This window comes from Procambarus clarkii, chromosome 35 (assembly GCF_040958095.1).
Source record: "Procambarus clarkii isolate CNS0578487 chromosome 35, FALCON_Pclarkii_2.0, whole genome shotgun sequence".
NCBI classification, from domain to species: domain Eukaryota; kingdom Metazoa; phylum Arthropoda; class Malacostraca; order Decapoda; family Cambaridae; genus Procambarus; species Procambarus clarkii.
This window is the reverse complement of record NC_091184.1, coordinates 9993064-10124611: the sequence shown is the minus strand read 5'-3', so window position 1 is coordinate 10124611 and position 131548 is coordinate 9993064. Positions and strand designations below refer to the sequence as shown.

The window sequence follows — 131548 nt, the reverse complement described above, 5'->3', positions numbered from 1 at the left end:
GCCTTCGGGAGGTAGAGATGTTTGAGATATATATCTCGAACTATCTACTTCTTTTGTAAGGTCTGATGGCGTAGTGGGTTAAAGCATACTAGTTATGCCAGCTACTGGAAGGTAGTTGTGCTTTCTGGGTTCGAGTCCCACTGGTGGGTGTTGTCCAAAGATTGTATATATATATATATATATATATATATATATATATATATATATATATATATATAATATATATATATATATATATATATATATTATTGTACCTAGTAGCCAGAACGTCATACTCGGCCTACTATGCAAGGCCCGATTTGCCTAATAAGCCAAGTTTTTCTGAATTTATGTTTTTCAATATTTTTTTCTTATGAAATGATAAAAATGTCCATTTCATTATGTATGAGTTCATTTTTTTTTTTTGTGTTAAAACTAACGTAGATATATGACCGAACCTAACCAACCCTACCTAACCTAACCTATCTTAACCTAACCTAAACTAACACAATTAAGTTAATAATTTATGTTTTTAATATAATATAATAACAATAAAAAATAAATTGGAAACAATTTATTGAAAATAAAGAAAATCACTCGGCCTATTAGGCAAATCGGGCCTTGCATAGTAGGCCAAGACGTACGTTCTGGCTACTAGGTTCGACATATGTTAAATGTTAAATATGACCGAAAAAGTGAGATTATTAATTCTAACACGAATTTTCTCAATTGTGTGTGTAAACTAAAGTCTTTGAAAATGTAATAAGTTATTATGAAACACGTTCAAGTGTCGCGTCAGACTAGAAATAAAAGGAATTTTGGAGAATTGATTTTTCAATTACCATCAATAGTAAAAAGAAACATAAGAAATATTGAGAAAATTTGTGTTAGAATTATTAATCTCACTTTTTCGGTCATATTTAACAACATATGTTTACAAGAAGGACTACTACCAATGTATACTAATATTATATATGTATATATATATATATATATATATATTATATATATATATATATATATATATATATATATATATATATATATATATATATATATGCGAGGAAGCCTGAATGGTCCCCAGGCATATATCCAATCGAAAACTCACACCCCCAGAAGTGACTCGATCCCATACTGACAAGAGCACTATGCAACTGGTGTACAGGACACCTTAACCACTCGACCATCATGACCATTCAAAAGATGATGGTAGCTGAAGCTATTTACCCCACCATGCCGACTGTGTCCCATGGATATATGGGACACCAATACACCAAAATAAATATATATGTGTCGTACCTAGGCAAATCGGGCCTTGCATAGTAGGCAGAGAAGTGCGTTCTGGCTACTAGGTACGACATATATATATATACTGTATATGTATATATATGTCGTACCTAGTAGCCAGAACGCACTTCTCAGCCTACTATGCAAGGCCCGATTTGCCTAATAAGCCAAGTTTTCCTGAATTAATATATTTTCTGTAATTTTTTTCTTACGAAATGATAAAGCTACCTTATACTCATTATGTATAAGGTCAATTTCTTTTTATTGGAGTTAAAATTAAAGTAGATATATGACCGAACCTAACCAACCCTACCTAACCTAACCTAACCTATATCTTTAGAGTTAAGTTAGGTTAGGTAGTCGAAAAACAAATAATTCATGAAAACTTGGCTTATTAGGCAAATCGGGCCTTGCATAGTAGGCTGAAAAGTGCATTCTGGCTACTAGGTACGACATATATATATATATATATATATATATATATATATATATATATATATATATATATATATATATATATATATATATATATATATAATATGACCGAAAAAGTAAGGTTAATAATTCTAACACGAATTTTCTCAATATTTCTTATGTTTCTTTTCACTGTCGATGGTAATTGAAAAATCAATTCTCCAAAATTCATTTTTTTTCTAGTTTGACGCGACACTTGAACGCGTTTCGTAATAACTTATTACATTTTCAAAGACTTTAGTTTACACACACACAACTATAACCTGCAAACACTAAACAGAGTTCTACTATGCTATAATTTAAACCTATCCTAACCTTTTATCTTATATACCTGCATTTTGGTGAGGTGATATGTTACAACAGTTTGTTGTAACATATCACCTCACCCAAATGCATATCACCTCACACACCCAGTATGTTGTCAATATACTAATATATATATATATATATATATATATATATATATATATATATATATATATATATATATATATATATATATATATATATATATATATATATTAGTATATTGGTAGCAGTCTTTCCTGTAGACATATATTATTAAATATGACCGAAAAAGTAAGATTAATAATTCTAACACGAATTTTCTCAATCTTTCGTACATTACGCTTCACTGTTGGAGGTAAATCAAAAATCACTTCTCCAAAATTCATTTTTATTTCTAGTCTGACGCGACACGGGCGCGTTTCGTAAAACTTATTACATTTTCAAAGACTTCACAAATACACAACTGATTAGAACGTATCTCTGATTTTATATCTACATTTGAGTGAGGTGGGAAGGGTGATGTGGCATTAACACAAGACAGAACAGGAGGGGATATTAAAAGGGTATTAAAAGTATCAACACAAGACAGAACAGAAACAATGGGTATTGAATAGAAGTGTTTGTAGAAAGCCTATTGGTCCATATTTCTTGATGCTTCTATATTGGAGCGGAGTCTTGAGGTGGGTAGAATATAGTTGTGCAATAATTGGCTGTTGATTGCTGGTGTTGACTTCTTGATGTGTAGTGCCTCGCAAACGTCAAGCCGCCTGCTATCGCTGTATCTATCGATGATTTCTGTGTTGTTTACTAGGATTTCTCTGGCGATGGTTTGGTTATGGGAAGAGATTATATGTTCCTTAATGGAGCCCTGTTGCTTATGCATCGTTAAACGCCTAGAAAGAGATGTTGTTGTCTTGCCTATATGCTGGGTTTTTTGGAGCTTACAGTCCCCAAGTGGGCATTTGAAGGCATAGACGACATTAGTCTCTTTTAAAGCGTTCTGTTTTGTGTCTGGAGAGTTTCTCATGAGTAGGCTGGCCGTTTTTCTGGTTTTATAGTAAATCGTCAGTTGTATCCTCTGATTTTTGTCTGTAGGGATAACGTTTCTATTAACAATATCTTTCAGGACCCTTTCCTCCGTTTTATGAGCTGTGGAAAAGAAGTTCCTGTAAAATAGTCTAATAGGGGGTATAGGTGTTGTGTTAGTTGTCTCTTCAGAGGTTGCATGGCTTTTCACTTTCCTTCTTATGATGTCTTCGATGAAACCATTGGAGAAGCCGTTATTGACTAGGACCTGCCTTACCCTACAGAGTTCTTCGTCGACTTGCTTCCATTCTGAGCTGTGGCTGAGAGCACGGTCGACGTATGCGTTAACAACACTCCTCTTGTACCTGTCAGGGCAGTCGCTGTTGGCATTTAGGCACATTCCTATGTTTGTTTCCTTAGTGTATCTACACTAAGGAAACAAACATAGGAATGTGCCTAAATGCCAACAGCGACTGCCCTGACAGGTACAAGAGGAGTGTTGTTAACGCATACGTCGACCGTGCTCTCAGCCACAGCTCAGAATGGAAGCAAGTCGACGAAGAACTCTGTAGGGTAAGGCAGGTCCTAGTCAATAACGGCTTCTCCAATGGTTTCATCGAAGACATCATAAGAAGGAAAGTGAAAAGCCATGCAACCTCTGAAGAGACAACTAACACAACACCTATACCCCCTATTAGACTATTTTACAGGAACTTCTTTTCCACAGCTCATAAAACGGAGGAAAGGGTCCTGAAAGATATTGTTAATAGAAACGTTATCCCTACAGACAAAAATCAGAGGATACAACTGACGATTTACTATAAAACCAGAAAAACGGCCAGCCTACTCATGAGAAACTCTCCAGACACAAAACAGAACGCTTTAAAAGAGACTAATGTCGTCTATGCCTTCAAATGCCCACTTGGGGACTGTAAGCTCCAAAAAACCCAGTATATAGGCAAGACAACAACATCTCTTTCTAGGCGTTTAACGATGCATAAGTAACAGGGCTCCATTAAGGAACATATAATCTCTTCCCATAACCAAACCATCGCCAGAGAAATCCTAGTAAACAACACAGAAATCATCGATAGATACAGCGATAGCAGGCGGCTTGACGTTTGCGAGGCACTACACATCAAGAAGTCAACACCAGCAATCAACAGCCAATTATTGCACAACTATATTCTACCCACCTCAAGACTCCGCTCCAATATAGAAGCATCAAGAAATATGGACCAATAGGCTTTCTACAAACACTTCTATTCAATACCCATTGTTTCTGTTCTGTCTTGTGTTGATACTTTTAATACCCTTTTAATATCCCCTCCTGTTCTGTCTTGTGTTAATGCCACATCACCCTTCCCACCTCACTCAAATGTAGATATAAAATCAGAGATACGTTCTAATCAGTTGTGTATTTGTGAAGTCTTTGAAAATGTAATAAGTTTTACGAAACGCGCCCGTGTCGCGTCAGACTAGAAATAAAAATGAATTTTGGAGAAGTGATTTTTGATTTACCTCCAACAGTGAAGCGTAATGTACGAAAGATTGAGAAAATTCGTGTTAGAATTATTAATCTTACTTTTTCGGTCATATTTAATAATATATATATATATATATATTGGGAGCTCATAACATAATATCATAACAGGTGGGGATTATTTCTTAGTTCTTTCTCACCCAACTTGGGAGTGTCAACAAGAATCACTGCTGTCGTTGCTGAGCAACAATATGAGCCCAGAGGTCCACTTTGGATAGTCGTTGTCCCTGTGAGGCTTTGGGCACCCCCAGCTCCACTGGTTCCTCCCCTCAACTGTGAAGGAAAGAAAGCTCTGCTTCTGGCACTTCACTGATGCCAGTAACACCCAGAGAGTCACCTGGTGAGGCCTCACATCAACCATACGTCCACCAACCATACCAGATTGAAGAAATGACATTTATTTATTTATATACAAGTAGGTACGTTGGGTTTATAAGAATACATTGCAATGATGTTTTTACATTCTTGTAAAGCCTTGTAAATTAGAACAAAGTCATTCAAGAGAAAAAGAACACTCTAAAATATTTCAAGTATGTGAAATCGTAATAAAAATCTCCTCCAGTATTGGACCTATTATTATAAACAAAGGTTCATGCACAGAGGACGACAAAGAAATTAGCGTAAGCCTAAAAAATCAGTACGAGGGCATATTTAGCAATCCTCACAATACTAATTTGATTCACTCAATGAGTAATCACACTAACAATCTGTGTTTGGTAGTTCAATGCACACGCCCCAGACAATCAGGCCACCACATGGAAAAGGATTGCAACCTGGATTTCTGCTGAACATACGAGGGTTTCCTGAGGCTGAAGCCTGACCGAGATTTTCACACAATCCCCCCATGCACTCTCGCTGTCATCTAGGAATGTTCTACCTCTGATGCCTCTATTTTTAATACACAGAGTAATGACACTAATTACTTAATTACCACATCACTTAATCACCTAGCAGTGTGTAACAAAAAGGAGGCCTGGTCGAGGGCCGGGCCGCGGGGATGCTAAGCCCCGAAATCATCTCAAGATAACTTCGAGGAACCTCAAGATTAGATGGTGCCCTTAAATTCACAAGTGCAGTGTCAAAAGGCTCAGATGACATTCATTATGAGATGCTGCATCATCTCCCTCCATGCGCGTTTCAGTATTTACTGAATCTGTATAACCGTATCTGGGAGTCGTCGTCAGTCCCTGAGGACTGGATCAAGGCAGTTGTTCTTCCTATTCGGAAACCAGGGTCTCTAAGGACATCACCTAAGGACTTCTGACCCATTGCCATCACAAATTGCATCTGCAAACTCTGTGGACGTGTGGTCAATGTTCATGTGATGTGGTTCTTGGAACACTATCACCAGCTCTCCACTTCTCAATTTGGCTTTTGCAAGTGCTGCAGCTTGACTGATGTCTTGGTGAACTTGGAGGTCCATATTCGTACTGCTTTTGCTGCGAAGACCTCCGTTGTTGTTGTCCTTTTTGACCTGGAAAAGGCATACGACACCACCTGGAGATACCATAGTCTGTCCCAACTCCGTTCTTTTAGCCTTCGTAGTAATCTCCCTCTTTTCCTCCGAAGCTTTCTCTCTCTAGTCGTTCCTTTAGAGTGAAGTTTGGTACCACTCTCTGTGCCTCTTTTTGGCAGTACGATGGTGTGCCCCAAGGTAATGTTCTGAGCACTACTCTTTTTCTGGTTGCCCTCAATGGTCTTCTTTCCTCCCTTCCCTCTGGCATCTTCACAGCACTCTATGTTGATGATCTTACCCTCTGCTGTCGAGGTGATGACTCGCCTTCCTTCAACGACGGCTTTAACTTATGATTGATGCCGTGTCGTCTTGGGCCACCAATCATGGCTTCAAGTTCTTTACAACTAAAACTTGTGCTATGACTTTTACTTAGAAGCAGGTCGTTCTTCATCCCCCTTTGTCGCTTTATGTCATCCCCTTGTGGACAAAGATTCTGATAATCTTTTGAGGTTATTCTTTGACACTTGTTTGTCTTGGTCACCCTATATCTCTTACCTCCGAGTTGAACGCTCTAAGGCCACTAACTGATATAAGGTCCTGTCTCATACTTGGGGAGCGGATAGGCGCATGCTCCTCTTTCTAAATTCCTCTCTTACTGTCAAAACTCGATTAGGGTTGCCCTGCTTACTCGTCTACTTCTCCTTCTACTCTTCACCGTTTGGATACTCTTCACCATACTGGGTTGCTCCTCAGATCTGGTGCCTTTCTTTCGACTCCTACCCCTAAGCCTGTGATCGCTAACGCCGAAACTGGCGTCCTGTCTCTTCAGGATCAACATGATCGCTACTGTCTTCGCTACCTTGCACGGTCCCTTACTCTCGTTAATGTCGCACTTTGACCTTTACTCCTCTTGTGGTCTTCTGTTCCCTTTCACCACTTACCTCTTTCTGTACGATTGTCTCGCATACAAGATTCTCTTTCGGTTCGTGTTTCCAATATTTCTCTTCATGTCGTTCTGTCTTTGCCCCTTTGAAGGGTCCCTTTTCCTCAGTTTTGTAAAACTTTGACTCACGTGACTAAAGCTTTACCCCTCCTACAGGGGGGGGGGGGGTAAGAGGAGTAAAGTCTGGGTCTAAATCTAAGTACAGAAGGGTCTAAGTCTGCCGACGGTGTAGGCTACTCTGTTGTTTTTCCTGACAACACCTATATGTGTCGCCTGCCTCCGGAGACTAGCATCTTCATGGTGGAACTTTATGCTGTTTTGTATGTCCTTCGTCACTGCTTTCTCGCTGTCAACTCTCCTTTGTTGTTGTAGTTGACACTCACAGTGCCCTCATGGCTCTGGAGTGCTTTAATCCAGTCCATCCTGTAGTAGTCGAAACTCAACATTGGCTGTTTCTTATCTCTAGTAGAGTGAAGACTGTGGAGTTGTGTTGGGTTCCCAGCCATATTGGCGTGTCCTTAAATGAGCGTGCAGACGCTGCCGCTAAGGAGGCTCTCCACACTTGTGCCATCTCCCGTTAAGGTATCCTCTATTCCAACTTCTACCCAGTTATTCATTCCTCAATCCTTGCCCGTTGGCAGGGTCGTTTGTCTTCTGTTACTGGTAAAGTTAGTAAAGTAAATTTTATTCAGGAAAGTACATATATAGATGATTTACAAACATAATGTTGGATTTATAAATAGAGCTAGTACATACAATACCTAAAGCCACTAGTACGCAAAGCGTTTCGGGCAAGGTGTGTGTGGGGGGGGGGGGACTTAGACTAAAACTTAATAGAAATTGGGATTTGGTATAAATTATGTTGAAAAAAAATAAAAAAAGGGGGGAACATGGCAGAAATCAGCAATTGTACAAGTTGGTAAACAAACAGCATTGTTTAAAATCTGGTTGAGGGAGGTACAGTCTTTGACATGATTGGGAAGGTCGTTCCACATTCTGGGTCCCCTGAATTGTAGAGCATTTCTAGTTTGGTTAAGTCGCACTCTTGGAATATCAAATAGGTATTTGTTTCTGGTGCGATGCCCATGAGTTCTGTTACAACCTTCTAGGAAGCTTCTAAGTTCAGGATTGACATTGCAGTTCAGAGTTTTAACTATATTGAGTACACATGAGAGGATGTGCAGTGACTTAATGTCTAACATATTTAAAGATTTGAGTAAAAGTACCGAGTGCTGTCTGGGGCCAGAGTTAGATATTGTTCCAATAGCAGGTTTGTGTTGAATAATTAGAGGGCGTAAGTGATTTTGTGTAGTAGAACCCCAAGCACAGAGACCATAATTGAGATAAGGATAGATGAGAGAGTAATAGAGAATCACCAGGCCATGGCGAGGTATCTGATCTTAGAAAGAATGCCAACAGTTTTAGAAACTTTTTTTTAAATATTTAGAATGTGTCCCTGGAAATTCGGTTTGTGTTCTATGAGAACACCAAGGAATTTTCCATCTACTTTGTTACAAATTTGGATATTGTTTATCCTGAGATGAATTTAATGTGAGGATTTATTGTCAAACAAAATATAGAAAGTTTTGTCAATGTTGCGAGTGAGTTTGTTGGCAGTTAGCCAGAGATGGACTTTATTTAGTTCAGTATTTACTGTGACATTTAGAGCAAAAAGGTCAGGACTGCAGAAAATGAAGGGTGTGTCCTCAGCAAAAGGAATTGGTTTGAGGTGTTGGGAGGCATTTGGAAGGTCATTAATGTAGATGAGAAAGAGGAGAGGGCCAAGTATGCTGCCCTGAGGAACACCAATGTTGATGGGTAGGGTGGGAGAAATTGAATTATTCACAGAAACATACTGAAGCCTGTCAGTAAGGTAAGATTTGAGGTATTGCAAGGAGTGTCCTCTGACTCCATAATGATGTAATTTAAGAAGAAGGTTTCGTTGGTTGACAGTGTCAAAAGCCTTACGCAGGTCCACAAATAACCCAACAGGGAACTCATTTTTATCAAGAGCTGCATGTATCAAGTTAATCATACTAATAAGTGCATCGTTAATGCTTTTTTAGGCGGTCTGAAGCCATATTGACAAGAGCTAAGTATATTGTGTTTAGCTAGATAAGAGTAAAGCTGCTTGTAGATTAGTTTTTCAAATATTTTTGACAAGTTAGGCAGAATTGATATAGGTCTGAAGTTGTTGACATCAGTGAGATCACCACATTTATGGACTAGGGTTACTCTCGTTTTTTTTAGAATAACTGGAAAGGTTTGGAGTTCAAGTGACTTGTTGTAGAGCAATGCAATGGCAGGGGCTAAAGATCTGGAGGCTTTTTTGTAGATTAGAGTTGGTATCTCAGCAAGGGCACTAGACTTGATCTTAAGGGAAGAGATTCCCTCATTTACATCAGTGGAATTAGCGGCCGTTAGGTACAGAGACTGTGGGTAGTTACCTGTAAGATAGTCCTTAACATCAGTACTGGAAGATGGAATATCATTAGCATGGGATGACCCAATGGATGAGAAGAACCTATTGAATTCAATAGCAGTATCAGAGGCTGAAAGCTGACCATCATTATTGGACAGGATTATTGGTACAGTTTTCTGTATACTGTACAGGGTGCTGTATACTGTACGGGGTTCTGTATACTGAACACTGTTCTGTATACTGCATGGACGTTCTGTATACTCTACACTTGTTACGTATACTGTACGTTGTTCTGTATACTGTACGCTGTTCCATATACTGTACGTTGTTCTGTATACTGTATGCTGTTCCGTATACTGTACGCTGTTCGGTATACTGTACGCTGTTCTGTATCCTGTTCGCTGTTCTGTATGATGTACACTGTTCTGTATATTTTACGGGGTTCTGTATACTGTACACTGTTCTGTATACTGTATGAGGTTCTGTATACTGTACGGGGTTCTGTATACTGTACAGGGTTCTGTATACTGTACAAGGTTCTGTATACTGTACAATGTTCTGTATACTGTATAGGGTTCTGTATACACTATGCTGTTCTGTACACTGTATGGGGTTCTGCATACTGTACACTCTTCTGTATATTGTACACTGTTCTGTATACTGTACACTGTTCTGTGTTCTGTATACTGTTCTGTATACTGTACACTGTTCTGTATACTGTACGGGGTTCTGTATACTGTACACTGTTCTATGTTCTGTACACTGTTCTGTATACTGTACACTGTTTTATATACTGTACACTGTTCTGTATTCTGTACACTGTTCTGTACACTGTACACTGTTCTGTATACTGTACACTGTTCTGTATATTCTACAGGATTCTGTATTCTGTACGGGGTTCTGTATACTGTACACTGTTATGTATACTGTACACTGTTATGTATACTGTTTACTGTACGGGGTTCTGTATACTGAATGCTGTTCTGTATACTATACGGTGTTCTGTATACTGTACGGAGTTATGTATACTGTGCCCTGTTCTGTATACTGTACACTGTTCTGTGTACTGTACAGTGTTCTGTATACTGTACACTGTTCTGTATACTGTACGGGATTCTGTATACTGTACACTGTTCTGTATACTGTACGCTGTTCTGTATTTACTATACATGGTCTGTATACTCTACAAGGTTCTGCATCCTGTAAGGGGTTCTGTATACTGTACGGGGTTCTTTATTCTGTACACTGTTCTGTATACTGTGGCTGGCAGTTGCTAGTATTGTGGCCTCAACCGTTCCTGGTATGGGAGCCGCCATGCCCCGTCTGGCTTGCTGTGTTAGTCCTGGGCCCTCAACCGTTCCTGGTATGGGAGCCACCATGCCCCGTCTGGCTTGCTGTGTTAGTCCTGGGGCCCTCAACCGTTCCTGGTATTGGAGCCTACCATGCCCCGTCTGGCTTGCTGTGTTAGTCCTGGGGCCCTCAACCGTTCCTGGTATGGGAGCCACCATGCCCCGTCTGGCTTGCTGTGTAGTCCTGGGGCCCTCAACCGTCTCTTGGTATGGGAGCCACCTGCCCGTCTGGCTTGCTGTGTTAGTCCTGGGGCCCTCAACCGTTTCCTGGTTATGGGAGCCACCAGTGCCCCGTCTGGCTTGCTGTGTTAGTACCTGGGGCCCTCAACCGTTCCTGGTATGGGAGCCACCATGCCCCGTCTGGCTTGCTGTGCTAGTCCTGGGGCCCTCAACCGTTCCTTGTATGGGAGCCACCATGCCCCGTCTGGCTTGCTGTGCTAGTCCTGGGGCCCTCAACCGTTCCTGGTATGAGAGCCACCATGCCCCGTCTGGCTTGCTGTGTTAGTCCTGGGGCCCTCAACCGTTCCTGGTATGGGAGCCACCATGCCCCGTCTGGCTTGCTGTGTTAGTCCTGGGGCCCTCAACCGTTCCTGGTATGGGAGCCACCATGCCCCGTCTGGCTTGCTGTGTTAGTCCTGGGGCCCTCAACCGTTCCTGGTATGGGAGCCACCATGCCCCGTCTGGCTTGCTGTGTTAGTCCTGGGGCCCTCAACCGTTCCTGGTATGGGAGCCACCATGCCCCGTCTGGCTTGCTGTGTTAGTCCTGGGGCCCTCAACCGTTCCTGGTATGGGAGCCACCATGCCACGTCTGGCTTGCTGTGTTAGTCCTGGGGCCCTCAACCGTTCCTGGTATGGGAGCCACCATGCCCCGTCTGGCTTGCTGTGTTAGTCCTGGGGCCCTCAACCGTTCCTGGTATGGGAGCCACCATGCCCCGTCTGGCTTGCTGTGTCAGTCCTGGGGCCCTCAACCGTTCCTGGTATGGGAGCCACCATGCCCCGTCTGGCTTGTTGTGTTAGTCCTGGGGCCCTCAACCGTTCCTGGTATGGGAGCCAATATAGTTCTGAGATGCTTTTTGTCGCTCTGTGTTGTACTTTCTCCACAGCAGATATGTTCTGAAGCTGAGGCCTCTATGCTTGATACAGCAGTCCAAATGTGGCCGCACCAGAGATGTTTACAGTTCAATAACTTCATTTGCCATGAAGTCAAAGGTTCGTTTCACTATTCCTACGGTTTGGTTGACTTTCTTATTAGAGTTCCCAATTGTTGAGAAACTTTCAATGACTGGTCACCGTGCATGCAGTAGTATATGCAGTCCCCGTGGCGCAGTGGTGAAACTCTAGCCCGGCAATTCGCGAGCAATTTAGTCTGGGTTCGTATCCTGGCCGAGGAGGATTGACTAGGTTCCAATTCTTAACAGTACGCCTCTCTTCATCCAGCAGTGAAACGATTTGACGGGTCGTATTCCGGGGTTATTAATTAAGATTAATATTAATCTTAGGACTTAGCCGTATTAGGATATAGGACCTGGCCGAAACGCTATGCGTGCTAGTGGCTTTACAAGAATGTAAAAAACTGGTGGACCATCCAAATAGTAGGCGTCCATCTGTCTCAGGAGACTATGGAGTTCCGTTCTGGTTGTCGGTCTGGAGTGGCCTCACCAGGGCACAAAGCCAGGGTAGGTTGATACGGGGGGAGAAGCTGTCACCCATGCAGCAGGTCCCCCTCTCCACAGCACAGAACGTCTCAATTGGAAAGGCAAACGCCAATAAGACAGGTTCCAGCGCCGTCGCAGGAACTGTCAGTAAGAGGTTGAAGGCAACAAGGAACTGCCTCCAGGGGGCTCCAGCTCCGGAGTTAACCTCGAAGTTGGTACAAGAAGGCACAGGGACTCCAACCCCAGAGTCTTATTTGTTGTTGTTACTCTTTTTTGTGGGGGGAAAGGAGGAAAATTAGGGAAGAAAGAAAAGGAGGAAACTTAGGAAAAATGGGGGAGCCATTGACAAGCTGCCGGCTTCCCGTCTCCGTCGTGACCACTAGACACAAGGTTACTTAGGCATTAGAACACTATAGGAATTATCATCATCAGGAAAAGATCAAGGCAAATGGGGGGACCTTCGACAAGCCGCCGGCCTCCTGTCCTCATCGAGGCCACTATTAGTATCTCTCAAGTAAACTCAGATAATTATCACACTTCGATATCTAAGTATTTGCGCCTTATTACAAATTTGTTTAGTCCGTCCCTCGAGCCTCCGTGGCACAATTGGTTAGCGCGTTCGGCTGTTAACCGAAAGGTTGGTGGTTCGAGCCCACCCGGGGGCGATTATTTAGGCCAACTCTAGGGGTTGACCTCAGACAAGACCGACATAACACACTTGACAGCGATGTCACACTTGGCCCCGTGATCCAGCCCGTCCTTCTCAAGTCTCCCAACGTCAACAAACTCTCGCGCGTAAGTGACCTTATCCTAACACAACAGAGAACGGCACAGTATGTCAACGTCGCGACCCATCCTCCTGTTTACACAGTAGTTGTTGTATATGCTCCATAGTACAAACGTTGACGTACTAAGTCATTACATAATAGTACTTACTAATCACTTTATAGTCTGAAGTCTTAATTATAGTCTTAATTATAGACTCTTTATAGTCGTAAGTGAAGTATATAGTACTAATCACTTTATAGTCTAAATTCTTAATTATAGACTCTATATAGTCGGAAGTGAAGTATATAGCACTAATCACTTTATAGTCTGAACAAATAAAGCTAAAAAAAAAACATATGTTCCTAGGTCTAGTATAGCACACATATATGTACGATATTACGCTACGCTACGCTACGAGACCAACGTGATCACGCTGCGCTCCTCACTCTAAGCTGTATATCAGCCCTTATACTATTGCCAGATGATGTAGACCGCCACCCACAGGCAGCTAAGTACATGGAGTCCTAGCATGTTATAGCAAAACCAAAGTAACCGACCAAAATCAACTCATTCCATCTCAATTAAGTTTCAAAACATTCCTCTACGGCTGTGAGTACCAGTGCATGCTGCCGCCACCGCGCTGCCTGACGCAAGTTTCTTCACAATATATACCCCCAGTCCATTCTAACCAATCATGTCTCCTAAACATGGGGCTGTGCAGAGAAAGAAGGACAACAAACCCCTTAACAAGGCAACCATCCCGGCCAACTCAAACAATATTCGTGTTTCTCCGTCTGGAAGCTCTGGGGTCCAGGGCAGCGGTGCTGCCCTCCCCTCCACCCCTTTGAGCAAGGGAGCAGAGACATCTCAACCCTCTCCTATGGACATGCTAGCATCCCACTATAAGCAACTCAAGCGAGCTTCCGGTCCCTCACCGGAATTCTATAACTGGGCCGAGAATCAGTGGTTCAAAAGTTGTGCCAAGTCCTCGAGTCTCAAAATGCTATCATCTTGAGTCTTCTAAATGAGAATCTAGCGATCCGCGCTAATCTTCCAACAACAAACAACAAGAAATAACCCTCCTCCGCGAGGAAATTAGAAACTGCAAGGCAAGCCAAGACCCAACTACAGCATGATTTAAATGATCTCCGTGAGGAAAGCAACCTTCTGAAAACTGATGAAGCCATTAAAAACAGGAGGAAGCCCTCAACAAAATGACTGCATGTATCAGTACATTTTCAGCCCAGCGTTCTGTCTCACAGGATGAACAAGACCAGCAAAAAGCTGCTAGACTCTGTTATAGTGTCGTCCCAAGATATACCTGTGGAACATGATGGTGAAACACTGTGTCGAAATAGCTCTGGATCTCATAAAAGACAAAATTGCAGCTCATTCTAAACAAATCTGACGTTATTGCTGCCTATAGAGTAGGCAAAAGAATCCATCAAGTCAAAACCAACGAAAATTCGCATGAAGCTGTCTTCCCAGTTCACTAAATCCAATCTAGTCAGGACAGCTGTAGCCCAACGGAAGGGATTATACATCAACGAGTGCTTGACTAGGAACAGACAGCACCTCCTCTACCGCCTGCGTCAAATCCGTCAAAAAAAACCCAGATGCGATTCATCAGTGCTTCGTTAGAGATGGACTGATAAAGGTGAGAAAAACCGCAGAGGGCAAAATGTTCACAATTACTAAAGAAGAGAACCTCAACGCTTTCCTCTCCCAATGTGGTCTGTCTCAGCTCATTATCACTCCCAGTGAATTAACTTAATTAACCCCCTGTCAACTAGTGGGGCTAGGTTTCCTAAGTCTCATTGTTTCATTTTCTGACTTAATTTTTAACTTACTCTTAACTAGTCATTTACTGAAATTATTTAATTGAGTGCATAAATAGTTCTTCAGGTCTTATTAATTATACAGTCATTACTGAACTATTTATAGTTAATAATCATTAGCTTAAATTTGCCTATGCTTATTATTCAACTTTTCTTTGATTTCATTTATTACCTAGGTTGCCTAGCCTCGCATGCTCCCTTACTCCATTGTACCCCTGGCTTTGCCTGTATCTCAAATTGCAAATTGTTACTTACAGTGTACCTGAGAGTACTTGTAAGCAATCTACCTCATTTTTTATTTTTGCTCAATTTGTTTTTGTATTGCTTAGTCTTGTTTATATTTTTGTTTTGTATTTCTATATCTTGTGTTTTGTATAGTCCATGTTTATATGTTTTTTCGTTAATCTCATTTATTACCTAGGTTGCCTAGCCTAGCCATACTCCCTTACTCCATTGTACCCCTGTAAGCCCCTTTTGAGTTTGCTTTGTTCTGTATTGTGTACATCTTTTTCCCTATTTTATAGCTTATTTCTACCTTGTTATTTGCCTTTCTTCCCTTGTTTTTCCTGCAATCAGCTTTTTTTATGCAGACAAGTATAGACCCTGAACTTAACCTCTTATCCACTATCTATGACAATTATCACTTTAATGATCTAAATTGCAGATATTTTGCAGCACATGATGTAAACAATGTATTAACTCATAATCACAATATCTCTGTAATCAATTTGAACGTTAGATCCCTAGGTAAACACTTCGATGATGTTAGTGCCTTGATTGAAGCTATTGATAACAAATTCTCTTTTATTATACTTACTGAAACATGGTTGAAAGAGGATACTACTCAGCTCTTTAACATGCCTAACTACTCAGCAATTCACAACTGTCGTCAAATTCAGAGAGGTGGTGGCACTGCTCTTTACTACCACCAAGAACTAACATGCTTAAAAGAAATTAGAACCAGAGACTGCTATGGGGAGTATATCTTCGCCAGCTTCAGAGTCAAGGGTGCCGAGTCTGTCCTGACTGTGGGTGCAGTTTATAGAATTCCTAACACTGATGTGTCCGAATTCAACTCTAACCTTAGAAATCTAATACTTGATAACAGACTGAACAAAAACCAACTAATTATCGCAGGGGACTTTAATATTGACCTCTGCGAGCCTGAACACCCCACTGCTGTTAGCTTCCTCAACTGTATGAATTCCTGCTTCCTCATACCCTTAATCACTAGACCTACTAGAATCACTGATAGCACTGCCACTGACGCTCGATCACATCTGGACAAACATAACCTCTCCGCTTACTTCAGGTATAATCACCGATAGCACTACAGATCATTACCCCACATTTCTCTTAACTAACATTAGCAAACCACCTCTAGAGACAAGGGAGTTAAGCTTTAGGCTGCACAATGAAACTGCTATAAACAATTTTATAACTGCTGCTGATAATGTCAACTGGGAGTCCGAGTTAGGTAACATAGTGGACATCAACCTAGCAGTGCAATCTTTTCTTCAAAAAACTCTTAGCCTTTATAATACCCACTGTCCTATGCTTACAAAACAAGTCACAACCAAAAGGCTTAACAATCCCTGGCTTACAAAGGGAATACTTAAATCCATTAATAAAAAACATGACCTTGAGAAGAAGTATAGGTTAGGAATTGTCTCCAAAGAATTCTCAAAGAATTACTCATTATTGCTGTCTAAGATAATTAGACGAGCCAAAACTAAATACTACGAAGATAAATTTACCCAAATAAAGAGCAACATTAAACAAACTTGGAGAACAATTTCTCAAATATTGGGATCAAAGAAGCCTTTAAATAACAAACCGACTCTCCTGTCTAATAACGATGCTCAGCTTTCAGCCTCTGATTCTGCTACTGAGTTCAATAGGTTCTTCTCTTCCATTGGTTCATCCCTTGCAAATGATATTCCATCTTCCAGTACAGACATTAATGACTATCTTTCAGGTAACTATCCACAGTCTCTGTACCTAAAGCCTATTAATTCCACTGACGTCAATGAGATAATCCTTTCCCTTAAAACCAAGTCTGGTGCCCTTGAGGAGATACCTACTTTAATTTACAAAAAAGCCTCCAGATCTTTAGCCCCTGCTATTGCTTTGCTCTTCAACAAGTCACTTGAACTCCAAACCTTCCCAGATATTCTAAAAAAAGCGAGAGTAACGCCTGTCCACAAATGTGGTAATCTCACAGATGTTAACAACTACAGACCTATATCTATCCTGCCAAACTTGTCAAAAATTTTTGAAAAACTAATCTATAAGCAGCTTTACTCATATCTAGCCAAACTCAATATACTTAGCCCTTGCCAATATGGTTCAGACCCAAAAAAAGCACTAACGATGCACTTATTAGTATGCTTAACTCGATTCATACAGCTCTTGACAAAAATGAGTTCTCTGTTGGGTTGTTTGTGGACCTGCGTAAAGCTTTTGACACTGTCAACCACCAAAACCTTCTTCTTAAATTACATCATTATGGAGTCAGAGGACACTCCCTACAATACCTCAAATCCTACCTTACTGACAGGCTCCAATATGTTTCTTTGAATAATACAATTTCTCCCACCCTACCCATCAACATTGGTGTTCCCCAGGGCAGCATACTTGGCCCTCTCCTCTTTCTCATCTACATTAATGACCTTCCAAATGCCTCCCAACACCTCAAACCAATTCTATTTGCTGACAACACAACCTTCATTTACTCCAGTCCTGATCCCCTTGCTCTAAATGCCACAGTAAATACTGAGCTAAATAAAGTCCATCTGTGGCTAACTGCCAACAAACTCACCATTAACATTGACAAAACCTTTTATATTCTGTTTGGCAATAAATCCTCTAATCAAATAAATCTCAAAATAAACAATACCCAAATTTGTAACAAATTAGATGGCAAATTCCTTGGCATTCTCATTGACCACAAGCTGAATTTCCAGGGACACATTCTAAACATCAAAAAAAGTTTCAAAAAACTGTGGGCATTCTTTCTAAGATCAGATATTATGTACCACGCCCTGCCCTGGTGACTCTCTATTACTCCCTTATCTATCCATATCTCAACTATGGTATTTGTGCTTGGGGCTCTACTACCCAAAATCACTTACGTCCTCTAATTACTCAACACAAAGCTGCTATTAGGACAATATCCAATTCTGGCCCCAGACATCACTCGGTACCCCTATTTAAATCTCTGAATATGTTAGACATTAAGTCACTGCACATTCTCTCATGTGTATTATACATATATAAAACGCTAAACTATAATGCCAATCCTGATCTCAAAAGCTTCATAGAAGGTTGTAACAGAACCCATGAGCACCACACCAGAAATAAATACAGTTTTGATATTCCCAGAGTACGACTTAATCAAACTAGAAATGCTCTACAAATCAAGGGGCCCAGAATGTGGAATGACCTTCCCAACCATGTTAAAGACTGTACCTCTCTCAACCAGTTTAAGTTAAAAGCGAAGCTATACCTAATAAATTCCCTGTAACCTACCTTACCCTTCTATTGTCAACCAATGTCTGTTTTTTTTCTCTAAAGAGCGCTGTTTGTCGACATAATTGTATTTGTGCTGCTTTTTCATCTATGTTTTCATTTCTTGTTTTCATTCTACTCATTATGCTCAATTAGTATTAAGCTTGTCATTTAAGTTTATCATGCCCGAAACGCTTTGCGTAATAGTGGCTTTAGGCATTGTATGTACTAGCTATACCTATAAGTCAAACAATCCTTGTAAATATTTATTGTATGTATGTACCTTACCTAAATAAAATTGTATTGTATTGTATTGTATTGTATATTAGGCCTCATATTGCGCGTATTATGCCTAGGAAGGTTCAGATGGTTAAGGTTGTCTTTGCAACATAAATATAAAACCTTTTCCGGTTTGTCTAAATTCAATAGTACAAATTTCTACTTTCTAATTGCGTTGTACGTCGATATATTAACTTTGGTCCTCATCGTTACTATAAGTACTACCAACACAAGAGGATGGGCTGCAGTTTCACGAGCCGCTACCATTTTCCAGTACGACAATTGTTGGTCTTGGGAAGAGTATTCGTCAAAAGGCGCCGTTCTATTATGAGGCCGGGTTGAACATCTACATACCGAGTTTTGGCGGCATAACACAACAATTTAGAAAATAATATATAATTGTAACAGCCTCCCAGTTCTTTGGAGCTCATCAACTGTTTAATATGTGTAAAGTCGCCAAAGATTGAGATAACATGTTCGTAAGTACTTGCGTAACTGACTGATGAATCTCGGTCCAGACACTAAATATAATTCTTATGCTTGGAATGTTTACATGCAAGAAGAGTTGCTATAGACCTCAACAAACACGACAGATCAGCCTCCAGGGCTGAGTGGATCCCATACTTATCCTGTAGACCCCATGTATACCTATCCTGTGAGCGTTAGTGCCTCCAATACATGTCCTGTTCATGAGTGGTAGTGAACCCATACCCATCGTGTGCAGCAGTGATCACATACCCATGCTATGATGTATGTCATACGCAGCTGGCTGTGCACAGTAACCATGATGTGCGCATCACATGCGCAAGATCAGTACGTACTGGTGCGTTACTGCGCAGAAACAATGATACTTTTATTTATGAAGAAAATAATACCAATTATAATATTATAAAATATGTATAAAATGTATCATCCAAATAACACCAGCAGCAGAGTGGCGCAGTGGAAGTGTGCTGGGCCCATAACCCAGAGGTCCGTAGATCGTAACTACGCTCTGCTACGAAGTTGTTTTAATGTATTAATAATGTTTTTCCATTACAAATGTAGGTATAGCAGTGTCTTGCTACCCCCTTCAATATAAGTAATTACAAAGTATAGGTTGAGCTAGCTATATGTTAAAAATAAAGGCACAATAACGAATGTGGGAGATTTGTACCTGAATTTACCTGTCCCTAGTGTCCTCGTCGGATAGTAGAAGCCATCGGCTTGTCAAAGATCCCCCCCTCCTCCCCCCATGGTAAATGAGGATTTTTTCTGTTTGGATTTTGAACTGAAGTAATGTCTTGGTATTTAGCGACTTCGCCGGTTAGACAATTCCATGGGATAACCCTAGGTTATAAATAAATAAATAAATAAATAAATGTTTATTCAGGTAAGGTACATACATACAAGAGGTCATACAAAAATCGATAGATTTATAGATAGAGCTAGTACATACAATGCCTAAAGCCACTATTACGCAAACGTTTCGGGCTGGAAAAACATTAAAGACTAAAACTTAATACTAATTGAGATTAAAGTATAAAATGTGTTGAGAACAATTAAAAATAAAAAAGGGGGAAACTTGGCTGAAAAAGCAGCACAAATACAATTAGGTCGACAAACAGTGTTGTTTGAAATCACCTAGAATGATGTGATTTTTGTTGAGATGTTATGTATGATAAGATTCCTTATCATAAATAAGTTATTAAGATCACTCTCCTCACTAAGCACCACAGTGGCTAGTCTCTTCCACCAGCCAACCCCCGGGTACGACGATTCCTCAACCCTTCCACGTCACAGGCAGACTAACACTCTCAGCAGTGTTCGTCCGGGGGCAACTCACAGCTTCTTCAGGAAACACATGGAGAGACTATGGCTGCCTTGGGTAGACTGATCCATCGTCCAATACAGCAGTCCCAGGTCGACTCTGTAATCAGACACGTCATTAGTGTTGGGGACACTCTAGGGCACCTCACTTACAGGCTTAGACACAAACGTTCACCTATCCACTCCATAGATGGCATTGCTGTCTAAGCGCCACCTCACCAGAGGTCAGCAGCGGCTATGTTACGAGCTGATTAAGATGGGAATCCAGCCCCTGTGGCCGGTATATCCCATCCTCACAAGATATCATCGTCCATATGGAGGGGGTTTCGGGAGCTGAACCACAGATGGCGTTGTCATCACCGCTCCGTGCTCGGACGCTGGACTCGGGTCCGTAACACTGCCAAACTTGTCAAACAAATTTGAAAAACTAATCTATAAGCAGCTTTATTCTTATCTAGCCAAACACAATATACTTAGCCCTTGCCAATATTGCTTCAGACCCAAAAAAAAGCACTAACGATGCACTTATTAGTATGCTTAACTCGATTCATACAGCTCTTGATAAAAATGAGTTCCCTGTTGGGTTATTTGTGGACCTGCGTAAGGCTTTTGACACTGTCAACCACCAAAACCTTCTTCTTAAATTACATCATTATGGAGTCAGAGGACACTCCCTACAATACCTCAAATCCTACCTTACTGACAGGCTCCAGTATGTTTCTGTGAATAATTCAATTTCTCACACCCTACCCATCAACATTGGTGTTCCTCAGGGCAGCATACTTGGCCCTCTCCTCTTTCTCATCTACATTAATGACCTTCCAAATGCCTCCCAACACCTCAAACCAATTCTATTTGCTGACGACGCAACCTTCATTTACTCCAGTCCTGACCCCCTTGCTCTAAATGCCACAGTAAATACTGAGCTAAATAAAGTCCATCTTTGGCTAACTGCCAACAAACTCACCCTTAACATTGACAAAACTTTCTATATTCTGTTTGGCAATAAATCCTCTAATCAAATAAATCTCAAAATAAACAATACCCAAATTTGTAACAAATTAGATGGCAAATTCCTTGGCATTCTCATTGACCACAAGCTGAATTTCCAGGGATACATTCTAAATATATCAAAAAAAGTTTAGAAAACTGTTGGCATTCTTTCTAAGATCAGATATTATGTACCCCGCCATGCCCTGGTGACTCTCTATTACTCCCTCATCTATCCTTATCTCAACTATGGTATTTGTGCTTGGGGCTCTACTACCCAAAATCATTTACGTCCTCTAATTACTCAACACAAAGCTGCTATTAGGACAATATCCAACTCTGGCCCCAGACATCACTCGGTACCCCTACTCAAATCTCTGAATATGTTAGACATTAAGTCACTGCACATTCTCTCATGAGTATTATACATATATAAAACGCTAAACTGTAATGCCAATCCTGACCTCAAAAGCTTCATAGAAGGTTGTAACAGAACCCATGAGCACCACACCAGAAATAAATACAGTTTTGATATTCCTAGAGTACGACTTAATCAAACTAGAAATGCTCTACAAATCAAGGGACCCAGATTGTGGAATGACCTTCCCAACCATGTTAAAGTTGACTTGACTTGACTTGACCATCAAGTTGACTATTTCCTTAACAGCATGAACTCCTGTATGCTAATCCCCACAATCACCAAACCTACCCGAGTCACTCAAACATCAGCCACTACCTTGGATCACATATGGACAAACATAACAGCTCCCCTTGTATCTGGTATAATCTACGACAGAACAACTGACCACTATCCTACCTTTCTCATAGCGAACATGGACATAACACCACCAAAAAACAAGAAACTTTCACTTAGGCTACACAGTGAATCAGCTTTAGGCAATCTTACAGATGCACTTCACAATATTAACTGGGATTCAAATCAAAATCAAAATCAAAATGTTTATTTAGGTAAGGTACATACATGAAAGAGATTTTACAAAGAGTGGTGGATTTATAGTTAGGGCTAGTACATACAATGCCTAAAGCCACTATTACGCAAAGCGTTTCGGGCATAAAAAACTTAAATGACTAAAGCTTAATACTAATAGAGCATAAAGAGTAAAATGAAAACATGGAAAGAAAACATAGCTGAAAAAGCAGCACAAATACAATTCTGTCGACAAACAGCGCTCTTTAAAAAAAAAAACAGACATTGGATGACATTAGAGGGGTAAGGTAGGTTACAGGGAATTTATTAGGTATAGCTTCGTTTTAATCTTAAACTGATTGAGAGAGGTACAGTCTTTAACATGGTTGGGAAGGTCATTCCACAATCTGGGTCCCTTGATTTGTAGAGCATTTCTAGTTTGATTAAGTCGTACTCTGGGAATATCAAAACTGTATTTATTTCTGGTGTGGTGCTCATGGGTTCTGTTACAACCTTCTATGAAGCCTTTGAGGTCAGGATTGGCATTACAGTTTAGCATTTTATATATGTATAATACACATGAGAGAATGTGCAGTGACTTAATGTCTAACATATTCAGAGATTTGAGTAGGGGTACCAAGTGATGTCTGGGGCCAGAGTTGGATATTGTCCTAATAGCAGCTTTGTGTTGAGTAATTAGAGGACGTAAATGATTTTGGGTAGTAGAACCCCAAGCACAAATACCATAGTTGAGATATGGATATTCTGAATTCAATAATACCCATGATATAAATTCATTAGCTAATCTCTTCCTCTCCAAAACTCTAAGCCTCTACAACCTTCATTGTCCCCTTCTTACCAAGCAAGTAACTGACAAAAGATTAAACAATCCATGGCTCACAAGTGGCATTCTCAACTCAATCAACAAGAAACATGAATATGAAAAAAAACGTAGGATTGGCCTAGTTTCAAAGGAAGTAGCTAAAAGGTACTCATCAATGCTTACCAGTATCATAAGAAAGGCAAAACTTGCATATTATGTGAATAGATTCAATGAAGCAAAAGGCAACATGAAAAGCACTTGGAAAACAATCTCTAGTATCCTAGGAACTAAACAACACTCACATAACCAAATAAAACTCTACAAGAATGGGGATATACCGTCAACTGATTTAGAAATGGCAAATGAATTTAATAGTTTCTTTTCATCGGTTGGTGCTAATCTTGCCAGTAAAATCCCACAGACTCAGACACATATTAACACATATCTCTCAGGCAGCTATCCAAACTCTCTTCTCCTTTCACCAATCAGCCCGGAAGATGTTGTGTCCATCATACACTCTCTAAAAACCAAGGCAGGGAACACCAGTGAAATTCCGTCCATTGTGTACAAGAGAGCCTCCAATGCTCTTGCCCCACCCATAGCACTACTGTTCAACAAATCTATAGAGTGTCACACCTTCCCTGATATCCTCAAAAAAGCAGGAGTAACGCCAGTCCATAAAAAAGGCAATCCGGCGGACATAAACAATTATAGACCAATATCAAATCTACCCATTCTATCAAAAATATTTGAAAAAATTATTTACAAACAGCTCTATTCCTACCTCGTAAAATTCGACATACTCAGCCCCTGCCAGTTTGGCTTCCGGTCCCAAAAGAGCACCAACGATGCAATCATTAGTCTCCTTGACGTTAACTACTCAGCCCTTGACAAAAATGAGTTTCCGGTTGGACTCTTCATTGACCTAAGAAAAGCCTTTGATACTGTTAATCACAACTACCTCTTACTTAAACTCCAGCATTATGGAATCCTTGCCCTTGACTACATCCGATCCTATCTTAGTGACAGATACCAATATGTAACCATCAATGATACAACTTCTTCCACTCTACCAATTACCGTTGGAGTGCCACAGGGCAGCATCTTAGGACCTCTTCTATTTCTTATATATATAAACGATCTGCCTAATGTCTCTAATATTCTCAAACCTATATTGTTTGCTGACGATACTACCCTTATCTATTCAAACCTCAACCCACATACACTAAATAATGTTGTGAATAATGAATTAAAAAAAGTCCACTTATGGATGTCAACGAACAAACTAACATTAAACATCGAAAAGACTTACTACATCTTATTTGGAAGTAAATCATCAAATGCAATTCAGCTACAGATAGACAACATTAACATCAGTAATAAAAATGATGGCAAGTTTCTTGGCCTATTCCTAGACAAGAGACTCAACTTCAGCACCCACATTCAACACATAACTAAGAAAGTCTCTAAGACAGTTGGTATACTCTCTAAAATCAGATATTATGTTCCTAACGCTGCTCTCCTCTCACTATATTATGCACTAATCTACCCCTATCTTAATTATGGTATCTGTGCATGGGGGTCTACCACTGCAAACCACCTTAAGCCCATCATCACACAGCAAAAATCTGCTATCAGAATAATAACTAACTCTGTTTTCAGACAACACTCAGCTCCCTTGTTTAAATCCCCAAAACTTGCTAAATATTAACTCCCTCCACACATTCTCTTGTGTCAACTACATTTACAAAACCCTGTTCTTAAATGCAAACCATGCTCTGAAACTCTCCCTGGACAGATGTAATAGGACCCATTATCACCACACTAGAAATAAATATCTCTTTGATATCCCCAGGGTCAAACTTAATCTGTGTAAACACTCTATGCAAATTAAGGGACCTAGTCTATGGAACTCACTCCCTAGTGAATTGAAAAACTGTAAAACTTTTGCCTTATTTAAAAGCAAAACCAAAAAGTACCTAACTTCATCTTCTTAGTTTCCTACACTGAGCTTTAAATTTGCTCTGTACCTAGTGTTACCCAATCTCCTAATTTTTATATAATATCAAACAACCTTATCATTGTGTTCATTGCTGTCTTCTTTTATGTGCTAGCCATATGCTGTATTGTGACTACCAATTTTTGTCAACTACGATTCAAGCTGTCATTGCAATCAATCTTATATTGTTTCTGCTGTATTGTGCCTACCAATTTTTTGTCAACTACCATTCAAGCTGTCATTGCAATCATTCTTAGCTACCTATGTGCTTTAATATACTGTACCTACAATTTTCTCTCATCTTCTTTTTTTTCATTTCATGTAATCTGTTATCATTTTTTTGTCTATAAATTTTGCAAGTATTTACCTCCTTAAAATTTTCTTAGAGTAAGGACCTGCCCGAAACGCTGCGTGTGCTAGTGGCTTTACAAGACTGTAATTACCATATTATGTATCCTCGCATTCCTTATGTACATTCTTGTATATGCATAAATAAATAAATAAATAAATAAATAAATGTGAGTTTTCCCCACAATTGGGAACCTAGCTTGTGGACCCCAGGTTGGGAACCTAGCTTGTGGACCCCAGGTTGGGAGCCTAGCTTGTGGACCCCAGGTTGGGAACCTAGCTTGTGGACCCCAGGTTGGGAACCTAGCTTGTGGACCCCAGGTTAGGAACCTAGCTTGTGGACCCCAGGTTGGGAACCTAGCTTGTGGACCACAGGTTGGGAACCTAGCTTGTGGACCCCAGGTTAGGAACCTAGCTTGTGGACCCCAGGTTGGGAACCTAGCTTGTGGACCCCAGGTTGGGAACCTAGCTTGTGGACCCCCAGGTTGGGAACCTAGCTTGTGGACCCCAGGTTGGGATCCTAGCTTGTGGACCCCAGGTTGGGATCCTAGCTTGTGGACCCCAGGTTAGGAACCTAGCTTGTGGACCCCAGGTTCGGAACCTAGCTTGTAGACCCCAGGTTGGGAACCTAGCTTGTGGACCCCAGGTTAGGAACCTAGCTTGTGGACCCCAGGTACGGAACCTATCTTGTGGACCCCAGGTTCGGAACCTAGCTTGTGGACCCCAGGTTCGGAACCTAGCTTGTCGACCCCAGGTTGGGAACCTAGCTTGTGGACCCCAGGTTGGGAACCTAGCTTGTGGACCCCAGGTTCGAAACCTAGCTTGTGGACCCCAGGTTGGGAACCTAGCTTGTGGACCCCAGGTTCGGAACCTAGCTTGTGGACCCCAGGTTGGGAACCTAGCTTGTGGACCCCAGGTTGGGAACCTAGCTTGTGGACCCCAGGTTAGGAACCTAGCTTGTGGACCCCAGGTTAGGAACCTAGCTTGTGGACCCCAGGTTGGGAACCTAGCTTGTGGACCCCAGGTTGGGAACCTAGCTTGTGGACCCCAGGTTCGGAACCTAGCTTGTGGACCCCAGGTTAGGAACCTAGCTTGTGGACCCCAGGTTGGGAACCTAGCTTGTGGACCCCAGGTTCGGAACCTCTGCTGTTAATGATAAAGGAACTGTCAAATACAATTCTTTAGCTCTTATATTGTCCCACAAACCACTTGCCTCACACTAAGCTTCTCTACCAGACACATGTTCTCTTTACACACACCAACAACTCTTAATGCTCGTTTTGTCTAACATACGACAAATTATAGAATAGTTATTGTAACAAGTTGGCAACTAAAACAGTCGCTGGAGCCTTCCAATCATCTCGTAAGTATTGACATCAATCTAAGTAACAAGTAATTTTCCAAACCAAAATGTATAATAATAATGTTAAATATAATAATAACTCTTAAGATGATTACAAAAAAGAAATAAAGTTTACGTCTTTAAATATATTTTATATTAGTGATATTTATGTTATTGTCGTATATAACAAAGTTAACGGGAAAAAAACAGTCGGTCTAAATAAGATCATGATATTCTTAATTTAGTATTTATATTCCATTATAACATTTTTGGGTCCTTCGTAAGGGATCAAATAGTTGTAAAATGTATTATTGTTAATATATGAATGAAATTTAGCAAAGTAATTCACTATTACGGGCCCGAATAGCTGAGTGGACAGGGCTCGGGATTCGTAGACCTAAGGTTCAGGGTTCGATCCCCGAGGGAGGTGAAAACAAATGGGCAGAGTGTCTTTCGCCCTGATGCACCTGTTCACCTAGCAGTAAATAGGTACCTGGTAGTTAGACAGCTGCTACGGGTTGCTTCCTGGGAATGACATAAGATAACCTTATGATAACCTCAAGATAACGTCATCTCAAGATAACCACCATAGCCAGTGTGTGTGTGTCTAAAAGGTCTCTATCTCTGAGTGGGAAAATATTCCTAAGAAGTTAATATTGTCTTCCATGTTTAGTGAAGTGTTACTCACCAACATTACTGATCAATGTCGGTGGTGTGGTTTAGTGAAGTGTTACTCACCAACATTACTGATCAATGTCGGTGGTATGGTTTTGTGAAGTGTTACTCACCAACATTACTGATCAATGTCGGTGGGATGGTTTAGTGAAGTGTTACTCACCAACATTACTGATCAATGTCGGTGGTATGGTTTTGTGAAGTGTTACTCACCAACATTACTGATCAATGTCGGTGGGATGGTTCAGTGAAGTGTTACTCGCCAACATTACTGATCAATGTCGGTGGTATGGTTTAGTGAAGTGTTACTCGCCAACATTACTGATCAATGTCGGTGGGATGGTTTAGTGAAGTGTTACTCACCAACATTACTGATCAATGTCGGTGGGATGGTTTAGTGAAGTGTTACTCGCCAACATTACTGATCAATGTCGGTGGTATGGTTCTGATCCTTTGTAAACAAGAGGTTGTAACTTGCTGTAATGATCTCTAATTAATTGTCTTCCACCTCCAACTGATCTTATTTATACATGGTGGTACAGGTGAAGAGGACTTGTGACTCCTGTTAGCAAGGCTGACAGCTCTTCCTTCCCATTGTTCATGATAAGTCTTGTCTTCTTGTTCTCCTTAGAACACTATCTCCCAATCCTGGTACCCAATTACTTCTCGAAGAACAAAAGTGAACAGTTCCATGGGAGCTATCATCGGGAAAGCACCAAGCCATTACGACTATATAGCACTAGGAAGGGGTCAGGATTAGGGATGGGACGGGGGGAAGGAATGGTGCCCAACTGCTGGGAAGGGGGTCAGGATAAGGATTAGTGATGGAACGGAGGGAAGGAATGGTGCCTAATCACTTGGACGGTCGGGGATTGAACGTGGACCTGTATGAAGCCAGACTGTCGCTCTACCCTCCAATCATCACTCTTCACGACTCTAACCCAGACTAATTGCACCACTTATAAGAACAATTGTAACTTCGTTGTCTTAAAGGCTACTCCGCCCAACCACTTGGGCTGGACGGAAGAGCGACGGTCTCTTCATGCATGCCTGCGTTCAATCCCCGATCGTCAAAACGGTTGGGCACTAATCTAATCCCCACCCACCTCCGTTCCATCGCAAATATCTTGTCCTGACCCCTTCTAAGTGGTAGTTCCCTTCCCTTAAGGCTGTTCCAACTCTCCCACGATCATCTACTGATCTGTCACAGTAGATAAGGTGTGTGTGCTCAGTACTATTGATAAAGAGGTCAGTGTGATTTTTGACAGCAGTCCATTCACCTGGGCTCTAGGAGACTCGAACCATGGACCCCACATGTGTGAGGACAACCTCTACCAACTGGGCTATTAAGAAGTCTTAATAAGGAAAGTTTCCAGCAGCAACATCCTGCTGCCTAACTGAAATTTTCGACTTTCTTTTTAACTGACAAAATTTCCTAGTAGACAACGACACGATATTATGGAAAAAGATTCTTTTCTAGATAGATATATTAGAGTATTTACACTATAACAGGGGAAGGTTTTGGTTGTGTTCCATACATAGTTTTTGAATTAAAAACATTTAACAAGTGATTGTGAAGAAGATTTACAAAGGTGATTACAAATTTACCAAGGAGGATTACTGAAGATTAAAGTTTGATTACAAAGGAGGTACACTGCTGCTTCCTGGGGATGTGTAACAAAAAAGGAGGCCTGGTCGAGGACCGGGCCGCAGGGATGCTGAGCCCCACGACCCAGGATAATAGGTGGCGTATTGTGTCTTATCCTTAAGGTGGATAATAGGTGGCGTATTGTGTACTGTCCACGACACTGGACAATTGGTAGCGTATTGTGTCTTATCCTTAAGGTGGACAATAGGTGGCGTATTGTGTACTGTCCACGACACTGGACAATAGGTGGCGTATTGTGTCTTATCCTTAAGGTGGACAATAGGTGGCGTATTGTGTACTGTCCACGACACTGGACAATTGGTGGCGTATTGTGTCTTATTCTTAAGGTGGACAATAGGTGGCGTATTGTGTACTGTCCACGACACTGGACAATAGGTGGCGTATTGTGTACTGTCCACGACACTGGACAATAGGTGGCGTATTGTGTACTGTCCACGACACTGGACAATTGCTGGCGTATTGTGTACTGTCCACGACACTGGACAATAGGTGGCGTATTGTGTACTGTCCACGACACTGGACAATTGGTGGCGTATTGTGTACTGTCCACGACACTGGACAATTGGTGGCGTATTGTGTACTGTCCACGACACTGGACAATAGGTGGCGTATTGTGTACTGTCCACGACACTGGACAATAGGTGGTGTATTGTGTACTGTCCACGACACTGGACAATAGGTGGCGTATTGTGTACTGTCCACGACACTGGACAATTGCTGGCGTATTGTGTACTGTCCACGACACTGGACAATAGGTGGTGTATTGTGTACTGTCCACGACACTGGACAATAGGTGGCGTATTGTGTACTGTCCACGAACCTGGACAATTGCTGGCGTATTGTGTACTGTCCACGACACTGGACAATTGGTGGCGTATTTTGTACTGTGCACGACACTGGACAATTGCTGGCGTATTGTGTACTGTCCACGACACTGGACAATAGGTGGCGTATTGTGTATTGTCCACGTCACTGGAGAATAGGTGGCGTATTGTGTACTGTCCACGACACTGGTCAATTGCTGGCGTATTGTGTACTGTCCACGACACTGGACAATAGGTGGCGTATTGTGTACTGTCCACGACACTGGAGAATAGGTGGCGTATTGTGTACTGTCCACGACACTGGACAATTGGTGGCGTATTGTGTCTTATCCTTAAGGTGGATAATAGGTGGCGTATTGTGTACTGTCCACGACACTGGACAATTGGTAGCGTATTGTGTCTTATCCTTAAGGTGGACAATAGGTGGCGTATTGTGTACTGTCCACGACACTGGACAATAGGTGGCGTATTGTGTCTTATCCTTAAGGTGGACAATAGGTGGCGTATTGTGTACTGTCCACGACACTGGACAATTGGTGGCGTATTGTGTCTTATTCTTAAGGTGGACAATAGGTGGCGTATTGTGTACTGTCCACGACACTGGACAATAGGTGGCGTATTGTGTACTGTCCACGACACTGGACAATTGGTGGCGTATTGTGTACTGTCCACGACACTGGACAATAGGTGGCGTATTGTGTACTGTCCACGACACTGGACAATAGGTGGTGTATTGTGTACTGTCCACGACACTGGACAATAGGTGGCGTATTGTGTACTGTCCACGACACTGGACAATTGCTGGCGTATTGTGTACTGTCCACGACACTGGACAATAGGTGGTGTATTGTGTACTGTCCACGACACTGGACAATAGGTGGCGTATTGTGTACTGTCCACGAACCTGGACAATTGCTGGCGTATTGTGTACTGTCCACGACACTGGACAATTGGTGGCGTATTTTGTACTGTGCACGACACTGGACAATTGCTGGCGTATTGTGTACTGTCCACGACACTGGACAATAGGTGGCGTATTGTGTATTGTCCACGTCACTGGAGAATAGGTGGCGTATTGTGTACTGTCCACGACACTGGTCAATTGCTGGCGTATTGTGTACTGTCCACGACACTGGACAATAGGTGGCGTATTGTGTACTGTCCACGACACTGGAGAATAGGTGGCGTATTGTGTACTGTCCACGACACTGGACAATTGGTGGCGTATTGTGTCTTATCCTTAAGGTGGACAATAGGTGGCGTATTGTGTACTGTCCACGACACTGGACAATTGGTGGCGTATTGTGTCTTATCCTTAAGGTGGACAATAGGTGGCGTATTGTGTACTGTCCACGACACTGGACAATTGGTGGCGTATTGTGTCTTATCCTTAAGGTGGACAATAGGTGGCGTATTGTGTACTGTCCACGACACTGGACAATTGGTGGCGTATTGTGTCTTATCCTGAAGGTGGACAATAGGTGGCGTATTGTGTACTGTCCACGACACTGGACAATAGGTGGCGTATTGTGTACTGTCCACGACACTGGACAATAGGTGGCGTATTGTGTACTGTCCACGACACTGGACAATTGGTGGCGTATTGTGTACTGTCCACGACACTTGACAATTGCTGGCGTATTGTGTACTGTCCACGACACTGGACAATAGGTGGCGTATTGTGTACTGTCCACGGCACTGGACAATAGGTGGCGTATTGTGTACTGTCCACGACACTGGACAATTGCTGGCGTATTGTGTACTGTCCACGACACTGGACAATAGGTGGCGTATTGTGTACTGTCCACGACACTGGACAATTGCTGGCGTATTGTGTACTGTCCACGACACTGGACAATTGGTTGCGTAATGTGTCTTATCCTTAAAGTGGACCATAGGTTGCGTATACAATTACAAAATACAAATACAAATATTTATTCAGGTACAGTACATACATACAAGGTGAGATACAACGTTGATGGATTTATAGATAGAGCTAGTACATACAATGCCTAAAGCCACTATTACGCAAAGCGTTTCGGGCAGGAAAAACACTAAGCCAAACTTAATACTAATTGAGATTAAAGTATAAATTGTGTTGAGAAAAATAAGAAAAAATGGAAAAAAGGAGGGGGGGGGGGAGGAAACATGGCAGAAAAAAAAACAAAAATACAATTTGGTCAACAAACAGCATTGTTTAAGGTGCTGCCATCTGTGGCTTAGGTTGACATTAATAAGTTTTCTCCAAAATTGGCACCCTTACAGATAGGCTTATGTGCAGTCAGGTGTATAAGTTTCATGCAAATCGTCCGATAAAAAAAAATTTAAAAAAAAAATTGAAAAAAAATTAACTTAAATGTTTTTCTAATAAAACTAATTATAATATTTTTTTAATGTATGCTATTGTGATAGCAAAGAGTCAAAGACTTTATTATTTTCTTATGTATTTTCAACTGACATAAACGTTTGAATACCTTCTACATTTTTATTCAAATTACATGAAACTTACACCTTATATGTAAAGTGTATGTATCTAAACTCCCAACTTATGGTTTGTTCCTAAGTTCATTTATTGATTTTATAATAGCAATAAACATGACATATTTGCATAATTTTTTGGGGGAACTTTGAATATTTGTAGGATGTTTTGGAAACTCCATAAGTTACGAACCTTTATTATATGCTAATGTATCAGAAAAGTGCCATAGAATGATTATATCTGAAAGGTGTGTTGTTTTATTCAAACTTAAAAATGTGTAAAATTCGTTGAAAAAAAAAAAATTCTCCCTTGCTATTTACGCTGCAGTACTGAAACTTGGAACAATTGCCGCGCTCTTCATACACAACTAGTGAAAAAATATTAATAATAATAATAATAATAATAATAATAATAATAATTTTTATTTAGGTAAAGGTACATACATAAAGAGATTTTACAAAGTTTGTTGGCTTTATAGATAGAGCTAGTACATACAATGCGCAAAGCCACTATTACGCAAAGCGTTTCGGGCAGGAAAAAACACTAATGACTCAAGCTTAAAACTAATGGGTAAAAAGAATAAAATGTGTTGAGTACAAATAAAAATAGAGGTAAAAGAGGGGGGAACATTGTTGAAAAAGCAGCACAAATACAATTACAAATTATTAAAGAAAATTACATTCAAACAGCTTTGAATTGAAAGACAAAAAAAAACAAAAAACATAAATGGGTTGACAACAGAGGGGTAAGGTAGGTTACAGGGAATTTATTAGGTATAGTTTCGTTTTTAACTTAAACTGGTTGAGAGAGGTACAGTCTTTAACATGGTTGGGAAGGTCATTCCACATTCTGGGCCCCTTGATTTGTAGAGCATTTCTGGTTTGATTAAGTCGTACTCTAGGAATATCAAAACTGTATTTATTTCTAGTGTGGTGCTCATGGGTTCTGTTACAACCTTCTATGAAGCTTTTGAGATCAGGATTGGCATTATAGTTTAGCGTTTTATATATGTATAATACACATGAGAGAATGTGCAGTGACTTAATGTCTAACATATTCAGAGATTTGAGTAGGGGTACCGAGTGATGTCTGGGGCCAGAATTGGATATTGTCCTTATAGCAGCTTTGTGTTGAGTAATTAGAGGACGTAAGTGATTTTGGGTAGTAGAGCCCCAAGCACAAATACCATAGTTGAGATATGGATAGATAAGGGAGTAATAGAGAGTCACCAGGGCAAGGCGTGGTACATAATATCTGATCTTAGAAAGAATGCCCACAGTTTTTGAAACTTTTTTTGATATGTTTAGAATGTGTCCCTGGAAATTCAGCTTGTGGTCAATGAGAATGCCAAGGAATTTGCCATCTAATTTGTTACAAATTTGGGTATTGTTTATTTTGAGATTTATTTGATTAGAGGATTTATTGCCAAACATAATATAGAAAGTTATGTCAATGTTAAGGGTGAGTTTGTTGGCAGTTTGTTGGTGAGTTTGTTGGTATTGGTTGACATTGAACAACTTTTCCAAAACCAAAGTAATGCTTCCTGTGTATTGCTTCCTCTTGGAATATCAAATAGGTATTTGTTTCTGGTGTGGTGCTCATGGGATCTGTTACAACCTTCTAGGTAGCTTTTAAGGACAGGATTGACATTAGTTCAGCGTTTTATATATATAAAATACACATGAGAGGATGTGCAGGAACTTAATATCTAACATAATGGGAGATTTGAGTAGGGGTACCGAGTGATGTCTGGGGCCAGAGTTGGATATTGTCTTAATAGCAGCTTTGTGTTGAGTAATTAGAGGACGTAAATGATTTTGGGTAGTAGAACCCCAAGCACAAATACCATAGTTGAGATAAGGATAGATGAGGGAGTAATAGAGCGTCTCCAGGGCAGGGCGGGGTACATAATATCTGATCTTAGAAAGAATGCCAACAGTTTTTGAAACTTTTTTTGATATATGTAGAATGTGTCCCTGGAAATTCAGCTTGCGGTCAATGAGAACGCCAAGGAATTTGTCATCTACTTTGTTACAAATTTGGGTATTGTTAATCCTGAGATTTATTTGGTTTGAGGATTTATTGCCAAACAAAATATAGAAAGTTTTGTCAATATTGAGGGTGAATTTGTTGGCAGTTAGCCAGTGATGGACTTTATTTAGCTCAGTATTCACTGTGACATTTAGAGCAAGGGGGTCAGGACTGGAGTAAATGAAGGTCGTGTCGTCAGCAAAAAGAATTGGTTTGAGATGTTGGGAGGCATTTGGAAGGTCATTAATGTAGATGAGAAAGAGGAGAGGGCCAAGTATGCTGCCCTGGGGAACACCAATGTTGATGGGTAGGGTGGGAGAAATTGAATTATTCACAGAAACATACTGGAGCCTGTCAGTAAGGTAAGACTTAATGTACTGCAGGGAGTGACCTCTGACTCCATAATGTTGTAATTTAAGAAGAAGGTTTTGGTCGTTAACAGTGTCAAAAGCCTTATGCAGGTCCACAAATAACCCAACAGGGAACTCATTTTTATCAAGAGCTGTATGTATCAAGTTAATCATACTAATAAGTGCAGCGTTAGTGCTTTTTTGGGGTCTGAAGCCATATTGACAAGAGCTAAGTATATTGTGTTTGGCTAGATAAGAGTAAAGCTGCTTATAGATTAGTTTTTCAAATATTTTTGACAAGTTTGGCAGAAGTGATATAGGTCTGAAGTTGTTAACATCAGTGGGATCCCCACATTTGTGGACAGGGGTTACTCTCGCATTTTTTAGAATATCTGGAAAGGTTTGGAGTTCAATGACTTGTTGAAGAGCAATGCAATGGCAGGAGCTAAAAATCTGGAGGCTTTTTTGTAAATAAGAGTTGGTATCTCCTCAAGGGCACTAGACTTGGTTTTAAGGGAAAGGATTATGTCAGTAACATCAATGGAATTAGTAGGCATTAGGTACAGAGACTGTGGATAGTTACCTGTAAGATAGTCCTGAATATTAGTGTTATACTCAAATTGTTTGACGGTTGAAGTCTTTTTTTACACCAATTCCTCTTAAATAACAGTACAACACACACAATGATCAGTTGATACTTGCGACGATGACTGACGACGATTGCAGTAGCTTGAAACACTCACAAGACTTGATGCTGTCGGCGTTGGTGAAGGTGGTGGTGGGTGATGCAGGTCCCAAGATGGCGCGGGAAATTAAAAAATCGCTGGCGGCGAATTACTCTTCCCTCGCTGATGAAATTTCGTTCTCACTTGTAAATGTTGCGCCTTACTTTTGAAATCGTCGACCTAGAGTAGTGGCTGATAGCAGGACCCCGGACTGGCACAATAATTGATGCGTGGGTGGCAGGATAGCGGCTTATGGCGACAGCTGGAACACAAGGCGGTGTGGGTACTTGGAATTTCGTTTCCAGAAAAATAATTCTGGATCCCACTGCTGCTACCAGTATTCGTTGCCGTCTTTGGTTGAATGTTGGTTGTAGTTATACACAGCAGACACTTCAGTAGTTTTATTGAGTGAGGCAACAAGGTGTATAACTGGCCAGCCGAGGTCCTACCTACTCTGGGTCTGTGAGAATACTGCGGCCTGCTGGGAGCACGGCTGGTGACTCTCTGTCTGGGATGACGTCAGAGGCCTACTCGCCTGTGATTGGTTATGTTTCAACCGTCATACAATTTGAGTATAACATTAGTACTGGAAGATGGAATATCATTTGCAAGGGATGACCCAATGGAAGAGAAGAACCTATTGAACTAAAGAGCAGTGTCAGAGGCTGAAAGCAGACCATCATTATTGGACAGGAGTATTGGTTTGTTATTTAAAATCTTCTTTGATCCCATTATTTGTGAAATTGTGCTCCATGTTTTCTTAATATTGCCCTTTGTGTGGGTAAATTTATCTTCGTAGTACTTAATTTTGGCACTTCTAATTATTTTAGATAGCAATGATGAGTAATTCTTTGAAAATTCTTTGGAGACGATTCCTAACCTATACTTCTTCTCAAGGTCATGTTTTTTATTAATGAATTTAGGTATTCCCTTTGTAAGCCAGGGATTGTTTAGCCTTTTAGTTGTGACTTGTTTCGTTAGCATAGGACAGTGGGTGTTATAAAGGCTGAGAGTTTTTTGAAGAAAAGATTGCACTGCTAGGTTGATGTCCCATATGTTACCTAATTCGGTCTCTTAGTTGACATTAGCAGCAGCAGCTATAAAATTGCCTATTGCAGTTTCATTGTACAGCCTAAAGCTTATCTCCCTTGTCTCTAGAGGTGGTTTGTTAATGTTAGTTAAGAGAAATGTGGGGTAATGGTCTGTAGTGTTATCGGTGATTATCCCTGAAGTAAGCGGAGAGGTTATGTTGGTGCAGATGTGATCAAGAGCCGTGGCAGTACTATCAGTGATTCTAGTAGGTCTAGTGATTAAGGGTATGAGGAAGCAGGAATTCATACAGTTGAGGAAGCTGGCAGCAGTAGGGTTTTCAGGCTCGCAGAGGTCAATATTAAAGTCCCCCTGCGATAATTAGATAGCTTTGGTTCAGTCTGTTACCTTGTATTAGATTTCTAAGGTTAGAGTTGAATTCGGACACATCAGTGTTAGGAATTCTATAGACTGCTCCAACAGTCAGGACAGACTCAGCACCCTTGACTGAAACTGGCGAAGATATACTCCCCACAGCAGTCTCTAGTTCTAATTACTTTTAAGCATGCCAGTTCTTGGTTCTTCTTCCGATTTTACAGACTCAGTAAATACTGAGACGTGCACAGAGAGAGATGGCAAAGCATTTCATAATGAATGCCATCGGAGCCCACTGCTGTAGAACCACAGAGGACTAGGGCAGACTGAAGCTCAGAGAGAGAGAAGGGATCATTATAGGGAAGGCGAAGATGAGTACAGAAATTTAAAGGACGAGATTCAAGAATAGGCTTACGAAGAAGGAAGGATTGGGGAAGATGAGAACCAGAACTAACATGAAAAGTGGGAACCCAGTTCGGTAACGACCTGCAATGGGTCCGCCACAAAAACACCACGGAGGCAAAGGACCAGCGAGACATCGGGAACTTACGCGGGTAAGTTCGTAATCTTGCGAATACGCTTCCAGACCAGTGGTAGAGGAGTTTTGGACATAACGGTGGAGACATAAGACATCCAGCAAGCACGTTTAGATGAACAGATGGTCCTACGGGCCACCACACTCGCCTTTCGAAACAAAAGAAAAGACTCAACTTTCTGCCGGCGGCGATGTCTCTTCCAGGCTGCACGCTTACAGCAGACAGCCCGAGTACAGTCCACATTCCACCAGGAAACGCACTTCCGCATTCCCCAAGAGGAAGAGCAAGGAATAGAGTGGAGGGCAGCATCAAAGACAGTGTCATGAAAAAGAAGGAGGGCATGAGGGAGAGGCAGAATGGAGAGGTCGGAAATAGTAACATGGAGAGTAAAGAGGCACCAGTCACCCTCTGCAAACCGCTACTAGGGAAGGAGAGAGGAGGGTGAAAAGACAAAAAACTAACAAGGACAGGAAAATGGTCACTGCCATGGAAGCCATCAACGACCCTCCACCCAAAATCTAAAGAAAGGGATGACGAGCACAGAGAAAGATCGAGACAGGAAAGGGAGCAAGTCCGAGAGTCCAAATGAGTGGGCTCACCAGAATTAAGAGGGGACAGGGAAGAAGAGAGGAAAGGAGGCGACCCTGGGTGTTTGTCAGCACATCACCCCAAAGGGCATGACGACAATTGAAATCACCCAGCAGGAGCACAGGTTCTGGCAAGGTGTCTAGGAGGTGTTTAAGATCGGGAAGAGAAAGTGGGACAGTGGGGAGGAGATAAATGGAACAAACCACGTACCATTTACGCACAAAGACACATGCAGCAGAACAAAGGAGAGGCGAGGAAAAAAGTAAGGGGACGAAGGGAACATCTGAGTGAATCAAGAGAGCAGAAGAGTTATGGGCCCCAGCAACAGCTGGTGGGGGGGGGGTGAGAGAAGAGAATAGCCACGGAAGCGACCAGGACGAGCACCAAACATCGGCTCCTGGAGACAGACACAAAGGTGCAAAAACTGTGAAATTAGAAGTTGGAGGTCAAGGAAATTGGTGTATTATCCACGGATGTTCCACGGAAGAATAGGCATTGGCAAAAAGAGAAAGGATTGCAACAGAGATCAAAGAAGAAACAAAGGTGAAAAGAGAATACAGCACGTGAAAGAAGCACAGGGTCAGGATCAGCGAAGTCAGGGTTAGGAGGCATGGGTAAACTGAGTAAAGAAGGAGGGAAAGAAGTGGGAGGACAGACCTGAGGTGGACGAACAGGGTCTGGAGGAGGAAAAGGAAGAGGAGGAGGAGGAGGGGCAGAAAGAGGGGAACGCACCTCAGCAAGGGCAGTATCCGAGACAGAACCGGGGACTAAACAAACCCCCACAGTAGGAACAGGGAGCTCCACCACCGAAGCGGGAGGGGAAGGAACGAAAGAATCAGAGATAGGGGGTTGAGAAGAAAGCGAAGCCTTCTTACCTACCGGGAAGGAGGAAGGAGAGGAGCCAGGTTTCCGCTTCTGACTCAAAGAGACTGGTTTCCCAGCAGCAATGTACTGGGCAACAGACTCCAGCATCTCGAAAGTAGAAGAAGAGCGCGAGCAAACAACATGACCACAAGGAGAGCAATGGACATTGGCCCGCACTGTCAGGTGGCGTGGTGAGCCAAGAGACGGAGGAGAATGACGGGAAGGAAGACCAAAAGGAGAGGAGAAAGAAGACACAGGAGACATGACATACTGGGTAGAAAGAAGGGATACCCTAGACAGAGAACCAGAAGGGGAGAGGACCCTCTGGGACAAAACGGAGGGAAACAAGGGAGGTGGTGGTGGGTGTGTTCGGGTCTAAGGCTTGGAAACAGTTGTGAGACTGAGTAAGGTGGGAAGGACGAGGAGAGGAAGAGCATACCATGCGAGCATAGGATACGCCAGCGAAGGAGGGGAGACAAAGAACTTAGCGCCGAACCTCAGGAAAAGACAAATGGTCCCGGTGCTTCAAGTTGAGGACAGCCGCCTCAAGTTTGTAACGTATACACGTGCGGGAGAAGGTAGGGTTGGCCTCACCGCAATTGAGGCAGCGGACCTAGGGAGAAGTGCACTCCAACTTAGAGTGACCCTCGCCTCCACACATGGGACAGAGAGAGACAGGACTAGAGCATTTGAGGGCACCATGCCCAAACCTCCAGCACTTATTGCAGAGCCGAGGAGATGGAATATTCTCCTGAACGGAGCATCTGGCACCAACAAGAATGACAGAGGGCGGAAGGATCCTACCATCAAAGTTAATCTTCACAACCCGAAGGGGCAGAAGGCGATAACCATGAGGGGGATGAGTAAACGTATCCACCTGGAGGACAGAATGACCCTGGGCCTTGAGGATATGCTTGATATCCTCGTGGTCTTTTCAGTCTTTTAGATTCCTAACACTAGTCGCAACATGGTGTGGGAGGAGAACAGTGCCAACACTGGCATTTACCCGAGCGTTCTTTGAGACCCGAACAAGGGTCTCGCCAAGGCCGAATAAGGAGGCTAAGCGGGTGGCTGCATCCTGAGAACCAGCAACGACACGGGTACCAAGACGGGTGGGGTTGAAGGTAACTGAGGCATCTACGGAATCTACAAGATGCCTATGAAGGGAAAAATTGTCAGGAGTTGAATGTAAAGGATGGAGGTCAAAGAAATTAGTCCACGTAGGAGGACCAAACAAAGCATGGTACGAATTAATATGGGAAGGGAGCATAAGAGAGAGTAGCCATGGCGGGGACGGTGATGAGAACCTTTAGAGAGAGATGGGTCAAAAGGCGCAGTAGTCACAATAAGATTTAGCCATGCAAGGGGACGAGGCGGTCACCACAGCAGGCTTGGGGCTCGACCCAACCACAGAGGAGGGAGGGGAGCAGGAAGGAAGAGTCCGGTCTGGGCCTAAACCGAGCCCTGTAGCGGGGGCTACAGATCCCGGTCTTCCAGGACGGTCCAACTCAGGGGCCTGGTCACCCACCCCATGAGCCTGGCTAAGAGAAGTCGTGTCGTCATCCATGCACCAAACAATATCAAAAGTTTCGGACCTGGAACCAAGAGATACCACCTACCAGGGCAGCCAGGGAGGCTGAGCGCGGGCCAGTGCAGGAAGGGTGCGTTGACCCCAGCGGTGCTCCCCCTTTTCAACAGGGGAGTCCTACAACATCGTCCATTCTCCCACACTGGTGCTAAGACCCCATTCCCCCTATCGCACCAGCCTGGACACCCAACCATCCACTCAGGGCGGCCCTTCACAGGCGACCCCTCCAGCGGGTGGTCCGATGGCTCATAAGGCCCCTACGTGGTGCCCTTCAGCACGTCCACCACCCAAAAAGGGGCAGGAGAGGGGGCAATGGCAACCTACACCGGTCACAGGGAGGTGTACGTGAGCCCCTCACCACGGTAAGGAGGCACCACGGAGGGGTTAAAAGGGGCAATACCAGTCGTCTTGTACTCCAGAAATTATGAAACTTGACAGCAATAATAAGTTTTTAAACTCAAATATACTTTTATTGTTTATTATCAAGACAAGTTGAGGTACACAACTGTTAACAATCAAACCTTTATCTGTATACAAATCATGGAATACATTCTTAAGGAAAAGAACATCACTTGTGATACAGAAATCACAATATCATTATACATTTAATGAACACATCCACAAAGGCCGTAATGAGGGTTCGAACTTGTGTCCGGGCTAAGATGCACGCTAAGGTCTGACTAAGGTGCTTCTGGGATCATCCAGCACGTAAATCAGTACAGCCACGATGGGTCGCACCACTGCGGCCAGATCACTTCGCCGCCACACCCATACAAGCGACGCCATATTCAAGTGGTGTTCCTGCCAAAGAGAAAAAAAAAGATTCTCTATAATATTCTCTCTACTCCAAGTAAATACTTAACCTGTCCTCTGATAAAGAGCATCAGTTTTTGCTCATATGCATCACACAAGGCCAAAAAATTTACAAGAAAATGAAAGCAACTCAAAAAAGTGATGTACTGTCCCATTTTCTGTTTTGGAGCCTCTGGTAGGGTAGGAGAGACTACTTTAAATTGACCGTTTTCTTGTTGACATTGTGAAACCTTTGGAGGAAGGCCTGAAACACCATCCATCCCCTGAAACCTGGGTAATGATGATCACTGTTATTTATTACCCGAGGCAAACTTACATTACTGTATAGTGTGCCCAAAGCATGGACTTTGGGCGCGTGTGTTACGAACCAAAATTCCTCGCTCGAGCAAGAAGCTGTGAAGTCCACGCCATCTGTGAGTCCGCTCCCGAAAATCCTACAACATGGACAACGCCATCTAGTGATGACGAGAGATGCCGGCAATAAGTGCTGGATGCCTGTCCTAGTTGGCTCGTGACGTAGCCGCTGCTGACCTCTGGTGAGGTGGCGCTTAGACAGTGATCGCCATCTATGGAGCGAATAAGTGGACGTTTGTGTCTAAGCTAGTAAGTGATGTTTCCTAGTGATCCCATGTACAGGCATACCTCAGAATACGAGTTTAATCCGTTCCTGGAGACGCCTCGCCTTCCGAAAACTCGCATTCCGAAGTTAATTTCCCCATAAGAAATAAAGGGAAATGAATTAATCCGTTCCTGACTACCCCAAAAACCCCACATCAAACTAAATTTTTATACCTAATTTACCTAATTCATCTAAATAAACCTACAAAACTGTGTTCCAGTTATTACTTACCTTGCTGTCGAGTGCTGTAGGCGTATGGAAGATGGTGAGGAGGGGGGAGGAGGAGAGGAGTTACTGTTTGGAAGGGGAGTCCCCTTCCATAATCACATCACATAACCCCATGCCTTGTAACACTATGGATACCACTTCTCTTTCTAAATTTTTCAAACCAGCCCCTGCTTACCTTAAACTCTTTCTTATCTGCATCACTCATTGCAGGGGTATTCTTTAGAAGGTCTTCGTGCAACACCCTGGCTTTCTCACAAATAATGGCCTCCGAAACACTATCACCACTCAACTCCTTGTCGTGTATCCAAATTAATAACAACTTTTCCACTTCTTCAAGTATTTGTGGTCTTTGTGCCGTTAATGTTCTTACTCCTTTTGCCACTTTAGCACCCATATCCTTATTTTTCTTCTTAAGTATAGTGCATATTGTTGATGTGGCTTTGTTGTACTGCCTACAAAGTTCAACAACACGTGTACCGTTCTCATGCTTCCGAATGATCTCGTTTCTCCTCTATTGTCATCCTCACATGAGCTTTCTGGCCTTTATCCTTACCACTGGCTTTCTTGGGACCCATGGTGAGATATATAATAACAAATTGTATAGACAAATCACCAAAAATCCAACAAAACACTGAAAATCCGCGAGAAGAATTACAATACAATACAATTTTATTTAGGTCAGGTACATACATACAATAAATATTTACAAGGATTGTTTAACTTATAGGTATAGCTAGTACATACAATGCCTAAAGCCACTATTACGCAAAGCGTTTCGGGCATGATAAACTTAAATGACAAGCTTAATACTAATTGAGCATAATGAGTAGAATGAAAACAAGAAATGAAAACATAGATGAAAAAGCAGCACAAATACAATTATGTCGACAAACAGCGCTCTTTAAAGAAAAAAACAGACATTGGTTGACAATAGAAGGGTAAGGTAGGTTACAGGGAATTTATTAGGTATAGCTTCGCTTTTAACTTAAACTGGTTGAGAGAGGTACAGTCTTTAACATGGTTGGGAAGGTCATTCCACATTCTGGGCCCCTTGATTTGTAGAGCATTTCTAGTTTGATTAAGTCGTACTCTAGGAATATCAAAACTGTATTTATTTCTGGTGTGATGCTCATGGGTTCTGATACAACCTTCTATGAAGCTTTTGAGATCAGGATTGGCATTATAGTTTAGCGTTTTATATATGTATAAAACACATGAGAGAATGTGCAGTGACTTAATGTCTAACATATTCAGAGATTTAAGTAGGGGTACAGAGTTGTGTCTGGGGCCAGAATTGGATATTGTCCTAATAGCAGCTTTGTGTTGAGTAATTAGAGGACGTAAGTGATTTTGGGTAGTAGAGCCCCAAGCACAAATACCATAGTTGAGATATGGATAGATAAGGGAGTAATAGAGAGTCACCAGGGCAGGGCGTGGTACATAATATCTGATCTTAGAAAGAATGCCCACAGTTTTTGAAACTTTTTTTGATATGTTTAGAATGTGTCCCTGGAAATTAAGCTTGTGGTCAGTGAGAATGCCAAGGAATTTGCCATCTAATTTGTTACAAATTTGGGTATTGTTTATTTTGAGATTTATTTGATTAGAGGATTTATTGCCAAACAGAATATAAAAGGTTTTGTCAATGTTAAGGGTGAGTTTGTTGGCAGTTAGTCACAGATGGACTTTATTTAGCTCAGTATTTACTGTGGCATTTAGAGCAAGGGGATCAGGACTGGAGTAAATGAAGGTTGTGTCGTCAGCAAATAGAATTGGTTTGAGGTGTTGGGAGGCATTTGGAAGGTCATTAATGTAGATGAGAAAGAGGAGAGGGCCAAGTATGCTGCCCTGGGGAACACCAATGTTGATGGGTAGGGTGGGAGAAATTGTATTATTCACAGAAACATATTGGAGCCTGTCAGTAAGGTAGGATTTGAGGTATTGTAGGGAGTGTCCTCTGACTCCATAATGATGTAATTTAAGAAGAAGGTTTTGGTGGTTGACAGTGTCAAAAGCTTTACGCAGGTCCACAAACAACCCAACAGAGAACTCATTTTTATCAAGAGCAGTATGAATCGAGTTAAGCATACTAATAAGTGCATCGTTAGTGCTTTTTTTGGGTCTGAAGCCATATTGGCAAGGGCTAAGTATATTGAGTTTGGCTAGATATGAGTAAAGCTGCTTATAGATAATTGATGTGGGGGTAGTCACTGAGCAATGGTAACAATGACAATGGTAAACTGAGGGGCGGAGGGGCGACGATCGCCGAACCACCACGCGCTAGGTCGGCCTGTACGCGTATCAACAAACTCGCGTCCCGAAGTAACCCTCGCCTTCTGAGACAAATTTTTGGAGTAAATACTGCTCGCCTTCCGAAAACCTCGCATACAGGGACAATCGCATTCCGAGGTACCACTGTAGTGTCCCCAGTACTGATGACGTGTCTGCTTTCAGAGTCAACCTAGGACGGCTGTGAGGTACGTTGAATCAGTCTACCCAAGGCAGCCAAGGTCTCTTCACCAGTCTGCTTTGAAGAAGCTGTGAGCCACCCCCGGACGAACTCTGCTGAGCGCGTGATAGCCTGCCTGAGGAGTGGCAGTGACAGGATTCGCCGTCTCCGGGGCTGGCTGGTGGAAGAGACCACCCACTGCGGTGCCGACCGAGGAGAGTGACCAGCGAGTCACACGAGGCTCCTGCCTAGGGCTCGCAACCTTAGTATTAGTCATGGAGTGGCCTAACAGCGAAGATGACTAGTACCTGCCAGCTACAGGCTGGACTGTAGTTGTAGGCCATCACGACGAGGCACCCAGTGGGATTGTAATTTGGCTGGCCTGTGGCCAGGGTAGATTCATGGTGGGTTCTGGGCCACGGAAGAGAAAACCAGGAAAGGCTACCCAGAGTGAGCATCGCCAAGTATCCAGTGTCTTCAGAGGAAGACTAAGATGTAAATACTGTGTTGTAATAATTCCCTTTTGTGACTTTAATTTACATATGGTGGTGGGAAAGGAATATATATAATTAAGTATACTTGTGTATTTAATGTACCACCTCCATTGATTTTACTTGCGTTATGGAGCTCACCCCTTGAAAGCCTCTACTAACTTGGGGCTGGATGCCCAAAAAACTAATACCATCAGAAAAGAACCCGGTTGCGTCCCAGTAGGGCCGTAACATAATTGGCATCCCCTGCGGGATCCGACCCCTTGTCAAGCATGTTTGACAGGGATGGTGGCGTAGTGCAATCTCCTGTAAATAATTCCCCTGTTTGTAATTATTAGGATGTTATACGTCCTGTTCAGTGCAGTGTGATTAAGTGCAATATTGGCAAGTGCGGTGCTCTGTGTGATTAAGTGCAGTATTGGCGAGCTCGGTGCTCGGTGCGATTAAGTGCAGTATTGGCGAAGTACAGTGCTCGGTGTGTTAAGTGAAGATAAAGGTAGTGATGGTGAAAGTAATGCGGGTAAACTGAATATAAGTTTTCTAACTGTCAAAATGCGAGCCTTGGAAATAAATCGTGAGATAGAGTGGAAGAAATTAGAAATAGAACAGGAAATTAAAGAGAAAGAAATGGCAATGAAAGAAAAGGAAATAGAGAAAGAACGAGAAATGAAAGAAAAGGAAATGGAAATGAAACGGTTGGAATTAGAAGAAAAGGAAAAAGAAAGGCAAGAAAGGGAGAAGGAAAGACTACACGAGTTAGAAGTATTGCGATTAGGTGGTCAGAGGAAAACAACGTTAACAAGTAGTTTTGATCCGGTAAGGAATATAAAGATGGTCCCTAAATTCAATGAAAAGGAAGTTTCGAAGTTCTTCGCAGCCTTCGAGAAAGTTGCTGCCTCTTTGGATTGGCCAAAGGAGAATTGGGTCATCATGATACAGTCCGTCTTGACTGGGAAGGCCCAAATTACCTACTCCACGTTGTCCCTTGATGACTCCAGTGATTACGACAAGGTGAAAAAGGTAATGCTCATGGCTTACCAGTTGTGTCTGGCTCCTGGAGACAGACACAAAGCAGTGAAAACTGTGATATCCGAAGCTGGAATTCATATAAGTTGGCATAAAATACACGAATATTCAAATGAAGAATAAACATTGTCAAAAATAGAGAGAATAGAAATAGAGAACACGGGACAAACAAAGACAAATTAAAACAGTATACTAATATCAAGATCAGGATCAGTGAAATTGGGGTTATGGGGCATAGATAAATCTAGCAAGAACAAGTAAATCTAGCAAGAACAGGTAAATCTAGCAAGAACAGGTAAATCTATCAAGAACAGGTAAATCTAGCAGGAACAGGTAAATCTAGCAAGAACAATGGAGTCAAGGTAGTGGTAGGATGAACCAGAGGTGGACTGACTGGGTCCAGAGCAGCATTGGAGAGCTGCGGTCAAGGCAATCAGGGAGAGGAGGGGCAGAAACAGGGGAGCGCACCTCATCAAGGGCAGCATCCAAGAGAGAATTGAGGGCCAAGGGAATTTCTATATTTGGGACAGAGGACTTAATCACCGAAATGGGAGGGGGATTCAGGGATAGAGTAGGAGTCGTAAGGTGAGGAAGAGATTGATGCCTTCTTACCTGCTGGGGAGGAAGTAGAGGAGCAAGGCTTATGTTTCTGATATAGATAGGTGTGCCAGCAGCATCGTACTGGGCGACAGCCATTGCAGTCTCAACAGGAGAAGGAGAAAAGGAGCAGTCAATAAAGTCAGTCAGGTGCAGTCACAGTGAGAGGTTGTGTTAGCTGGAGCTCCGATTGTTGTAACATTATTATTGCAATAATGGAAGGATTAGTGAAGGATTTGGTGAGTCTGGTTGGAGCTCTGAGAGCAGAGATAGATTCCCTGCAGGAGGAGGTACGACGGCTGAGACTTCGGGAGGAAACGAAGGAGGAGAGCAGTGTTGACGGGACCTCCTCGTGGGGAGTCGTGAAGGACAGGGGTCTTAAGAAGACCTTGACAAGGCCACCTACAGACGCCCTAAAGACAGCAAACTCATTTGCCGTGTTGGAGGACGAGTGCTGTGGTAAGCCTCCAGTTCACTCGGAACGGAAACCAGCGAGGAGCAGCGGAGCGCAGGCCCCTCAGGCTGCTCAGAAAGTTAAGGAGGTACCGAAGCGAATTTTGGTTGTGGGAGATTCCCAGGTGAGGTATTTAGACAGAACGTTTTGTGCCAGAGATAGGGGGAACAGATTAAGGGTTTGCTATCCGGGAGCTGGAATTGCCGATATTGTTGGAAACATGAATGATATTATGACGGGAAATGGGAACAAACTCATTATTTGTATTAGTGCAGGGGGTAATGATGTTGGACGAGTTAGGAGTGAGGAACTAATACAGAGATTCAGGACAGCCATAGAATTAGTTAGGAGCAAGGGAGGAATCCCGATCATATGTGGCATTTTTCTAAGAAAGGGAGTGGGAAATGAATGGATGTCGAGGGCACTTGGTGTCAATTGCCGGCTGGAAAGATATTGCAAATCAAATGCAATATCTTTCATAGACAACTGGGAACACTTCTATGGAAGAAATGAAATGTATGCTCGTGATGGGGTCCATCTATCGAGGGCTGGGGTTGTTGCTGTTGCGAACTCGTTGGAACCAGTGGTTAGAGGTGTTTGTTTGGGTTTAAACTGTTAGTAGATAGTGGTATGGGAATTGATTTGGAGGAAGGAGGTAATAAAAGTATGTGTTCGTGGGAGAAAAGAATTGGCAAAATGATCAGGGAAAGAAAAGGGCCTCAAAATAACAATTCACTTAGGGTATATTACACTAACAGCATAAGTCTAAGAAATAAAATTAACGAATTAAATGCTCTTGTCTGCACAGAAAAAATAGATATTATTGCACTTACCGAAACGTGGATGAATGTAGAAAATAGAGAACTATTAGCTGAATATCAAATAAATGGATTTAAACTATTTCACACATAGATATATTAGACGAGGAGGGGGAGTAGCCATATATGTTAGGGACAATTTGAAATGTAGTCTCAAAGAGGGAATCAAAACTGAGCCACACACAGAAACTAGTTGGATAGAATTAAACGAAAAAGCAAATAATATTATAAAAGGAGTTATATATAGGCCACCAAATTTAGACAGAATGGAAGCAAAGCATCTATGGGATGAAATATCTAGAGCATCTAGATCTAACAGTATTTATGTCATGGGTGACTTTAATTTTAGTGGAATAAACTGGGTGAACAAAACAGGGAATAGTGAAGCAGAAGATTTTCTAGAATTAATTGACAATTGCTTTCTTACGCAAAACATTAAGGAACCAACGCGGGAAAATAATATTTTAGATTTAGTGTTAACTAACAGGGAAACACAAATTAATGACATCGAAATAGGGAGTGAGCTAGGGAACAGTGATCAGAAAGTAATCAGATTTAGCATAGAATGGAATAGACCTGTAGGAGAAAATTCTGGTAAAGTGCCAGATTTTCGAAAAGCTGATTTTAATAGCCTAAGAATTTTTTGGGGGTCAAATAGATTGGAAAGTCTTGGGTATGGGGTGTGGGCCGATCTTGGAGCGAGACATGAACCCAGCGATAGGTGACGTAAAAGGGGATTTCGATGTGGATTTAATATATAACTTATTTAAGAATATTCTAAACAAAGCACAGGAACGTAGTATACCATACAAATTGAACAGATCGAATACTAATGACCCAAAGTGGATAACAAATAATTTAAGAACCTTATAGGGAATAAGAGAGCTTGGTACAAAAGGATTAAGAATGGGGAAGTCAGTTTAGAACAGGAATTCATACAACTGGTTAGAAATGTTAAAAAAGAGATTAGGACAGCAAAAAGAAACTATGAAGTTCGCATAGCAGAGCAAGCAAAGTTAAATCCTAAAGGGTTTTTTCAGTTATATCGAACTAAGACTAGGGAAAGGATAGGTCCATTTAAATCTGAGACAGGTCAAATAACGGATAATGACAAGGAGATGAGTAGTATTTTTAACAAATATTTTATATCTGTATTTACTAAAGAAGAACTTAACAATATGCCTTCAGCCGAACAAGTCTATGTGGGTGGGGATGAGGACAGGTTGACTAGTTTAGCAGTTACCAGGGAGGATGTAATTAAACAATTAGAAAAACTAAAACCAAACAAATCCCCAGGGCCGGATGAAGTGTTTGCCAGGGTGCTTAAAGAATGCAAAGAGGAGCTTTCTGAGCCACTGTCTACCATATTTAATAAATATATATCAATCTATATAATAAATATATATATAATATAATAAAATATATATCTATATATCAATCCATTAATGTAACATCACTTGTATGTATATACCTTACCTGAATAAACATCTGAATCTGAATCTGAATCTAAATCAATAGAGTCAGGCAGAGTGCCAGAGTCATGGAAGGTAGCTAATGTGGTACCAATTTTTAAGAAAGGAGATAGATCACTTGCGTCAAACTATCGGCCAATTAGCCTAACGTCTATTGTGGGAAAGTTACTTGAATCAATAATTGCAAATACAATTCGTCTACAAATACAATTGCAAATTCAATTCGTGAATCAATAATTGCAAATTCAATTCGTGAATCAATAATTGCAAATACAATTCGTCAATCATCATTGTTGATGTGATGACTTATATTGAATTTTGTAACTAGCTCATCAAGATTGTAACTTGCTTAGCTAAATGAATTGTGGGGTTCAGTCCCTGAGCCCATTATGTGCCTCTGTAACCCTTTCCACTACCGCCCACAAGATGGGTATGGGGTGCATAATAAATGAGCTAAACTAAACTCAAATTCGTCTCCATCTTGAAAAACATAAATTAATAAATGAGTCGCAACATGGTTTTACAAATGGCCGTTCATGTTTAACAAATTTACTAACGTTTTATTCCAGCATAGTTGAGGCAGTTGATAGTGGTAAGGATTGTGATGTTGTGTACCTTGACTTTAGCAAAGCTTTTGATACAGTGCCACATGAAAGACTAATTAAAAAATAGAAGCTCATGGTATTGGGGGTGCTATATTAAGTTGGATTAGGTCATGGCTATTCCATAGGAAACAGAGAGTTAGTATAAATGGGGTTAAGTCAGAGTGGGATAATGTTGTTAGTGGAGTACCTCAGGGCTCTGTCCTGGGACCTCTGTTGTTTATAATATATATAAATGATTTAGATTCAGGTTTGAGTAGCAACATTTGCAAATTTGCCGATGATACGAAAATCGGTAGGGAAATTAATTCGGAGGAGGACTCACTATCACTTCAAGTTGATCTAGATAGGGTTCTGAAATGGTCAAAGGATTGGCAAATGCAGTTTAATGCTGATAAATGTAAAGTTCTGAGGCTAGGTAATGATGATAGAGTTACAAGCTAGATGGTGTTGAGATTGTGAAGTCGGATTGCGAAAGGGATCTGGGAGTTATGATCAGTAAGAATTTAAAACAAAAGGATCAATGCATGAATGTTCGTAATAAGGTGAATAGGACACTGGGATTTATTAATCGAAGCGTTAGTAACAAGACACCTGGTGTGGTTCTTAAGCTATATCTTGCTCTAGTTAGGCCCCATTTAGATTATGCAGTTCAGTTTTGATCGCCGTATTATAGAATGGATATAAATTCACTTGAATGTGTCCAAGGATGGCTAAGTTAATTCCCCAAATTAGAAATATTTCATATGAAGAAAGATTAACAAAGCTTAAGTTGCATTCACTGGAAAGGCGAAGAGTGAAGGGTGACATGATAGAGGTTATCAAGTGGATGAATGGACATAACAGGGGAGATATTAATAGAGTATTAAAAATATCAACACAAGACAGAACACGAAACAATGGGTATAAATTTGATTAAGTTTAGATTTAGGACAGACTTGGGTAAATACTGGTTCAATAACAGGGTTGTTGATTTGTGGAACCAATTGCCGCGTAATGTGGTGGATATAGGGTCCCTCGATTGCTTCAAGCGCGGGTTGGACAAGTATATGAGTGGGATTGGGTGGTTATAGATAGGAGCTGCCTCGTTTGGGCCAATAGGCCTTCTGCAGTTGCCTTTGTTCTTATGTTCTTAATATGAAGATTGCTGGGAGGAGGGACAACGACCTGGATGGACACGCGGTGTGTGGAGGGAACACTGGGAAGGAAGGGAAGGGAGACACCAGACAGAGAACCAGGAGGAAGACCCTCTGGCCCAGAATTCAGTAGAGCAGGTGAGGTGGTGGTGGTGGTGTCCAGGTCCATGGCCTGGAAACGGTTGCAAAACTGAGATAGGGAGTGGGAGAGGGCGACAAGTGGAACGCAATATACGAGTATAAGACATGCCAGAGGAAGATAAAAGATGGCGTACTTGGCGTCTCACCTCAAGAAAAGATAAATGATTCTGATGTTTCAAATTGAGGATGGCTTCCTCAAATTTGTATTGCACACATGTGCGAGAGAAGGTAGGGTGGGCATCAATGCAATTGATGCAGTGAGCTTGGGAAGAAAAGCACTGTCTTATAATGACCTGAGTATCCACACAAGGGACATCAGAGATATGGCACTTGTGCATTTGAAGGGACCATGCACAAATTTCCAGCACCTATTGCAAAGGGGAGGAGAACAGATGCTCCTTCAGGAGCATCTGGCACCAGCAAGAATTACGGAAGACGGAAGGGACCTACTATCAAAAGTGATCTTCATTACACAAAGAGACTGGGCAGGATGACCACGAGGGAGGTCGAGTAACATATCAATCTGGAGCATTGAATGGCCTTGGGTTTCAAGGATATGTTTACTATCCTTCTGGCAATCTATTGGGGCAATATATATATATATATATATATATATATATATATAATGTTGTACCTAGTAGCCAGAACGCAGCACTCAGCCTACTATGCAAGGCCCGATTTGCCTAATAAGCCAAGTTTTCCTAACATTTTTTCTATTTTTTTCTTATGAAATGATAGAGCCACCCATTTCATTATGTTTGAGTTAATTTGTTTATATTTGACTTAAAACTAATGTAGATATGTAAAACTAATATTACTGAACCTAACCAACCCTACCTAACCTAACCTAACCTATTTTAACCTAACCTAAACAAACTCAACTACGTCAATAATTCATGTTCTTAATATAATATAATAATAATAATTCAAATAAACTAACTGCAAACAATTTATTGAAAATAAAGAAAATCACTTGGCCTTTTAGGCAAATTGGGCCTTGCATAGTAGGCCGAGAAGAGTGTTCTGGCTACTAGGTATGACATAAATATATGTATAAATATATATATACATTATATATATATAATGTATATATAATATATGTATATAATGTATTTATAATATATATATATATATATATATATATATATATATATATATATATATATATATATATATATATATATATATATATATATATATATTTTGTGTAATGACATTTTCAAATAAAATTAGATAAATATACACACATACCAAAAGAATAGGGGTGGTAGGAGAAGAAAATATCAAAGTGTTCAGTGAGGATCCACAAGGTCTTCTCTGAGTACTCTTTATTTTCTTCTCCGAGGCTATGGGTCCCTACACTTGCACCAGAGGTGGTACCCCTTCTAGGTTATTAAATATATATATATATATATATATATATATATATATATATATATATATATATATATATATATATATATATATATATAATGTCGTACCTAGTAGCCAGAACGCACTTCTCAGCCTACTATGCAAGGCCCGATTTGCCTAATAAGCCAAGTTTTCCTGAATTAATATATTTTCTAAAAAAAAATTCTTATGAAATGATAAAGCTACCCATTTCATTATGTATGAGGTCAATTTTTATTTATTGGAGTTAAAATTAACGTAGATATATGACAGAACCTAACCAACCCTAACCTAACCTAACCTATCTTTATAGGTTAGGTTAGGTTAGGTAGCCAAAAAAGTTAGGTTAGGTTAGGTTAGGTAGGTTAGGTAGCCGAAAAACAATTAATTCGTGAAAACTTGGCTTATTAGGCAAATCGGGCCTTGCATAGTAGGCTGAGAAGTGCGTTCTGGCTACTAGGTACGACATTATATATATATACATATATATATATATATATATATATATAACTTTTTAGACACTCAACCCACCAGGAGACTCGAACACTGGCCAACAAGGTGGCAGTTGCATGCTGTATCCACTACGCTATACTTCAAAGCCATAAAGAGAGGTAGGAATTCTGGGGTATTTAACCAACCAGAAATTCATGAAATACCCCAGAATTCATTAAATACCCCAGAATTCCTACCTCTCTTTATGGCTTTGAAGTATAGCGTAGTGGATACAGCATGCAACTGCCACCTTGTTGGCCAGTGTTCGAGTCTCCTGGTGGGTTGAGTGTCTAAAAAGTTATAAACTTCAGCTACTGGAATAGGGTAGTCTGTGCATTATATATATATATATATATATATATATATATATATGTCGTACCTGGTAGCCAGAACGCACTTCTCAGCCTACTATGCAAGGCCCGATTTGCCTAATAAGCCAAGTTTTCATGAATTAATGATTTTTCGACCACCTAACCTACCTAACCTAACCTAACTTTTTCAGCTACCTAACCTAACCTATAAAGATAGGTTAGGTTAGGTTAGGTAGGGTTGGTTAGGTTCGGTCATATATCTACGTTAATTTTAACTCCAATAAATTTTTTTTTACCTCATACGTAATGAAATGGATAGCTTTATCATTTCATAAGAAAAAAATTAGAAAAAATATATTAATTCAGGAAAACTTGGCTTATTAGGCAAATCGAGCCTTACATAGTAGGCTGAGAAGTGCATTCTGGCTACTAGGTACGACATATATATATGTATACACACACACAAGGAACATTGGGTTTGTTAGGGGTACATAGCATGGTGTTTACATTCTTGTAAAGCTACTAGTACATGCAGCGTTTCCAGAAGGTCCTTAATCTAATGGATAATTTTAAGTAGGGAAATTGTAGCAAAATTTATAAAAAGTTGACAGATACTTTGTAAAAAAAAAAATGAGAGAGATTACTAGGTATATTAAAGCACATCGATAGCTCTGATTGATTGCATTGACAGCTATCACCAGTCGCTACATGGTGCGGGAGAATAACTGTGTAAGTCCTAGCATTTAACTAGGCATTTTTGTTGATCCAAACCGGGGTTTCCCAATGCAGGACAACGAGGCTAAGCAGACAGTAGCTTCCCGAGAAGGAGCTGCAAAGAAACACGTACCAGTATTCGTGGGGATAAAAATGACAAAGGTATCCACCAAATCAACGTGGTGTTTATGGATGAATAAATCATCAGGACCAGTAGAATCAACATGACTAAGATCAAAATACTTAGTCCATGTAGCAGAACCAAATAAAGCTTGGAACGTATTAGAACTGGAAGGAATCGTGTGAGTGTGACTGCGGAGGGAACAGCACCGAGCACCCCCAGTAAGAGGGGGGGGGGGGGCAAAGAGGCCCAGTTGTTACAATGAGAGATGGAGCCACTCCATGTGATGAGGTGGTCATCACTGGGAGCTTGGGGCTCAACCCAGCCACAGAGGTGGGAGGGGGAGCAGATAAGGGTAGTTGGGACCTGGTGGACCAAGCACTCACAAGTCAGGTCAGGTAACCCTAACCCGTGTTACATTACAACAATAATGTCCATAACTTAGCTACAGAGTATATTACATTTTAAATAAATTTTCACAGAGAACATAAACAGAAAGCACATTATTTTTTACCTAAATATGAAGAAAAACATTTAAAGCTTTGATTTATCTTTGCTAAACTAAAGAGATATTTCTATACTTATAAGCAATTTTGAATTTTCCTATAGTGACAGCTTCTCTAGTTCTTGCTTGGTCATCTAACTTTCATAAAAGAACAATATAATAAAATATCTTGATCTTTACCTTTCATGGTGAAGTGTATTTCTCAAACAAAATAGAATTACCTTTGAAGAACATCCAACTGACATTGTGATAGCACACTGTTAGATTAAAGTTAAGTTAATATACCTATATGTCCCTCATTATCCTTCAACGTTCTCTTAATTACCTTCCACACTCTAAGTGTTTAGCCTATTATCTGCATGTATCATTTTGTGCCTCTTCATATCACGAAGACGACTGAATCTCTTCCCACACTCTGGACACTCGTGAGGCTTGTCACCTGAATGTACTAACATGTGCCTTATTATATTTCCACGTTCTCTAAATTTTTTGCCACACTCAGCACATTGAAAAGGTCTCTCATCCGAATGCACCATCCTGTGAGTCTTCATATGTCCACGTTTACTGAATCTCTTCCCACACTCTGGACACTCATGACGTTTATCACTTGAATGCACTAACATGTGAGTCTTCATATTTCCACGCTCACTGAATCTTTTCCCACACTCTGGACACTCGTGAGGCTTGTCACCTGAATGTACTAACATGTGAGTCGTCATATTTCCACGTTTACTGAATCTCTTCCCACACTCTGGACACTCGTGAGGCTTGTCACCTGAATGAACTAACATGTGAGTCGTCATATGTCCACGTTGACTGAATCTCTTCCCACACTCTGGACACTCGTGAGGCTTGTCACCTGAATGCACTAACATGTGCCTTATTATATTTCCACGATCTCTAAATTTTTTGCCACACTCGGCACATTGAAAAGGTCTCTGATCCGCATGCACCATCCTGTGAGTCTTCATATTTCCAAGCAGACTGAATCTCTTCCCACACTCTGGACATTCATGTGGTTTGTCACCTGAATGCACTAACATGTGAGTCTTCACATGTGAAGGACAGGTGAATACCTTCGGACACTGTGGACACTGGTGAGTCTTCATCTTCTTTATGACAGGTGCAGTTTGTGTGAAGGTTTTCTCCCCCGGATGTTGGGAGAAGCGTCAAGGCTTGAGTGTTGTTTCTTAGAGTTAGACTTGATGTGAGCACTTGGTGGTCAATGGTGGTGCGTCTTCTTTATGATAGGTGCAGTTTGTGTCAAGGTTTTCCCTTAATGCTCGTGCTGGACATCACCGGCTGGGGCGCTAAAATGGCGGCGGTTGTTTACCCTCTCATCACCTAAGCGTTCCAATGTTTTTGTCTGGTTCCACATATCATTTTTCCTACTTCTTATTTATGTTTATAACTGGTCATTTACAATTAACGCTTGTATTTATCCTCATGTTTTTCAATCAAAGAATGTACTTTGGAATTGTTTCTTTAAACATAATGCCACACGATTACACTTTTTGAAGGAAACAGCTCTCTCACTGGGATACAAGATACTCCTTACATTGACAACACTAATTTTTTTGCCATTTCGGAAACCAGTTTTGGACGTTTCGCTTATGTGTACGTGTTCAATATTAAATCGACTATATAATGTTATTAATAATTAAATTATTATAAATTAAATAATTAAATTATTTATTATAAATAAATACTTAAAAAATGTATTATGTATGTTGTATTAAAAATTAAAAATACGGATGTACACTATTTCACTCGGAGATATTTGCATAATACGAATTATAATCTGAAAATATATACATATAACAATGTATAACCATGAATGAAAAATCAAACAGGAAATTACTTAAGCACATACGTGATAATCAATTCAATTTCTTTCTTTATTATGCACCCCATACCCATCCCGTGTGCGGTGGTGTAAAGGATTACAGAGGCATATAATTGGTTCAGGAACTGAACCCTCTAGTTCGTTTAGCTAAGCAAATAACAATGTTTGACGCTAGTTACAAAATTAACAATGTTGCATACACATGTACACACCCTCATATATACATGTACATATATATATATACGTATACACATATACATACACATACATATCTAATCACCCACACAAATAATCTTTGTGTCACAAGTGACACAAAGAGGTGTCACAAGTGATCAACAAGAGGCTCACAACAGTCACTATACAAGGCACTTTACATCTATAGTGAGTCACACAGTTACTATAGTCTTGCTCCACACCCACCCAACTGGGCGGCAGCTTTACAGTCATGTGCTCCACACCCACCCAACTGGGCGGCAGCTTTACAGTCATGTGCTCCACACCCACCCAACTGGGCGGCAGCTTTACAGTCATGTGCTCCACACCCACCCAACTGGGCGGCAGCTTTACAGTCAGGTCCATGCATTACCTACAGTAAGCAAATTTTGGATACTTCACTAAGATTTCGGGCAGCACATCATTATGAATGAAGTACTTACACAATTCTTGGACACTATTAATGGTGTTATCTCTAAATTCCGCAATTTTTTCACATTCCATTATATAATGCCGCAAAGTATGCGAATAGTTCTGCTGACAGTTTACATTTAGTCAAATCTACATCAGCAGATGTTACAAACTGCCAGAGGTATTTGTAGCCGAGCCTAAGCCTAGCAGTGGTAACATCTAGAAGTCTGCTAACATTATTGGATGACCCATAGACGTGCGGTTCTTCCTGCATAATAGAATGATGATAGATGGAGTAACTGGTGTGAATTTCACTTTGCCTCAAGTCTCCGTAATTTAGTTGATGTTCCTGGGATATTGCTGCCCTCAGACTACTCAAAGGCAGTCCAAGTTGGTAATCAATCAACCTGTCCTCTTAAAAAGAACGTCGCTTTTGGCCGTTTGCCCGTATGGCCGAATATGGACGTAATTTGAAAATGAAAAAAAATTGAAAATAAATTTGGGATTTTTTTTTCAACAACAGTAAGTCAAGGGTCCTCTGCTAGGTTAGGTGGGCAGGAAATTCTCATAAAGTTTCAAAACGTTATGAAAAACGTTAATTGAAAGTTCCTCCTCTAAGCTCTCCGAGGAGGGCCGGACGACTCAAACAGAAAACGGAACAGTACGTCACTTTTGTGAGTCGATTTCATTTCAAATTACGTCCAAATTTGGCCATAGTGCGCATACAAGCCAAAAGTGACGTTATTTTTAAGAGGACGGGTTGAATCAATTCCCTCTTTACGAGCAAAAGTCTTGGCTAGCTCATCGGTTCTATCATGCATTCGGAGACCAATAATCAACACGTCATAATATACTTTGGCTGATATGTTCATCAATATGGAAGTTCTTAAGTTTTTTTCCTTTCATAATTTTCCTTCGTGGTTATACATTGTCTTCAACTCTACATTGTCATACTATTCATTACGTGTTAATTTTTTCATGAAGCCTGTGAGGTGCGGATAAAAGATAAACTTATAGCCAGTTTTTTTTTATTTACTCTTTGTAATTCTTCATATAGAATATCGTAGCATTATATAGAATAGGGTAGCAGCACAATGCCGCGTATACCTAAGCTTATCAATGAAAAAAAGGGATTTATATACACACACACACACATATATATATATATATATATATATATATATATATATATATATATATATATATATATATATATATATATATATATATATATATATATATATATATATAAATTTATATATATATATATATATATATATATATATATATATAATATATATATATATATATATATATATATATATATATATATATATATATATATATATATATATATATATATATATATATGTCGTACCTACCCAGCAAACATTTTCATGTTTTTAAAACATCCTAAAAACGACATTTCATTGTTTTCAGCACGTTTATAATTACGTTTAGAAAAGGTTTTTTGAGAACTTTTATATACAACCTTAGAACGTAAATAATTAACATTTCTAAAAACTTTTTTATAATCTTTTAATTACCTACATTAAAACGTTTAGGGTAAATTAGGGTATAATAATTTTTTAATTCATATCTGAAATAGAAAGGGAGAGAAAGAAAGAAGACATATCTGAGAAAGAAATGGACATCCTATAAATGTATGTGTAAATTACAAATAAATAGGGTACAAAAAGAGAATTAAAATATTATATTTAATTAAGAATGAGTAATACAACAAAATATATGTAATAGCTCGAAATATAGACTATATCTATAACAGAATATAAAAGTAAAAATCTAAAAATCTATAAAAATTTATATATGCAATATGTGAACACAATAGATTTCGTGATCAAGCAGCCTGTGATTCATGTCATGCTGAGATCAGTCTGATATTACAAGCAGTTATTGTTACTTAAAACTAAAACAAGTAAAATTTCCCGAGTATACATATAACACTATAGTTTTTCTATGACTAAAAATAAAAATCAATAAATCAAAAGTTTAGGACTAATTAACTAAAAATAAAAATCTACAAGTGAATGTAAACACAGTCAAGTATAATATTCATGTAGAAAGAGAAAGAGGATTTCTTTCTTTCAGAGAAAGAAAGAGAAAAAGAAAGAGAAAGAAAACAAGAGAAAGAAAGAGAAAGAAAGAAAAAGAAAAAGAAAGATAAAAAGAAAGAGAGACAAAATGTATATTATTCAAGAGAACTTGACAATTAAGCACCTTCAAACAATTCATGATCAAGCAGGCTGTGATTCATGGCATGCTGAGATCAGTCTGACGTCACAAGCAGTTATTGTTACTTAAAACTAAAACAAGTAAAATTTCCTGAGTATACATTATATACTATATAACATAACACTATAGTTTTTCTATGACTAAAAATACAAATTATAAATCATTTATTCAAATTATAAAGTAAAATCTTAAAGTTTAGGACTAATTAACTAAAAATATAAATCTACAAGTGAATGTAAACACAGTTAAGTATAATATTCATGTAGAAAGTGAAAGATTTTTCTTTCTTTCAGAGAAAGAAAGAAATAGAAAAAGAAAGAGAAAGAGAAAGAAAGAGAAAAACAAAGAAAGAAAGAGAGAAAGAAAACAAAAGAGAAAGAAAACAAAAGAGAAAGAAAGAAAAAGAAAGATAGAAAGAAAAAAGAGAGAAAAAATATATATTATTCAAGAGAACTTGACAATTAAGCACCTTCAAACAATTCATTCAAGCAGGCTGTGATTCATGGTATGCTGAGATCAGTCTGACGTCACAAGCAGTTATTGTTACTTAAAACTAAAACAAGTAAAATTTCCTGAGTATACACTATATACTATATAACACAACACTATAGTTTTTCTATGACTAAAAATACAAATTATAAATCATTTATTCAAATGTTAGCACCATGCAAGAAGAGAGGAGACAGAACAAAATTAAGGCAAGGGGAGAGAAGACAGAATAGAAACAACAGAGAGGGGAGAGAGAAATGAGAGAACATTGAAGAGAAGGGGAAGAGAAAGACAAGATAAGAAAAAGATACAAGATAAAAACGACGCAAGTGAATTCCACAAATGTAAAAAGTAAAGGAAGAGAGAAGCTAGAAGAGACAGAAAACGAGAGGTGTTAGAAGAGAGGAGGAAAGGAGAGATAAAAAGAGACAAGAAAAACAGGAAACGTAAAAGAAATTAAAAAAAAGGGACATTTGTGAGGAGAGAAAATAAAGAGACCAGAGAAGACCATATATCAAGAGTGAGGATAAACACTTAATTGTGAATTTTCTTAGTAGACATCCTCTGCCTCTTGTTGCCCCTCTTGTATACGAATCGTACTTGCAAGTTTTCCCTGAAAAGATATTAACAAAATTAATTAATATTTATTTGTTTATATAGATTACACACACACAAATATATATATATATATATATATATATATATATATATATATATATATATATATATATATATATATATATATATATATATATATATATATATGTATATATATATATATATATGAGGGAAGGGGATGTTCCCTCCATGCTGGATATTATATTTACCAGGAAAGAGGAGAGATTTATCATTCAGTACCTCCCTCCCTTGGGTAAAAGTGACCATGTCTTTTTGGGACTAAAGTATGCAATGCATTATAATCTGGAAGAAAATGAGCTTGAAGCAGTTGAAAAACCTGATTTGTGGAGAGGTCATAATGGGGAACTAAGATATTTCCTAAAGGAATTTGACAGAAACACTTGCTGTTAAGACATTAGGACATCTTCGGACATTAGGACATCTTCAGAACGAGTGGATTTACAGGTCGAGAACTGGACATAAATAGGCAGGAGAGAATGGTGGAGTGAGGCGAGGTACAATACGTGGACACTGCAGAGGGCCTATTGGCCCATCCGATGCAGCAACCACACACAGGCCCAAACATAGATTGGGAGATGGCTTCTTCAATAATGAATTGTAATAGTACCTATAACAGAAACATAATTGGATCTGCTTTGATACAGATCACAAAGAAAGTAAATTGAACATTAGCAGCGGTTTATATAACTTAGATCCATTTTTAATAGATCAATTAAAGGGCGATTTAAGTAGGATCATTGGAACACATTTGTCTCACTAATTCATTGTAAATATTTACTATTTTTATGCTATGATTATCCATGTTTGGGCCTGTGTGTGGTTCCTGCATCGGAAAAATTCTTGTTTCAATTTTCCTCCGTGGTCTGACACTGACTATCTATCTATCTATATATCTATCTATATATCTATATATATATATATATATATATATATATATATATATATATATATATATATATATATATATATATATATATATATATATGTCGTACTTAGTAGCCAGAATGGACTTCTCAGCCTACTATGCAAGGCCCGATTTGCCTAATAAGCCAAGTTTTCATGAATTAATATATTTTCTCTAATTTTTTTCTTATGAAAAGATAAAGCTACCCATTTCATTATATATGAGGTCAATTTTTTTTATTGGAGGTAAAATTAACGTAGATATATGACCGAACCTAACCAACCCTACCTAACCTAACCTATCTTTATAGGTTAGGTTGCGTTAGATAGCCGAAAAAGTTAGGTTAGGTTAGGTAGGTTAGGTAATCGAAAAACAATTATTTCATGAAAACTTGGCTTATTAGGCAAATCAGGCCTTGCATTGTAGGCTGAGAAGTGTGTTCTGGCTACTAGGTACGATATAAATATATATATATATATATATATATATATATATATATATATATATATATATATATATATATATATATATATGTCGTACCTAGTAGCCAGAACTCACTTCTCAGCCTACTATGCAAGGCCCGATTTGCCTAATAAGCTTAGTTTTCATGAATTAATGTTTTTTCGACTACCTAACCTACCTAACCTAACCTAACCTAACGTTTTCGGCTACCTAACCTAACCTAACCTATAAAGATAGGTTAGGTTAGGTTAGGTAGGGTTGGTTAGGTTCGGTCATATATCTACGTTAATTTTAACTCCAATAAAAAAAAATTGACCTCATACATAATGAAATGGGTAGCTTTATCATTTCATAAGAAAAAAATAGAGAAAATATATTAATTCAGTAAAACTTGGCTTATTAGGCAAATCGGGCCTTGCATAGTAGGCTGAGAAGTGAGTTCTGGCTACTAGGTATGACATATATATATATATATATATATATATATATATATATGTCGTACCTAGTAGCCAGAACGCACTTCTTGGCCTACTATGCAAGGCCCGATTTGTCTAATAAGCCTAGTTTTCATGAATTAATGTTTTTTCGACTACCTAACCTACCTAACCTAACTTTTTCTGCTACCTAACCGAACCTAACCTGTGAAGATAGGTTAGGTTCGGTTAGGTAGGGTTGGTTAGGTTCGGTCATATATCTACGTTAATTTTAACACCATTAAAAAAAAATTGACCTCATACATAATGAAATGGGTAGCTTTATCATTTCATAAGAAAAAAATTAGAGAAAATATATTAATTCATGAAAATTTGGCTTATTAGGCAAATTGGGCCTTGCATAGTAGGCTGATAAGTGCGTTCTGGCTACTAGGTACGACATATATATATATATATATATATATATATATATATATATATATATATATATATATATATATATATATATATATATATATATATATATATATATATATATAAACAGATAATTAGTGAAAACAAAAAAAATTTAAATTATTTTACCTTGTACCTAGATCCACCAGGCCTGTTTGGAGCATGTTTAAGTACTTCAGAAATTTGAAAGGTCACGTCTTCCACCTTAACTTGCGGATGTGCGTTGATAGATGATTCTGTAAAATTAACAGTTATTTATATAACAAATTCTGTATAACAATAATATTCTGTAAAATTAAAAGTAATTTACACATCAGATAAAACTCTCCAGAGATGGTGATACACAACATATAAAAGACAAGTTTCAGAACAAGATATGCATTTAGGAATAAGGTTTCGTACATGTAGGTAGCACATGAGAAAAAAAGTGGAAGGTGATCAAGTTTATATTAACATGTTAACGGCTTTATTGAGGCTTTGCAAGAATGAAAAAATATTACTAATATAATCTCACCGACCAATGAATTGTACGTTGTTTAAAAGTCAATTATTTACATTATTATTATTATTTAATACTAATGATATGAAAATGCATTTTGCAATCTACTATTTATGCAAGTATTAACCACAGGATCATGAAATAAACTGCAAAATACTGTAAAGGATAAACCAATTAAGTTTACATTTTCCCATAGCTAAGTCAGTCAGTTCTACAGTACTAGCAGCAGAGAACAATTATGACCAACCTCTATTAAATGAAACAATCTTAAGAGCAAGTGATAGAAATATAATCATTTATACTTAATGTACACTTAATTTGAACTGAAAATTTTAATTTTTTAGTGAATTTTAAATAAAAAAAAATTATTTAATTTTTTTGTTACTTACTTAAAATAACATTATATAGTTCTTGTTTTTCTAGAAATGCTAATTTCTTCTTTTGTCCTTTTAGGCTGTATAATGACCAAAGGCCGTTTGTTCCTATCTTCTTCATTATTCTTCGAACCGTAGTTGCACAATCAGACCCACGTACACTGGTTAAAAGCAACACCTAAAAGCAACAACAAAAATGTAGTACACTAGTAATTTTGATATATGTATGTATGTATGTATGTGTGTATGTATGTATGTGTATGTATGTATGTATGTATGTATGTATATATATATATATATATATATATATATATATATATATATATATATATATATATATATATATATATATATATATATATATATATATATATATATATATATATATATATATATTTATATTTATATTTTGGTGTATACTGGCAGCAGGTTTTCTTTCAAACATGTTTCATTGAATATGACCGCATATTCTGTATTTATTATTTTCTGGTTTAGGGCTTCTATCCCTCTAACTATTTTCTTAGCATCAGGGCTTAATTGAAATAGGAGTTCTCCAAAACTCATTTTCGTACTTTTAAGGTGAAGAAAAGAAGTGATTTACTATAGAGTGTATTACACTTATTTATATAATTTGCACAACGTTTCAAACCTCCATGGTTCATTCTCAAGTGAACAGATCTTACAATACTAGTTGATTTTATACCCGCACTGGGTCAGGTGATAATACAATGAAGGTGAAAACATGGGGAGGATACATAAGGGATAAATGTGAGGTGAAACTAGTATTGTAAGATCTGTTCACTTGAGAATGAACCATGGAGGTTCGAAACGTCGTGCAAATTATATATATAAGTGTAATACACTCTATAGTAAATCACTTCTTTTCTTCACCTTAAAAGTACGAAAATGAGTTTTGGAGAACTCCTATTTCAATTAAGCCCTGATGCTAAGAAAATAGTTAGAGGGATAGAAGCCCTAAACCAGAAAATAATAAATACAGAATATGCGGTCATATTCAATGAAACATGTTTGAAAGAAAACCTGCTGCCAGTATACACCAAAATATAAATATAAATATATATATATATATATATATATATATATATATATATATATATATATATATATATATATATATATATATATATATATATATATATATACATATATATATATATATATATATATATATATATATATATATATATATATATATATATATATATATATATATATATATCATAACTTATGATAAGGCATCTTATCATAAATAACATCTCAACAAAAATCACATCATTCTAGGAGGTGATTTCAATATTGACCTGGGTCTACAAAATAACCCTCTAGTTGACTATTTCCATAACAGCATGTAATCCTCTATGATAATCCCCACAATCACCAAGCACTAGACCAAAGTTCTCAAGTCAAGCCTAGCGTCGGGCCGGGCTTGGGGAGTAGAAGAACTCCCAGACCCCCATCAAGCAGATAAGTGTGTGTGTTATGAAGAGATACATCTCAACGACTAACAAAATTAGCAAGAGAAATATAGTCGTTGAAATGTAAGCCTCATCCTAACCATACACTCAAGACCTTGAGAAAGCACTCAGGAGAGTTTGAAAGACTCTGTGTTAATATTACATAATTTACAAATACGTAAGTGTTATATTTTATCCTATCCTATATAAACAAGATTATATCATTATTCTTATTATTTAGCAATTTTATCTTTTCTGCATGAACTATCAAAAAATTTTAATTAGAAAATTAGCAAATATCTGTAATATTTAATTTGAAAAATTGAAGGAAACATTACTGTTAAAATACCACTTACAAATTTTGTTCTGAAACTCGATTCCGCTAACTTCCTATTGAGAACAATAAGATCACCTTCTGCAGCAATAGGATTTGGTATTAGATCTTCTATGATCTTGTCTGTTTCTTTTGTAGTCAAAGTTGCTTTCAATATCTTCACATCACTTTTCAGTTCATTCACATCACTTTTCAGTTCATTCACTTCAGTGTATATGGCCTGCAACATGTTACCTGGAAATTTATACAGTATATAGAAAGTGTACATGCTATTATATTACATATCTTGAATGTACATTTAAAATAAAAGCATTATAAAGTATATTTTAAAATAACTGACACTGAGAAAGCACCCAAAAAGTAGGCTATGACTGATGTGATAGATAATGGGATAATTTCTTAGTAATTATGAAACTGCTTATATAATTGGAAGCAAATTCAGCAATCTAACCTGCTCAGTTTGCAGTCTACTTGAACATGAAACTTATGCCTATCACCCATAGGGTACATATAGGTTATAGGCTACATAATAAATTAATTAAACTTTCAAAACTTACTCATATTCTGCATCATTTCTTTCAAACTCCCATCGTTCTTGTCTGGTGACTTTGGGTCGAATAAATTCCTTGACCTTGGAGTCCTAACGACTGAAGTACTTGGCGTGACCAGCTCATTGTCTTTAAGATTGCAAGATTTAGCTATTAAAATCTAACTACTGTACTGTATAATCAACAAATTTCATGAGCTTTTACTACTGCATACTAATATTATAAGTTATACTATATGTCTACATCACATTTAAACTACCCAACATCAGAAAGAGGGTGAGCCAACATCAGAGAGGGGGGGGGGGTTATCATGAGAGAGAGGAGGGCCAACATGAGAAGAGAAGAAAAAAGAAAAGAAAGAAATAAATAAAGAAAAAGAAAGAAAAGAAAGATAGAGAGACATACAGAGACAGACAGACACATACACACAGAATAAGAAGAGGTGACAGAACAAAATTAACAAAACAAATTTCAACATGAGAAAAGGGAGGTCAACATGAGAGAGAGAATGAGGGTCAACATGAGAGAGTGGGTCAACATGATATATATTTTAAATAATTACTTATTACCTTCATGAAGAAATACTGATGGCATCAACGGTGTATTGTGAAGTGTAGTCTTCACTGGAGACTGCTTTTGTAGGACTGTTCTATTAGCTGAAAAGGAGTTATGTTTATTTCAAACACTTTTTAACCAAATAATATTTTTAAGACTTTAATATAGTTTGAACTAACATGAGAGAGGTGGGGGTCAACATGAAATACACATTTTAAAAATTAACTTATTACCTTCATGAGGAAATACTGATGGCGTTGAAGGTGTATTGTGAAGTGTAGTCTTCACTGGAGACGGCTTTTGTAGGACTGTTCTATTAGCTGAAAAGGAGTTATGCTTATTTCAAACACTTGTTAACCAAAATATATTTTTAAGACTTTAATATAGTTTGAACTAACATGAGAGAGGTGGGGGTCAATATGAGATACATATTTTAAAAATTAACTTAAGGTAAGGGACAAATTAACACGTAAGGTAAAGGTAAGATAAAGGACAAATTAACTCGTAAGGGACAAACAAAAAGAAAAGTAATAACAAACCTGCTTGTTTCTAGTGACTAGATCAAAGGAAAACCAAAATTTCCCTGAACTGTGACAAGTGAAAAGCACCTGCTAGACAAAGTGGGAAAAGTTCACTAGACCCCATATGCACATAAAAGAATAATATGCTTAATATTAAACAATTAGAAATAAACACATATTTCTATACAGAAATTCCAGATAAGCATAAAAATTACTCAAAGCTTCTAGTACTTCCAGAAGGAATTAAACAAAACAAAAACAAAAAAAACAGCAAGAACTAAGTTTAGAGCAGTTTTTAGTTTTTTTTAAACCAAAAGCATAAATAACCAAACAAAGGAAGCATGGTTAAATATCAATTTAGAACTTTTAATGTTATTTACTACTAATCCTTACATTCACTTAATATACCAGAATAATATGGTATTTGCGGAGGACTTATTTCTTTTGAAGGTGTATTCTCATATGAAGATGGCGAACACTTCTTCTTGGATTGAGACGAGTGATGATTGCCTGAAATTATTTAAATTGCTTAATGTATTGAATGGCATTTTTCAAGTTGCAAATTTTTTTTAAATTACTGTAGTAGGTTATCAATGCTTACGTTTGTTATTCTCGGAATTATCTTCTTCATATTTGAAGCATGGTTTCCTTTTTCGTTGTCGAGGATAGCCCATATCGTCTTCAGTTTCGACATTTGAAGTGTCTTCCGCAGCTAAGCATCTTCGTTTTGCAACGTCAAAATCATCTGTAATAATTGAATATAATTAGTAATATATCAGCGAGATATATATTTATCGTTACCTAGTAGAGTAGTGAACACTAAGAAATAACTTAAATCAGCTTCCTAAAGAGATGTTTAATAAAACGACGTACATGATTTGGAACTTATAACTGGGGCACAAAAGTCTTAAGTAGCTATGAGGAAACCCATCTTGTGATTAAAATATAATTATAATGCTGTTTTTGTCTGCAGTGTTAAAGTTATGGTGAATGAATGAATAGGTGTCTTGTATCTTAAATCTTAATAATTATAAATTTAATACCTACCAGTTGTTGATAGGATTGTTGATACGACATGCACTCGCCAATTTGTCGTGTCTGGCTTTTCGTGCTTTTGGGCACTAACTGTATGCCTGCTCCGTGGCCACCAGCACAATATTTTGTCCTGAAAAGTCGAAATAAACTGTTACATGCTAATTTTAGCACTAATTTGGAATATTTTTAAAGCAACTCAATATATGCAATTTTTTAGTTTCAAAGTAATGCTTACATCATCAGATTTTTCAATCCAGGTTGTGGAGATGATACCCACACTACGATCATTGAAGCCTACCACTGCATACCGCTTTTCAGATGTCATCTACAAAATTGAAAAATCTTATTAAGGGTTGTTCTCCCCAAAAAAAGAAATTAGCATAAAGTTGGTAATAGATTTACTTGATTATGTCAATCATAGATTAGCCACATTTGTAAATGATTTTCGGTTGGTATAAACAGTAGCTGCCATGTATGGACTAAAAGGCTTAATACAGTTTTATCTCTTAATGTGCTCTCAAAATATTAATAATTTTCATGAAATACAGGGTAATGGGATTTTTAAACAGGTAAATATTGGTCAAAAGATAATAGCTTTAATAAAAAACAAAATTGTGAATCTCATTAACTTACAATATTAGTTCAAACTATTATTAAAGCATGGATACAGTATTTAAATACGTACTTGTCATAAGTCATGTAGTATTGACAGAAAAGTATTTGCGCTTTCTGTCTCGATCATCATACCTGTGCGGTTTAGTTTTCTTGCTGGAATCACCTTCATGGATGAATTCCTAGTAAGAACCTTAAATGCTCCAATTAATTTGGAGTTACAAGGTTTCTCAAAGAGAGGTATACTTCTCGAATATACCCTGCAAAGGAACATGCTGTCTCCATTTTCATCGGTGTCACTGACAGTGTCCAAAACTTGGCAGCAAGTTTCATTATTCAGCAAATAGGCATTGTTTGGTGCCTTGGTATATATTTTATGTTCTGTATTTGGTGTATAAATCCTTTGAGCATGCTGCATCTCTTTCAGCCTCTTTGCAATTTGAACAAGAGGGTTTTTACTTGATCGAACCATATTCTTAACCTGCTGCAGGTAATTTTCAAATGGAAATGCTGAACATCTGTCCAAACTACCAAACTCTTTGGCATCAGAGGATATGTGTGTTAGGCAGTGTACATTGTACACTAAAAAATCCTTACCATACAGCTCACGAGCCTTTAACACAAAGTACAGCAAAAGATCATGTGCATATTGGCTGTAATTTAACTGAATCAATTTAGGTGATACAAGAATAGAAATGGCTACACTCAGAGTCAGGAAATGGTCATACAATTCTTTGGGTAAGATCCCCTTCAGTACAATCTTACCGGTGTAGAGAAGGAGTTGCCTGTATTCAGTCGCTCTCCATCTATCAACCTCTGAAAGACTTCGAGGTTTACGTGCAAAGTGCATAGGCACAAATTGTGTTAGTTGAATTAGACGCTGACTAATTTCATCAACTTGGCGAGCACATAATTTTACGTTTTTATTTCGTATCCAGGCAAGAAGTAACCTTTTCATAACCCCAAGACATATCTGATGCATATAGTCTATGGGAAAAGTACTCACCATATTTATATTTAAGTCACAGAATGGTGATCTACCATGGTGATGTTGAGAATTAGATTGATTACGAAAATCTTCATCTGTTCTGAGTTGTAAATTTTTCACTTGTTGATAAGTCATTCTTCCATTCCAAACACCCTCTTGGGTACATCTATCACACCCAAAGTAGCCAGAGTGGAGTTTGATTGCCTTCACCATTGCTTTTGCTGGGGCATCACATATGACTCCTTTTAGTTTTACTGGCAATGTTTTGTCATCATTTTTAAATCCATAGTGCATAATTTTTTTCAAATCCTGAATGAATTCATTTAAAAAATCTAAATCACTAGGTTTAGAGCTTCCGTATGTGAGGACTACTGGGAAAACTCTTATAGGTTTGACATTATTGATAGCACAAAGAACAGGCCATAAACTTTCATTTTTACTTCTAAATATTGGCAAACCATCAATGTTGCAAATTAAAGATATTTCTGCCAAATCTCTTATTGTTGATTTAGGATACAGCCTTAAAGTTTTCAACATTTCCTCCTCTAACCCCAAGTAGATATACATCATGCCTGATTTAGTCTCAGTAGGTATATGTTTAACTGTATTCAGTAACGAACGAGCTGTTTTTGGCAAGTCAGCATGTCCCTGTTTTCTCAATTTTTTTAATAAATTATCAATGGCATTGTGTGTTATGCCATATTTATTAACCCATACTAACAATACATCTGATAATGATTTATCATCCTCATCACCACTGCTCTCTGACTCTGATGATATTGGGTCATGCTCATCAATCATGTCCCAAGTCCAATCTCTCTCTCTCTGACTTTCCAGAGATGATGCATCTTCATTGGCTCCACAACCAATATTAGGTTCTGAATTAGATGACAAAGCAGCATGGTCATCGTCTATGCTGTTTGTTGTAACATTGGCCAAAGGATCCTGATTCAACAACTGAATCTCAACCTCATCACTATTTTCATTTTTGCCACGCTGGGACGCCTGTTCTTTTAGGCGTCGCTTTTTGGCCCGTGACATACGCTGCCATCTTGTGTGGTATTCTCTTCTTTTTTCTATAATGTGTGCATACATTCTGAAGGAGAAAGGCCAAGTGCTACATTACCAATTACTATTACAAGATTATTAGTAAAGTACTGTACTGCAAAAAGCAAATAAAATGGGGTAAACTAAACTTTGAAAACAAATAATAATTAAAACAGGTAAATTAGTAAAATAACAAAGGCTTAAGCAGACATGACTCTGCTTAAGCCATGTAAAGCAGACAGATAAGATGGCAATATATAAGGGGAAAAAATTAAAAAGCTAGGATATAAAACTAATTGAGATCAAAAGCATAAATTACTATAGGGGAAAAAATAACAAATGACTTCATAAAAAAATTATCCAATTGCCAACAGCAACTTGGTAGTACGAGTCTAAGTCTAAGAAACAAACAAAATTTAAATGCTGTTATCTGCAATGAAACAATACATACTATTGCACGTACCGAAACATTGATGAATGTAAAAAATAGAGAACTATTTGCTGAATGTCCCATAAATGGATTTAAACTATTTTACACAAATTGTTCACAATTTTTGTTAGACCAAAGTTGGAGTATGCAGCAGTTGTATGGTGTGCCCATATCTTAGAAAGCATATCAACAAACTGGAAACGGTGCAGAGACATGCCACTAACTGGCATTAACTAAATGCCAAAAAATATGCCAAATATACTACATAAATATACATACTACACATGCACAATAATTGTCCTGGGTCCAATGTCCTGGGACCTCTGATATTCATAATATATATATATATATATATATATATATATATATATATATATATATATATATATATATATATATATATATAGGGCCATCAACACACCTCCAGCTAGGGCCACCAACACACCTCCAGGGCCACCAACACACCTCCAGGGCCATCAACACGCCTCCAGGGCCATCAACACACCTCCAGCCAGGGCCACCAACACACCTCCAGGGCCACCAACACACCTCCAGGGCAACCAACACACCTCCAGGGCCACCAACACACCTCCAGGGCCATCAACACGCCTCCAGGGCCATCAACACAACACCACCATCAACACACCTCCAGCCAGGGCCACCAACACACCTCCAGGGCCACCAACACACCTCCAGGGCCACCAACACACCTCCAGGGCCATCAACACGCCTCCAGGGCCATCAACACAACAACACCATCAACACACCTCCAGCCAGGACCACCAACACACCTCCAGGGCCACCAACACACCTCCAGGGCCATCAACACGCCTCCAGGGCCATCAACACAACACCACCATCAACACACCTCCAGCCAGGGCCACCAACACACCTCCAGGGCCACCAACACACCTCCAGGGCCACCAACACACCTCCAAGGCCATCAATACGCCTCCAGGGCCATCAACACAACACCACCATCAACACACCTCCAGCCAGGGCCACCAACACACCTCCAGGGCCACCAACACATCTCCAGGGCCACCAACACACCTCCAGGGCCATCAACACACCTCCAGGGCCATCAACACGCCTCCAGGGCCATCAACACAACACCACCATCAACACACCTCCAGCCAGGGCCACCAACACACCTCCAGGGCCATCAACACACCTCCAGGGCCATCAACACGCCTCCAGGGCCATCAACACAACACCACCATCAACACACCTCCAGCCAGGACCACCAACACACCTCCAGGGCCATCAACACGCCTCCAGGGCCATCAACACAACACCACCATCAACACACCTCCAGCCAGGGCCACCAACACACCTCCAGGGCCACCAACACACCTCCAGGGCCACCAACACACCTCCAGGGCCATCAACACGCCTCCAGGGCCATCAACACAACACCACCATCAACACACCTCCAGCCAGGACCACCAACACACCTCCAGGGCCACCAACACACCTCCAGGGCCACCAACACACCTCCAGGGCCATCAACACGCCTCCAGGGCCATCAACACAACACCACCATCAATACACCTCCAACCAGGGCCACCAACACACCTCCAGGGCCACCAACACACCTCCAGGGCCACCAACACACCTCCAGGGCCATCAACACGCCTCCAGGGCCATCAACACAACACCACCATCAATACACCTCCAGCCAGGGCCACCAACACACCTCCAGGGCCACCAACACACCTCCAGGGCCACCAACACACCTCCAGGGCCATCAACACGCCTCCAGGGCCATCAACACAACACCACCATCAACATACCTCCAGCCAGGGCCATCAACACACCATCCAGCCTACCACCACAAGCTTATATATATACTACACATGTCTAAGAGCAAATAAAAGAAAACAGTTACCTTAACTATTGAAGATGCAGCAGGATTTTGTGGATAAGCCAACAGCAGTCCCTCTCGACACGGTTTTAAAATGGCGGCGACTACCACAACATGCAACGAGCCTAAAGAATGTCCAGCGCTAGCATTATTTAAACGCTATTATATATTATCAAGCAATACGGAAATCTAAAATAAAAAAAATGATACAAATAATTGTATTAAATATTTATTTGCAATTACAATACCTCGGGAATATATTTTTGCGTTAGCAAAACATATTAAGTTTGTATTTAGTTTAACTCATTTAAATTCTTTACAAATAATAACCTGATTTTACCTGATGGCCACTAACATTAATGTTTTATGTTGATACATTTCATACCCTTATTATTTCAATTTCTTTCTTTATTATGCACCCCATACCCATCCCGTGGGCGGTGGTGTAAAGGATTACAGAGGCACATAATGGGTTCAGGAACTGAACTCTCTAGTTTGTTTAGCTAAGCAAATAACAATTTTTGACGCTAGTTACAAAATTATTAATGTTATATATATACATGTACACACTGTCATACATACATGTACATATATATATATATACGTATACATATATACATACACATACATATTTATAATCACCCACACAAATACACACATCAATAATCTCTGTGTCACTTATTTTATACATGTTCTTGTAGAACATTCTATTGCGAACACATTGGGCGCTGCCCAATAAACTCGCCCCTCGGGGCAAATTTTTTTTTTTTTTTTAATCTTGGTGGAACATAAAATGGCCGCCTGTGTTTTTGCTGTCGTCAGATGGCGCTGTGACGTCACAGGTGAGGGAAGCACGTACTGCGCATTAATGCCTCGATCCCTCGTTATTTATTTATTTTATTTATTTATATATATACAAGAACGTACATTGGGGGTTAAGAGACAACATAGAGCTTAAGTTAGAATTATAATCTTGTAAAACCACTAGCTTGCATATAGCGTTTCGGGCAAGTCCTTAAACTAATCTTTGAGCAAATTCTTAAACAGAGTTTTAGAGAAATAATTAAATGTAAAATTGATAAAAAGTGTTTAACAGGTACATTACAGCTTTACTTTACAAGTACAGATGATTTTAAGTAGGATAATTACAGTAAAATTGTCAAAAAATTGTTTACAGGTACGATGCAAGAATTTTCGACACAAAAGCAGATCAGAACAATACACAATAATGAACAAGGAATCCTAAGTACAATTAGGAAAACATCTCAGGGTTATACATTGGATTACTGAAGCACAATATGAGGATCATTACAAATAGTAATGCAGTAGAATATGCACTCATATTCTATTATTAAGTTAATATTAAGTTCCTTCCTCATGTTAAGTATCTTTGTGGTACTAGGGACATCCAAGGATTATCTTCAAGGCTTCGTTCTGCAAGTTTTCAAGCCCTTTAAGCTTTCTTTCAGTCATCAAGGCAAGCAGAGATGCAACATAATCCACTACCTCCTTTATGAACTGGCGTTACTCTTGCGTTTTTAAGGATATCAGGGAAGGTATGACACTCAAGGGATTTGTTGAACAGCAGAGCTATAGGTGGTGCAAGGGCATATGGGAGGCGCTCTTGTATACAATGGATGGGATTTCACTGATGTTCCCAGCTTTGGTTTTTAGTGAGTGTATGATGGACACAACATCTGACGGGCTGACTGGTGAGAGGAGAAGAGAGTTTGGATAGCTGCCTGAGAGATATGTGTTGATATGTGTCTGACTCTGTGGGATTTTACTTGCAAGGTTAGCACCAATCGATGAAAAGAAGCTATTAAATTCATTCGCCATTTCTAAGTCAGATGACAGTGTAAGGCCATCCTTAGAGAGTGTTATCTGGTTGTGGGAGTGTTGTTTAGTTCCCAGGATGTTAGAGATGGTATTCCATGTGCTTTTCATGTTGCCTTTTGCTTCTTTGAATCTAGTCTCATAGTATGAAAGTTTAGCTTTTCTTATGATACTGGTAAGCACTGACGAGTACCTTTTAACTACTTCCATTGGAATTAGGCCAATCCTAAATTTCTTTTCGTATTCATGTTTTTTGTTGATTGATTTAATTATGCCACTTGTGAGCCACGGGTTATTTTTTCTTTTATCAGTTACTTGTTTGGTAAGGAGGGGACAGTGAGTGTTGTAGAGGCTTAGAGTTTTGTAGAGAAAGAGGTTAGTTGATGAGTTTATATCCTGTGAATTATTAAATTCAGATTCCCAGTTAATATTGTGAAGTGCATTAGAGAGATTGCCTAAAGCTGATTCACTATGTAGCCTGAATGAAAGTTTTTTGGTTTCTGGTGGTGATGTGTCAATGTTTGCTATGAGGAAAGTAGGATAGTGGTCAGTTGTTCTGTCATAAATTACCCCAGATGTAAGGGGAGCTGTTATATTAGTCCAAAGGTGATCCAGGGTAGTGGCAGATGTTTGAGTGACTCGGGTGGGCTTGGTGATTGTGGGGATAAGCATACAGGAGTGCATGCTGTTACAGAAATAGTCAACTTGAGGGTTGTTTTCAACATTCAATAAAGAAATTCTGGAGGGCTTCTGTGCAAGGGTTAGGATGAGCTAGCCTAAGCATTTTTATACCAATTTGACAGTTATTTTCAGTAACACGATAAACAACGCTCGGAATATTAAGTTCCTTTCTCATATTAAGTATCTTTGTGATACGAGGGCACCCAAGGATTATCCTCACGGCTTCGTTCTGCAATTTTTCAAGCCCTCCAAGCTTTAATTCTTTCCGGATGCCTTAAAGTTAGTTTAGTTCATTTATTATGCACCCCATACCCATCTTGTGGGTGGTAGTGGAAAGGGTTACAGAGGCACATAATGGGCTCAGGGACTGAACCCCACAATTCATTTACCTAAGCAAGTTACAATCTTGATGACCTAGTTACAAAATTCAGTATAAGTCGTCACATCAACAATGGGTTCGAGATCGATCACAAGTACAGTTTCTAAATTAAGCAACTGACATATGTGGAGAGCTAGTGTCACAATTGATATGTTTGTCCTGCACACCGTCCCCCATCCAGTGGGCAGCGGTGGATAGGTTACAATCACTTTGTTACTACTTACAGTTAGCAAACTGGGGATATTTGGCTAAAATTTCTGGTACCAGATAATTTTGAATGAAATATTGACACATCGTTGGTACATTGGTTATAAAATTGTCTCTGAATTCACTATCACATAGTGACGGAGGGTGTGCGAATAATTTTGTTGACAGTTAACATTTGGTCAGGTCTACATCGGCAGATAATGAGAATTCCCAGAAATACTTGTAACCGAGTCTAAGCCGAGCAGTAGTAACATCTAGAAGTCTGCTGATTTTATTGGATGAACCATAGATGTGTGGCTCCTCTTGCATAATAGTATTGAACGAAAATTAATCTCCCCAAACACTTTCGCGTTTTGGGCAAGTTACCCCTCCACTCTCTCCATTTTTTTTTGGACATTCCCTGGTAGTGTGCGGAAATACTGAAAAGTGTATACTCTTTTCAACTTTGTCACCTTAATTCTCGTCCTATGTCTTTCATTTTGGTATCAATGCGTTCGCAATAGAATTCCCAACAGAACTATGTGCATATAATGTCAAAGACAGCAGCGAGCTCCACCCGCCGACAAGATGAATGTAGGCCAAGGGTACCAGAAAAAGAAAGCTGAGCGTGATAATACTGAAAAGTGTATACCCTTTTCAACTTTGTTACCTCAATTCTCATCCTAGGTTTTTCAATTTAGCATCAATGTGTTCGCAATAGAATTCTCTACAAGACTAAAGGCATATAAACTCCAAAAGCCCGGCATACCATCCGCAACTAACAGAGAAAGCGAGAGCGTGTTACCAGGGAGCGCAAAAGAGCGATAAAATGTATACATTCTTTTCATTCTGGTCACCTCAATTGTCATCCTAGGTCTTTCATTTTGGTATCAATGTGTTCGCAATAGAATTTCCAACCAGAATTTATGCATGAAATGTCAAAAACAGCAGCGTGCTCCACCCGCTGACGTGATGAAAGCACGGCGGACCATCCACACAAAACAGAGAAAGTGAGAGAAAGTAACCTGGGAGCACTCTAGTGCAATGTAATGTGAACACACTTTTCACTTTGGTTACCTCAATTCTCGTCATATGTCTTTCATTTTGGTATCAATGTGTTCGCAATTGTATCTGCTGGCATTTTACCCTTTGCTTGGATCTGAAGGGTTTTAGGCTCACCACGATGCAATCTGATAGTACCACACGTGTATATACCTATCTTCAAGCAGCAATTCACTCATTCAAACCGACTTATAATAGTTATCCATATATAAATGGTAATCTTTGTTCTACCTGTTAACCTGTCATATGAAGAAAGATTGTCAAAGCTTATATTACATTCTCTAGAAAAGCAAAGAATTAGGAGTGACATATGGTAGAGGTGCACAATGGGATGAATGGACATAACAAAGGGGACATTAATGGGGTATTAAAAGTAGCAACACAAGACAGAACTCGAAACAAAGTGTAAAAATTGGAAAAATTTAGATTTAGGAAAGAACTGCATGGGTAAATACACTGGGTTTGTACCTTAAGGTTCATGTATGCAATATTACAGAGTTCCAATTAACTCCCATGCATGCTGTTAATTTATGTTATGTTCATGTTTTTTATGTTAAAATGTTTTTGTTGATTTGTTTGTATATTTTCATAAGTAAAGCATGCTTACCGTCTTATTCCAAGTTTTATGATAACTTTACAAGGTTTAAAACATAAAGTTCAATATATATTCTGGTTTTCACACAGGAATTATACGTTAATATAACATCATAATAACGTAATGATGTCGTGTAAATAACGTTATACTGACGTCATATAAATGTTATATTTATGTTATAAGAACGTAAATTGGATAGCTTTACAGAAAGTAAACAAAAAAAACTAAATGTCGACTGAAAATTATTTATTCTTAAATATAAAGCATGAAAACATTATAATTCCATAGCATTTACTATTATTTTTAAATTTTTACATAAATCTTAAAAAATTGTGTCTCAAGAATATATGTTTTTAGTTATATCCTTTGGTTTTAAGAACGTCAGATATACGTATTTATGTCAAAAGTTACAGTATTACCTTTGTGGGACCATTTAAAAACGTCCACAAACGTTCTGTGTTTGCTGGGTAGTAGCCAGAACGCACTTCTCGGCCTACTATGCAAGGCCCCATTTGCCTACTAAGCCAAGTTTTCGTGAATTAATTGTTTTTCGACTACCTAACCTCCCTAACCTAACCTAACCTAACTTTTTCGGCTACCTAACCTAACCTAACCTAAAAAGATAAGTTAGGTTAGGTTAGGTAGGGTTGGTTAGGTTCGGTCATATATCTACATTAATTTTAACTCCAATAAACAAAAATTGACCTCATACATAATGAAATGGGTAGCTTTATCATTTCATAAGAAAAAATGAGAGAAAATATATTAATTCAGGAAAACTTGGCTTATTAGGCAAATCGGGCCTTGCATAGTAGGCCGAGAAGTGCGTTCTGGCTACTAGGTACGACATATATATATATATATATATATATATATATATATATATATATATGTCGTACCTAGTAGCCAGAACGCACTTCTCAGCCTACTATTCAAGGCCCGATTTGCCTAATAAGCCAAGTTTTCCTGAATTAATATATTTTCTCTAATTTTTTTCTTATCAAATGATAAAGCTACCCATTTCATTACGTATGAGGTCAATTTTTTTTTATTGGAGTTAAAATTAACGTAGATATATGACCGAACCTAACCAACCCTACCTAACCTAACCTAACCTATCTTTATAGGTTAGGTTAGGTTAGGTAGCCGAAAAAGTTAGGTTAGGTTAGGTTAGGTAGGTTAGGTAGTCGAAAAACAACTAATTCATGAAAACTTGGCTTATTAGGCAAATTGGGCCTTGCATAGTAGGCATAGAAGTGTGTTCTGGCTACTAGGTACGACATATATATATATATATATATATATATATATATATATATATATATATATATATATATATATATACATATACAAAGCCAGTGTACAATTCAATTTCTTTCTTTATTATGCACCCCATACCCATATATATATATATATATATATATATATATATATATATATATATATATATATATATATATATATATATATATATATATATATATATATATATATATATATGTCGTACCTAGTAGCCAGAACTCACTTCTCAGCCTAATATGCAAGGCCTGATTTGCCTAATAAGCCTAGTTTTCATGAATTAATGTTTTTTCGACAACCTAACCTACCTAACCTAACCTAACCTAACGTTTTCGGCTACCTAACCTAACCTAACCTATAAAGATAGGTTAGGTTAGGTTAGGTAGGGTTGGTTAGGTTCGGTCATATATCTACGTTAATTTTAACTCTAATAAAAAAAAATTGATCTCATACATAATGAAATGGGTAGCTTTATCATTTCATAAGAAAAAAATTAGAGAAAATATATTAATTCAGTAAAACTAGGCTTATTAGGCAAATCGGGCCTCGCATAGTAGGCTGAGAAGTGAGTTCTGGCTACTAGGTACGACATATATATATATATATATATATATATATATATATATATATATATGTCGTACCTAGTAGCCAGAACTCACTTCTCAGCCTACTATTCAAGGCCCGATTTGCCTAATAAGCCAAGTTTTCCTGAATTAATATATTTACTATAATTTTTTTCTTATGAAATGATAAAGCAACCCTTTTCTCTATGTATGAGGTCAATTTTTTTTTATTGGAGTTAAAATTAACGTAGATATATGACCGAACCTAACCAACCCTACCTAACCTAACCTAACCTATATTTATAGGTAAGGTTAGGTTAGGTAGCCAAAAAAAGCTAGGTTAGGTTAGGTTAGGTAGGTTAGGTAGACGAAAAAACATTAATTCATGAAAACTTGGCTTATTAGGCAAATCGGGCCTTGAATAGTAGGCTGAGAAGTGCGTTCTGGCTATTAGGTACGACATATATATATATATATATATATATATATATATATATATATGTCGTACCTAGTAGCCAGAACGCACTTCTCAGCTTACTATGCAAGGCCCGATTTGCCTAATAAGCCAAGTTTTCCTGAATTAATATATTTTCTCTATTTTTTTTCTTATGCAATGATAAAGCTACCCATTTCATTATGTATGAGATCAATTTTTTTTTATTGTAGTTAAAATTAACGTAGATATATGACCGAACCTAACCAACCCTTCCTAACCTAACCTAACGAATCCTACCTAACCTAACCTAACCTATCTTTTTATGTTAGGTTAGGTTAGGTAACCGAAAAAGTTAGGTTAGGTTAGGCAAACTTACTTACAAAGTTACTTACAAAGCAAGTAACTGACAAAAGATTAAACAATCCATGGCTCACAAGTGGCATTCTCAACTCAATCAACAAGAAACATGAATATGAAAAGAAACTTAGGATTGGCCTAGTTTCAAGGGAAGTAGCTAAAAGGTACTCATCATTGCTTACCAGTATCATAAGAAAGGCAAAACTTGCATATTATGTGAATAGATTCAGTGAAGCAAAAGGCAACATGAAAAGCACTTGGAAAACTATCTCTAGTATCCTAGGAACTAAACAACACTCACATAACCAAATAAAACTCTACAAGGATGGGGATATACCGTCAACTGATTTAGAATGGCAAATAAATTTAATAGTTTCTTTTCATCGGTTGGTGCTAATCTTGCCAGTAAAATCCCACATACTCAGACACATATTAACACATATCTCTCAGGCAGCTATCCAAACTCTCTTCTCCTTTCACCAATCAGCCTGGCAGATGTTGTGTCCATCATACACTCTCTAAAAGCCAAGGCAGGGAACACCAGTGAAATTCCGTCCATTGTGTACAAGAGCGCCTCCCATGCCCTTGCCCCACCCATTGCACTACTGTTCAACAAATCTATAGAGTGTCACACCTTCCCTGATATCCTCAAAAAAGCAAGAGTAACGCCAGTCCAAAAAGGAGGCAATCCGGCAGACATAAACAATTATAGACCAATATCAAATCTACCCATTCTATCAAAAATATTTGAAAAAAAAAAATTTACAAACAGCTCTATTCCTACCTCGTAAAATTCGACATACTCAGCCCCTGCCAGTTTGGCTTCCGGTCCCAAAAGAGCACCAACGATGCAATCATTAATCTCCTTGACGTTATCTACTCAGCCCTTGACAAAAATGAGTTTCCGATTGGACTCTTCATTGACCTAAGAAAAGCCTTTGATACTGTTAATCACAACTACCTCTTACTTAAACTCCAGCATTATGGAATCCGAGGCCTTGCCCTTGACAACATCCGATCCTATCTTAGTGACAGACACCAATATGTAACCATCAATGATACAACTTCTTCCACTCTATCAATTACCGTTGGAGTGCCACAGGGCAGTATCTTAGGACCTCTTCTATTTATATATATAAACGATCTGCCTAATGTCTCTAATATTCTTAAACCTATATTGTTTGCTGATGATACTACCCTTATCTATTCAGACCCCAACCCACATACACTAAATAATGTTGTGAATAATGAATTAAAAAAAAGTCCACTTATGGATGTCAACTAACAAACTAACACTAAACATAGAAAAGACCTACTACATCTTATATGGAAGCAAATCATCGAATGCAATTCAGCTACAGATAGACAACATTAACATCAGTAATAAAAATGATGGCAAGTTTCTTGGACTATTCCTAGACAAGAGACTCAACTTCAGCACCCACATTCAACACATAACTAAGAAAGTCTCTAAAACGGTTGGTATACTCTCCAAAATAAGATATTATGTTCCTAACTCTGCTCTCTTCTCACTATATTATGCACTAATTTATCCCTATCTTAATTATGGTATCTGTGCATGGGGGTCTACCACTGCAAACCACCTTAAGCCCATCATCACCCAGCAAGAATCTGCTATCAGAATAATAACAAACTCTGCTTTCAGACAACACTCAGCTCCCTTGTTTAAATCTCTTAACTTGCTAAATATTAACTCCCTCCACACATTCTCTTGTGTTAATTACATTTACAAAACCCTGTTCTTAAATGCAAACCATGCTCTGAAATTCTCCCTGGACAGATGTAATAGGACCCATTATCACCACACCAGAAATAAATATCTCTTTGATATCCCCCAGGTTCAAACTTAATCTGTGTAAACACTCTATGCAAATTAAGGGACCTAGTCTATGGAACTCACTCCCTAGAGAATTGAAAAGCTGTCAAACTTTTGCCTCATTTAAAAACAAAAACAAAAAGTACCTAATTTCATCTTCGTAGTTTCCTACACTGAGCTTTAAATTTGCTCTGTATTTAGTGTTACCCAATCTCAAATCTTTATGTACTTAATCCAAACAACTTTATCATTGTGTTCATTGCTGTTTTTTATGTGCTAGCCATATGCTGCATTGTGCCTATTGGTTTTTGTTAAACTACCATTCAAGCTGTCATTGCAATCAATCGAAGCTACACCTATGTACTTTAATATGCCTACAATTTTCTCTCATCTTTTATTTTTTTTCTTGCTATGTAACTTTTATCATTTTCATAAATTTGAAGGTAAATACCTACTTATAATTTTCTTAGATTAACTTAATATGGACCTGCCCGAAACGCTGCGCGTACTAGTGGCTTTACATGAATGTAATTACTATGCTATGTATCCTCTCAATCTCAATGTACCTGTGAGCCTCTTGTTGATCACTTGTGACACAAATATTATTGATGTGTGTATTTCGGTGGGTGATTAGATATGTATGTGTATGTATATATGTATACGTATATATATTTATGTACATGTATGTATTGAGAGTGTATACATGTATATAACATTAATAATTTTGTAACTAGCGTCAAAAATTGTTATTTGCTTAGCTAAACGAACTAGAAGGTTCAGTTCCTGAACCGATTATCTGCCTCTGTAATCCTTTACACCACCGCCCACGGGATGGGTATGGGGTGCATAATAAAGAAAGAAATTGAATTGACCTTCTTGAATATATATATATATATATATATATGTCGTACCTAGTAGCCAGAACTCACTTCTCAGCCTACTATGCGAGGCCCGATTTGCCTAATAAGCCAAGTTTTACTGAATTAATATATTTTCTCTAATTTTTTTCTTATGAAATGATAAAGCTACCAATTTCATTATGTATGAGGTCAATTTTTTTTTATTGTAGTTAAAATTAACGTAGATATATGACCGAACCTAACCAACCCTACCTAACCTAACCTAACCTATAAAGATAGGTTAGGTTAGGTTAGGTAGCCGAAAACGTTAGGTTAGGTTAGGTTAGGAAGGTTAGGTTGTCGAAAAAACATTAATTCATGAAAACTAGGCTTATTAGGTAAATCGGGCCTTGCATAGTAGGCTGAGAAGTGAGTTATGGCTACTAAGTACGACATATATATATATATATATATATATATATATATATATATATATATATAGACATATGTCGTACCTAGTAGCCAGAACGCACTTCTCAGCCTACTATGCAAGGCCCGATTTGCCTAATAAGCCAAGTTTTCATGAATTAATGCTTTTTCGACTACCTAACCTACCTAACCCAACCTAACCTAACTTTTTCGGCTACCTAACCGAACCTAACCTATAGAGATAGGTTAGGTTAGGTTAGGTAGGGTTGGTTAGGTTTGGTCATATATCTACGTTAATTTTAACTCCAATAAAAAAAAATTGACCTCATACATAATGAAATGGGTAGCTTTATCATTTCAAAGGAAAAAAATTAGAGAAAATATATTAATTCAGGAAAACTTGGCTTATTAGGCAAATCGGGCCTTTCATATTAGGCCGAGAAGTGTGTTCTGGCTACTAGGTATGACATATATATATATATATATATATATATATATATATATATATGTCGTACCTAGTAGCCAGAACTCACTTCTCAGCCTACTATACAAGGCCCGATTTGCCTAATAAGCCAAGTTTTCATGAATTAATGTTTTTTCGTCTACCTAACCTACCTAACCTAACCTAACCTAGCTTTTTTTGGCTACCTAACCTAACCTTACTTATAAATATAGGTTAGGTTAGGTTAGGTAGGGTTGGTTAGGTTGGGTCATATATCTACGTTAATTTTAACTCCAATAAAAATAAATTGACCTCATACATAGTGAAAAGGGAAGCTTTATCATTTCATAAGAAAAAAATTATAGTAAAAATATTAATTCAGGAAAACTTGGCTTATTAGGCAAATCGGGCCTTGAATAGTAGGCTGAGAAGTGAGTTCTGGCTACTAGGTACGACATATATATATATATATATATATATATATATATACATATCGTACCTAGTAGCCAGAATGCACTTCTCGGCCTACTATGCAAGGCCCGATTTGCCTAATATGCCAAGTTTCCCTGAATTAATATATTTCCTCTAATTTTTTTCTTATGAAATGATAAAGCTACCCATTTCATTATGTATGAGGTAAAAAAAAAATTATTGGAGTTAAAATTAACGTAGATATATGACCGAACCTAACCAACCCTACCTAACCTAACCTAACCTATCTCTATAGGTTAGGTTAGGTTAGGTAGCCTAAAAAGTTAGGTTAGGTTAGGTAGGTTAGGTAGTCGAAAAACAATTAATTCATGAAAACTTGGCTTATTAGGCAAATCGGGCTTTGCATAGTAGGCTGAGAAGTGCGTTCTGGCTACTAGGTACGACATATATATATATATATATATATATATATATATATATATATATATATATATATATATATATTTATATATATATATATATATATATATATATATATATATATATATATATATATATATATATATATATATATTTATATATATATATATATATATATATATATATATATATATATATATTTATATATATATGAATGAAAACTCACACCCCAGAAGTGACTTGAACCCATACTCTCAGGAGCAACGCAACTGGTAACTACAGGGCGCCTTAATCCACTTGACCATCACGGCCGTCAAAAGGAAGTGATAGCCAAGGCTATTTGAGCCACTTCCCCGACGGCAACTCGGATGGTAATCTTGGGCATAGCATTTCACCAAATCACCTCATTCTTTGGGGCACACGTGAGGAACACAAATGCGAACAAGGCTGAATGGTCCCCAGGAATATATGCGAATGAAAACTCACACCCCAGAAGTGACTCGAACCCATACTCCCAGGAGCAACGCAACTGGTAACTACAGGGCGCCTTAATCCACTTGACCATCACGGCCGTCAAAAGGAAGTGATAGCCAAGGCTATTTGAGCCACTTCCCCGACGGCAACTCGGATGGTAATCTTGGGCATAGCATTTCACCAAAACACCTCTTTCTTTGGGGCACACGTGAGGAACACAAATGCGAACAAGCCTGAATGGTCCCCAGGACTATATGCGAATAAAACTCACACCCCAGAAGTGACTCGAACCCATACTCCCAGGAGCAACGCAACTGCAGGTAACTACAGGGCGCCTTAATCCACTTGACCATCACGGCCGAAATGGTGAAATTTGGTGAAATGCTATGCCCAAGATTACCATCCGAGTTGCCGTCGGGGAAGTGGCTCAAATAGCCTTGGCTATCACTTCCTTTTGACGGCCGTGATGGTCAAATGGATTAATTAAGGCGCCCTGTAGTTACCAGTTGCGTTGCTCCTGGGAGTATGGGTTCGAGTCACTTCTGGGGTGTGAGTTTTCATTCGCATATAGTCCTGGGGACCATTCAGGCTTGTTCGCATTTGTGTTCCTCACGTGTGCCCCAAAGAATGAGGTGATTTGGTGAAATGCTATGCCCAAGATTACCATCCGAGTTGCCGTCGGGGAAGTGGCTCAAATAGCCTTGGCTTTCACTTCCTTTTGACGGCCGTGATGGTCAAGTGGATTAAGGCGCCCTGTAGTTACCAGTTGCGTTGCTCCTGGGAGTATGGGTTCGAGTCACTTCTGGGGTGTGAGTTTTCATTCGCATATAGTCCTGGGGACCATTCAGGCTTGTTCGCATTTGTGTTCCTCACGTGTGTCCCAAAGAATGAGGTGATTTGGTGAAATGCTATGCCCAAGATTACCATCCGAGTTGCCGTCGGGGAAGTGGCTCAAATAGCCTTGGCTATCACTTCCTTTTGACGGCCGTGATGGTCAAGTGGATTAAGGCGCCCTGTAGTTACCAGTTGCGTTGCTCCTGGGAGTATGGGTTCGAGTCACTTCTGGGGTGTGAGTTTTCATTTGCATATAGTCCTGGGGACCATTCAGGCTTGTTCGCATATACATATATCTATATCTATCTATATATATATATATATATATATATATATATATATATATATATATATATATATATATATATATATATATATATATATATATATATATATATATATATATATATATATGTCGTACCTAGTAGTCAGAACGAACTTTTCAGCCTACTATGCAAAGCCCAATTTGCCTAATAAGCCAAGTTTTCATGAATTAATTGTTTTTCGACTACCTAACCTACCTACCCTAACCTAACCTAACTTTTTCGGCTACCTAACCTAACCTAACCTATAAAGAAAGGTTAGGTAGGGTTGGTTAGGTTCGGTCATATATCTACGTTAATTTTAACTCCAATAACAACAAATTGACCTCATACATAATGAAATGGGTAGCTTTATCATTTCATAAGAAAAAAAATTAGAGAAAATATATTAATTCAGGAAAACTTAGCTTATTAGGCAAATCGGGCCTTGCATAGTAGGCTTAGAAGTGCGTTCTGGCGGATACAAGACACTCCGTACATTGACAACATCGCACACTAATATTTTTACCACTTCGGACACCAGCTTTCGACGTTTCGCATATGTGTACGTGTTCCATATTAAAACGACAATATAATGCTATTAACAATTAAAATCTTTTATTTAACAGGCATATAGTTATTAAATGAAGTTTAGTGATGTAATAGACATAATCCGGAGTTGGTAAGGACGCCGCCCGCCAGCGTAAACACAACACACCCGAATGCCCACAAACACGATACAACGCACAAAACACAACACTTCTGTCAGTTTTTGGATAAACTCCTTTCATATTTATTATGTGAGAGTTATACTTGTATAAAACGATAACTATTATAGGTAAGCGCCTAATATTTAATATTAATCAATAAAAAAGAAGTCAGAAGCCACACGCCTGTCTGTACATGTCTTTTGTGTAAAAGTATTTTGGGCGCTCATGTACTTGTGCGCTAGCTGGCGTTCACAACTGTTCTCGCCTACAAGCATTAGAATTAAACAAACGAATTCATTTTTTCATTTATATACAAGAAGAGAAGGCTACCCTTGAGTCTGTAATATTCATCTGATCACTGGTCTCCCATTTGGTCCTCATTGCTTTATCTTACTATTATTGAATGTCAATAACCGTATTATGCAATTTCAATTTCTTCTATTTCTTTCTTTATTATGCACCCCATACCCATCCCGTGGGCCGTGGTGTAAAGGATTACAGAGGCACATAATCGGTTCAGGAACTGAACCCTCTAGTTCGTTTAGCTAAGCAAATAACAATGTTTGACGCTAGTTACAAAATTATTAATGTTGTATACACATGTACACACACTCATACATATATATATATATATATACATATATATATATATATATATATATATATATATATATATATATATATATATATATATATATATATATATATATATATATATATATATATATATATATGTATGTATATGTATACATATATACATACACATACATATATAATCACCTACACAAATACACACATCAATAATCTTTGTGTCACAAGTGATCAACAAGAGGCTCACAACAGTCACTATAAAAGGCACTTTACATCTATAGTGAGTGACACAGTTACAAGTCTTGCTCCACACCCACCCAACTGGGCGGCAGCTTTACAGTCATGTGCTCCACACCCACCCAACTGGGCTGCAGCTTTACAGTCAGGTCCATGCATTACCTACAGTAAGCAAATTTTGGATACTTCGCTAAGATTTCGGGCAGCACATCATTATGAATGAAGTACTTACGCATTACATTATGCAACATTAATAAAGTTGTCCATCAGCATTTTGTGGTGTCCAGCTACCCTTATCTTCTGTATGTTCCTCACATTACCAGTATACACAAACATTGACATGTAGGGATATAGACTCTCAGGTAAGTTAGTAATTTAAATGCACAGTAGCAGTCCTAGGCGTTCAATCCCCGACCGCCGTCCAAGTGGTTTGGCACCATTCCTCCCCATCCCATTCCAAATCCTTATCCTGATCCCTTCCCAGTGTTAAATAGTTGTAATGAACAGGCACTATATATATATATATATATATATATATATATATATATATATATATATATATATATATATATATATATATATAATTATACCAGTATAATCTAATAATATATACTGGTCTAATAAAATAATTAGACCAGTTAATACTCTCACTCGTTGTGTTAGGATATGTTAGCTTGATAAAACTGACTGTTCATTGTTGAGAAATGTGTTAACAAACAATATATCTGACTTTATCAAGACTGTAGCTTGCTTAGCAAAAGGAACTTTATTAAATTTGGGTTCAGTTTAACTACCTCTCAATGAATGAGTAATTGGGGCATAATAATGGAACTAAGCTGATAAAATGAAAGATGGGAAAACAACATTAGAGAGATAAACTCGAGAGACGTTTTCATGTTAACCCGAAAATTTTTTGAGGAGCAAGACGGACTGAGGGTCAAGCAATTGGTCTTCATGCTATCGTGATGGGGGATCAGCCATTATACGTGTTAATGACTCTTGCATAGTTGTGTAGTTAAGGACAACAGGGTAAAGGGGTAATGGGCATTGTGGTTGATTGTTCTACCTGGGAATCCTCCACTGTTTTATATCTTATGTATGTATGTATGTACTCACTTAGTTGTGTTTGCAGGGGTTGAGCTCTGGCTCTTTGGTCCCGCCTCTCAACCGTCAATCAACTGATGTACAGATTCCTGAGCCTACTGGGCTCTGTCATATCTACATTTGAAACTGTGTATGGAGTCAGCCTCCACCACATTACTGCCTAATGCATTCCATTTATTAACTACTCTGACACTGAAAAGTTCTTTCTATAATCTCTCTGTGGCTCATTTGGGTACTCAGCTTCCACCTGTGTCCCCTTGTGCGTGTACCACATGTGTTAAATAAATGTATGTATGTATGTATGATGTAAGGAGAGAGAGAGAGAGAGAGAGAGAGAGAGAGAGAGAGAGAGAGAGAGAGAGAGAGAGAGAGAGAGAGAGAGAGAGAGAGAGAGAGAGAGAGAGAGAGAGAGAGAGAGAGAGAGAGAGAAGGAGAGAGAGAGAAAGAGATGAAGACCGAGACAGAGAAATAGATATAGACAGAGTCAGGGAGAGAATGTTAGACACAGAGACGGATAGATAAGGATATGCAAAGTCAGTGAGAGAATGACAGAGATAGAGCGAGGAAAGAGACAGAGAGATAGGCTGACACAAAGAATGGCAGAAACGAGGAGAGGCAGAGACAGAGGGGGACAGGGACAGGGATAGGCGGACAGGGACAGGAGCAGAGGGACAGGGATAGACGGACAGGGCCAGAGGAGGGACGGGGGAACAGAGGGGGGGGGGGGGCAGTGGGACTGGGAGGGAGACAGGGACAGAGAGGGGGACAGGGACAGAGACAGAGGGACAGAAACACAGAGACAGAGGGACAGGGTCAGAGAGGGGGACCGGGGGACAGAGGGAGGAGAGGGGACAGAGGAGAGACAGGGGATAGAAAGAGTGGGCAGGGGGACAGGGAGGGACAGGGACAGACAGAGAAGGACAGGGACAGAGGGACAGGAACAGGGGGGCAGAAAGGGCGGACAGAGGGCAGAGATAGGGACAGGGGAACAGAGACAGGGACAAGGGGACTGGAGGAAAGGGAGGGGGACAGGGGAACAGAGACAGGGACAAGGGGACTGGAGGAAAGGGAGGGGGACAGATGAAGGACAGCGGACAGAAAGAGTGGGCAGGGGGACAGAGAGGTACAGGGGACAGAGAGAAGGACAGGGGGACAAAGATGGACAGGGCGACAAAGATGGACAGGGCGACAAAGATTGACAGGGGGACAGGAGGAAAGGGGGGAGATGTATGAGGGGGAATGTTTGCGAGAGATGGAGAAGGGGTATTTAGAACGGTAAGTTAGAGAAGGGACAACTAAGGCGCATCATTGAAAAGCAAATGAGCATCATTGCAATAGCAGGAGCCACGCACATCTTCAGACTGCGTTGTTGAGACATTGTCAATTAAGCGGTGTCCAATAGCAGTATCTTCGATATTTAAGCGATACCTTTAAAAATACTGGAAATATTGAAAGATATTAATCCAGATATTAATACCCTTGTGCAACGCACACAAGAGGCAACAGCTTCTAGCTCTACAAGCGGCAATATAAAATAGAGAATAGGCGATTGTTTTCACTCATAGTGTAATAAACCCACGGACCCACCCACCCGCTGAAGCCGTAAATGCCAAGACATTACTTCCGTTTAAAATTAAGCCGGAATAATCCTCAGGTATGTGGAGGATGTGGGAGGCCTTTGATCAACCGCCGACTTCCTGCCCCGTCGACGGGGCCATCAGCCCTCAGTGTGCCCTCAGCCAAATTCATGTGAAACATGTATGTGTGTGTATTAAATATTTTAATTTATTATTTCTAAGATTTAGCTGTTAGCTCTTGGACCCCGCCTTTCTAAGCGTCGGTTGTCTAATGTACCGACTCTCAGCCTCTTTTCCTCCATCATATCTAAACAACATATTTTTTTATCTAACACACACACACATCCCCAAGATGCAGCCTTTAGCAGCTTCCTGACTTTCAGGTTCCTATTCACTGCAAGGTGAATAGAGGCATTAGTGTGTGTATGTTTGTGTCTGTGTGTGTGTGTGTGTACTCACCTATTTGTGCTTGCAGGATCGAGCATTGACTCTTGGATCCCGCCTTTCTAGCTATCGGTTGTTTACAGCAATGACTCCTGTCCCATCTCCCTATCATACCTAGTTTTAAAAGTATGAATAGTATTTGCTTCCACAACCTGTTCCCCAAGTGCATTCCATTTTTCTACTACTCTCACGCTAAAAGAAAACTTCCTAACATCTCTGTGACTCATCTGAGTTTCCAGTTTCCACCCATGTCCCCTCGTTCTGTTATTATTACGTGTGAACATTTCATCTATTTCCACTTTGTCAATTCCCCTGAGTATTTTATATGTCCCTATCATATCTCCTCTCTCCCTTCTTTTCTCTAGTGTCGTAAGGTTCAGTTCCTTCAGCCGCTCTTCATATCCCATCCCTCGTAACTCTGGGACAAGCCTCGTCGCAAACCTCTGAACCTTCTCCAGTTTCTTTATGTGTTTCTTCAGGTGGGGGCTCCATGATGGCGCGGCATACTCTAAGACGGGTCTCACGTAGGCAGTGTAAAGCGCCCTAAAAGCCTCCTCACTGAGGTTTCTGAATGAAGTTCTAATTTTCGCCAGTGTAGAGTACGCTGCTGTCGTTATCCTATTTATATGTGCCTCAGGAGTTAGATTAGGTGTCACATCCACTCCCAGGTCTCTTTCTCGAATCGTTACAGGTAGGCTGTTCCCCTTCATTGTGTACTGTCCCTTTGGTCTCCTGTCACCTGATCCCATTTCCATAACTTTACATTTACTGGTGTTAAACTCCAGTAGCCATTTCCCTGACCATCTCTGCAGCCTGTTTAAGTCCTCTTGGAGGATCCTACAATCCTCGTCTGTCACAACTCTTCTCATTAATTTTGCGTCATCCGCAAACATTGACATGTATGATTCCACTCCTGTAAACATATCATTTACGTAAATTAGAAAGAGGATTGGTCTCAGCACCGATCCTTGAGGTACTCCACTTGTTACTGTTCGCCAGTCCGACTTTCCGCCCCTTACCATTACCCTCTGGCTCCTTCCTGTTAGGTAGTTCTTCACCCGTACTAGGGCCTTTCCGCTTACTCCTGCCTGCCTCTCAAGTTTGTGTGTACGTGTGTGTGTGTGTGTGTGTGTGTGTGTATACTCACCTAGTTGTGGTTGCGGGGGTTGAGCTCTGGCTCTTTGGTCCCGCCTCTCAACTGGCAATTAACTGATGTACAGATTCCCGAGCCTACTGGACTCTATCATATCTGCATTTGAAACTGTGTATGGAGTCAGCCTCCACCACATCACTGCCTAATGCATTCCATCTATTAACTACTCTGACACTGAAAAAGTTCTTTCTAACATCCCAGTGGCTCATTTGGGTACTAAGTTTCCACCTGTGTTCCCTTGTTCGCCTATTACCCGTGTTAAACAGTTTATCTTTATGTACCCTATCAATTGCTCTGAGAATTTTGTAGGTAGTGATCATGTCTCCCCTTACTCTTCTGTCTTCCAGTGTCATGAGGTGCATTTCTCGCAGCCTGTCCTCGTAACTCATGCCTCTTAGTCCTGGGACTAGCCTATTGGCATACCACTAAACTTTTTCAAGCTTCGTCTTGTGCTTGACAAGGTGTGTGTGTGTGTGTGTGTACGTGTGTAACGCACACGTACTTATGTGGTACGTATGTACTACATAACTGTAAGGCGTTTGCTGAATTAGAAAAGTCGGCTAGCAGTCCACCCTTAACGACACAATTAACTCATTACATAAAAAAATACGTGGCTGTGCAACAGTGTGTGGGAATTGGGGAACTGGTGTGCATTTAGACGACTGGTGAGGACCAACAATGACGTAGAAGGATGGCACCAGCGTCTGAATCAAAGGGCAGTGAGGGACAACTTGGCTTTATATATTTTAATCCCCTTACTGTACCGTGAGGCGTCCCTGGTAACCTTGCAATACCAACTGGTTTCTGATCAAAAGCTAAAGTCCAGTCGCCGCAGGGGCAATAAAGAGAAACAGGAGCATATGTGGAAGCTTTGGGACCGTTACGAGGAAAAACAGATAAGCACCTCACAGTTCCTCAAGGAATGTTCGCGTTTATCCCAGGAAGTGCCTGAACTAGAATTAGAAAACAGCAGTCTGTTTACTGGTTGTTATTTAACTTAAGTTAGTTGTAAATGATAATGTAAAAATAGCCACTGAGAACTGATGAGTTGGCCAAGACTTTTGCTCGTAAAGAGGGAATTGATTACCAACTTGGACTGCCTTTGAGCAGCCTGAGGGCAGCAATATCCCAGGAACATCAACTAAATTTCGGAGACTTGAAGCAAAGTGAAATTCACACCAGTTACTCCATCTATCATCATTCTATCATGCAGGAAGAACCGCACGTCTATGGGTCATCCAATAATGTTAGCAGACTTCTAGATGTTACCACTGCTAGGCTTAGGCTCGGCTACAAGTACCTCTGGGAGTTTGTAACATCTGCTGATGTAGATTTGACTAAATGTAAACTCTATCAGCAGAACTTTTCGCTTACTTTGCGTCATTATATAATGGAATGTGAAAAAATCGCGGAATTTAGAGATAACACCATCAATAGTGTCCAAGAAATGTGTAAGTACTTCATTCATAATGATGTGCTGCTCGAAATCTTAGCGAAGTATCCAAAATTTGCTTACTGTAGGTAATGCATGCACATGACTGTAAAGCTGCTGCCCAGTTGGGTGGGTGTGGAGCACATGACTGTAAAGCTGCCGCCCAGTTGGGTGGGTGTGCAGTGTGCAGCAAGACTAGTAACAGTGTGACTCACCATAGATGTAAAGTGCCTTGTATAGTGACTGTTGTGAGCCTCTTGTTGATCACTTGTGACACAAAGATTATTGATGTGTGTATTTGTGTAGGTGATTAGATATGTATGTGTATGTATATATGTATACGTATATATATATATGTACATGTATGTATGGGAGTGTGTACATGTATATATAATATTAATAATTTTGTAACTAGTGTCACAAATTGTTATTTGCTTAGCTAAACGAACTAGAGGGTTCAGTTCCTGAACCGATTATGTGCCTCTGTAATCCTTTACACCACCGCCCACGGGATGGGTATGGGGTGCATAATAAAGAAAGAAATAGAGTTGAATTGGCCTGATTAAGACTTTATGACCATGTAATCTATGTTTTGCTCCACTACTTACTGGTTGAGTATGGGGTGCATAACAAATAATAGCCTCCTTCGGGGGCGCCTTGTTTCTAAACGTGTTAGTCTTAAATCCTTTAATCTCAAATCTTGCTACAATGTACCTCTTAATATATGTTATGTACTCTCGCAACCCAATGTACCTTCTTGTATATAAATAAATAGATTTCAACTGTAAGGGGGGTATAGTTTGCACCTTGTTATTCTAATAATGGATAAATAATTCTAATAATGGAAGCGCTAATTATATGAACAAGTGCCATATATTTATTCAGACGAGAACAACAGCGAACACAAACCGGCGCATATACGAACGGAATGGTTTGTATGTACAAACTTCTCAGTGAACGAAGTTGTTTCTAGCCCGGTATCCGAAATTGCAGTATACGACTTGACCAGTCCCCGTCTAAACTGCCACTTTTATACAACTACAAATATCTGCGGTTTTACTTAAAAAATATTTGTCTGGGAAAGGTTTTATATAAAGTTTCTATTTCTGTCATTCTTGTGACTAATAAAAAATTTAAGTTATCAAGATGTTTTCAACCATATTTTTTCAGCGTTCGTCTATTCCAACATGGGCGACCATTTTGGAAACGCGATACTTGGGTTGACCCAACTGATAATTGGGTCAAATCCATTATGGTTCGGAGCACATCCACTATGGGAGAGCTGTTTCCTTCAAAAAAGTATAATCATGTAGCATTATGTTTAAAGAAACAATTCCAAGTATATTCTTTGATTGAAAAACATAGGGATAAATACAAGCGTTAATTGTAAATGACCAATTATAAACAAAAATAAGAAGTAGGAAAAATGATATGTGGAACCAGACAAAAACATTGGAACGCTTAGGTGATGAGAGGGTAAACAACCGTCGCCATTTTAGCAGCACCCGCCGGTGATGTCCAGCACGAGCATTAAGGGAAAACCTTGACACACACTGTACCTATCATAAAGAAGAAGCACCACCATTGACCGCCAAGTGCTCACATCACGTCTAACTCTAAGAAACAACACTCATGCCTTGACGCTTCTCCCAACATCCGGGGGAGAAAACCTTCACACAAACTGCACCTGTCATAAAGAAGATGAAGACTCACCAGTGTCCACAGTGTCCGAAGGTATTCACCCGTCCTGGACATGTGAAACGTCACATGTTAGTGCATTCAGGTGATAAACCTCATGAATGTCCAGAGTGTGGGAAGAGATTCAGTGAGCATGGAAATATGAAGACTCACATGTTAGTGCATTCAGGTGACAAACTTCATGAGTGTCCAGAGTGTGGGAAGAGATTCAGTCAGCGTGGACATATGAAGACTCACAGGATGGTGCATGCGGATGAGAGACCTTTTCAATGTGCCGAGTGTGGCAAAAAATTTAGAGAACGTAGAACTATAATACAGCACTTGTTAGTGCATTCAGGTGACAAACCTCATGAATGTCCAGAGTGTGGGAAGAGATTCAGTCAACGTGGAAGTATGACGACTCACATGCTAGTGCATTCAGGTGACAAACCACATGAGTGTCCAGAGTGTGGGAAGAGATTCAGTCAACGTGGAAGTATGACTACTCACATGTTAGTGCATTCAGGCGACAAGCCTCACGAGTGTCCAGAGTGTGGGAAGAGATTCAGTCGTCTTGGTGATATGAAGAGGCACAAAATGACACATGCAGATAATAGGCTAAACACTTAGTGTGTGGAAGGTAATTAAGAGAATGTTGAAGGATAATGAAGCACGTACAGGTATATTAACTTAACTTTAATCTAAAAGTGTGTGTGTGCTCTCACAATGTCAGTTTGATGTTCTTCAAAGGTAATTCTATTTTGTTTGAGAAATACACTTCACCGTGAAAGGTAAAGATCAAGATATTTTATTATATTGTTCTTTATGAAAGTTAGATGACCAAGCAAGAACTAGAGAAGCTGTCACTATAGAAAAATTCAAAATTGCTTATAAGTATAGAAATATCTCTTTAGTTTAGCAAAGATAAATCAAAGCTTTAAATGTTTTTCTTCATATTTGTGTAAATAATAATGTGCTTTCTGTTTTTGTTCTCTGTGAAAATTTATTTAAAATGTAATATACTCTGTAGCTAAGTTATGGACATTATTGTTGTAATATTATTTAGCATTGTTGCTGGTGAAGAAGACAGTCTGAGACGCACTTAAGATGAGACCATTTGATTGATAGGGAAATGTAGGTTAATCAAGGAATTTTCTCATCAGATTCATATGCAAACTGATGTCTATTTTATATTTTTTGTTTAGGCATATTTATGAATAATACTCTTGATTATAAATGTTTCACCGAAGAGTTTATTGAAGGCAGATTGGCATTTATAACTGTCAGTCAAGTTAATATGAAATTTAAATTTATATTACTCTAGAAATTTACATCACTCTAAATTTACCAGAAATTTATATTACTCTAGCCTAACTTTATCAGTTATGCTGTAATTGTCTTGGAATATTATTTTACCCGATTTACCTGAGGGCCACTAACCTTAGTAGCCTCGATAAAAACGGGAAGCTGGCAGCTTGTTGAAGGTTTCCTTCCCCCCCCCCCCCCCACCCACCAATTTTCCTTGATTTTTTCCAGGTATATTTTGAAATTCAGCACATTTTTGCAGTTATGGCGGGTCCATAGAATTACCCAAGTCGGCCCAAATCAGGCCAAAACTACCCAAATCGTCCTAGCATTACGTAAGTAATGAAGAAATATGGTATATTTATTTACTATAATGTTGGTGCTACACGTAGAACATGATCAAACCTATTTTTACTCTGAAATAATCTAATTTCATAACGAAATGAGAAGTAAATATGTGAGAGGTGACGCCATAGGAAGTCGACGGTCCAAGCGACAATTGTGTGGAGCGACTTATCCAAGATATATGGTCGCCTGGAGAGTGTTTGCTGCCATAACAGCCACCTGTACACAGTGATCCAGTCGTATTTCATGGCTCAAATTGTCGCAAATTTAATTGGTAATATTAACAAGTAGAATGTGTATTTATAATAATATTTTTCATAAACAGCCACAAAATATTTATTATTTATTAAAAAAAAGTGTCTGGAAGTTAAATCAATTCCACATGACAATAAATTTGTTATATAGATACTAGCGTTATTCGTTGGTATGCGTTCGCTATTTAAACTACTCCAGTCCTTTTCGTTCATAGAACACCGAACCCTACACGCTCTCTGATATATTGCTTAATTAACAAATATTCACAAATAAAGATTATATTTTTATACGTTATCAGAAAGGCAGATATAAAATAGTTTGTGTTAATGCATCACAGAGATTATACCTTATTAGAGAGGAAAAATATTCATATTTTAAACAAGGCTTCTTGGCCGACGCTCTCCCTTTCGATGGGAACTATGACCTTTTGAAAATCAATGTTAATTGAATCTATATATTGTAAAAAACGAAGTTTTTTATGTCATCAGAAAGACATATAAGCTGCATGTTAATACTTTGGTATAAATATAACTGAAGTGAAAGTGAAGATATATGCCTTTTTATAGTTACTTGATGGCTCGCTCAGGGAGTGTGAAGGCCTGCACACAAGCCAATCAATTTTATAATTAATGTACATATATGCAAAGTAACGTCAAAGGTTTTTATTTCAGAATAAAGACAGATGTAGACGATAATGTAAATACATTTCAAGGAAAACATATCTTAAATGAAAGCAAAGATATGGTCAAATAAATAGGCAATACCACACCATCGCCAGTGTCCGGACACATGAATATTCGCATTAGGTAGGTGAAAGGAAATGTACCCAACCATTTCCATTTACGCGACCAGTTTCCGTTCTTATGTTCTTACATTTATTGAAATTTATCATCATCATCATTTACAGAAATAAATTAACATAAAAATGTAGTAATTTTAATACACAAAACAGAAGTAGATATGTATGTAAATTATGACGCGTCATTATATACAGTACTGGAATTTTAAAAAAAATCGCGGAATTCAGAGATAACACCATCATTGGTGTCCAAGAAAAGTGTAAGTACTTCATTTATAATGATGTGCTGCCCGAAATCTTAGCGAAGTATCTAAAATTTGCTTACTGTAAGTAATTCATGCAAATGATTGTAAAGCCGTCGCCCAGTTGGGTGGGTGTGGAGCACATGACTGTAAAGCTGCCGCCCAGTTGGGTGGGTGTGGAGCACATGACTTAAGCTGCCGCCCAGTTGGTTGGGTGTGGAGCACATGACTGTAAAGCTGCCGCCCAGTTGGGTGGGTGTGGAGCACATGACTTAAGCTGCCGCCCAGTTGGTTGGGTGTGGAGCACATGACTGTAAAGCTGCCGCCCAGTTGGGTGGGTGTGGAGCACATGACTTAAGCTGCCGCCCAGTTGGGTGGGTGTGGAGCACATGACTGTAAAGCTGCGGCCCATTTGGGTGGGTGTGGAGCACATGACTGTTAAGCTGCCACCCAATTGGGTGGGTGTGGAGCACATGACTGTTAAGCTGCCGCCCAGTTGGGTGGGTGTGGAGCACATGACTATAAAGCTGCCGCCCAGTTGGGTGGGTGTGGAGCACATGACTTAAGCTGCCGCCCAGTTGGGTGGGTGTGGAGCACATGACTGTTAAGCTACCGCCCAGTTGGGTGGGTGTGGAGCACATGACTGTTAAGCTGCCGCCCAGTTGGGTGGGTGTGGAGCACATGACTGTAAAGCTGCCGCCCAGTTGGGTGGGTGTGGAGCACATGACTGTTAAGCTGCCGCCCAGTTGGGTGGGTGTGGAGCACATGACTATAAAGCTGCCGCCCAGTTGGGTGGGTGTGGAGCACATGACTGTTAAGCTGCCGCCCAGTTGGGTGGGTGTGGAGCACATGACTGTTAAGCTACCGCCCAGTTGGGTGGGTGTGGAGCACATGACTGTTAAGCTGCCGCCCAGTTGGGTGGGTGTGGAGCACATGACTGTAAAGCTGCCGCCCAGTTGGGTGGGTGTGGAGCACATGACTGTTAAGCTGCCGCCCAGTTGGGTGGGTGTGGAGCACATGACTGTTAAGCTGCCGCCCAGTTGGGTGGGTGTGGAGCACATGACTGTTAAGCTGCCGCCCAGTTGGGTGGGTGTGGAGCACATGACTGTTAAGCTACCGCCCAGTTGGGTGGGTGTGGAGCACATGACTGTTAAGCTGCCGCCCAGTTGGGTGGGTGTAGAGCAAGACTAGTAATTGGACGACTCACCATAGATGTAAAGTGCCTAGTATAGTGACTTGTGAGCCTCTTGTTGAATCACTTGTGATACAAAGATTATTGATGTGTGTATTTGTGTGGGTGATTGAATATGTATGTGAATGTATATGTATGTATATGTATATATGCAATTGACGATCACGAAACAATAATCATTTGTATGCGGAAAAATCCATATTTCATTTCTGTGGATTTACCGCATATGTATATATAAGTACATGTATGTATGATTATGTGTACATGTATATATAACATTAATAAGAGGAAATGAAAATGAAGAAATGATAAAAAGAATGGCAATAGTGGATAGTAGTAACACACTTAAGAATTATTCAGTAATAAATACAAACTCGTCCTTCACCTATGATAAAGGAAAGTCAACTTGGAAGGATTCAATTTACATGAGATTAAGATTAGGATACAAATATATTCAGATTCAGATTCAGATGTTTATTCAGGTAAGGTATATACATACAAGTGATGTTACATTAATGGATTGATATATAGATAGAGCTAGTACATCCAATGCCTAAAGCCACTATTACGCAATGCGTTTCGGGCAAGAAAAACATTAATATCTAGAACTTAATACTAATTGAGCATAAAGAATAAAAGTGTTGAGAACAAATACAAATAAAGATAAAAAAAGGGGGAACATGACTGAAAAAGCAGCACAAATACAATAGGTTGACAAACAGTGTTGATTAAAAAAAAAAGAAAATAACAGACATGGGTTGACAATAGAGGAGTGAGGTAGATTACAGGGAATTTATTAGGTAGTGTTTAGTTTTTATCTTAAACTGGTTGAGAGAGGTACAGTCTTTAATTATATATCTGGCAATACGGAGTTGATGTCAGTGAAAAAGATAAGGAGTGTAAATTATGTAGTATGCCGCACGCCCACACCTTAGAACATTATGTATTAGAGTGTCAACTTATTGATAACTATAGAAATAAGGAAATAAGTAATGTACCACATCAAATTGTTTGTATGTGTGATAATGGTATGATAGACAGTATACTTAGGAGCTACAAAAATTTTGCCCCAAGAGTGTAACAATTGTATGCTGTACTTACTATATTAACCTGCAATGTTAAATGGGATTCTTGTAATGTTAATTGTCTATTTGTACTTACTGAATTTGTGCGCCCCTTGTGGGACTTGAAGTAGAGGGGGTAGAAATAGCCTAAGTTACTCTATCCCTTTGAGATGTATTTTTTTCTTGTCTCAATAAACATACTTGAACTTGAACTGTAAATATTTGTGGCTTCCTGACCATAAAGTTACCGCCGCAGTCGAGGGTAAGAGACCGGATGTACCCCATATACAAGCCGCACTAGCTATTAGTTCATAAAAGCTGACAACTTACCCAGATAAACATTACTTCCTAATTATATATATATATGCAAATAATACAATTAAAATGTTTAAAACGTGATTATATATATGTATCATGTGGACAGTTTTTAATGTAATTTTTTCTCCTGATATTCGGGTTCTTTATTATGCTTCATCTTGAGGCAAAGCCCAATACCTTACGCCATATTGATGCTCTGTCCACAGATCATTCTCTCTCTCTCAAATCATATACATTGATGGTTTCCTACCCCGCCACACGGGTGCAGCTGCAAGTGCAGTTGCCTCTACCCATCAAACAGAACTATTTGCCTTGCTTGTTACACTAAAATGTGTACATGTGTGTGTGTCTATGTATGTATTAACACGATGTACTGAACGGGGTGAGAATAGCTTGAGCTACCTCATCCCTTTGTGTGTATTTTACCTCAATAAACTTATTTCAATTTCAATTTCAATTCAAGTCTCCAAACTTGATGCATTAATTGTGATTTTCTACCATCCTTCATTAATTGTAAGTAATTTCTATCATCCTTAATTGCGCGCAACTCTTTAAGACACAATTGTAACATGACCGTGTCCGAAGCTAGACAGAAAAACACAACATTATTAGTGATGGTAACATAATCCATTTCATGTGAAACCATCTTCGTTGACCTCCGAAACTTGAGGAATGGTCCAGAAAATAGCTACTAAAGTTTAAGTCAAGTGTGAAGATACTTTAGTTGATACTTAGATACTTCCAATAAGTGTAAACATAAGTGCTGACGATGCTACCTTCATCTATTCATACCCCAACCCAAACGCACTATATAATAATGAAAATAACAGATTTAAAAAGTCCACTCATGGATGTAAACTAACAAACTCACATTAAACATAAAAAAGACCGACTACTATTTTTGTTCGGAAGTAAATCCTGAAACCAAATTCAACTTCATATACACAATGTTAACATTAGCAATAATGATTATTGAAAGTTCCTTGACCTATACATAGACAAGAGACTGAACTTCAGCATCCACATACAACACATATGTGGGTGTATACACACACACACACACACACACACACGCGCGCGCGCACACACACACGTGTAGAGCTCAGTACTACAGATAAAGAACAACAACGTAAACATTTTTGACGTTGATTAGCTTGCTCAAACACCACTAATTTCCATAAAATAAATATAGACAAAACATTTCTGCTACAAAAATAAATGAGAGTAAGAATGCTTGTGGTCTCTTGAAGTGCAGGATAATTAAAATAAGTTTTATATTTTATAGATATAGTACTTGTTTACAGACTATATAAATCACCACGTTAATTTCAGTACAACCTAATTGTTCTTTCGGTTATTGAGATTCTGCATTTCTTGGTCCCGCTTCTCAACTCTCCAATAACTGGTATATTACAGTACTGAAATCAATGTATGTATTTTCATTTATATTTTCGGTTTACATTACGACCGTTAATTTATAACCTTGGCGGAAACTGGGTCAAAGGCTCTTGTTGTTCATGGCTCGTCGCTGAGTCGGAACTTAAGATAAATTGGAGGGCCACTCTATTCTTAGTCAATACTGTCAGAGTTCTATTTTACAGTAATAATTGCGTTATTTTATCTAGTATGCAAACAAGACAAAAATATAGTTATATATAGTTAGTGGTGTATGTTGATAGTGGTGTATGGTGTTAGTGGTGTATGGTGTTAGTGGTGTATGGTGTTAGTGGTGTATGGTGTTAGTGGTGTATGGTGTTAGTGGTGTATGGTGTTAATAGTGTATGCTGTTAATTGTGTATAGTGTTAGTAGTGTATAGTGTTAGTGGTGTATGCCCAGCAAACACAGAACGTTTGTGGACGTTTTTAAATGGTGGCACAAAGGTAATACTGTAACTTTTGACATAAATACGTATATCTGACATTCTTAAAACCAAAGGATATAACTAAAAATATATATTCTTGAGACACAGTTTTTTAAGATTTATGTAAAAATTTAAAAATAATAGTAAATGCTATGGTATTATAATGTTTTCATGCTTTATATTTAAGAATAAATAATTTTCAGTCAACATTTAGTTTTTTTGTTTACTTTCTGTAAAGCTATCCAATTTACGTTCTTATAACATAAATATAACATTTATATGACGTCAGTATAACGTTATTTACACGACATCATTACGTTATTATGATGTTATATTAACGTATAATTCCTGTATGAAAACCAGAATATATATTGAACTTTATGTTTTAAACCTTGTAAAGTTATCATAAAACTTGGAATAAGACGGTAAGCATGCTTTACTTATGAAAATATACAAACAAATCAACAAAAACATTTTAACATAAAAAACATAAACATAACATAAATTAATTGCATGCATGGGAGTTAACTGGAACTCTGTAATATTGCATACATGAACCTTAAGGTACAAACCCAGTGTATTTACTCATGCAGTTCTTTCCTAAATCTAAATTTTTCCAATTTTTACACTTTGTTTCGAGTTCTGTCTTGTGTTGCTACTTTTAATACCCCATTAATGTCCCCTTTGTTATGTCCATTCATCCCATTGTGCACCTCTACCATATGTCACTCCTAATTCTTTGCTTTTCTAGAGAATGTAATATAAACTTTGACAATCTTTCTTCATATGACAGGTTAACAGGTAGAACAAAGATTACCATTTATATATGGATAACTATTATAAGTCGGTTTGAATGAGTGAATTGCTGCTTGAAGATAGGTATATACACGTGTGGTACTATCAGATTGCAGCGTGGTGAGCCTAAAACCCTTCAGATCCAAGCAAAAAGTAAAATGCCAGCAGATACAATTGCGAACACATTGATACCAAAATGAAAGACATATGACGAGAATTGAGGTAACCAAAGTGAAAACCCTGGTAACACACTCTCGCTTACTCTGTTTGTTGCGGATGGTAAGCCGGGCTTTTGGAGTTTATATGCCTTTAGTCCTGTAGAGAATTCTATTGCGAACACATTGATGCTAAATTGAAAAAACTAGGATGAGAATTGAGGTAACAAAGTTGAAAAGGGTATACACTTTTCAGTATTATCACGCTCTCTAATGTAATGAGAGTTGCCTGAGGGTGGCTCAGCTTTCTTTTTCTGGTACCCTTGGCCTACATTCATCTTGTCGGCGGGTGGAGCGCGCTGCTGTCTTTGACATTATATTCACATAGTTCTGTTGGGAATTCTATTGCGAACGCATTGATACCAAAATGAAAGACATACCCAGCAAACACAGAACGTTTGTGGACGTTTTTAAATGGTTCCACAAAGGTAATACTGTAACTTTTGACATAAATACGTATATCTGACATTCTTAAAACCAAAGGATATAACTAAAAACATATATTCTTATGACACAGTTTTTTAAGATTTATGTAAAAATTTAAAAATAATAGTAAATGCTATGGTATTATAATGTTTTCATGCTTTATATTTAAGAATAAATAATTTTCAGTCAACATTTAGTTTTTTTTGTTTACTTTCTGTAAAGCTATCCAATTTACGTTTTTATAACATAAATATAACATTTATATGACGTCAGTATAACGTTATTTACACGACATCATTACGTTATTATGATGTTATATTAACGTATAATTCCTGTATGAAAACCAGAATATATATTGAACTTTATGTTTTAAACATTGTAAAGTTATCATAAAACTTGGAATAAGACGGTAAGCATGCTTTACTTATGAAAATATACAAACAAATCAACAAAAACATTTTAACATAAAAAACATAAACATAACATAAATTAATTGCATGCATGGGAGTTAACTGGAACTCAGTAATATTGCATACATGAACCTTAAGGTACAAACCCAGTGTATTTACTCATGCAGTTCTTTCCTAAATCTAAATTTTTCCAATTTTTACACTTTGTTTCGAGTTCTGTCTTGTGTTGCTACTTTTAATACCCCATTAATGTCCCCTTTGTTATGTCCATTCATCCCATTGTGCACCTCTACCATATGTCACTCCTAATTCTTTGCTTTTCTAGAGAATGTAATATAAGCTTTGACAATCTTTCTTCATATGACAGGTTAACAGGTAGAACAAAGATTACCATTTATATATGGATAACTATTATAAGTCGGTTTGAATGAGTGAATTGCTGCTTGAAGATAGGTATATACACGTGTGGTACTATCAGATTGCATCGTGGTGAGCCTAAAACCCTTCAGATCCAAGCAAAGGGTAAAATGCCAGCAGATACAATTGCGAACACATTGATACCAAAATGAAAGACATATGACGAGAATTGAGGTAACCAAAGTGAAAAGTGTGTTCACATTACATTGCACTAGAGTGCTCCCAGGTTACTTTCTCTCACTTTCTCTGTTTTGTGCGGATGGTCCGCCGTGCTTTCATCACGTCAGCGGGTAGAGCACGCTGCTGTTTTTGACATTTCATGCATAAATTCCGGTTGGAAATTCTATTGCGAACACATTGATACCAAAATGAAAGACCTAGGATGACAATTGAGGTGACCAGAATGAAAAGAGTGTATACATTTTATCGCTCTTGTGCGCTCCCTGGTAACACGCTCTCGCTTTCTCTGTTTGTTGCGGATGGTAAGCCGGGCTTTTGGAGTTTATATGCCTTTAGTCCTGTAGAGAATTCTATTGCGAACACATTGATGCTAAATTGAAAAACCTAGGATGAGAATTGAGGTAACAAAGTTGAAAAGGGTATACACTTTTCAGTATTATCACGCTCAGCTTTCTTTTTCTGGTACCCTTGGCCTACATTCATCTTGTCGGCGGGTGGAGCGCGCTGCTGTCTTTGACATTATATTCCCATAGTTCTGTTGGGAATTCTATTGCGAACGCATTGATACCAAAATGAAAGACATAGGACGAGAATTAAGGTGACAAAGTTGAAAAGAGTATACACTTTTCAGTATTTCCGCACACTACCAGGGAATGTCCAAAAAAAAATGGAGAGAGTGGAGGGGTAACTTGCCCAAAACGCGAAATTGTTTGGGGAGATTAACTTTCGTTCAATACTATTATGCAAGAGGAGCGACACATCTATGGTTCATCCAATAAAATCAGCAGACTTCTAGATGTTACTACTGCTCGGCTTAGACTCGGTTACAAGTATTTCTGGGAATTCTCATTATCTGCCGATGTAGACCTGACCAAATGTTAACTGTCAACAAAATTATTCGCACACCCTCCGTCACTATGTGATAGTGAATTCAGAGACAATTTTATAACCAATGTACCAACGATGTGTCAATATTTCATTCAAAATTATCTGGTACCAGAAATTTTAGCCAAATATCCCCAGTTTGCTAACTGTAAGTAGTAACAAAGTGATTGTAACCTATCCACCGCTGCCCACTGGATGAGGGGCGGTGTGCAGGACAAACATATCAATTGTGACACTAGCTCTCCACATATGTCAGTTGCTTAATTTAGAAACTGTACTTGTGATCGATCTCGAACCCATTGTTGATGTGACGACTTATACTGAATTTTGTAACTAGCTCATCAAGATTGTAACTTGCTTAGCTAAATGAATTGTGGGGTTCAGTCCCTGAGCCCATTATGTGCCTCTGCAACCCTTTCCACTACTGCCCACAAGATGGGTATGGGGTGCATAATAAATGAACTAAACTAACTTTAAGGCATCCTGAAAGAAAGCTTGGAGGGCTTGAAAAATTGCAGAACGAAGCCGTGAGGATAATCCTTGGGTGCCCTCGTACCACAAAGATACTTAATATGAGAAAGGAACTTAATATTCCGAGCGTTGTTTATCGTGTTACTGAAAATAACTGTCAAATTGGTATAAAAATGCTTAGGCTAGCTCATCCTAACCCTTGCACAGAAGCCCTCCAGAATTTCTTTATTGAATGTTGAAAACAACCCTCAAGTTGACTATTTCCGTAACAGCATGCACTCCTGTATGCTAATCCCCACAATCACCAAGCCCACCCGAGTCACTCAAACATCTGCCACTACCCTGGATCACCTTTGGACTAATATAACAGCTCCCCTTACATCTGGGGTAATTTATGACAGAACAACTGACCACTATCCTACTTTCCTCATAGCAAACATTGACACATCACCACCAGAAACCAAAAAACTTTCATTCAGGCTACATAGTGAATCAGCTTTAGGCAATCTCTCTAATGCACTTCACAATATTAACTGGGAATCTGAATTTAATAATTCACAGGATATAAACTCATCAACTAACCTCTTTCTCTACAAAACTCTAAGCCTCTACAACACTCACTGTCCCCTCCTTACCAAACAAGTAACTGATAAAAGAAAAAATAACCCGTGGCTCACAAGTGGCATAATTAAATCAATCAACAAAAAACATGAATACGAAAAGAAATTTAGGAGTGGCCTAATTCCAATGGAAGTAGTTAAAAGGTACTCGTCAGTGCTTACCAGTATCATAAGAAAAGCAAAACTTTCATACTATGAGACTAGATTCAAAGAAGCAAAAGGCAACATGAAAAGCACATGGAATACCATCTCTAACATCCTGGGAACTAAACAACACTCCCACAACCAGATAACACTCTCTAAGGATGGCCTTACACTGTCATCTGACTTAGAAATGGCGAATGAATTTAATAGCTTCTTTTCATCGATTGGTGCTAACCTTGCAAGTAAAATCCCACAGAGTCAGACACATATCAACACATATCTCTCAGGCAGCTATCCAAACTTTCTTCTCCTCTCACCAGTCAGCCCGTCAGATGTTGTGTCCATCATACATTCACTAAAAACCAAAGCTGGGAACATCAGTGAAATCCCATCCATTGTATACAAGAGCGCCTCCCATATGCCCTTGCACCACCTATAGCTCTGCTGTTCAACAAATCCCTTGAGTGTCATACCTTCCCTGATATCCTTAAAAACGCAAGAGTAACGCCAGTTCATAAAGGAGGTAGTGGATTATGTTGCATCTCTGCTTGCCTTGATGACTGAAAGAAAGCTTAAAGGGCTTGAAAACTTGCAGAACGAAGCCTTGAAGATAATCCTTGGATGTCCCTAGTACCACAAAGATACTTAACATGAGGAAGGAACTTAATATTAACTTAATAATAGAATATGAGTGCATATTCTACTGCATTACTATTTGTAATGATCCTCATATTGTGCTTCAGTAATCCAATGTATAACCCTGAGATGTTTTCCTAATTGTACTTAGGATTCCTTGTTCATTATTGTGTATTGTTCTGATCTGCTTTTGTGTCGAAAATTCTTGCATCGTACCTGTAAACAATTTTTTGACAATTTTACTGTAATTATCCTACTTAAAATCATCTGTACTTGTAAAGTAAAGCTGTAATGTACCTGTTAAACACTTTTTATCAATTTTACATTTAATTATTTCTCTAAAACTCTGTTTAAGAATTTGCTCAAAGATTAGTTTAAGGACTTGCCCGAAACGCTATATATGCAAGCTAGTGGTTTTACAAGATTATAATTCTAACTTAAGCTCTATGTTGTCTCTTAACCCCCAATGTACGTTCTTGTATATATATAAATAAATAAAATAAATAAATAACGAGGGATCGAGGCATTAATGCGCAGTACGTGCTTCCCTCATCTGTGACGTCACAGCGCCATCTGACGACAGCATAAACACAGGCGGCCATTTTATGTTCCACCGAGATTAAAAAAAAAATAATTTTGCCCCGAGGGGCGAGTTTATTGGGCAGCGCCCAATGTGTTCGCAATAGAATGTTCTACAAGAACATGTATAAAATAAGTGACACAGAGATTATTGATGTGTGTATTTGTGTGGGTGATTATAAATATGCATGTGTATGTATATATGTATACGTATATATATATATATATATATGTACATGTATGTATGAGAGTGTGTACATGTATATATAACATTAATAATTTTGTAACTAGCGTCAAAAATTGTTATTTGCTTAGCTAAACAAACTAGAGAGTTCAGTTCCTGAACCCATTATGTGCCTCTGTAATCCTTTACACCACCGCCCACGGGATGGGTATGGGGTGCATAATAAAGAAAGAAATTGAAATAATAAGTTTATGAAATGTATCAACATAAAACATTAATGTTAATGGCCATCAGGTAAAATCAGGTTATTATTTGTAAAGAATTTAAATGAGTTAAACTAAATACGAACTTAATATGTTTTGCTAACGCAAAAATATATTCCCGAGGTATTGTAATTGCAAATAAATATTTAATACAATTATTTGTATCATTTTTTTTATTTTAGATTTCCGTATTGCTTGATAATATATAATAGCGTTTAGATAATGCTAGCGCTGGACATTCTTTAGGCTCGTTGCATGTTGTGGTAGTCGCCGCCATTTTAAAACCGTGTCGAGAGGGACTGCTGCTGGCTTATCCACAAAATCCTGCTGCATCTTCAATAGTTAAGGTAACTGTTTTCTTTTATTTGCTCTTAGACATGTGTAGTATATTTATAAGCTTGTGGTGGTAGGCTGGATGGTGTGTTGATGGTGGTGTTGTGTTGATGGCTCTGAAGGTGTGTTGGTGGCCCTGGCTGGAGGTGTGTTGGTGGCCCTGGCTGGAGGTGTGTTGGTGGCCCTGGCTGGAGGTGTGTTGGTGGCCCTGGCTGGAGGTGTGTTGGTTGCCCTGGCTGGAGGTGTGTTGGTGGCCCTGGCTGGAGGTGTGTTGGTGGCCCTGGCTGGAGGTGTGTTGGTGGCCCTGGCTGGAGGTGTGTTGGTGGCCCTGGCTGGAGGTGTGTTGGTGGTGGTGTTGTGTTGATGGCCCTGGCTGGAGGTGTGTTGGTGGCCCTGGCTGGAGGTGTGTTGGTGGCCCTGGCTGGAGGTGTGTTGGTGGTGGTGTTGTGTTGATGGCCCTGGCTGGAGGTGTGTTGGTGGCCCTGGCTGGAGGTGTGTTGGTGGCCCTGGCTGGAGGTGTGTTTGTGGCCCTGGCTGGAGGTGTGTTGATGGCCCTGGCTGGAGGTGTGTTGGTGGCCCTGGCTGGAGGTGTGTTGGTGGCCCTGGCTGGAGGTGTGTTGGTGGCCCTGGCTGGAGGTGTGTTGGTGGTGGTGTTGTGTTGATGGCCCTGGAGGCGTGTTGATGGCCCTGGCTGGAGGTGTGTTGGTGGCCCTGGCTGGAGGTGTGTTGGTGGCCCTGGCTGGAGGTGTGTTGGTGGCCCTGGCTGGAGGTGTGTTGGTGGTGGTGTTGTGTTGATGGCCCTGGCTGGAGGTGTGTTGGTGGCCCTGGCTGGAGGTGTGTTGGTGGCCCTGGCTGGAGGTGTGTTTGTGGCCCTGGCTGGAGGTGTGTTGATGGCCCTGGCTGGAGGTGTGTTGGTGGCCCTGGCTGGAGGTGTGTTGGTGGCCCTGGCTGGAGGTGTGTTGGTGGCCCTGGCTGGAGGTGTGTTGGTGGTGGTGTTGTGTTGATGGCCCTGGAGGCGTGTTGATGGCCCTGGCTGGAGGTGTGTTGGTGGCCCTGGCTGGAGGTGTGTTGGTGGCCCTAGCTGGAGGTGTGTTGATGGCCCTATATATACATATATATATATATATATATATATATATATATATATATATATATATATATATATATATATTATATTATATTATGAATATCAGAGGTCCCAGGACAATTATTGTGCATGTGTAGTATGTATATTTGGCATATTTAATGGCATTTAGTTAATGCCACTTAGTGGCATGTCTCTGCACCGTTTCCAGTTTGTTGATATGCTTTCTAAGATATGGGCACACCATACAACTGCTGCATACTCCAACTTTGGTGTAACAAAAATTGTGAACAATTTCAAAATTTCTGTTGAAGAAATCCTGTTTCCTAGTTCTGCATCTGTTTTGGTATAACACCTCCTTTTTTACTAGGCCTGCAATTATGAATGCCTTTATAACCAGCTAAGTTGTAGAGTTGGGTATAGTCTTTACTTAGCCAAGTTTCTGTTAAAATGAGGGTCCGTCTAATTACCACAAGCTACCACAAGCTACACAAGCTTCACAAAGCTTCCTGGCAATACGTTAGTAATGAATAAATATAATAGGTTAGGTTGACCTAACTTAACCTAACCGACGCTTGGATCGTCGACTTGATTTGGCGTCACCAGCTCTTTATTTTCGTCTAATTTCTTTATAAAAAGATCCTTTTTCAGATTAAAATTATGTTTTTTCGTGTTGTACATTCAGCACCAACATTATAATGAGTAAATATATCATATTTATTCATTACTAACGTATTGCCAGGAAGCAACCCGTTCTCACACAAGACAGCACATATATGACTTAATGCTTAAAGTCAATATGTTGAATATGAATTAGTAAATATGTGATATTTTCCCAGTTACTTTTTTTACCAAGGCCCAAACTCTTCCTCACGTACCAATTTACGTGTCACAGTACCCGTCCGTCAACCTAGATAGCAGAATATTCGTGATTGGCTCAATTATAAGGAAAATTGTAGTTTTCAGGTCCCACATGGGTTGTGAAATTTACCTACTATTGTCCATGCTCTTAGAATATTACAGATCAGCTACTTCCTATTGAAGGCTCGTAGTTTTGTTTTGAGAAATATTAGTTGTTCTTAGTAAATTATAATAAGCACTAAAAATTATTACATAGAATAACAGTCCTTCACCAATCAATATTATATACCATAGTTTGTGCTTTACAAATCTTTAAAGGATGTTTTGTAGGAACGCACACAGAAAACGATGTTACGTTGGAATGTCTATGGGGTAAACTACTGCAAACAGGACGGTATTGTGTCTACTATACCAACTATAGCTAGGATGGGTATATTGTCACCTATCGCCTGTTAATTGGGAAAGGGGTCCAATACCACCCACAGGATGGGTATGAGGGTCACATCCACCCACAGGATGAGTATGGGGATCACATCCACCCACAGGAAGGGTATGGGGTCCAATACCACCCACAGGATGAGTATGGCGTCCACTACAACCCACAGGATGGGTATGGTGCTCCAACCACCCATAGAATGGGTATGGGGCTCCAACCACCCATAGAATGGGTATGGGGCTCCAACCACAAATAAAATGGGTATAGGGTCCAATAACACCCACTGGATGTGTATTGCGTCCATTGCCGCGCGTCGAGCTGAAAACCGCAGCATTCATCTCAGAACCATGCCTGTTTCACACAGATTCCTTAATAAACGTAAGAGTTTTATATGTCACAAGAAAGATAGAAATATAAGCTTCATTCTAAATACCTTACCATGGGTATATTTAAATTTAAAGCGAAGATACGTGTACTTTTATAATAGCCGAGCTTTAACCCCGGACAGATTGATTGATCGACCGAGCAACTCTCTCTCAGAACAATGTTTATTTCACGTGAATTCGTTAATAAACATATATGTTTTATATGTCTCAAGAAAGGCAGACATATAAGCTTCACTTTAAACACTTTACCATGGACATATTTAAAGTTCTAATGAAGATACATGTATTTTAAAAATTACGGAGCTCCCACCCCGTACAGACTGAACGACAGAGCAACTCTCTCAGATCAATGTTTATTTCACGTAAATTCGTTAATAAACACAAATGTTTTATGTCTTAAGCAAGATAGAAATAAGAGCTTCATTTTAAATACATTACAATAGACATATTTATAGCTCAAGTGAAGATACATATGTTTTTATAGTAGCGCTCAGTAGCTTGTCGGGCATGAAGTGCAGACGCCTACGCACTTGCCGATATATTGTATAATTAACAAAGATACGCTAATAAAGCCTAAAATCTTATATGCCTCCAGAAAGATCGAGATATGAACATTATTATGATTTCACCAAATGAAATATATCATGTTCGAGAACAAAGATATATCAATTTTAAATTAAGTTTCGACTCTTGCTCGGGCGAGAGAGAGGGAGCGACTCTCGCCCCATCTATTGGAGATTCTGTCCACTAAAGACCCAAAGCAACTCAAACCCTCCTAGCATTATTTAAGTAATGAAGTAATATGGTATATTTACTATAATGTGGGTGCTGAATGCAGAACATGAGAAAACATATATTTACTCCAAACTAATATAATTTCATTATGAAATAAGTAAATAAGTAGCATCAAAGGAAGTCGACGGTCCAAGCGTCAATGTTGTGGAGCGACTTATCCAAGATATATCGTTGTTTGGAAAGTGTTTGTTGGCATATCCAGTTGTCGCACTTCTCTGCACAAATTATCACAAATTTAAATTATAATGTTAACAAGTAGAATACGTATTTTTAATAAAATCTAACATAACTAGCCAGAAAACATTTATTAAAAAAATATATGTTTGGAAGTTAAATCGACTTCATAGGACAATTGTTTTGTTATATCAACCAATATATCTTTGTTATATCAACCAATCCTTGTAAAAATTTATTGTATGTATGTACCTTACCTAAATAAAATTGTATTGTATTGTATTGTATATATACTCGTTATTCGTTGACATGCGTTCGCTACTTAAACTACCATGTACTGTACTTATGTAAAATCTCCCATGTCAAGTTCAAGTTCAAGTATGTTTATTGAGATAAGCAATAAATACATCTCAAAGGGATAGAGTAGCTTAGGCTATTTCTACCCCCCCCTCTACTTCAAGTCCCTCAAGGGGCGCACAAATTCAGTGAGTACAAATAGACAAATAACATTACAAGAATCCCATTTAATCTCCCATGTCTCTTCGCTCATCTCACCGAACCCTACAGGCTCTGTGATATATTGTTTAATTAATTGAGATTCACAAATAAAGCTGATAATTGTATCTGTTAACAAAAAGGCAGAGCTTAGTTTAGTTCATTTATTATGCACCCCATACCCATCCTATGGGCGATAGTGGAGTGTTACAGAGGCCCATAATGGGCTCAGGGACTGAGCCCCACAATTCATATAGACAAGGAAGTTATAATCTTGATAAGCTAGTTACAAAAGTCAATGCACATTGTCACATCAACAATGGGCTCGAGTCCGACCACAAGTACAGTTTATAATTTAAGCAACTGACATATATGGAGGGCTAGTGTCACAATTGATATGTTTATCCTACACATAACCCCCTCTCCCCCATCCAATGGGCAGCGGTGGATAGGTTACAATCAAGTCGTTTTTTGTTTTTTATTTAGAGATTAGATCTTATTGGGTGCGGAAAGATATTCATATTTTAAAGAAGGCTTCTTGGCTGATGCACTCCATTGATGGAAAATATACAACCTTTGAAAATCAATGTTAGTTTGATCTAGATATTGTAATTAACGCAGTTACCTTGTGTTATTCTTCACCTATATCTTTTTCTGGTTAATCCCTATTTACATTATGCAGTTCAGGTTTCGTCGCCAGACTATAGTTTTTAGTTTAGTTAATTTATCACATAATGGGTTCAGGGACTGAACACACAATATATTTATCTAAGCAAGTTACAATCTTGAGGAGCTAGCCACAAAATTCATAACACATCGTCACATCAACAACGTGGGTTCGAGATCGACCACAAGTACAGTTTCTAAATTAAGCAAATGCCATATGTGGAGAGCTAGTGTCACAATTGATATGATTGTCCTGCACATTTCCACAGTGGTTTGCTTGGGTTCTTTTAATTATCTTAGATACCATTGAAGAGAACCTCCTAGGTACTATACTGTATATATGCTGGTAAGAAGTATAATTATCCTGAGAAATCGTGTAAATTATGTTGTACGAGTGCTTCCAGTTAAGTAACATAGTTCATTTGTGTGCGCGTGCTTGAAGAGGAAATGTTATCCACCCCCCCCCCCATTGTAAATATTTGTGGGTTTCAGACCTTACGACCGCGGCTTACCCTCGCCGCGGTCGAGGGTAAGAACACCGGATGTATACCCAGTATTACAAGTATACATTAGCAATAACAATTATGGAAAGTTCCTTCACCTATACATAGACAAGAGACTGAACTTCAGCACCCACATACAACACATAAGGGGATGCTCTGAGAGAGAGAGAGAGAGGGAGAGTAAAATTATCCACTGAGGTCTGATTAAGTCCTTTTGGGGACCTTAATCATTAGGACGTCCAATGATTAACGCAAAGTGAAGCGTATTCAGATGGTATATTGACAACATTCAGCATATCTCATAATGACCTAGTAGTACTTGGTGCACAAATACCTTTTCCAAAGGAATCGCAAAACATAATTAAACACAACTGTACCGTACAGTGTTATATATTTATTTCAGTTTGAACAATTTTTAACATTAACATTCCAACATTCATTTTAGCAAGTTCTCTCAGAATGACGTGTGGGTTAGCAATGTCAAAGGCTGACTTAAGATCTAGGAAAGTGGTATATGACCTATCAGTATGCAGGGTGAGGAATATGGTAATACAGTAATGTACACTCTTTCCATGCATAAAGCCATATATCTGGGGAGACAACATATTAATAATTTTGTAAAGGAGACGGTTGAGAACCATCCTCTCAAGACACTTATAGAGACAACTAGTGAGGGAGATTGGGCGAAAAGCACTCTGCTGGTTTGGTTTAGGAATGGGAATAATAACACTGTTGGTCCATGACTTAGGAAGCTCCCCAGTTACATAGCACATATTATACAATTGAAGAAAGGTATTCCCTGGAACTAGCAGAAGCATATGCAGTATGCCGTCAGTAACTCCATCCTCCCCGGGTGATGTAGCTTTGCCTTTATGTAGAGCAGAATCTAGTTCGTATTCAGTAAAAGCATGTCACAGTCATCCTCTTGATGAAGCATGAAGTCAAGGACCCTTGCCCTATCAGTATATCTATCATTTAATTCATTCTGTGAGGGTAGAGGAAGACTGTCAAAGCTGGAAGTCGTGGCCCAAGCATCAACAAGCTCATTTGCTCTGTGCAGAGGATTAGGGTACGAGATCTCTGCAGCATTTTTCCCTTTGATCTTGTTGATATCCTTCCATGCCCGACTTAGTGGCGTGTGAGAATTGAGACCACGGACAAAAGTTTCCCAGTCTGTCTGCCTCAGCTCCACCATACGTTCCCTGGCCTTAGCCAGAGCCGCTTGAAAGAGCCGAAGCATTTCAGCAGTGCGGGTCCTTCTACAAGCTAGTCCAATTATTCTGGCAGTGCGTTTTAGTGTCTGCAATTTAGAATCATTATAATAAACATAAGTGCTATGACCAGTGTAATTTGGGTTACGTGGCCTGGACGATGAATCAAGTGATTCTATAAACTGTTCGATAGTACCTGTGAGCTCATTGTTAAAATCTTCAACTGATGAAGGCTCAGATGAACTGCACCAATCTGACACATGAGCAACAAGATTGTCTCGTTGATCGATGGGCACAGCCAGCCTCTTCCGCTTGAACACTCCACCAGGGAGGATAGAGCTTCCAATGCTTACAGTGGCTAATATGGCCAGATGATCAGACGCCATAACTGGCACTATTGACGAGGCGCACACGGTGTGAGAGACGTTGAAACCGAGACATAGACCAAGAATACCTCCGTAGATATTCGTCGGTTCAAGGTCACCCACAATCTGTGCATCATCGTGACTACCTAATAGTGACACCAGTTGGTTGCCGTTACGATTACTGAACTGCGAATTACCAATATTCCTATGTCTAGCGTTATAATCACCTCTAATGATGGTAGGCTCAGTCTGAATACAGATAGGAAGGTCAGCATAATTAAAGTTACAAGGAGTCGATTATTTAGTACGTAGTTGTTTTTCTCTTAAACTGGATGATAGAGGGGGAGTCTTTAACGTGATTGGGAATACATACATACATACATACATACATACATACATACATACATACATACATACATACATACATACATACATACATACATACATACGTACATACATACATACATACATGCGTACATACATACATACATCCATACATACATACATACATACATACATACATACATACATACATACATACATACATACATACATACATACATACATACATGCATGCGTACATCCATCCATACATACATACATACATACATACATACATACATACATACATACATACATACATACATACATACATACATACATACATACATACATGCATACATGCATGCATACATACATATATACATGGGAGAATGGGGACCCCCATCGTGGTGCAGATACGTGGCGAGCTAAACTCTTGGAAGTGGCAACAAGGAATTTTCTGAGCCAGCATGTCAAGGAACCCACAAGAGTGAGAGGCAATGATGAACCAGCTAGACTCGACTTAATATTCACCCTGAATGAGTCAGAAATAAGGGAAGTCAAAGTTGAAGCCCCCATAGGAATGAGTGACCACAGTGTACTGACCTTTGAGTACTTGGTGGAGGTAGGGATAACCTATCCAAGGATGGGAGTGGAGGAACTTAGAACAGAACTTAGAGACAAGAATGTGCAGGTCATGATGAATATTGTCACCCAAAAGTGCCAGGAAGCTGCAGACAGGTTTATCCCCATCCAAAAGGAGAAAAACGAAAAACAACAGAAAAACCCATGGTTCAACCAGGAATGTAAGGTAGCGAAACAACTGAGCAAAAGAACATGGAGAAACTACAGAAATAACAGAACACCAGAGAGCAGGGAGAGATACCAGAGGGCCAGAAATGAGTACATCAGAGTGAGGAGGGAAGCAGAGAGACAGTTTGAAAATGACATCGCGAGTAAAGCCAAGACCCAACCAAAGCTGCTCCACAGCCATATCAGGAGGAAAACAGCAGTGAAGGAACAAGTGATGAAGCTGCGGAAAGGGGAGAACAGATACACAGAGAATGACAAGGAGGTGTGTGAAGAACTCAACAAGAGATTCCAGGAGGTCTTCACAATAGAACAAGGAGAAGCCCCTACACTAAATGAGGAGGCGGCAAACCAAGCAACCTTGGAGGAATTTGACCTCACCAGTGATGAGGTCAAAAGGTGTCTGCTGGAGCTAGATGTGACAAAGGCTGTTGGGCCTGATAGAATCTCACCATGGATACTAAAGGAAGGTGCAGAAGCACTAAGTGTGCCACTCTCTATGGTGTATAACAGGTCACTGGAAACAGGAGACTTACCAGAAAGTTGGAAGACAGCTAACGTGGTCCCAATATACAAAAAGGGTGACAGGCAAGAGGCACTGAATTACAGGCCAGTTTCCTTAACTTGTATACCATGCAAGGTGCTGGAGAAGATCGTGAGGAAAAGGCTCGTAGAGCATCTGGAGGGAAATAACTTTGTAACGCACCACCAACATGGGTTCAGAGATGGTAGATCGTGCCTCACAGGTTTAATAGAATTTTATGACCAGGCAACGAAAATTAGGCAGGAAAGAGAAGGGTGGGCCGACTGCATTTTCCTGGATTGCCAAAAAGCCTTTGACACAGTACCCCATAAAAGGCTGTTAAAAAAGTTGGAGCAACAGGCAGGAGTAAAAGGGAAGGTGCTCCAGTGGATAAGGGAGTACTTAAGCAACAGGAAACAGCGAGTAACTGTGAGGGGGAAGACATCAGAGTGGCGAGATGTCACCAGCGGAGTCCCACAGGGCTCAGTACTTGGACCCATCCTGTTTCTAATATATGTGAACGATCTTCCAGAGGGTATAGACTCATTCCTCTCGATGTTTGCTGATGATGCAAAAATTATGAGAAGAATCAAGACGGATGAAGATAGACAGAGACTACAGGATGACCTGGATAAACTGGAGGAATGGTCTAGAAAATGGCTGCTGAAGTTCAACTCTGGAAAGTGTAAGGTGATGAAATTAGGCGAAGGGAGCAGGAGGCTGAACACAAGGTATCATCTGGGAGGGGAAATCCTGCAAGAATCAAATAGAGAGAAGGATCTGGGGGTTGATATCACACCGAACCTGTCCCCAGAGGCCCACATCAAAAGAATATCATCAGCGGCATATGCTAGACTGGCCAACATAAGAACTGCCTTCAGAAACTTGTGTAAGGAATCTTTCAGAACCCTGTATACCACTTATGTAAGACCAATCCTGGAGTATGCAGCTCCAGCCTGGAGTCCATACCTAGTTAAACACAAGACAAAGTTAGAGAAGATTCAGCGGAATGACACCAGGCTCGTCCCGGAACTGAGAGGATTGAGCTACGAGGAAAGGCTAAAGGAGCTGCCCAGCAAACACAGAACGTTTGTGGACGTTTTTAAATGGTTCCACAAAGGTAATACTGTAACTTTTGACATAAATACGTATATCTGACATTCTTAAAACCAAAGGATATAACTAAAAACATATATTCTTATGACACAGTTTTTTAAGATTTATGTAAAAATTTAAAAATAATAGTAAATGCTATGGTATTATAATGTTTTCATGCTTTATATTTAAGAATAAATAATTTTCAGTCAACATTTAGTTTTTTTTGTTTACTTTCTGTAAAGCTATCCAATTTACGTTCTTATAACATAAATATAACATTTATATGACGTCAGTATAACGTTATTTACACGACATCATTACGTTATTATGATGTTATATTAACGTATAATTCCTGTGTGAAAACCAGAATATATATTGAACTTTATGTTTTAAACATTGTAAAGTTATCATAAAACTTGGATTAGACGGTAAGCATGCTTTACTTATGAAAATATACAAACAAATCAACAAAAACATTTTAACATAAAAAACATAAACATAACATAAATTAATTGCATGCATGGGAGTTAACTGGAACTCTGTAATATTGCATACATGAACCTTAAGGTACAAACCCAGTGTATTTACTCATACAGTTCTTTCCTAAATCTAAATTTTTCCAATTTTTACACTTTGTTTCGAGTTCTGTCTTGTGTTGCTACTTTTAATACCCCATTAATGTCCCCTTTGTTATGTCCATTCATCCCATTGTGCACCTCTACCATATGTCACTCCTAATTCTTTGCTTTTCTAGAGAATGTAATATAAGCTTTGACAATCTTTCTTCATATGACAGGTTAACAGGTAGAACAAAGATTACCATTTATATATGGATAACTATTATAAGTCGGTTTGAATGAGTGAATTGCTGCTTGAAGATAGGTATATACACGTGTGGTACTATCAGATTGCATCGTGGTGAGCCTAAAACCCTTCAGATCCAAGCAAAGGGTAAAATGCCAGCAGATACAATTGCGAACACATTGATACCAAAATGAAAGACATATGACGAGAATTGAGGTAACCAAAGTGAAAAGTGTGTTCACATTACATTGCACTAGAGTGCTCCCAGGTTACTTTCTCTCACTTTCTCTGTTTTGTGTGGATGGTCCGCCGTGCTTTCATCACGTCAGCGGGTGGAGCACGCTGCTGTTTTTGACATTTCATGCATAAATTCCGGTTGGAAATTCTATTGCGAACACATTGATACCAAAATGAAAGACCTAGGATGACAATTGAGGTGACCAGAATGAAAAGAGTGTATACATTTTATCGCTCTTGTGCGCTCCCTGGTAACACGCTCTCGCTTTCTCTGTTTGTTGCGGATGGTAAGCCGGGCTTTTGGAGTTTATATGCCTTTAGTCCTGTAGAGAATTCTATTGCGAACACATTGATGCTAAATTGAAAAACCTAGGATGAGAATTGAGGTAACAAAGTTGAAAAGGGTATACACTTTTCAGTATTATCACGCTCAGCTTTCTTTTTCTGGTACCCTTGGCCTACATTCATCTTGTCGGCGGGTGGAGCGCGCTGCTGTCTTTGACATTATATGCACATAGTTCTGTTGGGAATTCTATTGCGAACGCATTGATACCAAAATGAAAGACATAGGACGAGAATTAAGGTGACAAAGTTGAAAAGAGTATACACTTTTCAGTATTTCCGCACACTACCAGGGAATGTCCAAAAAAAAATGGAGAGAGTGGAGGGGTAACTTGCCCAAAACACGAAATTGTTTGGGGAGATTAACTTTCGTTCAATACTATTATGCAAGAGGAGCGACACATCTATGGTTCATCCAATAAAATCAGCAGACTTCTAGATGTTACTACTGCTCGGCTTAGACTCGGTTACAAGTATTTCTGGGAATTCTCATTATCTGCCGATGTAGACCTGACCAAATGTTAACTGTCAACAAAATTATTCGCACACCCTCCGTCACTATGTGATAGTGAATTCAGAGACAATTTTATAACCAATGTACCAACGATGTGTCAATATTTCATTCAAAATTATCTGGTACCAGAAATTTTAGCCAAATATCCCCAGTTTGCTAACTGTAAGTAGTAACAAAGTGATTGTAACCTATCCACCGCTGCCCACTGGATGGGGGGCGGTGTGCAGGACAAACATATCAATTGTGACACTAGCTCTCCACATATGTCAGTTGCTTAATTTAGAAACTGTACTTGTGATCGATCTCGAACCCATTGTTGATGTGACGACTTATACTGAATTTTGTAACTAGCTCATCAAGATTGTAACTTGCTTAGCTAAATGAATTGTGGGGTTCAGTCCCTGAGCCCATTATGTGCCTCTGCAACCCTTTCCACTACCGCCCACAAGATGGGTATGGGATGCATAATAAATGAACTAAACTAACTTTAAGGCATCCTGAAAGAAAGCTTGGAGGGTTTGAAAAATTGCAGAACGAAGCCGTGAGGATAATCCTTGGGTGCCCTCGTACCACAAAGATACTTAATATGAGAAAGGAACTTAATATTCCGAGCGTTGTTTATCGTGTTACTGAAAATAACTGTCAAATTGGTATAAAAATGCTTAGGCTAGCTCATCCTAACCCTTGCACAGAAGCCCTCCAGAATTTCTTTATTGAATGTTGAAAACAACCCTCAAGTTGACTATTTCCGTAACAGCATGCACTCCTGTATGCTAATCCCCACAATCACCAAGCCCACCCGAGTCACTCAAACATCTGCCACTACCCTGGATCACCTTTGGACTAATATAACAGCTCCCCTTACATCTGGGGTAATTTATGACAGAACAACTGACCACTATCCTACTTTCCTCATAGCAAACATTGACACATCACCACCAGAAACCAAAAAACTTTCATTCAGGCTACATAGTGAATCAGCTTTAGGCAATCTCTCTAATGCACTTCACAATATTAACTGGGAATCTGAATTTAATAATTCACAGGATATAAACTCATCAACTAACCTCTTTCTCTACAAAACTCTAAGCCTCTACAACACTCACTGTCCCCTCCTTACCAAACAAGTAACTGATAAAAGAAAAAATAACCCGTGGCTCACAAGTGGCATAATTAAATCAATCAACAAAAAACATGAATACGAAAAGAAATTTAGGAGTGGCCTAATTCCAATGGAAGTAGTTAAAAGGTACTCGTCAGTGCTTACCAGTATCATAAGAAAAGCAAAACTTTCATATTATGAGACTAGATTCAAAGAAGCAAAAGGCAACATGAAAAGCACATGGAATACCATCTCTAACATCCTGGGAACTAAACAACACTCCCACAACCAGATAACACTCTCTAAGGATGGCCTTACACTGTCATCTGACTTAGAAATGGCGAATGAATTTAATAGCTTCTTTTCATCGATTGGTGCTAACCTTGCAAGTAAAATCCCACAGACTCAGACACATATCAACACATATCTCTCAGGCAGCTATCCAAACTCTCTTCTCCTCTCACCAGTCAGCCCGTCAGATGTTGTGTCCATCATACATTCACTAAAAACCAAAGCTGGGAACATCAGTGAAATCCCATCCATTGTATACAAGAGCGCCTCCCATATGCCCTTGCACCACCTATAGCTCTGCTGTTCAACAAATCCCTTGAGTGTCATACATTCCCTGATATCCTTAAAAACGCAAGAGTAACGCCAGTTCATAAAGGAGCTAGTGGATTATGTTGCATCTCTGCTTGCCTTGATGACTGAAAGAAAGCTTAAAGGGCTTGAAAACTTGCAGAACGAAGCCTTGAAGATAATCCTTGGATGTCCCTAGTACCACAAAGATACTTAACATGAGGAAGGAACTTAATATTAACTTAATAATAGAATATGAGTGCATATTCTACTGCATTACTATTTGTAATGATCCTCATATTGTGCTTCAGTAATCCAATGTATAACCCTGAGATGTTTTCCTAATTGTACTTAGGATTCCTTGTTCATTATTGTGTATTGTTCTGATCTGCTTTTGTGTCAAATTCTTGCATCGTACCTGTAAACAATTTTTTGACAATTTTACTGTAATTATCCTACTTAAAATCATCTGTACTTGTAAAGTAAAGCTGTAATGTACCTGTTAAACACTTTTTATCAATTTTACATTTAATTATTTCTCTAAAACTCTGTTTAAGAATTTGCTCAAAGATTAGTTTAAGGACTTGCCCGAAACTCTATATATGCAAGCTAGTGGTTTTACAAGATTATAATTCTAACTTAAGCTCTATGTTGTCTCTTAACCCCCAATGTACGTTCTTGTATATATATAAATAAATAAAATAAATAAATAACGAGGGATCGAGGCATTAATGCGCAGTACGTGCTTCCCTCATCTGTGACGTCACAGCGCCATCTGACGACAGCATAAACACAGGCGGCCATTTTATGTTCCACCAAGATTAAAAAAAAAAAAAATAATTTTGCCCCGAGGGGCGAGTTTATTGGGCAGCGCCCAATGTGTTCGCAATAGAATGTTCTACAAGAACATGTATAAAATAAGTGACACAGAGATTATTGATGTGTGTATTTGTGTGGGTGATTATAAATATGCATGTGTATGTATATATGTATACGTATATATATATATATGTACATGTATGTATGAGAGTGTGTACATGTATATATAACATTAATAATTTTGTAACTAGCGTCAAAAATTGTTATTTGCTTAGCTAAACAAACTAGAGAGTTCAGTTCCTGAACCCATTATGTGCCTCTGTAATCCTTTACACCACCGCCCACGGGATGGGTATGGGGTGCATAATAAAGAAAGATATTGAAATAATAAGGGTATGAAATGTATCAACATAAAACATTAATGTTAATGGCCATCAGGTAAAATCAGGTTATTATTTGTAAAGAATTTAAATGAGTTAAACTAAATACGAACTTAATATGTTTTGCTAACGCAAAAATATATTCCCGAGGTATTGTAATTGCAAATAAATATTTAATACAATTATTTGTATCATTTTTTTTATTTTAGATTTCCGTATTGCTTGATAATATATAATAGCGTTTAGATAATGCTAGCGCTGGACATTCTTTAGGCTCGTTGCATGTTGTGGTAGTCGCCGCCATTTTAAAACCGTGTCGAGATGGACTGCTGCTGGCTTATCCACAAAATCCTGCTGCATCTTCAATAGTTAAGGTAACTGTTTTCTTTTATTTGCTCTTAGACATGTGTAGTATATATATAAGCTTGTGGTGGTAGGCTGGATGGTGTGTTGATGGCCTGGAGGCGTGTTGATGGCCCTGGCTGGATGGTGTGTTGATGGCCCTGGAGGCGTGTTGATGGCCTGGAGGCGTGTTGATGGCCCTGGCTGGATGGTGTGTTGATGGTGGTGTTGTGTTGATGGCCCTGGAGGTGTGTTTTTGGTGGTGTTGTGTTGATGGCCCTGGAGGTGTGTTGATGGTGGTGTTGTGTTGATGGCCCTGGAGGCGTGTTGATGGCCCTGGAGGTGTGTTGGTGGCCCTAGCTGGAGGTGTGTTGATGGCCCTATATATACATTATATATATATATATATATATATATATATATATATATATATATATATATATATATATATAACTGATTAGAACTTGCGTTTCCCTGATTTTATATCTACATTTGAGTGAGGTGGGAAGGGTGATGTGGCATTACATTTGAGTAAGGTGGGAAGGATGATGTGGCATTAGAGGATATTAATAGGGTATTAAAAGTATCAACACAAGACAGAACACGAAACAATGGATATTGAATAGAAGTGTTTGTAGAAAGCCTATTGGTCCATATTTCTTGATGCTTCTATATTGGAGTGGAGTCTTGAGGTGGGTAGAATATAGTTGTGCAATAATTGGCTGTTGATTGCTGGTGTTGACTTCTTGATGTGTAGTGCCTCGCAAACGTCTAGCCGCCTGCTATCGCTGTATCTATCGATGATTTCTGTGTTGTTTACTAGGATTTCTCTGGCGATGGTTTGGTTATGGGAAGAGATTATATGTTCCTTAATGGAGCCCTGTTGTTTATGCATCGTTAAACGCCTAGAAAGAGATGTTGTTGTCTTGCCTATATACTGGGTTTTTTGGAGCTTACAGTCCCCAAGTGGGCATTTGAAGGCATAGACGACGTTAGTCTCTTTTAAAGCGTTCTGTTTCGTGTCTGGAGAGTTTCTCATGAGTAGGCTGGCCGTTTTTCTGGTTTTATAGTAAATCGTCAGTTGTATCCTCTGATTTTTGTCTGTAGGGATAACGTTTCTATTAACAATATCTTTCAGGACCCTTTCCTCTGTTTTATGAGCTGTGGAAAAGAAGTTCCTGTAAAATAGTCTAATAGGGGGTATAGGTGTTGTGTTAGTTGTCTCTTCGGAGGTTGCATGGCTTTTCACTTTCCTTCTTATGATGTCTTCGATGAAACCATTGGAGAAGCCGTTATTGACTAGAACCTGCCTTACCCTACAGAGTTCTTCGTCGACTTGCTTCCATTCTGAGCTGTGGCTGAGAGCACGGTCGACGTATGCGTTAACAACACATACGTATGCGTTAACAACACGACGTATGCGTGTTGTTAACGCATACGTCGACCGTGCTCTCAGCCACAGCTCAGAATGGAAGCAAGTCGACGAAGAACTCTGTAGGGTAAGGCAGGTTCTAGTCAATAACGGCTTCTCCAATGGTTTCATCGAAGACATCATAAGAAGGAAAGTGAAAAGCCATGCAACCTCCGAAGAGACAACTAACACAACACCTATACCCCCTATTAGACTATTTTACAGGAACTTCTTTTCCACAGCTCATAAAACAGAGGAAAGGGTCCTGAAAGATATTGTTAATAGAAACGTTATCCCTACAGACAAAAATCAGAGGATACAACTGACGATTTACTATAAAACCAGAAAAACGGCCAGCCTACTCATGAGAAACTCTCCAGACACGAAACAGAACGCTTTAAAAGAGACTAACGTCGTCTATGCCTTCAAATGCCCACTTGGGGACTGTAAGCTCCAAAAAACCCAGTATATAGGCAAGACAACAACATCTCTTTCTAGGCGTTTAACGATGCATAAACAACAGGGCTCCATTAAGGAACATATAATCTCTTCCCATAACCAAACCATCGCCAGAGAAATCCTAGTAAACAACACAGAAATCATCGATAGATACAGCGATAGCAGGCGGCTAGACGTTTGCGAGGCACTACACATCAAGAAGTCAACACCAGCAATCAACAGCCAATTATTGCACAACTATATTCTACCCACCTCAAGACTCCGCTCCAATATAGAAGCATCAAGAAATATGGACCAATAGGCTTTCTACAAACACTTCTATTCAATATCCATAGTTTCGTGTTCTGTCTTGTGTTGATACTTTTAATACCCTATTAATATCCTCTAATGCCACATCATCCTTCCCACCTTACTCAAATGTAATGCCACATCACCCTTCCCACCTCACTCAAATGTAGATATAAAATCAGGGAAACGCAAGTTCTAATCAGTTGTGTATTTGTGAAGTCTTTGAAAATGTAATATATATATATATATATATATATATATATATATATATATATATATATATATATATATATATATATATATATATATATATATATATATATATATAATATATTATATTATGAATATCAGAGGTCCCAGGACAATTATTGTGCATGTGTAGTATGTATATTTATGTAGTATATTTGGTATATTTGGCATATTTAATGGCATTTAGTTAATGCCACTTAGTGGCATGTCTCTGCACCGTTTCCAGTTTGTTGATATGCTTTCTAAGATATGGGCACACCATACAACTGCTGCATACTCCAACTTTGGTGTAACAAAAATTGTGAACAATTTCAAAATTTCTGTTGAAGAAATCCTGTTTCCTAGTTCTGCATCTGTTTTGGTATAACACCTCCTTTTTTACTAGGCCTGCAATTATGAATGCCTTTATAACCAGCTAAGTTGTAGAGTTGGGTATAGTCTTTACTTAGCCAAGTTTCTGTTAAAATGAGGGTCCGTCTAATTACCACAAGCTACCACAAGCTACACAAGCTTCACAAAGCTTCCTGGCAATACGTTAGTAATGAATAAATATAATAGGTTAGGTTGACCTAACTTAACCTAACCGACGCTTGGATCGTCGACTTGATTTGGCGTCACCAGCTCTTTATTTTCGTCTAATTTCTTTATAAAAAGATCCTTTTTCAGATTAAAATTATGTTTTTTCGTGTTGTACATTCAGCACCAACATTATAATGAGTAAATATATCATATTTATTCATTACTAACGTATTGCCAGGAAGCTGAGTGGGTAGGTCTCGATAAATTTCCTGGTATAATATTATTGTTTGCTATTCTCCATCTTAGACTAGGCAAGTTGAAGTCACCTAGGAAGATAATATGAGGTATCGAGTTCTCCATTTTGTTTATCTGTTCTGTGAATTCCTCGGCCGTTGCATCTGGCGGTTTGTATATTAGAATAATCACTAAATTTATTTTCTCTATTTTTAATCCCAATACCTCTACCACCTCATTTGTAATGTTAAGGAGCTCCGAGCATACAAGGTCTTCCATAGTATACAGACCCACTCCTCCATGTGACCTAATTTTCCTATCACAGTTGTGTACTTTTCGAGACTACATTTCAAATATTCCTAACATACATGGCTTCTCCCCCCTCTTTGTGTAAAATAGTTTAAATCCATTTATGGGACATTCAGCAAATAGTTCTCTATTTTTTACATTCATCAATGTTTCGGTACGTGCAATAGTATGTATTGTTTCATTGCAGATAACAGCATTTAAATTTTTTTTGTTTCTTAGACTTAGACTCGTACTACCAAGTTGCTGTTGGCAATTGGATAATTTTTTTATGAAGTCATTTGTTATTTTTTCCCCTACTTTAGTAATTTATGCTTTTGATCTCAATTAGTTTTATATCCTAGCTTTTTAATTTTTTCCCCTTATATATTGCCATCTTATCTGTCTGCTTTACATGGCTTAAGCAGAGTCATGTCTGCTTAAGCCTTTGTTATTTTACTAATTTACCTGTTTTAGTTATTATTTGTTTTCAAAGTTTAGTTTACCCCATTTTATTTGCTTTTTGCAGTACAATACTTTACTAATAATCTTGTAATAGTAATTGGTAATGTAGCACTTGGCCTTTCTCCTTCAGAATGTATGCACACATTATAGAAAGAAGAAGAGAATACCACACAAGATGGCAGCGTATGTCACGGGCCAAAAAGCGACGCCTAAAAGAACAGGTAAACCTCGAAGTCTTTCAGAGGTTGATAGATGGAAAGCGACTGAATACAGGCAACTCCTTCTCTACACCGGTAAGATTGTACTGAAGGGAATCTTACCCAAAGAATTGTATGACCATTTCCTGACTCTGAGTGTAGCCATTTCTATTCTTGTATCACCTAAATTGATTCAGTTAAATTACAGCCAATATGCACATGATCTTTTGCTGTACTTTGTGTTAAAGGCTCGTGAGCTGTATGGTAAGGATTTTTTAGTGTACAATGTACACTGCCTAACACACATATCCTCTGATGCCAAAGAGTTTGGTAGTTTGGACAGATGTTCAGCATTTCCATTTGAAAATTACCTGCAGCAGGTTAAGAATATGGTTCGATCAAGTAAAAACCCTCTTGTTCAAGGAGGATTTAAGGGATTTACTGGAGAACTTGGCAAAGGTATATTCACAATAGTCGTCTCTATTACTAATGACACTATTGCAGATGAAGGTATCTTTGTAAGATATTGCTATGCCACCTCCTTTTTTTATTAGGCCTGCAGTTGTGAATGGCTTTATTATCAGCCAAGTTGTAGCATACAACATAGCATATATATGTATATGGCATACATATATATATATATATATATATATATATATATATATATATATATATATATATATATATATATATATATATATATATATATATATTATATATATATATATATATATATATATATATATATATATATATATATATATATATATATATATATATATATATATATATATATATATATATATATATATATATATATATATATATATATATATATATATTCAAAATTCGTCAGTGTACTACATTTTTGTTGTTGCTTTTAGGTGATGCTTTTAACCAGTGTACGTGGGTCTGATTGTGCAACCACAGTTCGAAGAATAATGAAGATATGAACAAACGGCCTGTGGTCACTATACAGTCTGGAAGGGCAAAAGAAGAAATTGGCATTTCTACAAAAACAAGAACTATATAATGTTATTTTAAGTAAGTAACCAAAAAATTAAATAATTTTTTTAAAGTTTAAAATTCACTTAAAAATTTAAATTTTAAATTAAAAAATTTTAACCAAAAAACTTAATATTTTTCATATTTGGAACCATTCCATAATATTTTCCCAAGCATAAATGATTATATTTCTATCACTTGCTCTTAAGATTGTTTCATTTAATAGAGGTTGGGCATAATTGTTCTCTGCTGCTAATAGAACTGACTGACTTAGCTATAGGAAAATGTAAACTTAATTGGTTTATCCATTACAGTATTGTGCAGTTTATTTCATGATCCTGTGCTTAATACTTGCATAAATAGTAGATTACAAAATGCATTTTTATATCATTAGTATTGAATAATAATAATGCAAATAATTGACTTATAAATGATGTACAATTAATTGGTAGGTGATATTATATTATTAATATTTTTTCATTCTTGCAAAGCCTTAACAAAGCCATTAACATGTTAATATAAACTTGATCACCTTCCACTTATTTTCTCATGTGCTACCTACATGTACAAAACCTTATTCCTAAATGCATATTTTGTTCTGAAGCTTGTCCTTTATATGTTGTGTATCACCATCTCTGGAGAGTTTTATCTGATTGATGTATAAATTACTTTTAGTTTTACAGAATATTATTGTTATACTGAATTTATTATTATATAAATAACTTAATTTTACAGAATCATCTATCAACGCACATCCACAAGTTGAGGAGGAGGATGTGACCTTCCAGATTTCTCAAGTACTGAAACATGCACCAAACAGGCCTGGTGGATCTAGGTACAAGGTAAAATAATTAAATTTTTTTTTTTTTTTTCCTAATTGTCCGATATATATATATATATATATATATATATATATATATATATATATATATATATATATATATATATATATATATATATATATATATATATATATATATATATATATATATATATATATAAATATATATATATATATATATATATATATATATATATATATATATATATATATATATATATATGTCGTACCTACCCAGCAAACATTTTCATGTTTTTAAAACATCCTAAAAACGACATTTCATTGTTTTCAGCACGTTTATAATTACGTTTAGAAAAGGTTTTTTGAGAACTTTTATATACAACCTTAGAACGTAAATAATTAACATTTCTAAAAACTTTTTTATAATCTTTTAATTACCTACATTAAAACGTTTAGGGTAAATTAGGGTATAATAATTTTTTAATTCATATCTGAAATATATATATATATATATATGTCGTACCTAGTAGCCAGAACGCACTTCTCAGCCTACTATGCAAGGCCAAATTTGCCTAATAAGCCAAGTTTTCCTGAATTAATATATTTTCTATAATTTTTTTCTTATGAAATGATAAAGCTACCCATTTCATTATGTATGAGGTTAATGTTTTTTTATTGGAGTTAAAATTAACGTAGATATATGACCGAACCTAACCAACCCTACCTAACCTAACCTAACCTATCTTTATAGGTTAGGTTAGGTTAGGTAGTAGAGAAAGTTAGGTTAGGTTAGGTAGGTTAGGTAGTCGAAAAACAATTAATTCATGAAAACTTGGCTTATTAGGCAAATCGGGCCTTGCATAGTAGGCTGAGAAGCGAGTTCTGGCTACTAGGTACGACATATATATATATATATATATATATATATATATATATATATATATATATATATATATATAT

At 38.8% G+C, this 131548-nt stretch overlaps 2 protein-coding genes, 2 long non-coding RNA genes and 1 other non-coding gene across 5 annotated transcripts in view; 2 read left to right on the top strand and 3 right to left on the bottom strand.

Moving 5' to 3' along the window:
• The first annotated feature begins 13013 nt into the window (after positions 1-13013).
• TRNAN-GUU (transfer RNA asparagine (anticodon GUU)) lies at positions 13014-13087 on the top strand. The gene has a single exon. It is a non-coding gene; the product is annotated as a tRNA-Asn (tRNA).
• A 28166-nt stretch (positions 13088-41253) lies between these two features.
• LOC138371219 (uncharacterized) lies at positions 41254-56237 on the bottom strand. Its single transcript, XR_011230343.1, has 2 exons — positions 55392-56237; positions 41254-41590 (listed from the first exon to the last, which is right to left on the bottom strand). It is a non-coding gene; the product is annotated as an uncharacterized lncRNA (long non-coding RNA).
• A 9925-nt stretch (positions 56238-66162) lies between these two features.
• LOC138371317 (uncharacterized) lies at positions 66163-70010 on the bottom strand. The gene is made up of 9 exons (XM_069336103.1): positions 69301-70010; positions 68851-68940; positions 68628-68745; positions 68182-68325; positions 67974-68090; positions 67293-67379; positions 67074-67160; positions 66514-66633; positions 66163-66176 (listed from the first exon to the last, which is right to left on the bottom strand). The coding sequence occupies exons 2-9, from the start codon at positions 68938-68940 to the stop codon at positions 66163-66165; spliced, it is 777 nt and encodes a 258-aa protein (XP_069192204.1). The 5' UTR covers positions 69301-70010.
• Positions 69311-74528, bottom strand: LOC138371316 (uncharacterized). Its single transcript, XM_069336102.1, has 3 exons — positions 73584-74528; positions 69993-71311; positions 69311-69393 (listed from the first exon to the last, which is right to left on the bottom strand). The coding sequence occupies exons 2-3, from the start codon at positions 71308-71310 to the stop codon at positions 69311-69313; spliced, it is 1401 nt and encodes a 466-aa protein (XP_069192203.1). The 5' UTR covers position 71311; positions 73584-74528.
• A 55149-nt stretch (positions 74529-129677) lies between these two features.
• LOC138371218 (uncharacterized) overlaps positions 129678-131548 on the top strand; it is a 5083-nt gene continuing 3212 nt past the window's right edge. Inside the window, exons 1-2 of the long non-coding RNA XR_011230342.1 lie at positions 129678-129825; positions 130522-130628. This is a non-coding gene — a long non-coding RNA (uncharacterized lncRNA). The remainder of the gene's footprint in view (positions 129826-130521; positions 130629-131548) is intronic.

Bases quoted from the DNA above. Each gene is read 5' to 3' on its own strand.
- LOC138371317 (XM_069336103.1), bottom strand. From the start codon at position 68,940: ATGACATCTGAAAAGCGGTATGCAGTGGTAGGCTTCAATGATCGTAGT. The intron at 67,380-67,973 runs GTAAGGATTAGT...ACTCCTTTTCAG, and splicing joins TTCTGGTATATTAAGTGAAT to CTAATAGAACAGTCCTACAA. The intron at 66,634-67,073 runs GTAATAAGTAAT...GCAATCTTAAAG, and splicing joins ATCAGTATTTCTTCATGAAG to ACAATGAGCTGGTCACGCCA.
- LOC138371316 (XM_069336102.1), bottom strand. From the start codon at position 71,310: ATGTATGCACACATTATAGAAAAAAGAAGAGAATACCACACAAGATGG. The intron at 69,394-69,992 runs GTAAGATTGTAC...TCATCCATGAAG, and splicing joins GCAACTCCTTCTCTACACCG to GTGATTCCAGCAAGAAAACT.